This window comes from Apostichopus japonicus, chromosome 8 (genome assembly GCF_037975245.1).
Source record: "Apostichopus japonicus isolate 1M-3 chromosome 8, ASM3797524v1, whole genome shotgun sequence".
Lineage (NCBI taxonomy): Eukaryota > Metazoa > Echinodermata > Holothuroidea > Aspidochirotida > Stichopodidae > Apostichopus > Apostichopus japonicus.
In genome coordinates, this window is record NC_092568.1 from 20,000,266 (window position 1) to 20,125,544 (window position 125,279).

The 125,279-nt window shown below is 36.0% G+C and overlaps 3 protein-coding genes across 10 annotated transcripts; 2 read left to right on the forward strand and 1 right to left on the reverse strand.

Moving 5' to 3' along the window:
• Nucleotides 1-307: 307 nt before the first annotated feature.
• Nucleotides 308-60,751, forward strand: LOC139970954 (gamma-aminobutyric acid type B receptor subunit 1-like). Of its 6 annotated transcripts, none has more exons than XM_071977039.1 (21): nt 308-429; nt 2,375-2,442; nt 27,567-27,954; nt 28,629-28,766; nt 31,296-31,466; nt 32,885-32,986; nt 44,583-44,648; nt 45,922-46,119; nt 46,752-47,015; nt 47,526-47,586; nt 48,572-48,770; nt 49,244-49,443; nt 49,996-50,073; nt 51,209-51,374; nt 51,670-51,802; nt 52,823-52,930; nt 53,509-53,631; nt 54,377-54,520; nt 55,896-56,084; nt 56,888-57,019; nt 58,365-60,751. In XM_071977039.1, exons 1-21 carry the CDS (start codon nt 349-351, stop codon nt 58,521-58,523), a joined length of 3,168 nt encoding a protein of 1,055 aa, XP_071833140.1. In that variant the 5' UTR covers nt 308-348; the 3' UTR covers nt 58,524-60,751. The 6 variants fall into 6 exon arrangements, with proteins under 6 accessions (XP_071833140.1, XP_071833139.1, XP_071833142.1 ...); XM_071977038.1 differs by having other exon boundaries at nt 317-454; nt 27,559-27,954; XM_071977041.1 differs by having other exon boundaries at nt 323-429; nt 27,559-27,954.
• Nucleotides 60,752-62,597: 1,846 nt separating this feature from the next.
• On the forward strand, nt 62,598-111,325 carry LOC139970956 (gamma-aminobutyric acid type B receptor subunit 1-like). 3 transcript variants are annotated; one of them, XM_071977044.1, is made up of 22 exons: nt 62,598-63,233; nt 66,226-66,293; nt 69,378-69,617; nt 84,175-84,586; nt 89,193-89,330; nt 90,610-90,780; nt 93,502-93,603; nt 94,224-94,289; nt 94,921-95,121; nt 95,984-96,253; nt 97,612-97,672; nt 98,622-98,814; nt 99,254-99,456; nt 100,927-101,004; nt 102,414-102,579; nt 103,328-103,460; nt 104,188-104,295; nt 104,758-104,880; nt 107,188-107,331; nt 108,428-108,616; nt 108,874-109,008; nt 109,451-111,325. In XM_071977044.1, the coding sequence occupies exons 4-22, from the start codon at nt 84,200-84,202 to the stop codon at nt 109,613-109,615; spliced, it is 3,033 nt and encodes a 1,010-aa protein (XP_071833145.1). In that variant the 5' UTR covers nt 62,598-63,233; nt 66,226-66,293; nt 69,378-69,617; nt 84,175-84,199; the 3' UTR covers nt 109,616-111,325. The 3 variants fall into 3 exon arrangements, with proteins under 3 accessions (XP_071833145.1, XP_071833146.1, XP_071833147.1); XM_071977045.1 differs by having other exon boundaries at nt 84,188-84,586; XM_071977046.1 differs by lacking the exon at nt 69,378-69,617.
• Nucleotides 111,326-112,736: 1,411 nt separating this feature from the next.
• On the reverse strand, nt 112,737-120,199 carry LOC139971778 (uncharacterized). The gene is made up of 3 exons (XM_071978512.1): nt 118,929-120,199; nt 115,608-115,784; nt 112,737-114,590 (listed from the first exon to the last, which is right to left on the reverse strand). The coding sequence occupies exons 1-3, from the start codon at nt 119,766-119,768 to the stop codon at nt 113,667-113,669; spliced, it is 1,941 nt and encodes a 646-aa protein (XP_071834613.1). The 5' UTR covers nt 119,769-120,199; the 3' UTR covers nt 112,737-113,666.
• Nucleotides 120,200-125,279: the final 5,080 nt, after the last annotated feature.

A 125,279-nucleotide genomic window follows, 5' to 3' on the forward strand; every position in this document is an offset into this window, starting at 1 on the left:
TTAGCTGGTTATTTTCTTTATATGGCATTGCCTACTGTTACCTTTTTTTCACTTTTACAAATTACCGTAGTTTAATAAAAGACACTAAAAGACAAAACAGAAAGAAAAAAGCAAAATAAAGGAAAATTGCAAAGTGAAGATCAGCTGAAAGTCGAATTTCACGGTAAAAAGGAAATGCAGAATTAAGCAGCTCTTTACTGCCTTATTATTGACTATGACGAATTACTGTCTGAATTAGTACTGTATTAATGTGGGTTTTATATTTTTAACTGCTGCCCTCAGTTACTTGAAGTTACGGTCATGTGTCATCAACGATAGGCTTAGCAGAACAGATAGTGTTTGAAAGATATGCTTACGTTTGTTTCAGTATACTTTCTTTTGCGTTTCACTCGACAATTCTTCACAGTTCCAGTGAAAAACGAAGGCTCTGTGAGATTTTGCAACTTTTGTAGAGGTTTAGGCTCGGGTCTATTAATAATTAAATCTACAGTTCTAGCATTAGGTGTAACTCATGCAATAACAACAGTTATACAGCAATGCCAGTTCTAATTGGCATTCGCCTTGTAGCCGTTAATGTTATTGTAAGCACTCAAATACAAAACAATACGCCTAACGTTATATACCTAGACTAGGCCTAGCTAACATCGTTAGCAAGCGCGACGCCTAACGTTTTACCTAGACTTGGCTTAGCTAACATCGTTAGCAAGCGCTGTTGAGGGATTGAAGTACGTTACTAACTAGGTTTAACCATTGGGTAAGGATGTTTGGACAGTGGCATTGTACTTGGAGTAGGCTAATAAAGCCTAGCCCTAACCTACTCCTAGCCTAGGTCGTACTGTACATGTGATTGTGTGAGTAGTGTGACTTGCAGTTGCAGCCTAGAGCCTACACTTCAATACAGATTGCCTGACTACAAATGGATTGTCACATCCTTTAGACTTTACTTCCTCACAGTCACACATAACCATTTAACATTTAGTAGGCTATCCAAGTTCCTTATCTAGACCTCCACCATTAATTGAATGTAGCACCATATTAGGCCTAGTCCTACATTAATATTCATATATAGTTGGCACTTATTCCAGCTAGGCCTACCATAAACATAGGCTAGCACTGCAGAAAGTGTGGTATATGCACCAACCCGTAACGGTAACGCTTCTCTTAGATAGTGTGAAGGAATTTTTACTTTAAGCCTTTACAGGTCTAGAGCATACGAAACACTTAATATGGGCATGGTGATCACATTATTTAAATGAGAAGACATTGTATTAGCTTTTCCATTTCATTCTCTCTGAGGTGTCATAACAATCCTTTTGATATAGACACATGTTTAATAAAGTTGTTAAGCTATAAAATTATGGCCCCCACCTTTTGGCAGTGGCATTAGAAGCAATAAGACCTAGCATTTGAGAAATTGTTGGTTTGACCCCTATAGTAGGCCTAACTTAGGTACAGTAGGGTTTTCATCCAGGAGAAATCCACGATTTTCCTATTTGAAATAGTCCTCCAAATTATACAAATTAGCTATAAAAAAATTAACATTAGCTAAAAAAACTGTAAAACTGTAGCCACCTGATGTAAAGTGTAAGTAATTAGCCATTCTGCTTCTCTCAATTGCATATATGGCTGTTTAGTGTCATAAATAACTGCCTTCCTTATAGACACTATTATTATTATTATTATGATTATTATTATTATAATCAAGGAAATTAAACACCTCTTCGTCAAATTACAACTCGAGGAACAAACAAATTCTTCTGAGCAGAATAATTATCAGTGTCACAATGTAGCACTTTGGATTAATGGATTGTTACAGTACTCAGGTAGTCAGTAGCTCCCAAAACTGCTCATTGAATAGACATTGTAGGGTTTGGTATGTAGTGTAAGACTTAAACTGCATGCCATTTCATTGACCAGTGTTATTGTTATGTGCACTTACCCTTTATTGTTATGTTAATGTTTTAAGGTATGCCTTGCAGCTGGTGTACTGCACTGTTGTATGCAGTGTAGTGTTGGAGGAAATACAGTTCAGTATGCAATCACTACTAACCTGACAACATCACTTCTATTGTGCCTTATCCATCTATCTCTTTAAGTTGAAGTGTACTCTACAACGTGAGAAGTTATCTCCAAAAAAATTAATTGTTATTTATAGCTGGCACGTTTTAGGTTTTAGTCTTGCATTATTTGATTTGTACAGTGACATTGCAGAACATATTTCATGTTCCTAGTGGGTTGACTGCAGCTATATATTCAGTAGTAACACAGAGTGTACCAACTGTACGTGGCCATTATAAGACCTCTGCACACTTGAAAGTAAAGCTGATCTACTGTACCGGCAGTGACTGTTCGTTTCCGTTCTTTCGTCTCCTAGGACTTACTGCTGCTCAACCCTCCAGTAGGACAGGACTATATAGTGACCAGGCTATGGTGCATCATACAGTAAGTAACTATCACAAATAGTTTATAGAGCTTCAAGTTTATCAGAGAGAAGACATATAGGGAGGGTTTGTATGGAATGCTGCATCTATATTGACTTGCTTGAATTTCAACTTCATAGGTTTGTTCCATTTAAGTAGCAAACGGTTGTAATATGCGTTTACCATGTAGCCAAAAATAAAAGGTCACCAGCAGCACTTAATGGAAGGATTAACTCTATAGCTTGCCTGGAATGTTAGATAAGTGACTTGTTGCTGACTGTTTGGCTCGGAAAACCTTGTCCAAGCACAAAACTTCTGATGAAATGGTGTCGGGCAATTGCACTACCGATTTGGCTGTGTACGTGTTTCATCTATTTTTATTAAAAATATGCTTTCTTTCTTAATCAACCTTGTTTGAGAGGTAACTTCAAAGAATTAAAGCATGAGGGAGATCTGGCGTGACCTTCCTTATGGCTTGTACTGTCATCATGTGAACTTTCGTTAGCACTTTTAAGCCGCTGCGTCTTGCATAGTTTAATAGGCCGTTGCTATAATTATCCTTTATGATTCCTGAGAAATAATATTCATAAATGACTGGAATGACTATTAAGAGCTATTTGTCACTTTCAAATGCGTAATTGATCGCAGGTTTAATGGTCCTCGAAAAGTTCTTAACGCCAACCGTGAACTGGCGACAGTTTGAAGAGTTCAGTCAATACGTAAATGTGCGCCCCGCCCTAGAAACCGACCGGCCATAATCCATACATGTCCGTCTTAAACGCATAGATATCTGCACTATGCCTCTCTGCATACAGGTCAACTCAAGGTGAAGAAGTGTGTCATTCACGCAACTGAATGAACCCCGATTGGAGCGTTGTATTTTCATGACTTTTACTGACAAGAGTGTACAGATGTAAGGTAGTGAAAAGTAAAAAGTTTTTTGTTCTGCTTTGATTTGTTTCTTATTGAAGTTATTAAAGATGCTTTTGGTGCACAACTAAAGAAGTGTCATAAAAATGATAACTTAATGCAACTCCTTACATAGTTACATCATATGTCCTTTTGAAAAGAACTTAATAACCTTCAAATTCTATGTGAATGATGAATACTGAGATTGTGTAGATTAGGGAAAGGGATGGCAGTGGGGATGGGCTGGGGGGGTGGTGGGAGGGGATAAGGAAATACTGTTTGATAAAGTTTAAGTTTTTGGCCATATCTCAGTAGAATTTACTCTCATGTAAAAATACATTCTCGGTTTTAACCTGTACGAATTAGAAGGTGTCAACTTTGAAAGCGAAGTCCGCTTGTGCATTTATCCAGCAAATGGCCTCAATTTGGAGGCCTGCTACATTTCCAATATTTTTTTTTTTTATTCTGTTTGATATTAATGTCACAAACTGCACTTTCAAGCAGTATAAACTGTCACGATTTTATGAATCCTGGTATTGGAGTCAATTCCACAAATAGTTTTAGGAGATACACAGAATAGGATTTTGGTAGATATTTTTCCTCTGTGCTTCCACTAACAATTGAACTTCATCACAAGAAGCACGAAAATGGGGATATTCAGCCATGCCCTATATCAACAGAGGGTGCTGTAATATCACTCCTATCTAGATCAGCAAAACTTGACAAGCTGCAGTCTCTGAAATCACAGAGAAATCTTCTGAGGAACTAGCTCTGACAGATGTACACTTCCAGGCATAGTACCTGCACATTCCCTAATTCATACATAGTGTGACACACTCGAACTAACATGGTTTTACCGCTCATAACTAGCACATTTTAGCAACATAACATTGCCCACCATTTCTTTGGTAACTTTACCTAGATGTCAGATCTGGTCTGCAACCAATCAGAAAGCTTCTTTCAGGTATTTTCTTGAATTTTATTTCTTAGAAGCCTGGCAGAGTTTCCTGATTTAAATATAAATATCCAGCATTTAAAATGTTTTTTTTTTTTAAATTAAATTAAATTCAATATATTCTGAGGAAAAACCCTAATTATTTGATCCCCCCACATTAGCAATGAAACTATAATTTGATCCTACCACTCCTTTTCACCATACAGTATTTGTTCCCCTCCTAATCAGCTATTACACAAAGCCTGCAAGCCTAACCTGTATTACGTACAGTAGGTGAATGTTAGGCTAAAGTTTCAGCCTACACTCAAATCCTGCTGAACTGCTTTTTAAATTATGTCCTAATATTTCCTGGGAGCATAATATAAAATGATGAATAAAATAACATCTGGAAAATGCTTGCAAATTTTTAGGCAGATATACTCTTGTTGTTACTAAGGCAATACATGATGATTTATAAACAAATGCTGGATTTTATATTGTGATAAACTGATCAGAAGAAGTGAAGTATTATCAAGTTATCAAGGCCTGTGTGATATGAATGGTACTTCAGAGACCCAGTTGACAGTCAAGTTGAAAATTACTGGTAGTTACATTAGTTTGTTTTTTTGTGTTTTGCAAATGTTTAAGCAAGTACTCTTGTTGTTATTAAGGACATAAATATGAGGTCAGTGATGATGTAAAGCAAGTGCTGAATTCTATATATATATATATATTAATTCTCATAACTGATCAGATCAAGTGAATTTTCTATGTCAAAGAGGAGTTCTCAAGGACTGTGATCTGAATGGTACTTCAGAGAGCCAGCTAACAGACAAGTTGAAAATAACTGGTATTTTTTGTTCCATTTTTTGTTTCATTTAATTGTAAAAAAAGGGCAAAAGTTCATGTTTGTTGACCTTTAAAACCATTTATCAAGGAAATTATAAAAAGGCAATATTGTGCAAGCAAATCAGACATTGTGTCCATTTTGTGTGATACTTAACTGGCTAGACTTTGTCAAAGTTGCATAGCACATGAAAATATGCTAGTTCAGCTGTATGCACTCACAGATACATTACACCAAGTGCAATAGTAAAGTGTTATCTTTTAGCTCTTTTTTTTTCACAACATGACTGAAAATTAAGCTCTGACAACCTTCACAAAGTTGGTTTCATCCACTTGATTAGCGAGTCATTGAGGCAGGTTTTGCATTCTACAACAAATTCCAGGAAAATGTTAACAAATGTATTAGAGTACTGTATTACTAAAAAAGGATCAGATTGCATTTGTTGAAATGAAGACGTCATCTGTTAATGGCACCGGCGTTAACCACTGAGCTAACACTCCACTTAATAGCATATTCCACCTCAAATACTACCATCAGAATACATCCTTGAGAGTGGACCTCATGAATTGACCAGCCACCATATGATTGTAAACACAAGTGCTCTAATGGCCAGCACTACTTTCCTGTGTGTGAAAGACAAGTTTGACTTGACCAATGACATAATGCACTGTGTGTTTAATCATGAATTTGTGCGGAGCAGCATGTTCAGTGTGGCAAATATTACCATCTCTGCATGGTAGATATTCAATCTCCCCTGTTTTTGTCCAGAAACATGGGACTCTGGTTGGTATTTGCTATATGTGGGGAAGATCATATTGTCAGCCGTCGTGCTAGTAACCAACACAGCAGAAAAAGTAGTTTCAGAGGTAATATTTATATTAATAGTAGGGCACTGAGGGGGCTGCAGCATCCTGCAGCCAAGCTGTCGTGGTGCTGGACATAAAGGCTTGTGCTGTACAGTTTTTGGTATTAGGCTTTGCAGTGTCACATTGATAGACAGGTCTGCAGAGGTAATCTCTATTGTTTAATATCGGTATGTACAGCCTTGCTGCAGGGGATTTTGCAACTACTGCAGCTTTCTTTCTGAGACAGTACTTAAAGGCATTGGAGACTTGCCTCAAACTGGGTGATGCACTCTGAAAAAGTTAACTTTCCATTGCTTGCAAGTGAAGTTTTCTTGTCGCTACAAAATGTAGACAGTAATGAAACGTGATCTTTTATCTAGACCTGAGATGTCCACGCTGCTATGTAATACTGTTCTGTGGGTATTGACCGTAGCTGTATGTATTGACTCGGTACACTAGTGTCTACTTACCGAGGGTAGCAAGCTGTGTGTGTATTTTCTGGGATCGATGGTGGTGTCTAACTCTTCTGTTACACCTCATTCGAAACTAGGTCAGATTACCGGCATGAGACGTTTCTTTGTGCGCGAGTCTTCACACCCTTTAAGAGCTCTAGTGACCAATTGTTGGAATTGACTAGCTTTATAAATCACTGAATGGACACATTTCATATGATTTAGTTCAAAGTTCCTCAGTCACACTGGTTGATGGTGGTTTACATAGCTTTCATATTCATTTGGTCAGCATGAAGTCATCTTTCCTAAATGTATGTGACCATCACAGGCAGCACTTTTGTTTCTTTAGAAGTTAGTGAAGTTTATAGTTTGCTAGGTGATGCAACTTATGTGAGACATTTCTGTTTTCTTCCGGTCGAGATTGTTAGCCTACTATAGTAGCTTTATTGCTGTGCCACTTCCATGTCGAGCACTGTCACTGATATTTAAACTTCATCATCATCAATATTTATACCTTGACAAAGGAAAAGGGTTACCGGTAGTGTAAGGATTTTCCAAATAAATTATAGAATAATATATGGAAAACATCGATACCAATTTAGCCAACAGAAAATGGATGGCAGGTCATAATGTGGAGTGATTTTAGGGTCCCTATCAAAACTTGATTATTCCCAATGTGTGAGTAAGGCATAAAGTATTCACTTCTGTTTCCAGTTAATATTAATATTTATTATTTGGCTATGCTTTCATATGCCACTCCTCTATTAACTACTACAGCCTTCATTCTGTATGATTTGACAGTGGCGTAGGAAGGTACTTTTGAGTGGGGGGGGGGGGGGCTGAAGACTGATAGCCGGCCTTGGGGGGTCTAAGGGGAGGGGGTGTCCCCATCCCCTTTGGAATTTTTTTGCATTTCCAGGTGGCCTCAGATGCAATTTGGTGCAATATAGCACACTTTAACACCCACTCCATTTTGTAAATAATTTTGCATTTTCACCTGGCCTTAGATGCAATTTGGTGCTCCAAATGAGATTTTTGTTCTCATTTGGAAATGAAAAAGGGTTTTTCTGACTTGCGAAGCGGGGGGCGGAATGATACTTCCGCCCCCCCCCATATTTTTCACTGGGGGCTGGCGCCCCCAGCCCCCCGGGTTCCTACGCCCTTGTGATTTGACTATCTGTGCCATATCCATACATCAAAACAAGCACTGTATAGGTAAAATAGCTTACTTCTCTTCATAGAGTAGTTCTTAAACTGTCAGACCTTGTTTTTCCTTACTTTTTTTGATGTAATTTATTCTGGAATTTTTTTATGGAAAAGGTTCCTTCCTGTTTCAGTATTGTTATGAGTAATTATGGAAAATAAAATTCATAAATGCTTACTTTTATATTACATTAATAATACAGACAAACCTTCCAAGATCATTAGTATTCAGAAAGAGCAGCTGTTGTTTCTTAATCGCTTAATAACTGTACAGAAATTGTAAGAACTTGAGAAAAGTCACAATAGTGTCCCTGCTTACCTAATACAGTACAAACATTAAGATAGTACAGAAAAGAGACCGTAGTGTCCATGTGACTCCCTAGTTACTTAATATAGTACAGAAAAGGAATGTCACAATAGTGTCCCTGCTTACCTAATACAGTACAGAAATGAAGTTTCTTGATTATAGCACAGAAAGAGACAGCTGTGTCCCTGGAACTTCCTGATTACTTAATATATTACAAAAAGAGAATGTCACAATAGTGTCCCTGCTTACCAAATACTGTACAAAAAGTGAGAGAAGTTGCTTGGATTATCTAAACATAGCACAGAAGGAGACCTTAGTGTCCATGGGACTCCCTAGTTACTTAATATAATGCAGAAAGAGAAAGTCACAATAGTGTCCCTGCTTACCTCATGCATACAGTACAAAAAATGAAGAGAGAAGTCTCTTGATTATCTAAATGTAGCACAGAATGAGACAGTATAGTGTCCATGGGACTCCCTAGTTAATGTAGTACAGATAATGACGGAGTTCCTGCTTGTCTAATACAGATCAGAAAGAGAAAAGTTCTTCATGATCTAACATAGCACACAAACAGAATCTGCGGATTACCTGTACATATAGCTCAGAAAGAGAAAGCATTTGTCTGGATTTGGTATTTAAATTGCAGTACTTATTCAGTACTAATTGCAGTAAGAGAAAGCAAGTTTGATAATAAGTCTATATATACAGTGCACAAGAGTAGACTGGCATGAACGTTACTTTATAGAATGATGCACAATGTATTTCCACACAAGACCTATATTGTTGACCATGTGACATAACCCTCAATTTGGCAAATGAAACTTTCTCCTAGTAAAAGTGCTTCTCATTGCCCAATCAGCCAATCAGAGGCCTACTTAGGTTGTTAATGTAATCTCTCACTGATTCAAACCACTTATTGTTCAACCCACTCCTTTAGGAAGTGCTTTGTTCAAAGTTCCTGCTGGTATTAAGACCATCATTCAGTCGAAACTCCAACCCTCCGTCTTGTTCAGTGACGACAAGCCTCTTTTCTAATTCTTTTGACATGTTCACAATAATCTCGTTATGTCAACTTGAAGATGAAGATGTTCCTCCAAATTTGCTGGCAGGTTGTTTTTTTAATGATGCTTAATTAAGCTGCTGTTTATAGCTGACTTTTCTTAGGTGAAAGATATCGTGTAAACATTGCATTTCTTCGTCCTCTCTGCTTCTTTCTCTTTTCATCGTTCATCATTTGAGGAATAAAACGTCTTGTTATCTGGAAATACGGAATTTGAAGTTGGAATTTTTTGGAGGTTTAACTATTGGTAAGTACTGTATAAATGTACTAACTACTACTGGAGAAAAACAAAACACACATACACAAGATAAAAGATCTGTATTATTTTTAAGAGCAAGCTTAATTATCTTTATTATAATTTAAAGTAAAAACATTTTTCTGTCATTCTCTGTCTTAAAATGATTTGTTGATACAAAGGATTTTAAGCCTTGTAGATGTAAAATCGATGGAAGGATTTGATCCACAAATTTTAGGGAAATGGAGAGTAAAGTATTTGGGATGTTTGGCTATTATTCACTATTCAGAAGATGGGAAAAAAACTGCAGTATTTTTTAATGGGAGAAACAGTTTGACTTTATATAATAATCTATTACTTTTAACTATTGACTTTATCTTATTTTGATTCTAATTGCCAAAGATGAGAAGACTACACACTTGCTATGGCAAAATTGTAATAACAATTTATTTTAAATGCCTACAAAAATGGATTCCCAACAAAACTTTAACGGTAGATTATTTTCACATTGGATATAAATTTGTAGGCATACACAGTGACAAAGAGAAAGCTCAACAAATTAAAAGATCAAGAAAATATAGGTAATCTAGTGAAAAGGATATAAGAAATGGGGTTTGGTATAAAGAAAAAAAATTAATAATGTACATTTGGGAGTCCTTTACTTTGTTAAGCCTGTATTGGCTTTTTAAAGGAATTCCCGCCACATTTATATAATTATTATCTATGGAAACTCAAATAAACAAACAAACAAACATCAGTTCAGCACAGTTTATTCAAAAATGAGTGGCAAAACAGGGATGGAACCAGTGCTGACTTAAGAAACGAGAGGAAAGCTGGCTGAAGAAGCTTGATGCTTTTACAGGCAGCTCCTCTTTACAGAGATTGGAGATAAAAGATCTGAACAGAAATAAGAAAAAAAGAAGGAAAAACAAAACCGTAACGAAATGGAATAGTGAAAGTCAAATGTAACTGGGGACCTTGAGAGGCTGCATGGAGCAAGAAGAACATTAGTATGAGGAATACATACAGTGCTAATTGTAATAAATTATGGGTTGAGATAGAATAACTCTGAAAATTTTGGACTGCAATTTTCAGACACATGAAAGTTGTCAGCTGTAGAAGAGAGAGTATAATGCTTGGATTTTGAAAACATAAAAATATGTGAAGATTGACTTATAAATTGTTACTTTATATTTATTTCTGAAATATAAATATCTGAAATGGTTTGTAAAGCCTACACCCATTTACTGGAGCTGGAATCCTGTTGATTTCTGTCTGTTCTAAATTGCAAAAGAGTTCTTGAAATCTATTTAAGTTCTACGTGTGACATCAAACTTAACGTTTTCTTGAAATGTAGCAACTCTTGATGAAACATAACTTTAGTAATTTGTTTCCTAATTTCTCCCCCCCCCCACTCCCTCCCTATAAGTTGTATACATCACTATGAGTGAAACCATATCTCTTCACAATCTTAGCACTCTACCAATCCTAGATCAATCGAGTACCAGTGGGGCTCTCGAACGGGGCCCCAAAATCTACAGAGGGCACCGTTATATCGGTCCTATCTAGTTCCGAGAAACTTGACAAGCCGCGGTTCTCTGACTTTAGAAAAAAACGGTACAGTGAGTTGATCACTAGCAGTATCTATGTATATCTTTCGTAAATTATTGAAGAAGAGATCTTTCGAAAAGTACTTTGAAGTTTAAAGTCAAACTATCTATCTTAAGCGGCACCTACACTTTTAGTTTTCTATATCACTTTTTTCGTTCAGTCAAACTGCATAAGTGGAATCTTAAACTAGCTTAAACTAGCTAGTCCAGTTCACCAGGCTTGTTTGCATGCTAGTGAGCGCTTCCACTAGATCATGTTAATTTTCATTCGGGGATCTCTCTAAACAGTAAAGATTATGCTCATAAGTACCCTCTGAAGAGATGATTCGAATCTGACCCGTTGTTAGCTATATATGCCCTCTACAGAAGACTACAAGAGCTGTCAACATAAATTATGAATAAAACCAGAGTACATAACTCTTCAAAGAATAGCATTATATTTATATTCAATTCAATTCAAGTTTTTTTTTCACAACTGACAGGTAAAAATAAAATATACATAAACATATAAGAATATGACTAGAACACTCCCAAAAGTAACAAAAGAAACATTTACATAATCTACTAACTTACATTTATGTTCACAATTACACTACATTTATTAATTTTGAATGCAATGCCGGGTGTTGTTAAGTAAATCAGGTGCTAATTAGATACATATTATGAATACCATTTATGAGCTCAAACAGACTTATGAGAAATAATATATTAATAATGTTCTCTGCATTGTTTAGTTTTCATTCTATTAAAATGTATTTAAAGCAGCCAGTAATATTTTAATATTTTTCAGTATTTTATTCCAAGTTTTAATGGCACGATTTCCTAAGCTAACATTCCAAAGTTCGTACGAGCTGGACAACAGAGAATTTTCTCAGCATGTCTTGTATCGTAGTTTATGAATAATTTTATTAGGAGAAAAAAATCTTCAAATTAAATGCAGGGGGTAGGTTGTTATCTAAATAGTACAGTGTTTAATAGCTCCCTCTGAGACCTGGCTTATTTGATATAGAAAATGAATAAGAGTGGACCAAGAATAGACCCCCTGTGTTACTCCACATTTAATTACTCAAAGCTGAGAATTTTGTACAGATGTAAACTGGTGCCTATTTATAAGGTAGCTCTGAATCCAATTGAGTGGAACACCTCTTAATATACAGAGAGCTTAGATAATAAAAATATCAGGATCAATAGTATCGTAAGCCTATTATAACAATATCATTCATGTTGGTAGTTTCAGTATATATATATATAAATATATAAATGAAAACATAATGAGAAGGAAATTATATATATATATATATATATATATATATATATACACATATATATATACACATATATATATATATACACATATATGCGTGTGTATGTAGCGCTGTACTCAATTTCAAAAGTAACGTTAAAACACAAATTTGCATATATTATTGGAAAATCAGGAACTGAAAAAAATCACATATATATATATTTATATATATATATATATATATAAATATATATGCAAATTTGTGTTTCAACATAACTTTTGAAATTGAGTACAGCACTACATACCCAATACAGAATAGGCATCGATAACAAGCAGGTTAAGACTACTTTAGATGTTTTGTCACTCACAAATTATTAGGACACTCTACCTATCAATCAGCTAAGTTTACTTTTTAATGGCATTTTAAATACACCACTTTCAATTTATCTACTGGATCAACTCTCTCCGACTTTTGATAGGAATAATTATGTCCCTTTACAATGTAAAGAGGTTTTTAAGGCTTTATCATGGCGTCATTAACCTTCCCCTACAGAAATCAATCTTTATATTTATGACATAAATGCATCGCTGTCGGGTATTAAGAGGAGTAGCTCTCTCCAGCTTTGATATGAATAATGTCCTTTTACAATGTAAAGAGGTTTATACAGTTTCACTAGGGCATCATTAATCTTACCCTGAAGGGAAACCTTTCCGCTTTATTCAACCCAAGCATAGTTTTTGATGGACTCGATCATAACAAACAAAGAGTAATAATACACCTTGCGTTTTGTTGTTAATTCCAAAGGAATTGATCATGAAAGATATTGTATAATGTCAGCTTAAATTTTACCTGGTTAAGACTCTTAGATATGTTATGTTAACATACATATTCTCATGCAAAGTTCCCATTTTATGCAGCCTGTAGAAGGAGCCTTAATCTCGAGGTGATTTACGAGAAACATCGGCCTAATTATCGAAGCAAATAACCTGCAAATTACTTGTTATTTGGAAAAGATTCAAGCGTTAGATTTGTGTGTGATTTTTCACAGTTAGGGTTAACACTGCAGTGGGTATTCAGATCAAGGCATGTTTGGGGTGGTTTACACTAAACTTGGATCCGGTCTTCTGATCTTATCGGGAGATTGAATTACCAGTGAACCATAACTTGCCTTGATCCATAACATATTCCATAACCAGTGGCGGAGCTAGGGGTATTGGTCAGGAGGGGCGAGAATGGTCTGTAGGGGCACTTTCGACACTATCTAAGCGGAGCACCACCACTGCTTGGCGCGTAGCGTACAGAAAATTTTTGAGTAAAGATACTCCCTAGACTGTATGGACGCTCCGCCACTGGCCATAACATGCCATAACATGCCTTGATCCGGGCGTATTTACACAATTAGCATGTGCTCTGATCCTCCCTCAGGTTAGTGCTTTGGCTAGTTTCAACTAGAGTAAACTAAAGTGTCAATCTTTCCAACTTCCGGAATATCCAGTTAACGGAGTAATTACGAACATCTTAAAGTCTTCTAAAAATGCCTGTGAACGGCGACACTGTCGGACGGAGACTTTTATCCCAAACAGTTGTACTTGCAAGGATACAAAATTAAGAAGGGCAACTATAGCGGTCTTTTGGAGAAAGTAGTTTTGATCCAACTTTTCGATAAGATTGTGTTTTGCAAGCAATTACCTACTACTGTACTACTGGGGCATTAAACAGCACTGTAGATAGGTCACTGTAGTACTTCCATGTACACACTAGGTACCTGCAGCACTATGCACACCAAGGCACTGTGGAGTTCCTGCCAGGAAGTCGGCTATTGCATAATGTAAAGGTCACTGTTGATCTTGGTTCACCGTTGACCAATTACCGTTTACACTACAAGCTTGATCTCGTGCTCGGGGTCTGATCCCCCTCTCCCTTGCAAAGATAAGAGTCTGATCGAGGATCAGATCCGGCTCTGATCGGCATTTATACTACAACCTTGATCTCAAGCACAGGATTTGATCCCGAGCATGAGATTCGAATCTAGTTTAAAACACTCTTTGTTAAGTTAATTAGTAAAGTGGAAATTGGTGTAACATATTAATTTGATGTCCATGCAATTGACAACCAGAGCAGTGTTAGCAGGATGCAGTATCACTGAATAGAGATTTTAATGGCTTTTATGAAGTCCTGCAACAATTGATCCAATATTGCTATTTAAGGTTAATGAGAATTAGACTGTGATCAAGAAATTTCCAAAACAAAGAGACTGCCTCATTTATTACAATTTTTGTAACTCACATGACACCATGATTTTGAGCATCTGCAAGTCTACAAAGTTTTACAAGGAAATAGCATTAACTTTGTAAACAAAGACTGCTTGATCATCGAGTAATTCTAGAGTTTTTGATTTGAAAAGTGATAAATACTTCAATGCTAGTTCATAGCAATAACTAAGGAAAACATCAAGTTTCATTTCAAGTAGTGAAACATTTGAAAGTTAAATTTGCTTAAATTACATGCATGCGTTTCATACACTTCTATGAATCGTGTCTGTGAAAAATTTTGGTGCGAAAAAATCTAGCAGGATATTGTTTTAGTTTTGGTAATTGAAATCTTATTTTTAATTTAAAAATTGATGCTGGAAAAAAAAAAATCTGAAATTACTGACTAAATTGCTATAAACATTTTGTAGATGGACAGCTTGCATTGGCTAATCCCCTTCTTACCTGATCATCTGCTCCGTCCAGTCAGGGGATCAAGGGTATAAAGTATACGCTAACAGATGTTGTGCTTCCCTCACTTCATTCAAAAAACTTCTGAAAACTCATCTTATGCATCGAGCATTCTTCAAGGTTCACCAATAATTCTTTTATTTTTTTTTCATTTTTTTATTATTGTCATCTTTAATGAGGGTAGTGATCCTGCTCAGTGCAGAAGCACTGCTTTTTGTGGGTTCATTTTTGCTTTCTTTTTCTCTCTCTCTTTCTCTCCCACACCTTGAGCACCCTTCCGGGTGGATATGCACACCGTTATTAATCACCATTATTATCATTAAAACACTGTCATAATCACTGCATCTCATATTAATACTTAATTACCCTTTGAAAAATCAACAACAATGGTGTATGTATGTTAGACTATAGGAATCATTCCAATCTTGACAAAAAAGTTGTAAAAAAAAGAAAGGCAAAATTAGACATAGAATCCCAAATCAAAGAGCAGGATTAGTTTGTTTGCGCGGTGGATGCCAAACATCTGATCTTTAACATTATCTCGATGAAAAAGAAAACAAGATATTAAAAATTTATTTATGTTTTAACAGAAATCGGTCAGAATAGTTTGATATAAAATCCTGCAATTGCTAATTAACTGTCAGAATGTATCAGGTCACCAGATCCTTTGAAGTGTTAATTTTCTTTTATGCAAACCTTAGGTATTTTTACAGATGCAGAATGGTAATGTAAAGTATTAGAAACAATTAACGGATCTTAAAAATGTCAAATCAGATTTCAGTCATTGTCTTTATTGCTTTACTTTACATCATGGATTTATGACATAGATTCATAATTATAAACTATATATCCAAGATTGTATCAAATAACGAACAAAGAGGGGGATATATCTGAGAGGTATCTTCAAATTGGTGTCAATCAACAACCTAAGTTTAAGCTGACAACACTGGCAATATTTTGTATTCAATGTCTTGCAATCTGTTTGTGAGATAAATTTGACAGTGTTATACACTGTATATATTACTTGTTAAAATTTGTAACATTTTGTAACAAAAGTGAATCGTGATGTAGAGAGTTTATTTTTTATCTTTTTTTTTTTTTTCAGTCAACCTTTGTTATATCATGTGCAGTAAATCCTATAGGCCTACATATTCACAAGAGTTATGGCTTCATTCAGATGTACTGTATAATTAGCTGATATGTTTAATATCTTTCAACATAATCTCTAATTGCATTTTCTCTGAGTTGCTTTGACTTCCCGCCCTGCAGGCATATGTCTGAAATTTAATATCATGAAAAGTACTTTTCAAGATTAACCACTAATACCTTAACTGGCAAGATAATGCAAGCTGCTATTAACAGCTTTAATGTAGGTTAAATATCTATACTAGTTTTTTTGTCCTTTTGAAATCTATACAATCTTCCCCTGTATATACGCGTATATATTATTAGCCAATAATAAGGCTTAAATATATCCGCGTATTAATTCGAATATAAACACGTAGTAATTCAAAAATATACTGTATGAGGATTAATTCGAATACATATGAGGATTAATCCAAATGTATGTATTCGAATATATACAGGTATTAAGTTATGCTCATTCAGATGTATAATTCATTCAGATGTATAATTAGCTGATATGTTTAATATCTTTCAACATAATCTCTAATTGCATTTTCTCTGAGTTGCTTTGACTTCCCGCCCTGCAGGTATATATAAAATTTAATACCATTGAATGTACTTTTCAAGATTAACCACTAATACCTTAACTGGCAAGGTAATGCAAGTTGCTATTAACAGCTTTAATGTAGGTTAAATATCTATACTAGTTTTTTCGTCCTTTTGAAATCTATACAATCTTCCCCTGTATATAGGCGTATATATTAATAGCCAATCATAAGTCTTAAATATATCCGCGTATTAAATTGAAAATAAACACGTAGTAATTCGAAAATATGTGAGGATTAATTCGAATACATGAGGATTAAATCGAATGTATCCACATATTAATTCGAATATATACAGGTATTAAGTTATAAATGCTGTTGTCAAGTACGTTTGGCCTGGGTGTACGTCAATAGAGACTAAATTTGCAATTTCTCATTTATTGCACAGGCGAGGCTGCAATGCCAGTTATTGTCTGATTTAATACCCATATATATTCAAATTAAAATTCGTATAAATTTGTATTGATACGAGGATATATTATGCCGTGTTTTTGGCCCATATGGCTTGCCATAACTGTTCAGTAGTACTATGGCTATAGTACTATTAGCTACTGTTGCATAATATCATTGTGACCTTCTTAGTGCTTTGGGGATGCAGTTTTCATTCGATGATGTTCCACGACCAGTTCTCAAATGCGGACGCACTCGTGCGCAAGGAACAGCTCCTTTTACTGCCTTCCGAAGGAATCCTGATGCTCTTGATCCCTTGCATTCTTAAATTGCCATCATAACAAGGCCTTTAACTTTAACTCTTACATTTACCTTGATTTTTCTCAAGTTTTTCGCGACCAATGCATGACCCGGTTATATAATCTTCTCTGTTAATTATTATTCACTGACCTTCATATTCCATTAGACACTCTGCATTTAAACTGGTCTGTGTGTACATGTGATCCACCCACTCGTAATAATTGATACGGTGAATTCCACACCATTTACAGATCAATAGAACATCAGATTTTTAGTTACGCTACTATTAGTTACACTACTTTTAGTTTTATACTACTATTAGTTATACTTATTGTACTTGGAAGGATAATACAAATTTACATCTACTTTGACACTGCTGCTGTGCCTGCTTTCTCTACTTTTCTTTTTTCTCTCTCTCCACCTCTCTCTCTCTCTCCTCTCTCTTTTTTCTTCCTTTGAAGATAAGTTTCTCCCTTACAGAGAAATATTTAATGAAACATGAAAAGTCTATTTACGAAGGTGTATTCTCAACAACTGATCATACGAACTGCCCCGAAGGTCCTTTTTACGTAATTGAGTCGAATCTTCTTTCATCCAGATGATATGAGAAATTCTTTTTCTCTAAGTTTGCTTCTTTTTAAGAGAAGAGCTTATTACAAAATTAGGCAATGGGATGTTTTTTAACAAACAACATCTTGGTTTTATAGGCTTTTAGTCAAGTAAAAGCAAAGAGAAGAAGCAGAAATTCTGCAGTAGTTATTACACAGAAGTCAGTCAATGTGCGAATTTCAGAGAATTTTCCTTGACTCACAGGATTGGCAAGATGATGCAACTAAGATGATTTTAAGTTGAATATGAATATTAAAAACTAAATAGAGAGTGCTAGCTATGTTTATGCGTCACCAATTTAAAGTAGCTTTCTTTCATATATGTGACAAAATTTCCGGTATATCTCTTTGCCATTTATATTGCTGCTAATCATAATTACCGGCCGAACTCAACCCTTGTTGATTTGTAATCCCATTTTGAATTTTGAAAATCTAGACTAGATCTAGACGAGAATTATACTTAAATACTAGAAATTTATTATTTTTAGGCTTGTAAGCTTCACTAGACCTAGATCTCTCTTCTTGGTTTGGCTGAATATCGTGAGTTGGAGACATGCTTGAATAATAAATTTAAGCCATATTCCACTTATGGTAGTAGTGGGGGTCCATTTTGTTTGCAGTAGGGTGGAAAGATGGGGCAGGATATAATTTACAAAAATTACTTTCTTTCTTTTATAGTCAGGCCTAGTTAAATGTCAGAATCAGTAACCCTTGCATTCAGTACAGATCAGTCTCATGTTGTATGCCATGTCATGCCATAACTCTGCAATGATAACCACAGTGGGGATGCTACTTAAATTTCCGCCTTATTTTCATGAATTAATGAAATGTTCTTTCATGGAAGCTTAAAAGGGCCATGTTTGATACTGATATAATGATTCATGGGGATGGAGAAGTTGCCTAGTAAGTGGTCGGTGTGAATGCCAGTAACTAACCAGGTAGCTGTCAGCAATTGATCATGGAGTGGTTTTACTCAAATCTACATTTGAACTAATTTTCTAAAACATTCTTTGTTCTCAATATGTATGTACTTTGTCTTTACCCTTTTGTTTAAAATACTTAGAGGGCTATGATGTGAAAGGCCAAACTACTATAAGGATGGGGGGGGGGGAAAGGTTGAGGTTAAATATTAATAATAACCTATAAGGATGGAGATGAAATGAGAGGGATGGGGGGGGAGGGGGATTGCACTTGGGGCTAGAGCTAAATATTACTTGATTTTCAGCCTGTCAGATTTAATGTTATATATACAGTTTGACTTACTGTAGACCTATAAACCCCATGGAATCTATAGTTCATGCCCTTATGAGTAAATATCCTGTTTCGATCAACACGTAGCTTAAAGCCATTGCAGACTCGCCCCAAACAGCGTGCCGCCATCTTTAAAAGTTAACTTTCCGTTGCTTGCAAGTGAATTTCTCTCTTGTCGCTCCAAAATGCAGACAGTAATGAAACCTGATACCTTGTTATCTTTAGCTGGACCTGAGATGTCCATCAATTGCTGTATCGTTTGTACACTGTGCTGTGGGTATTGACCGCAGCTGTATGTACTGACTGTACACTAGTGTCTAATTACCGATGGAAGCAAGCTGTGTGTGTATTTTCTGGGATCGATGGTGGTGTCTAACACTTCTGTCTCACCTCATTCGAAACTAGGTCAGATTACCGGCATCAGACGTTTCATTTTGCGCGAGTCTTCACATGCACCCTTTAAATTGTGAAGGTTAGCTCCATTCTGTTTGCAGAAAATATTGTATTTTCTTCATAACCAAAACAAGCAATCTTGATTTTTTTGATGTACAGATTATTACAAATAAATACATGTATACGAGTATGATATAATTAACTTAGGGATTACTCAGTGGGCAAACGTGTAACCTAGAAGTCACTGGTTTGCATCCCTTCCTAGCCATAAACTTGCTCTTTTCCATCAAATAAATACATATTTCTAATAAATTTAATTGGAGAAATATTACAAAGAAACTATAGCTCACCTAGAGTCTTTTCTTTTCTTTCATTTCTGTTTTTCCATTTTTTTTTAAAACTTAATTTGTAGGAGAAACTGACTTGAAATATATTTGTCTTAACTTGATTGCTAGAACTGAAGTGACTTACAACTTTGAAAATGTTGACCCAGAAAATAAGCAATTTGATTATACTAAAATGGTCAGTTTAAATGGGTATAGGTGTACTTATTGTACTATGATCAAAAAGTTAAATATATATGTAAAACTAAAAGAACTTAGTAAAGTGCTCATTTTCTTGTTCCCCCCGGTTGATCTTCCGAATTATTTGCAAATAATAATAATAAAAAAATTATTTTATCTGTCATACAAAAGTCCTATCACAATTTAGAAATTATAAACCGGTCAGTGTAACTAATGATGTAGTTTATTCAAATGAATAAACAATTTTGTAAAAGGTTAACCCACAAGCTGCAATTTGATGAAATTAAAGATGGTATTTATTAAACTTAATGGAACGTTATGTTTTTGTTTGTAATTATTGTACTGCAATGAAAGCAAAGATATAGAAAACAACTGTTAACAGAACACTACAACCTGTAAAAGCAGTTTTTGTGTCGTTCGTCATGAATTATAAATTTTAAATCAGTATATTGATAAAAGGAATCCAGTTGCATTGGAATATATATAGATATAAATTCTAAATTCAATTTGGGACAATTGAGCAATTTTTCAAGCTTTCTCATTTTGCTTTTAATTTGCATGCTGGTGATGAAAATTGTAACAGCCGGAATCAAATGATTCTGTAATATCTTGTAATTTGTATACTTTTGGTGAAAATGACAAAGTAGCTGCATAGAGAACATATCCAGTGCATGAGTACACAGTCAGTGGGGACTTGTCAGTTTAATAGAGACACAGATATAACCATAATCCATGTTAAATGTTAGGTTAATATGGACTGGAGTAAATAAATACTTACTTTTCTTTCACGTTTTTCAGCCCTACATTAAACATTGTTATTTTTGAAAACCATTTTTATTAAGTTGTTTTGGGTTCAGCAATTAAATGTTTTCCAACCATTAGAGACTTATAATGCTATAGAAATGAAATTTTAGAACTAGTCTTCTTGATCATGTGGGTGTTTTTCAAAGCCCACTGTAACTTGATGCAGTATTAAGTGGGCAATACTACCCTCCCCCTCCCTGCCCCTCACCCCTATACATGCAGATGTGCATGATTAATCCTTCCTTAATCTTCCTGAATTAATGGTATTTTGGTGGAGTACATCTTTGAATTGAAAATGAGCATCAATAAATCATTTTAAATGAGAATAGAAGACTAGAAATACTGTAGTCGTCTTGATCAGGTGTTAATGAGCTGAAAATGTGGTGGTATTTACCCAACTGACAAGTGGAATGATGTGGCTGTTCACAACTAAAACTGGCCAGTCTCAACAAATATGTAACCAATCGCAGGAAATTTATTTTGCATATACGTCGCCTTAAAGATCACCGTTGGTTAACTAACAGAAATATGGTGGTCTTATCAGTCATATAGTGTATTCGAGTCAGTTGTAAGACTATCAGGGTCTGCACCACTATGGAGTTGAGTTTGGGCATGACCAGTCAGGCAGTGGGGGGGGGGGCAGGGGTGCTTTGAGCTATATTGCAATAATAATAATAATTATAAGAATAATAACATGTATTTATAAAGTCCTTTACATTAAGGAATATCTCAAAGTACTTTACACGGACTATATGTATTAAAATCTTATGAAGTACAAATATATTTCAGGTCATTGATAATTATCATATCAAGGATACTGTACTTCTGGCAGTTTAAAGTGTTACAGTTGCATGTGATTAATTGTCATCATCATGGCCAACAGCATATATATACCAGGGACAGCTTCATCAAGTTTGCATTTGATTACCAATTTATCAACTATTTTAAAAATCAGTGGAAAAAAAAGAATAAGCTACCTAAATTTTCCCCAATTAACAACTACTAATTAGACATATTCAAGAGATCTCAAATAATTTGTCATATCAGCATAATGAGTGAAAAAGTTTTATTTTGAGATGTCAGTTTGTTCATGTCCCACCTGACCAAGTTGTGAATATTCATATTCCGATCATAATTTGATGCATGCCTTAATTGTATACATATATATGAGAATGCACATGCAAGAATGATCTGATACTTCAAGGGCGATCAACTTAATTTCTAACTGTGTGAACCCCTCGGGGATCACCTGGTCAAAGCTCCCAAAGTTTCTAAACAAAGACTTGCACGGGTCTAGAGGTGGTTTCAGAAGTATTTACAATAAATAACTTAATTGATTTGTAAACAGTCGACTCTTAAAGTAACAGATTGTAACATCAAATTATGACAATTCCAACACAAAATGCAGATTTAATCCCAAGTATCTCAAAGTGTATATATATACCTGTCTCCATGTAGGTCTCTACTGTACATAGCTGATGTGATCCATATAGGTTTTTTTGATTAATTGCTGTAAATTATTAAATAAATACTCATTCCACTAAAACCCACAGGCTTGTGGTTGCCATGGTCAGTGACTTGTCCCCACAGACTTAAAAAGTTTTATATCCACAGGTAACTTAATTTTGAAGTTTCACTTGTACCTGGACCTATACTGTAGGGCTCACAAGGTCAAAAGGTCATGAATCTTGCTGTTCAATCTTTTTTTTTAGCTTCTGCGCACCTTAATAGTCTGCCTCATCAAGTTAAAAATGCTCACTTTGTATCTCATCTTAAAAGATATTGACGATGTTATAGTTTTGTTATTAACATCTCAATAACACTTTGTGTTTTTTCTTATGATTGATATATTTTACCCACAATTCATCTCACCACATCCATTAGGAATAGTGCACCTGCCATCTGATGCAGAACTTTTATCATAGCTTTGAAATTAAAGTAGTATTTGCTCTAAAGTACAATATTGGGATTGAATGTAGTCATGTACTTAAGATGTTTTAACTTTGAAACAGCACTTCACACAGCTGAACAACAAAGGTAGTACTGGTTCTATACATACATATTAATTTCTCTTATATATACTTCTTCCTCTCTTTGGCTTATTATTATATTTCAAGTTGGATTTTACATGAATGGAGCCATTCCCAAATGATATATTGATCACACTCAAAATACGAAAAATGGATTCATTAAAGTTGATGTTACTAAGCTTCTTTCATGTATATACAAAGATAAATACTTTAATACATTAAATTGAACTAGATGTTTCTGATAAAGTCCCCAGCCATGTCGAATAACGTTCTGCGATGATAATGCAGCCCAGTTTAATAACATCTAGTAGAAAAAGAACAATCAATTCATTATTAATGCAAAGTAGTATAAGAAAGCAATTAATGCAGTACTTTAGGATCACACAAAAGAGCAAATTGTGTCTGCATGATAACTTCATTGAAGCTTTCATGCATATGCTAGTTCTCAGGCTCTAATAATAATAATAATTATATTCCACTTTTATAGAGCGCTTTATACCAGCAATAGGTCTCAAAGGGCTTTCTATATTTGATGGAATAGGATGATGGGGAAACTTTGTCAGGTTGCAATATAAATAAAAATATACATATCTCTGAAAAAGGGTTGCATCAATCTCGTATAAAAAACAAACAAACCGCATTAACTAAAAAAAAAAACTACAAAAGTGAAAAATTGACAGGTTATCTACTTTGTCATATTATTGTTTGCTTTCAATTCTTTGTTCTTGACACGCAATTCCATATTTTTAATATCATTGGTTTTATTACATAATACTCGATTACACAAGGAATATATTAATGCTAGTACTAACTTAGTCAATCTATCCACCAACTGCATACACATGCTTGCAAGCAGCATCCATGCGTGAATATTGCCAGTTTGTTGGAGCAGATCGATAATCATGTACACGCAAAAATCTAGTGAAATACTAATAATATTACGTAATACTCGATTACACAAGGAATATATTTAAGCTAGTACTAACTTAGTCAGTCTATCCACCAGCTGCATACACATGCTTGCAAGCAGCATCCATGCGTGAATGTTGCCAGTTTGTTGGAGCAGATTGATAATCATACATACACGCAAAAATCTAGTGGAATACTAATACTAATAATATTACGTAATACTCGATTACACAAGGAATATATTAAAGCTAGTACTAACTTAGTCAATCTAACCACCAACTGCATACACATGTATGCTTGCAAGCAGCATCCATGCGTGAATGTTGCCAGTTTCTTGGAGCGGATCGATAATCATGTACGCAAAAATCTAGCGTTCTGGGTCAGCATGCTCAGGCACCACGAGGAAAACCGGCTCGCTATATAAGAAGGCAGCCCTTTTGCAATTGGTTTTTTTGGTTTTGTCAAAGGTTTTATCAAAAGGTTTTATCAACTGAGGCTTTTGTTTTTTTTGTTTTTTTGTTTTTGTTTTGTTTTTGTTTTGTTTTATCAAAAGTTTTTTTTTGCTATCAAAAGGTTTTTTGGTTTTATCAAAGTGTAAGACTGTAAGCTCTTAGTGTATTTTCTTTTAGGGGTTTTCATTCCCCGGGTTTAGTATTGTACTGTATATAAATCAGTTTACTGTGCAGAGCTCACTATACAGAGGGGCTATAGTGCTTTTGTAATTGTGTGTGTAATTGTAGGTTATCTAGTGGCTACCCTCCTCTGCTACCTCTCCTGGGTTGCCAGGCAACCATTGTGTTTCTTCCTGTAATCAAGTCCCCACAGGGAGTTGGGTCTGGGGGTATATATTTTTAGGAACAGAGGAGTTTGGTCAGGAGTAGGCAGTCTTTGATATGTACCAGAGCAAGGCAGTTGCAAAGAGATAGAAATTGAGGAAGAGAGAAAGGAGACTTATTACACATTTGAATAGTTTGTTTTATTGTCAATCTTCTTAGTAGAAATTCTGTAATCCTTCTTTATTTTATCTGGGACACTATTTAATTTGTTACCTTCCCTATTTTATCTGGCTGTCCAGAACACTGTTTTTGTTACATTCACTGTATTATCTGGCTCTCTGGGACACAATTTTTGTTATAAAGGACACTCTGGGACAAGCTATGCTTGGAACACTATTTCCTTTTATATTATATTTTGACGATTGGAGGACTCCATATAAACTGATGTCGTGGAAGATCAGATGTTAAACTCTTGATGACACCAGCAGGCCAGCCAACCAAAATCAGCATTTAAATTAAGCACATAGGCGTAGGAGCCTAATTTGATTTGGGGGGGCTGTAACGACTTGCCTGAAAAATATAACCAACATTTTTTGCGCGAAACATCTTTATGTGCATATCATATAGGCATTCATCGGTTATTACATCATATGCCCTTGACCGATGAATGCCTATATCATATGCACACTTACATGTTGAATGCGCGCGGAAACTTTGGTTGTATTTTCGGTGTTATTACCCTTCCATATTGGTTATAATTATTGGGGAAGTCGTTACAATAATAACGATAATAATAATAATATCAGTTAAACTATTGATAAAGACATCGCAAATTATTCTTCTTTCAGTAGGTGCCCGAAAAATTCTCAGCATATTGCCCCAATTGTCACCAAAAAAAATGAAAAACACACTGCAAATTCTTCTTTCAGTAGGTGCCTGAAAAATTCTCAGCATATAATTGCCCGAATTTTCACAAAATAATTTTGGTTGGGGGGCCGCAGCCCCCCCCCCGAGCCCCCCGCCTCCTATGCCTGTGATTAAGCATACTGTAATTACATTAACTATTGGGGTGTGCACCTGACAACTGTAGGTCACTTTATTTAATTCTTGGCCCAGATCAACTGTACATTGTTTGATATTTGTAATTATAATTTCCTTTGTTCCAATAAGTGAGTTCAGAGTTACGAGTGCGCATGCTCGATTCTCACTTGGGCTCAGGTCAACTGATAATGGAATCCTCGGAAAACGTAAACAATGACAGCTTTTTCATAACGATAATCGCACTAAGAATGGGTTACTGCGACATTCGGAATTTATTTCAAGTGCATATTTCGGAGAGTTTACGACTTACTAGTAAAAACGAGTATAAATTGACTGAAACTACTTCATAATAATATTGAATATAAGGGAACAGATCCGTATCGCACGTGAAATAGTTAGTCTGATATACGAACGGAAAAAAGAGTACTGTGTGACTGTATCCTTCGTATGGGTTACGCGACCTTTCGTGGTTGCGGGTGTCTTAATGCTTCGCAGTAGTTCTAACTGATAATTTTCGGAAATGAATATGAAATGAATTTAAAATATAGCATGGAACAAACTATTTTGCCCTTTTGTTTGTCATTATGAGCCTGAACTGTTTTTATAGAGAACATCGTAAGCAACTCGAGTCTAAAATACTGACAGTGACCCTGACAGAACTGTAGATCTAAATAGGCCTACATAACCTATCCTCATACTCGTTGCTTTTACGTCCATCAACGAACACTGCATAGTAGAGGCGTTGATATCTATAGTTGGTTTTTCATGTTAAGAAATATTAGTTCTCTTCATTTTTATGCGTGATTTAAAATAAGCTTAGTCTTATTCTTGGCATATTCCTACTACTTATAGGGTGGGTTCAATTTGTTCAAACAGAGAAAAAAGAAGATATTTATTTAATATTTGGTGTAGAACATTATAAAAAATGATAGTGGGTGGGGGGATTTCCAGGGGTTATTCCAAGGAATATTATTAATACGCTGCGATGGTATACACTCTGCCTTTAGAAAGCACAACCTTGACTCGGCAGAAATGGCATTGTAAAAAATTTCCCCGAGCCACCTAGACTCTAAATAGCTGAAGGCTTTACCATCTTTATAGTCCGTCATCAGTCTTTTCTTCAGTTCAATGTTATCAATACTGGTAAAATAATGCGCAATATCAATGTACATGCAAGGCAGCCATTTTTCCATTGCAAATTCGCCTTCCCATGCAAGTGGCAAATCCGAAAAAGGATCGGACAGGGTCTCTCCTTCAACCTGAAGTACCGATGCGTAGTCATCTGCCTTTTCATTTCGCGCATCTGCTATGTTAACTTTAGCAATGTTCATCTGAACGGCAGCATACGCTAAAGCAACCAACTCTTCTTTTCGGCCACTCATCTTCAACTTTCGTTTCTTTAAAAATTCCTTCAGTCTGTCAACTTTCCAAAGTTTAAACTCTTCCAAACTTGTAGGAATATCCATCCCGAAGGGAAAAAACAGAGTGAATTTAGACATAAATTATGCGATTTCTAATGTTTACTGTGAGTGCTCATTAAGTTAGCGTGGGTACGCGAACAGACAACTCTCGTCTCAACGAGAGTATTCTTATTTGACCTCTTGACCTCCATTGCGCAATGCAAATAAACTGTTCTCTGAACTCGCTTATTGCCTTGAATTTTCCATTTTGTTGTTGTATGTGTCTTGCTCTGTGTTAAGTTTTCGAACTAGACTCAGATTTCTCTGATCAAGATCAAACATTTATTTTCAGTGACTAACAGCCCTACATAAGGTTTTTTCAAAAGGTTTTATCAAAAGGTTTTATCAAAGGTTTTTTTCAATTGGTTTTTTCAAGGTTTTTTTTTATATTATTTCATCAGAGCTTATCGTCTGTAACACTGTTAAATATAGTTTGTTGTGTTGAAGTTAACATATATTGCGGATTGCAAATAACAAAAGCAAGAGGAGATCAATAATGAACACAGCTGTATCTGGAGATTGACAATTCTTTGGTTTTTCTTTTGGTCTGTTAAAGTTTGACAGGATTTCATCATCAAGGATGTGGGCACAAGGGTTTGTCCTTCTTCTTCTGTTTTGGAGATGTTCATACCACCCTGCAGACGCCATGAATGGCACAGCTGTGCCCGTCCTATCAACGATTGGGGATCCAACGACCATAGCAACCACAGAGACTGTACCCAGCAGCAGTAGCAGCAGCTTATCGTCCAGCAGTGGTCAGATATGGACGACAGAGCCAACATTGTTAGCCGATGACAGAATACCGCTCTATCTCGCAGGGCTGTTCTCTCTGGATGGAATATGGGATGGATCTGGGGTCTTCGTCGGAGCAGATTTAGCTTTGAAACACGTCAACGAAGATCCCAGTATTTTAGGAGGTTACAAGCTTATGATGAAGCTATCAAACTCACAGGTTAGTGTGTAGTATGTATACACTAATAGATCAGTGTAAAAAATATTAATAAAAAATTGAGAAATTAGCAAAGTATTGAATTCATTAACATCTTAATCACTGTAATTATAATTCAGAGTGATCGTCTCTACGTACAGCCTCCTAGCAGGCGGCATTGACTACTATGGTATATACCACAACACATGAGCAAGTATAAATAATCTTGTCAGTGTCTGCTGCATTGATTCAATAAATTAATTAATGTTAACAATTGATTTCATGAATAACAATGTTTATATTCACCTGCAAAACTGAAAAGAAATTCTAGAGGGAATTTAAAGTAAAAATTTTATCTGTAGTTAATTCACTGGCACATTACCCATCGATTGGGAGTTTCCCCGCTCCCCCAACTCAAAATGTACATCCCCCCAAAAAAAGCATGGTTGTAATAATCGCAAGCATCTCTATATCATTTAAGGACGTACTGTATTGGTGATGACTTGGTTAAAGCTTGTCCTTTATAAAGAGCGTATTATGATCATAGGGTTTTCACAATCACTGCAAGACTAGAATAAACGTAGAAGATAGTACAATATATATAGTCATACACTTACTGTATGTTTTTCATTAGGAAAAGAAAACCAATTTCTCAACATTTTTGTACGTTTTTCCCTTCCTATACGGAATATTCTCAGTGTAACGATGGTGTCGGGATTCAGAAGCTGTTCAAGCAGATCTTCCAGGAACCTCAGAAGCTAATGATCATCGGCCCGGCGTGCTCTACTGCCGCTCAAGCCATCGCGAGTACCGCTCGTTTTTGGAACCTCAATATAGTAAGTTTATAATGCATTTATAAATGTTTAGTTTTGGTCAGTGTGAAATCTTTAACATAGTATTATTTAAAGTGATCAATATGGTGTAGCTGATCCTTTTCTTTAAAGCCCAAAGTGGAGTGGAGTGTTAGCTCAGTGGTTAACGCGGGTGCTTTTCAGTCCCAAGTTTGAGTCACTCTAAGATTAATGTATGTCGTCCAGTTACAGATTTTGAAAATTCATAATCATGGACATTAAATATGAAGCTAAGAGACTGACTTTGTCAGCTTGTGGCTTTGATAAGCCAATGAGGCTTCTTTGCGAGTTCCTGCTTGCAGGAGGATCTAAAATATATACATACATACATACATACATACACACACGCATACATACATACAAAGTGTTTCAAAAATTTAAAACATCATTTATAACTGCTGCTAATGATTTGAAATATTAATTTGAATAATTTAATTCGCATTTCATTTAATTTCAAATCAAAGAAAGAAGAGGTTTGATACACTCTCAACATATAACAACATATCTAATGATGGATGCAGCAAATATACCACAATAAATTTAATACTAATTTAAGCTGATATCAGTGATCGTCATAATGGATAAGAACTTCCCCTTTATTTAGAGCTTTGATATTTGCAGCAGATTTTGTGATCATGGCTTCAACTTTTTTTTTAGATATCTCTTTTATGAAACCTGTGTAGTCCATTAATCATCATGTTTTCGTAAAAAGAAAAAACTCTGTTTCCTGACAGATATGTAATAGACATATGTATGACGAACTTTCAATAATGAGTAAATTCTCAGGGAGAGTAGTTAACAATGAACATATGATTACCAAAACAAACCCATTAACCTAGTATCTTTTATCACTAACAGCAAGCTATATATTTTACTTTGAACAATTTGTAACAAATGAAATTTTCTAACAATATTAAATTTTATTTTGTAGACACTCTCTCTTCTACAATGTGCTATCTTCATTTACAAAGTTGGGGATATATCACACACGTTAACGATTTTGAAAAAAGGGAATATAACTTGATCCATAAACGATTTTTGGATAAGTTATCATCTTTGTCACGAATCCTCCAGTCTATAATTTAATAAAAGTGCAAAATGCAGAGTTTTAGCACGTACAGAATTTCACTCTAGATAGGCATGTCTCATCAGGGATGATGATTATGATGATGGGCTTAATTTGCTTCTGAAAGCAGATTCTGAGTTATGCTTTCAAGTTTTAGAATAACAGCAAAAGATCTGTTTAGTATATAATATGTTTAGTGAGGTCTTTTAGCCTTTCTGCTTTTTTTAAAAAAATGTAATGGTTGGATAATTTTAAACAGACATTGGCATCTTTCAGTTCAAGATCTCTAGATTTGTGACAAACCAGATTATAATAACTGCAAAACAATATAAAACTGCACAGTACAATGTTTTTTGGTAGAAATGTTTGCCAGACTTGAAGTTTTTATTATAAATCAATGTGTTCTAAAAATATATTTTTTTTCCTGGATGTGGTCCGCTCAGTACTTGTTAAACCCAAATTTTAAGCTACATGAAAGATAGAGCAATGGCATAATATGTGTGCAACAGAATCGATTGAAACTAGAAGCAGCTGTTTACCTTGTTTGCATTAATTAGTTTTCCTTCTTTAGCAAATAAAACTTACATGGAAAATTGCCCGTACAGACAGTTTTTTTTAATATTCAATACATTCAACAGTAATACTCCAACAATTGTTTCGACAATAATATCTAATATTCAACAGAATCATATTCAGCTATTAATTTAATGCATACTGGTCCTTTGGTACAAAAGAAAAAATGAAAAGAATAGAAAACAAAATGGAAGGCAGTCCTTAATTTGTTCAATATGTTATTTAATGAAATAGCCTGAAATATCCATTTTCGTTCAAGCAATTAAAGTTAGTATAGCATTTCCTTTTGCTATGAAAGTTTTGTAGAGGGGCCTGACTTCTGTAGACTTAAGAAAATTTTGATATTTGCTTTAATGGGAAACCTTCTCAAGGTTTTGAACAAGTCTTGTGACATTTAATGCAAACCAGTTACTAAACAATATATATTTTGTATATATATATGGTATATATATTGCATATGTATTGTATATATATTTTATTATATATTGTGTCCAATTGAAAGCAGACATTGTACTGTAGAATGCAAACACACCCCCATCCATCCAACCATCTACTTTGAAGATATTTTAGGCTTCAGGTATTTATCCTGTGGAGAATCTATACAGGGAACTAATAATTGACTCATTTGTCTTTATATTCGGCATCGCACATTTTAGAGGTGAATTAATGCACACAGGTACTTCCTTTTTTGCAAATATAACAAAACTATTAATTATTAATTTAACCATTCTTGAATATACCCATTAAACCTCCTATACATCTTTGCAATAATTAGTGTAGCAATTTGACTGTCTTGCTTTTAATAATATTCTTGTAATGTCCAGTAATTTTAGCGGTAAGATTATTATTATTCACCGCTCGTGGTTTATCTGCAGATGTCTCCGACAGCATCTTCACCTGCACTGTCTAGTCGTACCAAGTATCCGACGTTCTTTCGCATCATCCCATCGGACACCTTGCTGAATCCATCTCGGGTCAGCCTCATGAAACTTTACAACTGGACCAGGGTGGCAACAATTCATCAGAACCACGAACTATTTTCGGAGGTATAATTATGTTCTTTCCCTCTAAAGTCTTTTCTCTGGGTTTTGATCTTCAATCAAATAAGTCTGTGAATTAGAAGTGTTACTGTGTTGTAACTAAAATAAGTTACCGTGAAAAACGGAAAGAAAAAAAGAACTACGTTGATGAAAACGGTTATCGAAAATAATTAAACCTATGCTTGGCCTTGTTGTGGCTTTACAAGATCGCACAAAATCATTCAAAATTTCCAATTTCTCAAAATTATCGCCTGGGCCAGTCTTCACCAGAGGTTTCTAATACTCTAATTTCTGTTTAAGAGGCTAATCAATTATGGCTTTCTTTAAATTGGATTGTCCCAGCCTGAAGTACAGAATTTTCAATTGTTTTTTTAATATTAATTGGGAATTGGATTTTATTTTCAGATTCAGTTGACTCAAGGGTGCTTATTCTGCATGTAACATGACTTTTTTCTTTCTGATTGGATGGTGCTTACTGTCATGGAAAGAATTTTTCCTTCTTTCTGGAGGTTAAGTGGAAAGTAGAAGGGACAAAATTGAATGGAATTAATTTCACATTTTCATCAGTTCTATATTATATATGGTTGGTGTGTGGTACACATTTTCAATGAAGTGACTAAAGCAAATGTGATCTTGTGGAAATGAACCAGCATTATGTCATGTTTAGTATTAAAAAGGAGGATAACAAAATGCTTTTTGAAAAAAAAATGCAGTCAGATGAAAAAATGAAATCTTGGAGGGATTAATGACCACATGTAGTATAGTGTGGCATATGTGGAATCCATGGGCCTAAGCTTTAGGTTTCTATTATATTTTATATAATTTCCATGAAGAAATATTTTCCAATATCCCTTTCTTTGTCTCTCTGCTACTTGAACCATCGCTATCATAAACAGGGCCTTCCACTATTATTACTATTATAAAGTATTACGTTGGGGGTTTGTTAAGCCAGTATATATGGCTTTTCAGAAGACTTCCCTTCACATTGTATTATTGATGTGGAAAAAAAAAAACAAATAAATGAAATGAAATGTTGCATGCAAAGGTGCTATATTAATATTTTCAGATATATCATAATAAATCCAGCAATCGATTTTCTCACACTGAGATACCTCACAGCAGGCTGTGTGTTTCTATAGTGCTTACTTTACCGGATCTATAACAGTCGTCGTCGAGTCATGAGTTTTTTTATAATATTTATATTCTTTAGACTTGAATTAATAACCAAATGCTGTTTAGCTGTTCCTTCAATAGTCATAACGCTTCCAGTACATACATATTGCAACATTTGAATAGTTACGATGATGTTAGTTTGGCTGCAGGAGAAGGGGCTTAAAAGATTACATTTGATCTTTGATTAATCTAATGACTTTTTTAAAAGTGAATTTAATTATTTATGACTTTCCCTTTTATCATCTCACCAGAGCACAGATGACCTTTTGACCCGGCTGAGAGATAACAACATCACAGTGATATCATCAGAGAGTTTTGATGAAGATCCCAAAAATCAAGTTGAAAATCTCAAGGTTAGTTTAAATTTGAAAATTAATTGACATTGCCCCTTGACTGAAGTGACGGCAAGATTTTTGGGAGTCTTGTCAATTTGCTCAATATCTGTGGGAGTACTAAATGTCTTACTTCACTAAAACCCCCCCCCCCCCAAAAAAAAAAAAAAAAAAAAAACCCCAAAACACATATTTATTCTTAAGGATAAGTGGACAGAAAACAAAAACAAGTTACTGGATATTTACCTCAGAGGGGAGAATGCAAATGAGGTAACATTCAATATTATAAATTTAATAATTTTAAGGAAACTGGAAATGTTTGCTCCAAACATCACTGTCATAATTTTTGTAGACAGATTTAAGAGAGTTAAATCTCAAATGAAAAAAAAAAGTTCTGTTGGAGGATGTCCCAGTGTGATCAAATTGCCATCTATTTTCATGAATAATACTTTGTAAATGTGGAAAATTTCTGTACAATTTTGTAATTCTGTGTTCTGTATTCTGTGCCTGCATTTGTCCCTTCTGTTATTGTTACTTGTCATTTAACCTCTGAAGATGATCCTGCTAGGATCGAAACCTCAGTCCAACTTACTTTTACACAATTTTGTAATGGAAAAAATGTTCATAGCAGCTAGTACTTCAGGACACCATGCAATTCATTTCAAGTTTATTTGTTTTGTTTTGTTCACAACTGACAGGTAGAAATATTATATACATAATATAAAGCAATGTGAAAAAATTAGGTGTGAAAGGAAGTCTTCTATGAAACCTAAAAATGTTTAACAAAGTAGAACACTCCTGACCACAGAAACAATAGAAAAATATACATTAACTTGTTTACATTTTTGTTCACAATTAAATTACATTAATTTAATATTTTAAATGCCTTCTCTATTGTTGTAAAATAATTCAGGTGCGTATTAGATACATAATAAGAATACCATTCATTAGCTCAAACAGACTTATGAGAAATAATATATTAATAATTTTCTCTGCATTGTTTAGTTGTCATGCTATTAAAATGTAAAGCAGCCTTTGATATGATAATATTTGTCAGTTATTGTATTCCAAGTCTTGGCACGAAGCTAAACATTCCAAAATTTGTACGAGCTTGACAACAGCGAATGTTATCAGCACAATGTCTTGTATCCTGGCTATAAAATGTTATTTATTGAGAAAAAAATCTTTAAAGTCAATGCAGGGGGGTAGGTTGTTATTTAATTATAGTTGTAAACGAAGCATGCAGTATTTATTTTAATAAGATGATCAAGTTTGAAAAGATTTCAATAGTGAAATAAAACTCAAATCTAGTGCCACATTGACAAGGTGACAGATAGCTCGTTTCTGTAATACAAACAACTGGTTCGGATTGGATTTTCAAGTACCGCCCCAGATTATAACACAGTATGAAAGGTGAGGGACCATCTTGAGGTGAAGATGAGGGACACTTGTAGGAGATTGTTAGCTCAGTGGTTAACGCGGGTGCCTTTCAATCATAAGGTCCCGAGTTTGAGCCACTCCAAGATTAATGCATGTCGTCCAGTTACAGAGTTGTTGACAATTGACAATTCATTATCAAGGGACGTTAAATATGAATCTAAGAGACTGACTTCGGTCAGCTTGTGTCCTTGATAAGCCAATGATGGCTTCTTCGCGAGTTCCTGCCTGCAGGAGGATCTAATATACATACAATATATACATACAATCAAAGTTTGACACAAAATTCTGTGAACAGCCTGTGGTAGAGAATCTTTTAGCTTAGAAATGACACCAACATTTCGGGGCTATCAGTTTAGAGAGTTTTGCGATATGATCACGCCAGTTTAGATTTTAATCAATATACACAGGTCTACAAATTTTTACATTATCAACCCGAGTAATGCACTTACCATCCACTGTAATCTGACAATCCCACTTATCCTTACGATGTTTTGTTAAAGAATATTTAATTTGACTTATCAATATTTAAGTTTGCCATTTGCAATAAAATTATTATTAAAAGTTTTTTGGAAATTATTGGACGGTGCTAAATTTTTTTTATTTGACCAATGTTTCAAATGAAACTCGACTAAAATGATCTATATTAAGTACCTTATTTTGGGAATTTGATATTGTACAGCAGTGCAAAATGGATTAAACTCGATCAACAAATCGAACAGTTTTGAAGATACAAAGTAGTACTATGAACTCTGTAGCGGTGTTGTTTTGTTAAATGGTGAAATTTAGACAGAATCATCGTCTTGATATGTCATGTCATAGTCCATGAATTAGGAAAACTTTGAGTGACAATCATGTTTATTCTGTAAAAGCTATTCTGGTTTTCCAAAAAAGATAGTCACTCTTAAAAATGTATGATTCATCTCTGGAATGTTCCTTTAAGACTTCATTCAATGATGACAACATCGTCTAGTGCAGTAGTACTTAATGTTCAATGTAAATCCTATTGTTGTATAAATTTTTTGCAATAAATCAACCAAAACATGTTTTTCTCGAAACTTCATGTTAACGACAAAAGCATCCTTGAATGACATTCAACATGGTTTGTTTATACATTATGGGCATTGATTCTAAAGGGTTGGGGGTCTGCAGGCAGGTCATGTAAACTCCAGCCTTGAAGTTTCTTATCTGTATAGCATAGCTGATATGCACTCTGTAGCAGCCATGCTCTGACGGTAGATATTCCCCTTTAACTTTTTGACAAAACAAGCTACATCAAAGGAAGGGGGGGGGCGGGGGATGATCCTTCAGTGTTGTTTATTACCATGGCGACACATACAAAATTTATTTTGAATTGTGTGGCGTCACAGCATTTACAGTAGGCCTATTCAACCAAAGCAGACAATTCATATATTGGCGTAAAATATTATTTTGATATCTTAAAGAAAGGAAAAAGAGAAAGATAAAAAGGTGCAAGTCTATCTGCTTTGCCATTCAAGAAAGTAAACTTGTTTTTGTTCCATTAGCGGAATATATTGTCTCCCCAGTATTCCCTTGCCAGACATTTCATCTAATAGCTTATCTCCATTAGTAAAAGCTTAAAGTCACTCCGAATACTATGTTGTATTTAATATAGTTTATTGATGTCATGTCATGTTATAATGCAGGTGGTTAAAGTTATTGTCGTCTTTCCTGGATGTAAATCCTAACTGTCAGTTTTATACGTTAATTTTCTAATATGATTGTTTATCCCGGATGGGATTTAGTGTCTACTTCACCAAGGTCCTTTAATGTGGTTGGTCCTTTCCATTATTGGCTTCCTTCTTTGCATAACGAATGTTTTGCACTTTACATGGACAAGCTGTTAAAAATCCTTTTACTGAGCATTCCCCAAATATAAGATAATAATAATAATATAAAAAAGTTTTAAAAAAACTAAGACAGCCTGCTCAGTTTGTTCACCATTAAATTGATCCTTATTTATTGATGGTTTGCATTAAATTCTGAAATTATTTTAATCCTTTCTGCATGATGATTCCTTGCTGAAGGCAAAATTAATTAATCTACCCGATGGTGTTGGCTTGTGCATGCATGGGTGTGGGTGTGTTGTGTGTGTGTGTATGGCCTTGATTGAAAAGGTTTTCAAAAAAAGTGTATGGTGGTTCAACTTAACACATGGTATGTGGATGCAACCTTTTTAAGTGAGTAAAATAACTCTTGTGTTATCTGTACCAGTCAAAGGTCATTTGAGATGAACAGAGGTCAAATTCATAAGAACCTTGAAAATGTAACATAATAAAAAAACCTTGGATCAGATCTTCATATTTGGTAATGTGGATCCACCTAATGTAGTGAGTGATTTTGTTTTCGTTTTTTTGGTGGAGTTGATACTATGGAGTGGAGTTGGTCATCTATGGTCACTCAAGGTCAAAGACTGCAAATCTTATAATTAACTGGGTCACTTCAAAGCTATTAGGTTTGAGGAAATTCATACCTTATATTTATATTAATTCAAATAAGTAGACGTGTACCAATAGCCTACTTTTGTTGTTGTCATGGAGGTGAAAGCTCACGTCACCAGAGGTCAGAGTCTGGAAATTTCATATAAATTATCACATTCAAACTTTTGAACTTTGTCTGAAGATGAAATATTGTGGCTCCTATGTACAAAAATCTGCTATATAATAAAATAAAATAATAAAATAATATGTACATAACTCACTGACAAAAGTAGTTATAACAAAGAATTACATATATATTACATATGATGGACACTAGAAAAAACAAAAAACAATACCGTTCAGTCTCGTGACTGTGAAGCAAACAAAAAACGAAGAGAAAGACAGTCTCAAGGAGAAAAGAAAGTAACTTGTGAGGGTAGTGAGCATTAGATTCAACATCTAGAACTTAGAAATGATAACTGATTATAAGAAAAGATTTGAGATTCTTTTGAAAAGAACGATGTGAACTGCTCGATCCCACATCAGTTGAAAGGTTGAGCCAAAATATGATCATAACAATAATTATATAGATCTATACAGATTTGCATTTGTTTAGCAGTTTGACCATTTTATGTAGCATTTTGTGATGAAATACTGGACTCTACCCTGTGCTGTATAGATCTACCTTTACTGAGTACAAGGAACTTACAGTTAGTGGAAGTCATACGTTATATGCATTCACCAGAGGTATACTTACTTACTAAAAAAAATTAATGACCTTGTAATGACCTTTAATGACCTTTAATGACTTTTAATGACCTAATGATTTCTTTAAATGACCTTGTAATGTAGTCCAACAGTAAAAGCTGGCTAAAAATGAAAAAAAAAATTATGACCTTTAATGACTATTTAATGACCTTTAATGACTTTTAATGACCTAATGATTTTTTTAATAACCTTGTAATGTATTCCAACAGTAAAAGCTGGCTAAAAATTAAAAAAAAAAATTAATGACCTTGCAATGACCTTTAATGACCATTTAATGACCTTTAATGACTTTTAATGACCTAATGATTTTTTTAAATGACCTTGTAATGTATTCCAACAGTAAAAGCTGGCTGTACTTCATACACCATTTGTGAATACCAGAACAATATCGTAATATCTGTGAAGCTATGTCAGAGGTGGGTTTTTGATTTGTGGTGTAAATTAATTACATTTAAATGTAGACATTAAAAACATTGCCAGAATCACTACAAGGCTGCCGGCTTTCTGGAATTTCTTAGTAATTTGAAATATATTGTCTCTAGTCAATTTCATGAGCAGCTGTGTTGCATTGGTGTAAAAATTTTACTACCATTTAGAATTTATTACAATTTATGAATATTAATGTATAAGAAAGAGCTGCAATAATTTGGTCGATGTTTGGATGAGGTTGGTTTGTTGCATCAGAGGCAAGCATATACTGTACATATTCCAGGCAAACTAAAGGAAACAGCTGTACATTTATACATGTATGTAAGGCCTGCTATGCTTTGCTGAAAAGAAAATACTGAAAAGAAAATACTGGGTGAAATTATTTCATGTATGCTGATCAATTAACTTTTTCTTTCATTTATACTTTCCTTTGGTATACATGCATGGAAATGTTAAATCATTTTATCGCTTATTGTCGTAATGACACATTGATCTTTTTGATGGTGGTTGAAGAAAACTCTAATTTAAACCTACCTACCTGATGCCTGATTAAAATGGATACATCTAAAACTTTAAACAGCCCATTAAACTCAATTCAGTACACAGGCTTATTTGATATTTTTTTTTAATGATGGATCAGAACATCTGTTCTGGACACTCCAACATGTTTTAGTACTCTATTATAAATGAATGTGTTCAAATCCATTTCTGTAATATTGCAGCTAGTTCATTTTGACTGGATTACATCAAGTACATGATGACATTGTCACCAGACCTGTACCTGTACTTGTATTCTTGCATTGTTTCCAGTGATCCCAATCGCCCACCCTCTTGGATTCCTAAGCAACTGGCATACTTGGGCAGTTTGAAGTGTACTGTAGCCTAGTAAAGTTACAAGAGCAACATATGAGTACTGGTTCTATTACGAAGAGCTCTCTAAGCAACTGGTATACTTGGGCAGCTTGAAGTGTACTGTAGCCTAGTAAAGTTACAAGAGCAACGTACTGTATGAGTACTGGTACTATTATACAGAGCTCTCTGCAACTGGCGTACTTGAGCAGCTTGAAGTGTACTGCGGTACAGATACATTAGCAATATATGAGTACTCGTACCATTACATAGAGCTCTCTATACTCGCATTTGTACTCATACCAAAGGGGAATTTTTCTAGTTATGCTCAGGCTGTTGTACTCACATGTGTACTACTAAATTTGGTTGCCACTGCATTTTAAGACTACCAATTTTATAAATCTTGCACTCTACTTGCAGGGAGCATTAATGTCCAACCTTTGATCATCTTACTGAAACAATTAATTAAACCTTTCACTGAAGTTTGATTCTATAATGAGATGATATATGCAACCGTACATATTTAAGCAAACATTTCCAATTTTATTATTTACTATATGACACTTCACGAGACCAACTTAGTAAAAACAAGTCAAAAGTTAAACAAAACATAAAACATTGGCATATAACATTGAAGGTTTTTTTTAATTTTTTATTCTCCAGGTACAGCCTTCCAAAATCAGTGTCTAAAGTCTAAGAGTCACTTTGTATGAATCTAACTTTGAGTCACTCACTACATTTATCCATTTTTGTAGAATATCTTTGTTTAATTGTTAATGGTGTTGGATAACCCTGAGGGAAGAATAGCAAATAAAAACACTTTTTACGATCAATTGAGTGGTCTCTTAATATTATGTAGCCATGCAGCTCTTTTCACTCAACTCTGAAAAAAAAAGAAAAAAAACGTGTGAGCTTTAAGTCAGCTTTGCTTTTATAATTAGATAGAAAACATTAATTTTAAGCTATATATATATGCTCTCCATTTGAATGTCTGAGATATGTTATAATATCTCTTTTTAATATGAAACTGTGCTCAATTTTGCTCAGAAAATAAATGATTGTATATTTCATTTTGTTAAACATTAGTCTAGCACAAAAAAGTCCTAAGCGTGAATTGTTTTGGGTATCATAATTTACACCATAGGAGACTACCCATTAGGGATGGTGGTTTTGGATCAGGTAATTACTTTAGGGGCACGATCAGTTTTAATTTACATTGATTCAAATGTGGTTGCTTTTGTGAAGACAACAATCTGTGACACATACTTCCTTTAAACACCTGTAAAAGTGCAGGTGTGCTCCTTCAGTACTTAACGATTTTGAGGGGCTCTATTATTGCCATGACTACAACCATAAGAAATTATAAATCAAAATTTCAATATTAGTCGGATTAATTCTGTACGTCAATCTGTATTGTCCAACTACTATTAAAGCGGAAATAGAATTTTTTCTGGATCAAATAGTTTGTTTTCTATTGTGGATCCAACTTGAATTAATATCTGAGCTGAAAATACCCCCCTTAACCCCCCCTCCCCCAAGTCATATCAACACTTCACCACTGCTACAAGCAACTACATGTTCATGTCCCACATGAGAGTAGGAGCGACTTCATAGTCATATATGGTACAGGTTAAAAAGAAGATAGGAAAGGTAACCACTGTCAAACCCCCTCCCCCCCCAATCATATCAACACTTCACCACTGCTACAAGCAACTACATGTTCATGTCCCACATGAAAGTAGGAGTGACTGCATAGTCCTATATGGTACAGGTTAAAAAGAAGATAGGAAAGGTAACCACTGTCAAACCCCCTCCCCCCCCAATCATATCAACACTTCACCACTGCTACAAGCAACTACATGTTCATGTCCCACATGAGAGTAGGAGTGACTGCATAGTCCTATATGGTACAGGTTAAAACTAAGATAGGAAAGGTAACCACTGTCAAAATCCCTCCCCCCCCTCCCAATCATATCAACACTTCACCACTGCTACAAGCAACTACATGTTCATGTCCCACATGAGAGTAGGAGTGACTGCATAGTCCTATATGGTACCTGTAGGTTAAAACAAAGATAGGAATGGTAACCACTGTCAAACACACTGCACATTAACAACTGCCAGAGTAAAGCATATATGGTACTGTAGCTTAGTATGACAATATATATATGTGTCTAACAGCAATTAACCCACTCTATTTGTGATAGTTTCATCTCAGGACTCCATTCTTTATATATATTCAAGTCTGGAATGGGAGTACCACCCAGCATGCAAACAAAGCTTTTGAGAAATTGCCTTGTAATTCGTTGATAATTGGGTCTAGTTTAAAAACATGCTTCTCTGTCAATATTCATTTACAATTTAACTTGTGATGCAATTTTGTCATTAACTTAAATACTGGAGATGGTTCAGACTCATTGAGCATTTTATCTTTTATTCGTGAAAACTGTGGATGACAATTATAATTATTTTGTTTTGTATAACACTTTGCTACAGTGTGATTGGAACTAGAACTGTGACGCCTGATCTAATCTTGGAAGCAATTTGTCACACTAATTTTTGTTGGTGGGGGGGGGAGGGGATGGGTGGAAACATTGGTTTTTGTCTGTGTCTGATACAAACAATGACATAATCTCCTTGTCACAGCAAATTTTCCAAACCGTTTTCGATTATCAGCTTATTATGGCAGCCATGTTGTTTAGGTCTGCAAGCAACAGGTGAAGCCTAGCTGAGCTGTCAAGTAAAACTTGATCTTTATATATGTCTATAAGGGACACATGCCAAACTACTATTAATTAAATTTTAAACGTTAATTGCCACATCATATGTATGCAGGTCCTGGTTGAACATGTTTCATACTTTTCCCCAGAGTTTATATTTTCGCAGTCATCCAATTACAATGTGGTATTTAATTTCCTGTACCATATATCTATTGCCGATGCATGTCGGTCATACCATTCCACACATAATCTTAATTGATATCAGAGAGAAAACAGAAGATACTGTTAGCAGGGCTGTATGGGTATCTATAATGCAAAAAGACTGTGTATAGGTAACTTGAGAGATCTATTTATGTTTCAGTTTGCTTTTGAAGGAGACCATGCTAGCATCCAAGCATGATCATGCAGGCCCTCTAATTTGCACATTTATTTATTGCACTTATGCATGAGTGTAATATAATAATAATATATTCATTTATAAGCTCACCAATATCCAAATGCATGTCTATGTGCTTTACTACAATATTACCCCGGTCAATGATAACCTGTCAAACACATGGCAGCAGCTAAACAGCGCCCAGCTGACAGTTTGATCTCACAGGTCCCCATTTATACACCTGGGTGAGGAGAGGCATTGGAGATAATGTGCCTTGCCCAAGGACACAACGCAATGATCTGGCCAGGACTCGAAACCTGCAATCCTTAGATCACAAGTCCACTGCCTTGACCACTTGACCACAACACGCTTACAAAATATCAAATACAGTCAGTACATGCCCGATAGTATAAAATATCAAATACAAATTACACTAATGAATGCCTGGATGACAGATATTTACAAATCTGCTAAAAGAGTCTGTCATTTCCTAAGCAAACATACATCAGCAATCAGCCACTGCTGGTGAGTACAACACTTAAAGCAGCATTTTGCGTTTGGTCGCCGTTTTCTACTTTTTTGACATGTCCATCAAGTTTTTTACATAACCAATCACAAAACAGCAAACTAAGATATTAGCCAAGTTTTTCCTTGCCAACGATATTCATTGGCGAGTAATTAAGGATTTTTGCAGATAATGTGAGAAAAGTTTCCATGACAATTTCTACATTTAAAATTAATCGCAAACAGTTCCCCCAAACCCACTAGTTTGAATTCAACCAATCAGAGATGCAGGTTTAGTTATGAGCCATTGCTAAAAATAGATTTAAGACTTTGCGTTGGTACAACCAGGGAGTCCCTGGTACAACTGCCATATAGACTGTACACAAATCAAGAATGGTGTTGTATTACGTATTGGTCAATGACGTTCGTAGTGTTTAAATATTCATATTATGGGCGAGGTTTATTGGGATCCCAACGGAAAATATCTTGGAGAAAAACAAAGTTGAAAGTTGCAAATTTTTCGACTTTTATGCCACCATTTGAAGTAAGATTTAAATAGATAAGCTAGTTATGTATGTCGTTATGGCATAGTGGATCGAGTCAGTGAGGTTGAGAAAAATCATAGAAAAGGACACAAAATGCTGCTTTAAATACCAGATGTCATAAGCCTATTTTGTGTAATATGATGAAACAAAGTTGTTATTTTTAATTAATGAATAATAATTAAGGCTAGCTTGATTGAGTGCAGCTAGTTGATCTGTTGGGACATGATGATGCATGCTATTTGCAGGCCTTTGTATCTCTCACGGCATCAGTTGTAACTTGACTGTAAAGAATAAGTTTGTTGTGATCATGACAGACTGATGGGTGAAGAAAATGTTCACTGCTACAGTAGATAGCAGGCTGCATGATTGTATACATTGGTGAGTGTCTACTCGCACAGGTAGATAGGTACTTGAAGTTATTGTTCAATAAAAAGCTTTATGACAGACTGATGGGTGAAGAAAATGTTCACTGCTACAGTAGATAGCAGGCTGCATGATTGTATACATTGGTGAGTGTCTACTCGCACAGGTAGATAGGGACTTGAAGTTATTGTTCAATAAAAGGCTTTATGACAGACTGATGGGTGAAGAAAATGTTCACTGCTACAGTAGATAGCAGGCTGCATGATTGTATACATTGGTGAGTGTCTACTCGCACAGGTAGATAGGTACTTGAAGTTATTGTTCAATAAAAGGCTTTATGACAGACTGATGGGTGAAGGAAATGTTCACTTCACAGTAGATAGCAGGCTGCATGATTGTATACATTGGTGAGTGTCTACTCGCACAGGTAGATAGGTACTTGAAGATATTGTTCAATAAAAGGCTTTATGACAGACTGATGGGTGAAGGAAATGTTCACTTCACAGTAGATAGTAGGCTGCATGATTGTATACATTGGTGAGTGAGTGTCTACTCGCACAGGTAGATAGGGACTTGAAGTTATTGTTCAATAAAAGGCTTTATGAAAGAGTCACATGCCCGATATATATATGAAGCTTACTGTCCAAATAGCAATCAAGGTTTTGGGGTACTTTTGCCCATGTTTTATTCCTTTCTGGAGAGATAAAGAGAATTTGTGCATTGGTGTGGTGTTTGGGGCAGTGCACGTTCAATTTAGTGAATGTGTGTGACGTGTGTTAAAATGTGACACCTTGGCTTATTAAAGAATTGATAACCCAGAAACTTCTTATATGATGGATAAACTTTTAAGTTGTTTTATTGATTCACCATACAGCTTACTGAATATCTGAAAACCTTGCAAACATTTTATAATCAAATAGTAAAACTTGCATGCATAAACTCTCATATACTTAGATTGATCCACTTTACAAAGTATATGCAAGTATCACATTGCGGCAGGCACAGCAATTCGCATTAATAGATCTCCAATGAATTATGACAAGGAATCGCTATGCATGTTAAAGTTGATTTGCTTTTCTAGTTATATTACTCAAAACAATTTCTTTTTGGTAGTTGATCTTGGATCCTGTAAGCTCCCTCAATATGCTTTCAAGTGAATGACTATTCTTTTCTCTTTAATGACAGAAACAAGATGCTAAGATCATCGTGGCTAATATGTACTCCTACGACATGAGGAAAGTGATTTGCGAGGTAAGAAAGAAATTTGCATCTGCTTTTGCTTCAAAGCTTCGAAGTCAAATCCAACACCTGCTGAAAGAAAGTTATTGTTACTGCTAGAACATGAAGACAAGAATAGACTCCATAGTCATTTAATGATTACGATGATTCAACAAAATGTGTAAGACAGATAAATTTGATTTAGTTTGGTATTTGAGCAAACATGCATATAAACAAATTCACCTTTTCTGCACTTTATTTGAAAGGAAACTTGGCCAGTCACACTTGTGAACTGACTTTTCTCTTGTTTTTCTCTTTGGTTATTAGATTTCAGTTTCAAAAGTAGAGCTGTTTAAGTTGACTTTAATAATTAACATCATTGCAACTGCACTTTGAATTGAATGTGCAAACTTTGAGTAGGATATCCCATACGGATTGGAACGATTAGAAGCTAGAAGGGCAGGAAATATGTTAACATAAGAAACTCTGTGGGTTGGTAAAAATCCACAATTTTTATGTAAAATACTGTCATACTAATGGTCCTTCTGACAAATAATATTGACTATAACTGTACATACCATACAGTCCTGTATGGACATATCATTATCAGTAGATTCACCATGGTTTAATTACTTCACCATGGCTTCCTGTACCATGGGTTGCTTCACCATGGCTTCCTGCACCATGGGTGCTTCACTATTGCTTCCTGCACCATGAATTACTTCACCATGGCTTCCTGCACCATGGGTTGCTTCACCATGGCTTTCTGCACCATGGGTTGCTTCAAAATGGTCTGATACAAAATAAGTGTCTTACTTAACTACCATCGACATATCCTGGTGTAGTCTCTGAGTTGAGTGTCTAATCCTTCAACATTTATTCACAATGCCATGGTTTGCTGCTTCACCATGCATTGTTGCCTATACCATGAGTCATTCTTACTTAATCACCATATCCTGATGTAACACTCTTAAAGTTGAGTGTCTAATCCTTCACCATTTATTCACAATGCCATGGTTTGCTGCTTCACCATGCATGGTTTCCAATACCATGAGTTCCTTCACCATGGTATGCATCACCATTCATCTATGGGCTTTTTTAATACTTATAATGATAACCATCATATGATGATCAGTATCCCTCTGAGTTGAGTGAATGTCTACTTTCATCACTTTTTCACCCTACTTACCTTCACCCCGTGGTATTCCTCACCATAATTGGCTTCTTACTTATAACCATCATCATATCCTGATGTATCACTCAGAGATGAATGTCTCATCCTTTATCACTGTCTCACCTTCAACAGGCTTACAAACAAAATATGTTTGGTGCTGGTTACTTCTGGTTGCTTGTTGGTTGGTACAACTCCAATTGGTACACGGAAGAAAATGGCGCCCTGGAGTGTACCACCGAACAGATGGCCGAGGCAGTGGAGTCATCTATGTACATCAGTACGCAAGCCAGGCTGTTGGGAGGAGAAAATGTCACCACCATCTCCGGAATAGTAAGATTTGACCTTTCTCCCTTTTTTTTTTGGTCTCAGGTTTTCTCAATTTCCCTGGAGATCATATTACAGGTGGTGACTGGGTTTGAATCTTATCACCTAAACTGTTTAATTTGATAGTTCCAAGGAAAGAAGGATAGCATGATAAGACAACATAGTGGTTCAAAAGCAAAGTCTAAGCAATTTCTCTATTTGGCAATTTCCAGAAGTCACAATGCAAATTTCTAGGAGTTTATAGATCTGCAAACATGCCAGGCTCCTGTACTTTTGATCTTGGCCATAAATATGTGTGCTATTTTCACTATTTTCAGTTTAGAAGTAAGTACATTAACCTTAAAGTCTAAAGCATAGTCACATTTCATCATTTCACAATATTTATGTCATAAAAATTACTATCTCAAAGTTTGGTTGTTCTGTGTCTTTTTTCATATATTTTCTATTATATATATTTTTTAAATTGAAATATAATTAAATGAAGTATGATTCAGGATAGGTGTTTGTTAACTAAACCTTATAAGTCCCAAATGGCATCTAAGCTGACTTGAATCAGTACAATGACCTCTTTGTATTAATACCTAAAGATGCTAATTTTTCTAAGTCTCTAAATTTATGCCATGTATTTTCATCGACAGACCGTTTCGGAATATCAAACACTTCTGGAGGAGCATATCCAGCAGGAGAGGCTTTCAAGGTATACTCTGATTGGTCAAGCAGCCTACGGCTACGATTCTATCTGGGCTATGGCTTTAGCACTGAACCGTTCGGCAGAGATTCTGAAGACGACCAGTTACGATGACGGCCTCCGGCGGGGCTTAGAGAACTTCACATACTCGGACAAGAATATGTCGACCATCTTCTTCAATACGTTGGAGGAAGTCTACTTTGAGGGAGTGTCGGTGAGTCCTTCCCATTTCAACGATAAAACAATCAAGAAAAATGTTTCTTCAAACCGATGATCAGGGTTGCCTTGCTGCTGAATGTCCCAATAACATGCTAGAGCCTAGTTATGGCAGTTTTTTCGGTAATATTCACAAAGCAGGCAACCACACACTGCTGATACGTATACGTAGTTTAAAAGTGAAAGGAAACATTGAATGCTCTGTTCTTTTCTATTTTCTATGTTACTTGTAAAACTTGTCAGATTTCCTTATTTTTATTTTTATAATTATATTTTCTATTTATTTTCAATTCCCACATTTAAGGTGAATTTCTCCCACTGGTTCAGCTGGTTAGCAATGTGTATATGTATTAAATTCAAACACACGCTAACCTCACTGCTTAAATGATCTTTTATAGTATGCATCATTCAACTTTAAATTGGTTCATTTTTGTTTTTATTTCCAGCAGGAATAATATCAGCAGAAAATATACAAATGATATCTTGATTATATTTGCTTATTCTGCAGGGCCCTGTTAGTTTCAGTGGCGCTGATAGAATCGGTATCATAAATATCGAACAACTTCAAGGTAAATATGTTTTTTCTGCATTCTACTCCCCTAGCTGTAACAAGATAGCCAAGATTGATTAAGGTTGTTGACTTCAGTTTAAAAGCCCAACTTCACTATATTTGCACTAACTTCAATTGGAATTTTCACTTTTTAGCATTCAAATTGTAGATTTTGTAGTCAATCTGTTTTATCGCTTTTCGCTTCACCAGTGCTTTTAATAGTTTTTCGATCTCATATTCCTGTATATTTCTGTAGAGGGTTACAATATGTATTTACTGTTTTTTCTTTTTATTGTTTCATGGCATTGTATTTTCTAGATTGTTTGTAAAGCGCACAGATGCATCGCGCGTAGTGCGCTATATAAGATTTTATTTACATTACATTACATTACATTACATATTTATGTTCTTCATTTATCAATTTAATTTGTCATGATTTCCATTGATACACAGCACTGCTTAAGATTTTGTTTGATGATTTCAGAAAATTGCCATAAATATCTTTAACACTGCTGATTGAGTTGGTATTACTAATATAGATACAGACCAAGATTTCTGACAGGATATTTACTTTAAAACTAGCAGATAATACATTTCATAGCCTTACTCTGCCAACCTTTTTGCAAATTCACACTCAAGTATATAATGTTATGATACTGCTATTTTTTGCTGTCTGAGTGCAATGAAATTTCTTCCATTCTGTACCATGAGAGAGCTATCACTCTCCGCTGTTGAAAAAAAAACACTTTCAGCCCTAAATCTCATATGCAAAGTAGTCTTGATTAAGTATGCGTCTGGTATGACTATTGCGGTAGACCCAGACCAGTGTGTTGATGTTCAATTTTGAACAGAAAACATTTACAGACTTTCTCAAGATAAGAAATATCTTCTTTGAACTTAATGCATCAAACTAGCAAATTGGTCATCTCCATTTAATGGGCAGCCAAGTTCACACTGAAAATATGACCATCTGCTCTACATAAATTCTCTGATATATGGTTCAGGTCACTGCCCAGACGGATGGCGGCTAGAGGCCAGATATTGCTACCTGTTTATACCATCGATGGTGACCAGGGAGGGAGCTGTGACATCTTGCACTGATGCAGGAGGCGAACTGCTCAGTATATCCTCAGAGGAAGAACACTCAGCTGTGATGGAGTTGGCCAGCTCAGAGCAAGATCTCTCAGGAGTTGAAGGACAGTGGTAAGTATCACTGTGTGGGACAGATTGAGAGAGGTTTGGGGGGGGGATGGGTGGAGGGAAATAAGAGGCAAAAGAGGGGAAAATGACGCAGCAAGGTTTGGATTTAAATATATATTTTAAGAGACAGTAATAAGACTGAATTACAGGATTTAGTCTGTTTATGCCACAAGCCCACCAACGGCAAGGAGAGGAGAGTGTGAGGGAGTGGGTGGGGGGACAGTGGATGGTTTGGGATGGGGTAGGGTGCAGGGTTTCCAAGTAGTCATCCTGATCCACAGCTGTAAAGATTGTAGTCCTTTAATATCCTCTTGGACTTCTTGTTTAATTATGATATCTTTAAGGGCCCTAAAAAAGAATGTTCAGTTTAGTACAGTTGATAATTAGATTTGACTGCAAGGTGGTGATAAAGAGATAACCTTTAAGTCAAGTTTGAGGTGCATTTGCTTTTCATCAAAGGATTTGAATTTTCACAGGTGGACATCTTTGGAGCGGTCCTCGGGGGAACTCTTGTGGTCAGTGGCTGAGTTCACCGTGGATGATCAGTGGACACCAGAAGAACTGATCTCGGAGACAGCTGGAGAAGATGCCTGCTTCATCTTGGACACTTCCCTCGATCAATTACTACCAGTCTCTTGTGAGGCAAGGCATTCATTCATTTGCAAGAAGGTTGCTGGTGAGGTTTTGTCTGTATCTAGTTGGAGTTAACATCATGAAATTAATTTTTGGCGAATATAGACTTCCCATAAAAGATAGAACTCCTGAATCTACAACAAAATGTTTAGGGATACTGATGCATCCAAATTTGGAATACTAATGCATCTAAAATTATCAAGCTTGTCATCTGTATATTATTGACAAATAGTTGATTCTTGTGGAAAGAATTTTTAACCAATTGGGTTTAAATGGTTGTAGATTCATAAGTTTTTTACCTAATTATCAGAGCAGCTAGCTATTTGCATCTCATTAGTTATAATAATGTAACCATGGTTTCCACTCTTGTAACCAGGCACAATATTCTATAAAAGTGATGCAGTAATGTATTATGTATTCTCTTCCCCACCCACTTCCCAGGATGTTGCAATCAGCACTTAACTAATATAATAACATTATATTTGTCTGTATTAATCTATTTTAATTCATATATTTGCTTCACATTTTATAACCTTCCAACCTTATATGCAGACACCTATATATACACATCTATCCTCTTCTCAATTTTCTGCAGTTTTTCAAGAAGTTGTCATTGCTGAGCATGACATTGCTAAGAACAAGATAGACTGGTTGCGTAGCATAATGTGGCCAGGTAAGAAAAGGATATATGTTGCCATTCTCAAATCTATTGCAACTGTGTGTTTTAACACAATGAATATAGATTATTTCAATTTCTAATTGATTATTCATTTATTGTTTAATTCTTCTGGAATAGATATCATCACCCTTTTGTATTTATTAACTAAATTTTGCGATTGGCATTCTACCTTTAAGGAGATTGTTGCATTCTTGTGTATGTTTCCTTCCAAAACCTACAAAGTATTACACCAAATAAGAATTTTTTTTGTCTTCCATGGGTAAAGTGAAATGTGTCAAGTCAACTCGATTAAAGCTGCTTTAAGTTTGGATCGACTTCAATCGTTATATTTTCATTTATTTTTTCATTTGGAGGAAAATTGGTCATGATAACAGGGAGGTTATTTAGCTTAATTGTTTCAATGATTGCCAGTAAAAAGAAACCAAAAAATACCATCATTACAGTGAATATCATGCATATGTTCTATTATGCTACCTGGCAATCCCTTCAATCGTCTTTGGACTAGTTTTACTCTGAACATGTGGAGTGAATGCTCCTAAAACGACTATGTCTCTGGCAGTCTCCAACTGTCAAAATTGTTGGGAAGCTGTACCTACCCGGACCCCCCTCAATGTTCGCTCCTCATCTACAATCATCGCAGATTATCAATTTACTGTACTTCCCCACACGTGTCTTCTTCTTCTCGATATCTTATGTGAGTATCTTGTTGGATTTACAAAGTTAGAAAATGTCCTTTCATTTCCCTGTGCAAACACTTTCTTGACCGTGAATTTAATTGGTCGTCTAGCTACTCCACTTTGATTGGAGTAAGACAGCTTGACAATTATAAAGAAACAGTCTTTCGACCATTCTAAATTTATATCGAGATGGGAAATTTTTAGCTTCAAATCTGGTACCAGATTCATGAAAGAAATATTCAAAATAATTTAAAGGTCATGGGGATTCAGCCCTCAAACTCAGACACCTTCTTCTGGTCATGACAACATGTCCTCCTGTCTACAGATGAAATATGGTCACCCGTCACTAATTGTCAGACCTAAACTTATTTTATTGCCTTATCTACTTTGTTGCCAATTTACACTTTCATTTCATGTTCGTCCTCTTCTGTCTGTCCTTCTGTCTGTCTAAGGAGGTGAAGTACCTTTGGACCACACCCCAGAAGTGATCTTTACAAGGGTGGAGATCTATGAAGGGATCCCAACGATCATCTACGTCATCAACTGTTCCTTGGCTGGATTAGGGATCCTCCTAGCCATTGGCTGTCTTATCTTCAACATCTACTACAAGAATCAAAAGTAAAGTTTTTTCTTTTGTGAAAAGGATTCTATTTATTAAATTAAAAGCAAAATCATCAAAGAGTATCCATAGAAAACTATTTTATAATTTTCTTAATTGACATAAAAGTTGTGGGATTGAAAAAGCAGTTCATAGTTATGTTTTGCAGCATACATATATTTGATAGAATAAAAGTGACATTTGGTCATTACTTGGAAAATAACAGAAGTATAAGAAAGTATAACACGTCATGGCCTAAATACTTTCGTCACCTCATAACTTGCTAATAATAATTTTTTTGATTTTTGTGTCTAGATTTATCAAGATGTCCAGTCCAAACTTAAACAGTTTGATTATCATCGGCTGTATTTTAATCTACTGCTCAACCTGTTTAGCTGGATGGGATATTGGACTCATCGATGAGTATATCTTTCTCAGATTTTGTCAGGTAAACATATCACAATGTATTAATGATTAAAATCAGATCTTTTCAAAATTTACCATAAATTTATGGAGACAACAAAATTAATTTCTTTCAGTTATTAACTCTGCTTGTCAATTGGTAGTTCGACTTTCCTTGAATCAAAATGGGACCAGCAGAAAAGAATACATTTTGTGTGTCTCAATGTGTTGATAGATTTTACGATCTTAGTATTCTTTCAGACTAATGGTAAAAACATTTTAAGTGGTACAGTAAAAATCTCAAACTTATCAATTTTCTGAATAAGTCTAATTTTATTGTTTGATGTTCTGTTTTATTTAGTTTTTGTTATAGTTTTCATATTTTTCCCCGATTCATCATTTTCATTCATGGTACAGTGAATATTTAGCTCATGTTTTAAGCCCTAAGAGAAATTTATTTATAAAGCATTCTTAGATCTCATCATTGGTGATTTAATGTTGGTTTGTTCATGGCAAGGAAACTTCCTTCCCAAATGCAGCATCACTGTTGCAATCACAAAATACATTAAATTTGTGATTAAAACAGTGAAAGGTCATGTTTTCTTGCATTACACATTGTGTATTTAAACAGACCTGCTTTTGGGATGTGCAATGGAAGATCATATCATGACTTGCAGGAGTAAGAGACCAACCCACACAGTTGACTCAAAAAGTGCTAGTTTATTGAATTCCATCAAGCTAGAAAAGCACCTATGCAGTGGAAGTTGATTAGCTTTGTTAGTCAAATTTAATTTCAATTGATGAAAAAAAGTCCCTTAATGTTTTGTAAAAAAGTTATGATTTGCTCTTTGAATGTTATTAATGCTAATGTCCAAATGATGCCGGTTGACAAAACTTTCAGAATTGACTGAGATCCTTTACACACACACACAGCAATTTAGTTTTTATTTTGTTACAAAAAATTAGAAGGACGTAAATCAGTTCAATGCATTTATTAAGTGACGTATCAACTCGAATCATTGGCTTTTAGGAAAAATTAAACCATGTGATTGTCATTTCTATGCAGATGCGTGTGTGGTTTCTCTCTATTGGTTTCGTCCTGAGTTTCGGTTCAATGTTCAGCAAGACATGGAGGGTCCACAAAGTTGCAGCTTTGAAAAATCCAAAACGAGTGGTAATTATTAGTCGGTCCACTTGGTCCTTCGTAATTAATTTCTTAAGCACCGTTTGAAATCACCCGAGTCTTAGCATGCTAAGTTTTTTTCTTCGAGAAGACAAAAGATGGGTACTCATCGAACGATAAGAATGATAAGATAGCTGAAGCATCCTGAAAATAAAATCTTTATACATTTACATATTTATTGGATTATTGTTCAGTCTAACTAAGATTTCTATGCGGTCACAATGCATCATTCAGCTTCCTGGATCCTGCTCAGTGAGTGATCTAACAATTTTATCCACCGCTGAAAATTTTAGTGGCCCGCAAAATTTGATACAATACTCTTATCCTTTTACAAACCTTTCATTTGTATCCATCCATTTCTTTTGATCGCGCCTGAAAGCAGTAAAGCAACAGCTCTTGTCTTCAGTTATCCAGCCTCTGTTATTGCATAGTGGAGTATCGGTTTAATGGAACACCATGTATTAGGTTGTCACAAACTCAACATAAAGTAACATAAAGAAAATGATCATCTTCAAACAATTTTGACAAAGATGTGATGATTGTTTAATTTTTTACATTTTTTTCACTAGATAATCACTGACCATCATCTGTTTGCGATGGTGGGGGTCTTGTTGCTGGTAGATATTGTGATATTGACCGCCTGGTTCATCGTAAACCCAATGATGGTGGAACGAGAGTACCTGTACGAAATGGTAGGTGTAACAATGGTCAATGATCGATGCACACAGACATCCGTTTGACTTCCCACTTCACCACCCTTTGTAATTCCCGCTTCACCGCTCACCAAGAAATGTAGCCCATCCTGTCCTCCATTGAATGAAGGGATATTACAGCTAACTTGCCATGCAGTTATAGTGTCATATGCTGTTCAGTGGACCACTGATACATGTAGGGTCCATGGCAACCACAGTCTTTCATGCAATGATTTCACGGGCATGGTACATTTTCATTACCACTGAACATTGGTCTGATTCCTCCCATTTCCCCAAGGACCCCCACTCCCCAGGCGCTTCCCAGTCATCTCAAGCCATTGTCAGGGACCTGGAGATTATTGTATAATCTTGAGAAAGCAGTTTGTTGTCACCCTCCTACTGTGATATGTTATTATCTCAATTACCCTCCCACTGTGAGATGTTATTAAATCAATTACCCTCCCACTGTGATATGTTATTATCTCAATTACCCTCCCATGTGATATGTTATTATCTCAATCACCCTCCTACTATGATATGTTATTATCTCAATTACCCTCCCACTGTGAGATGTTATTATCTCAATTACCCTCCCACTGTGAGATGTTATTATCTCTATTACCATCTCATGTGATATGTTATTATCTCAATTACCATCTCATGTGATATGTTATTATCTTAATAACTCAATGTAATTAATTAATTACTTAATGAATTAATTAATTACTCAAATTACTCCTTGTAGGAGGATCTCGAGAACCTCGTGATCTCACAGCCTTACATTCAATATTGCACAAGTTACAACAATTTATACTGGCAGAGCGCCCTCTATGGTTACAAGGCACTTCTTCTGATATTTGGCGTCTTTCTGGCATGGGAAACACGAAAGGTTAGTGAAGATGTCAGGATTGTCTATCATCTTACAATTTTCCCTATTATCTCTTATGATTTATTCATCATTCATGTTTATCTCCCTGTGGGCTGACGATGAAGAAATAGTGTAACTGTGACAGGAGAAAGGAGAAATGTGGCAATAATTAACTTTCTTTATAAATGCATGTGTTTTTAATTTAAAGATAAAATGTATGTTAGTATAACATGAGTCTAGTGTAAAAAGAGAGACCTACAAAATGAACTTGTTTTTTTTCCTTTTCCTCATCTTTTTTGAAAATTGCTGCCTTGTAATAAAAAGGAACTTAAATATTTAGTCAAGATTCAGGATAATTTAAGCTATGTTTTCCAAGAGAGTTTAAACCGGAATGGATTTTATCATGATGTTACACTATATGTGGCATGTTGCATTCTCAGCTAATACAAGAGAGTTATTTGTGAATGTCTGCATTGGTTGTTAGAATACTAATAATTATGCAAAAACAGCCAAACTGGTCAGCTTTCACCAGATGTCCTATTCTGAAAATGAAAATCCATGATAACTAGCATCCATATTATTACCAAACTAAAGTTCCTGTTGCATAAAAATAATCGTCTGTTAGCTTAACTCAACACTTATCGCCAAGTTACTTTTTTCGTTTAGAGTAAAACATATCAAAAGTGAAAGCCATGAGAAATCACTGTCTGTAATTGTGACAGATGTAACTCGCCTAAATCTAATTTGCATAGAACAATCAGGGCATCAATATGTCATATTCATCACTGTTGATGATAGTTACCATATGCTATAATGTCACAGTTTTGGTTGGGAAGAAATACTACATTCCAAATACAGAAATTAGCGCTCGAAATTTGAGAAAAACTGGAGGAAAGTAGTACATAATACAGAATCACATGGTTAAGTGTAGCAATTACATGACAGCAAGCCTGCCTATGGAAAAACAGTCCTCAAATTCACTTGAGCATTAATAATTGTTACTTGATAGCATAAACTGCCCCAAGTACTGCCTTTAGGATTCTTCCCTGAGCGCACCCAATTAATTGACCAGCCACCATATGATCGTAAACACAAATGCACTAATGGCCAGCACTACTTTCCCTTGTGAAGATAAAATTTGGCTTGACCACTGAAATAGTACACTGTGTCTTTAATCAAGAATTAGTTCAGAGGAGCATTCAGTATGGCTAGCATTACAAACTCAGATAGATATTCAATCTCCCCTGTTTTCAGCCAAATGCAGGGGACTTAGGCTGTATTTGCTATAGGCAGGGAAGATTGTAATGTAAGTAACAATAGCAAAAAGCTACCTGTTACTATACCTAGCTAATATCTTACCATCATTCACTTTTCTTTTTTTTCCATTACTTTACAGGTCACCATTCCAGCTCTGAACGACTCCAAGCTGATTGGTCTCTGTGTCTACAATGTAGTTTTACTGAGCGCTATAGGGGTAGGGGTTAATCTAGCCCTCACCACTGACCCCTCCATTTCCTACATTTTTTCTTCAGCGATCCAGATATTCTGCACATCTGTCACCCTGATTATTATATTCATCCCAAAGGTAAATTTTTGTTTCTTTCCTCTTTGTTCATTACAAAGCTACTTTGTAAAGATATTTTTTATTCCATTACAACAAATTAATATAACTGGCTACTAAGGGGCCATTGCAAAATAGCAAAACTCAGCATCTGTGAACGTAGAGGAATTGAATAAAAGTTTGACGTATGGATGGGCTGGATGACAATAGCACAGTTACCATGGCAATGGCTGCAATGCTGGCTATTGTGTGCAACACAATAGATATCTTGTCTGAATGTAATAACCTGAGAACAATATGAATGTTCTTTATAGTGTGTCCTGCAGTTTAGCAGTGGTGTTAAAATTAATTAAAAGCAAGATTTTCTACATGGTAGGAAAATGTTTCATTAAAGTTAATAAGCAGTGCAATGGTATAATACTGTCAATTTTATGTCTGGTTATGTCTTGAAAGTTCCTACAGTTTCCTACGTGGATTGAGTGCATGTGGGCCGTGCATAGCGTAGTATTGTCACCCTAAGGCTATACACCATGACAACAATCAGGAGATCTGATCCTGAACTAGTGTACAAAAGCACCCTTAGTTGTACAATGAAAGCTTCACACTTACTTTGAATACACTTCTTTGATTCTACACAATAGATCCAAGCAGAAGTAGCTGGAGATTTGATCATGTGGTCATCAGGGAGAGTGCCAGGGAGATATGAGGGGGGGTATAAATTTGCTAGGATTGTGATTAAAGTGGACTTGGCCAAGGTTGTCGTAATATTTCCACGATGAAATCCTCCTCCAAATCAAGCATCATATTATAGTTTTTCTCTTCCACAGATGATATCTGTCAAAAAATATCCAGAAGGAAAGGCAGTGTCCACCATGAGAGGCAACACTACAAACTTGTCATCAGAAAACAACATCGGTCTGAAAGATGAAATACTGGATCTAAAGAACAAAATCCAAGAGGTGATTGTCAGATTGATCAGCTTATTCCTGCTTTATACTACTTCCTTGTCTCCTCTCAAGAACTAAACTCTTGCAGTAGTATGCACAGAGCACTTAATAAACCATAGTATTTGCTCTCTCTAGGTAACTAGACTATATCAGTCTCACTTCCCAAACCAACCCCCCACCCCACCCTAGCTCCCTTCCCCCACACCAACAACCCTTTGTCATTCTACCACCCAAAGAAATAACCTACAGAGCTATCTTTTGTGGAGGACCTTTTAAAGATTCTTTACACTTTGGTATTGGAGTGATTTGTTCCTCTGCCAATCTCTCACAAGGGTGTAATATGTCTGCCTACCTGATACAAAGACTTGAAAACAAAATAAATTGTCAGTTTTTTTCTATATTGATGATGTTATAAAAAATCAATCAAACAATCTGCAATACATGCAAACTGTCAATATGGTTAATAATAGCTTTTCGAGTTAACTTTGTCAACTTTTTAGCTTACACAATCCTAACATTACATAGTAATATAGTTTTATACTAGTGTACTGGATTCAGGGGGTAGCGGGTCCCAAATGCACCACTTATAGTGCAACTATGAGATATAGTTAAAATAATGGCATACTATAACATTGACTACAAGTGTGCTATGCTGTAAAATAACGAACATGTAGTAGAAAAGAGAAATACTATGATCAGAAATTAATAAGAAATGCTTCAAAGATATGAATACTGAGTAGAGTTCTCCCTGGAATGTGGCCCTATATCTAAGTGTAATCATGGAATATCGGATGGAATGAAATGCTTGTGAATTAAATACTTGTCCTTATCAATATCTTCGATCTGAATGCTATCTCAATCAAAACAACCATGGAACATAGGACTAGACTCTCTAACAGTTCTCATATAGCGCCCTCTAAAAAGCCCTCTAAAAAGAAACTTTAAATCAGGAAACTATACTGCCCAAATCAACTGGCCTAAGTAAAACTTTAATAAAGAAGTGAGGAAAGAATACAGCAAAGTTTAGCCATCTCATTGGCTTTGTGCATGTCATAAATGTCAACATAATGAGAAGCGTGCGGATCATGTATGAAATGTAGAAACCAGTGGAATTGCTATTATATACTTGCTATTATACATATTCCTTTGAAGACTACAGTCATATTATAAGCATAATAACCAGCAGGTTACTTGTATCAGTGCTGGAAATTGGCATCCCTAACACTAAAAAAAAATGTTTTGAAATATGTTTTATTATCTATCATAGCTCATGTCATGTCATTGGCTATTATAAATATAGGTTATGGTAACTGCAAAATTCCAATATATTCTTATCTGTGTTTTTCTTTACTCACAGCTTGAAGAACGTAAATGCGACAGAAAGTATACTGGATGTGGCCTGTGGTGCCGCGGTGCGGTCTGCGAGTGCGGCGAAAGGAGCGATGCGTACACAGAAAACCCAATGGTAGTAAATAGCACAGAGACCTTAACAACTGTTAATACCATTAGCACTTGATGCCAATGTCCATACTACTGATGATAAATAGGAGATTCATCTCACAGTATTAAACAAAATCCCTACAGTTATAACCCTATAGCGAAGGTGTTCGCGATTAATTTCCTACCAGGGGCCAGAGCCAAAAACATGGATGGTTAGTTGCCAATTTTGACACTTAAAGCAGAGAAGGTTGTCTTTCAGTATAAGGTTAAATTTATTCAATGTTCATAGAAGGGATACAAAGTCAAATATAAAGAAAATAACTCATTTGCAATGTCACCTTATCAGCTGGAGAGCCCAATTCAATATATATATATATATACATTTACTTTATTACTTTAATAATAATAACTAAATATCCCTGCTGTCACAACCCATGCCCCCAGTTTGGACAATTTTTTTTGCTATACTTTAATTTCATGTAATGTTTCATAGAACTTCTACAGCCAATATGAGTAGTTTGAATATCATGATAAGAGTAAGGAACTTTCTATACTTTAAGTAGGAGTTCTTTGCAGTGCAATATATATGAGAGGAGAGCATAGAGTGGTATTATTGTTAGAAAATTTTTCCCAGCTGGTGGTTGGATGTTGGTTACTCACTATTAAAAAGGATCATACTATTATTATTGTTTAGACCAGCGCAGAAAATGTTGTATCTCACATTTTAGAATGCGACTCGCTTAAGGTTTGTACCGTAATATCAGCAATTTTTGGTGCATTTTCAGGCATTAAATGTACATATTATATTTCCAGAGTCATATATCTATCTTTTAACAATCAAGTCCACTGAAATTGCAAATGCAAAAGGTAGCTTGCAGAATCTGGAGAAAAGATGCTTTGTATTAATATTTACTTTGCACCTTGTAATAAAACAGAAGACATTTAGCTCATGAAATGATTCCAAGAGGAAAGGTAACCGTTATTGCCCCTGCTTTCTTTAGACAACGGAATCTTTTGTAACAACTTGCAAGTTATGTTTGTGCAAAACTTTTGTAACAATTTTTATTCTTAAAAAAAACACAAAAAAAGAACAAAAAAAATAAAACATTGTTAGCAAACTGCTTAATATCCACTAAAGATCCTGTGTAAGAGAATTTGTAAAAGTAAGTTTGCCCTGACGTTTCAATCCTAGCAGGATCTTCTTCAGAGGCTGATATTTATTCTTCTATCATATGGTAGTGCTCAATTGAAAGTAGTAAATCCTTTGAGATGAATGGAGCTCTTTTTTTTGTGCAATTTTTCTTTTTACATGTTTATATAGCCCCTGCTAGTAAATGAAATAAGTATTAACTTTAAATTCATCTGTTTGTGTTCTTGTATGGTATTTATTTTTCGGTACGATTGTTGTAAAATTGTTTCACAATCAATTTTAACAATTTTCAACAGTCACCTATCAATGCATCTATTCATTGCTGGGAGAAGTATTGTTTATTGTAATCAGTTTAATACAATCATATTTTGTTTTCTTTCCTTTATGTTAATATGTTTCTTCAGTCTATATTGTCTAAGGTCTAATGGCCATTTGTGTTTAATACTAGAAGCTAATTACTGAGCTAGGTTACTAAAAAGAAAAAAATATGCATATTTAGGTCCAAATTCAGATCTCCTAATAATTTGTGTTACAATATGTATATGTGTATGTATATGTATATATGTATATGTGTATATATATATATATATGTGTGTATATATATATATATATATGTATATATCTATATATATATATATATATATACGTATATGTATATATATATACGTATATATATATATATGTGTAGATGAATTATAAAACATTTCATGTGAGACCATTGATGCCAAATATTTCTGTAATGAGTTTTGTGTTGCTTTTGAGGATATGACCCATCAGTGTGGTAAACTAGTCCTTTCACTTTGATTGATGACCTATTGTTTAAAGTGTGAAAGCTTAAAGGTGAGGTATAGAAACATGGATTAAACGCAATTCTTTTAACTATGATGTACTGCAATTGTTACAGTTGAAAGCAAATGACTTAGCTAACACTTTCTGTTTGGCACTAGAACTTGGAAAATCTCATTGGGTTTGGAGTTATTTATAAATTAAATTAAAACATTGTACAAAGTCAGTGCCCTGGATAATAGAAATATGCAAACTGTTTGTAATCTCTAGCTTAACTTTATATATTTATACTTTCTACATAGAACTTGTGTCCTTCATTATGAATAATTTTATTTCCCTCTGTGAATAATTAAAAAAAGTGCACTTCATATATACTGCTTTGTTTTTCTTCCATTAACTTTTGTCAGAATTTATATTAAACAAACCCCAAAATGCCCCTGCCCCTTCACCCCTTCATCATGGTTTACCACAAGGCATATGCTAACTGTTACACCTTATACTGAAATATGCTTATGTTACAGTAAAACAATTTTTTATTATTAACCTGTGTTGGGGTGCTCAAAGGAATATGATACTTGCTTGAGAATTCATGCCACTTCTTTGATACCTCGGGTGAATGACAAAATGTGAAGAAAAAAAATTATGGGAAGTTTTTGAAAAGTGAAGGGTGGTGGGGGGAGGGCTGAAAACTGGTGGGGTCTAGGGTCTTCACCAAAAGAATTTTAGTTTTGTCGATGCAATGATGGCCCAGATATGACATCCAAACAGTTTACTATCCTCCACATTTTCAGTGCACAGAGAAAAATTGAAAATTAGGCTCAAATGAGGTATATGCAACAAACAATTGACAATTTCATTGCCAGGCACTCCTTTGCTAATATCAAAGATGCAGTGGAATAATTGAGTGTTGCCATGGAGGACATCCATAGTCTAAAATTGAGGGGCCAGAAACAAACACCTGCCCTTCCCAACCCACCCTACTTTTCAAATTGGTACCCACTGTTCTAACAACTGTGCTGCATGATCAAATATTAATGCAAAGGGCAAACGTTTGGTGTGGAGATGGTAGAGGATGAGTTTATGGATGAATCCTTGGGTTAGTTGTCAACACAGTATCACATATTAATAAGCAGTGTGATACATAGAAACACAGGAATAGTCTTGCACCTCATATTTACACAACATGACAAAACTTAAGCATTTCCATTTCCCCCTTCTCTCCTGTGTCAGCCTTTACTCGTAGCTAGGCATTGACCCAATGATGATCATGCCACTGGTCACAACATTCACTGTGGAAATGAGAGTTGCCTTCGTGGCCTTTGATCTATTGATCTAAAAGTTGTGGCTAAAGGTCAACAGACAGTAGCGAATGAATTGCTAGTCAGGGTTGATCTGTAGTTGGGGTAGGGGTTGCACATTTCCAGTACACCTCTACGCATCAAAATGTGGGAACAGACGACCGACAACAGGGTCAACCATAATTGGCACACTATTGTTACTTCGAAAGCCTAACGTTAGGTATTGAACCCTCTGATACATGTGTGATATTATTATTACATTTAACAGATATAGAACCATATTATAACACACGCCTGTGTTTCTTATCTGAGTCATCATCTTACTCTCATGAAAGTCGAGTAGGAAGGTGATGCTGCATGTGCAGACGGCACCTGTTGAGAAACGAAGCAATGGCAAGTAACCTAAGCATAAAGTTAGGGTATAGTCAGTATTGCGAAGTTCGCCATACTGCGAAAATCGGCCACCCTTAAGAAACACACGATTTCACCATGACAACCTATAGCAACAGCCAATTTCACGAAAAATTACGAAGCTACAGTTATTTTCTCTCCAAAATGACCCGTGTGCAAGAAATTACTTACATATTTGTCAATAAAATGACGAAAGATCTATGAAGTCTGTTATAATTACTGAAAAAGCAACAGCGCCACCAATTTTTACCAGCGCCACACTGTAGGTTGCGTGGCCGAAATTCGCAATACTCTAGCAAGAAATACCAGTTCCACAATCACGAAGAATTTTCTTGGAAAACAACGTGAAAACAGTTTGCAGGAAAGAAAGTTTGGCCGTGTATCGTACTAAAACACAATTCTCCCACCATATGAAGTTTATTTTCTGGTGATTTATACCAGAAGATTTAGTTTTGGGGTGTTTTAAGTCTTAAGTGGGCGAACTTCGAAGTCACCATCCTACTAATTGAGAATCCGTACCATTCGACTATTTCTGTTAATCCATATCCCGCTTACTATCTCTCTCGCCCACATTCATGCAAGCACTCCCTATTTCCACCTCCCGTTCTTCTTTCTCATAATCCTAACCGGATTATACAGTTGTTATTCTGCCGATTCGAAGTAAGCTTTCCCATTCATATGGTACGGATTCTAAAGTTAGGCCAAAGTTAGTCCTAGGCCTTGGCTAGGTTAACCTACAGTATCATGTATGTCGGCACCACTGACCCCTACCACCCGGCAGCTTTGAACATTCCGTACCCAACTGTGGGGCCGAATTATGCAACTGAGTTACGGTATAACCAAGTTAGGCTACGCCCTGGCCCAAGCTAGGCCGTTGACTTTCTTATCCTGCTGGATTTTTCCAGCATAATGTTTTGATTCTACTTACAACAATACAAATAAACAACATCATGGAATTTAGGACCGGACAGAAAGTGCAGGCTGTAGATGAGTTAGGGAGATGGGAAAACCGTGTGATCAAGAGCGATGACTCAAACAGTGGTTACTATGTAACTATCGATGGATGGTCTTCCGAATTCGATGGTTGCGTACCACCGAACTTGGTTCGAATTCCGATCGACCCGGCAAAAAGATGAATATGGTAAGCATGCACCTACAATTTTACAGTTCTCTTCAATTTTATTGGGGTGGAAGGAAAAATGTTTTAAAGTTGTGCAACGATAGGCTAAGCATTTAACTGTTAGGCTATTTAAGTAGTTATACAGTATATTAAGCCAAAGTACCTTAGAAAGTTAACCTAGCCTACATCATTATAGGGGCCTTGGTCGGTTACAGTAATTGTTTCTCTCAGTTGCCAGTACTTGAATAGCATCTTCAAATGTGACGGTTCGCTGGATAGACTGAATTGTAGTTAAGACAAGATTGGGGAATTGATACATAGTCTTTAATGTGTACAGGTTGATTGAATAGTTTGAATTGTAAGTTTGTAAGAGTTGATACACTGTTCAGATACATATAATAGTTAGAAGGGTGCGTGAAGCCATTCAGAGAGTCTGCTCCCTTTCCAGATCATCTACTTTGGCAGTGAAGAACAAAAAGGGACGAGATTGCGACAACAAGCTCCCCCTGGTTGTTACTTTCCACCCAAATCTTCCTCCTCTTCAGCAAATCACCTCTAACAACCACAACATTCTCCTCACTTCAGATAGAGTCCAACGAGCCGTCCCTGAAAAACCCAACATCGCCTACAGACGACCCTGCAACCTACGAGACCTTCTTGTGTGTGCTGCTGTTTCACCTCTAACTACTAACCCTCCCCCCCCCATCAGCATGGTACTTTCAAATGTGATCGTACTTCGAGATGCATCATCTGCAGCCATCACATTGTTGAATCCAGTTCCATCACCAGCCACAGCATGCAACTCACACACAAGACTAAGGGTCACATCACTTGTACTACCACTAATGTCATATATCTGATCTCCTGTAGAGTTTGCGGCATCCAGTATGATGGCGAAACCAAAACCACCCTCAAGAAGTGATTCTATGGTCACAGATCCACAGTCAACACCATGAAGACTGAGACCCCAGTTGGAGAACACTTTAACCTTCCCAACCATACTATTAAAGACATGTCCCTACAGGGTATTGAATCCTTAGGTAGCCGTCCTGACCTAGTACGTATCAGCAGAGAGAGGCTGTGGATGCAACGCCTTCGCACCATTCAACCTCATGGGCTCAACATTCAGGAAGGACATGATTAACTTTTCTTCTGTCTTCTGTCCCCCTCCTTCTCCCCTTGTCCCCCCCCCCCTTTACTCCTCATCTCATAGCTCTCTTTCACTCCTCTTCTCATAGCTCTCTTCCACCCTTTTTTCTCCACACCTTTCTGTCTTTGTCCTTCTCCAGTTTATTCCCTTCCCTTAATCCTCTCTTTGTCCCTCCACTGTTTATCTCCTACCTCTTCTCTTCCCCTGTTGGTTTCTTTCTTTCTTCTCTCCATCCCTTGTCTGCTAATCCCCTTTCATCCATCTCTTTGTGCTCACCATGCTCATTAACCTGTCTGTATTTTGTGTGTGGTTTTGTCCCTTCTGTTACTGTTACTTGTCATTTAGCCTTTGAAGAAGATCCTGCTAGGATCGAAACGTCAGGCCAACTTACTTTTACACATATAATAGTTTGGTTGAATAAATTGATTAAATTAGGCTGATTGTTATTTAAAAAGTCCGATTCTGATTGTCGATTTATATGACTGATTTTTTAAAGGGAAGCGAAGCAATGCACAATGCACCCACAATAATGCTCTTTCCGCCATACTGTGCTTTACCGTCATGGTGGGAACATGGCGGAATGGCACTTTTTTCTATGACGGAAAGAGCAAATTTTAACAAGTACAGTTCAATGACTTCAATTCAGTACATTTAGCACTAGAGATAGTAAATGGCATTAGATTCTTTGTCTTGTTGAAGTATGAATGGTGTATAAAGTATATATGCTGTTTATACTTACTCCTTGTATTTGAAAAAAGTGGGATGAAGATCAAAGAATACATATATCCCTGTGGGTTACATTAAATCATTCCCTTCATTTTGTAATTAAATAATAAGGTCTTCCTGATTGGCTGTCATCAACAGCTCATGAATTATGTAGCAAGAATGTCACACAAACAGTGCGGTTTTGAATATTTTCGAGTAGATACTATAACAGAAATGGTTAGCTCCAATTACTGTAAGTTATTGGCTTGATTTCATAAATAAGACAAGTTATGGGATGAATCTCAGGGAAGTGTTTTTAAAGATCAATCCATGGAGATGTATAGGTGGATCTCCAGTTGGGTGAGAGGAAAGCATTTTTTGACAAACCCAGAATATCGCTTTAACGTGCCGAAGGGTATGGTGTCACCCATTCTTGCTTCAAGTTACTGGCTGACTCCTTTATTATTGTTAAAAGAAAGGAATGAATGTTGTAAGGGTTGTTCCTACCTCCCCCACATTAATGTAATTATCTTGGTACCTAGGTGAGCTAGTCATAATGCACATACTTGAGTATGTACAGTATGTAAGTAGATTTATTGCCAGTTTAAATTTAAAAGAAAAGATGTATTGCCAGTGGTGCCCACTCTATTTTATTTTCCAGCCACATAGAGACAGTGTGCTTATAAGCCAGGAAAGGTTTTGATATAAATTTTGGACCACATTTCATGAGTGGTAATGTTTGTTTCCCTGGCAGAGCACTTTTTGTTATGTAGGGGCTTCTCTTTTCTGGGAGTGTGGTAAACCTGGCTGAGAGGGATTTATAGTGATTTGCATTATAGAAGGTAACATAGAACGATGCACTACATTGTAGAATCTGCACCTGTTTGTTATTGAGTGCATTTGCATATTGGTATATAAGTTATATGCATGCCGTCTGCTCATCCTTGTTTCACCCTGTCTCTCCATCTGTCAACACGTATTCTCGGACACGTCGTCCGATATCTGTCCTGTATAGCATGACTATGTTACGTATTAAAATATAACATGTTAATACTCAACGCCGACGACTGTGTTCCACTTGATTGCTTAAAGAACTCATATATTTAAACAAAGAAACATTAAGTTGAGAAGTTATTTGATACATTTTTTCAATTCTAGGAACAGAGAAAAGGGAAACACTAAGAGGAAGGTCACAACTCCTAAGGCTGTCAAGGTTATCACATCAGGTACAGTTCCAAGCAAACTGTCAGTTCCTTAATTATAATGAAAGAAATGGAAGTTTGTTTTTAATTAAGCTCATTTTCTCACTCAAAAGAAGGATATATATGTCAACCCTAGTTTGGATTGAAGGGGGTTTTTTTGTCCTTGAGCTCATTTTCACAAGTTTGTTAAGAGCTTCTAAAGAGTATTGCCAATTGTGAAAACAAAGCAATGCCTCCTGAAAAGAAAGACTTTCCTAGGGAATCCCAGGAGTGTCAATTAAAGAGATTCTTCAAAATATGTATATATGTGACATGTGTTACAATTGGAAAGGCGTATTAAACAGCGGCATCTGTAAAAGAGTGTATATATACTGTACACAGTATCTACACAACATTTATGGGAGCATATAAGATATGTTCACACCTTGCTGATATAAGATGCAAATATAATAGGTATATCGGATCGTTGAAATGGTTATAGTTGGCCACCATGAAGGGGAAGGAACGATTTGGGTGAGTATTTATGACTTAAGTTTTATTGAAAGAATTGAAATACAAGCATCACTTCATCTCAAATTTTGCCCTTCACTTGAAGGAACAAATTACTTGTACGATCATTGCCCTCTGTCACTCTCAATAGCTAGAATTTTTCGGATAAACGGATACTTCAGAGCACTTGGATTGTAATACTTAAAACTTTGAGTACTCAGTGAGAAATATATCTATATTCAGATCAACTTTTGTATTATGCAACATTATTTTTGGTTCAATTCAAGTTCAAAATTATTTCACATGTACTAAGTTCAAAATTATTTCATATGTACAGTAAGCGAGTGGTACTGAAAATGTTCATACAAGTGCATAAAAAGAATATAACATAGGCCTATAAAGGATACTATAGAGACACATATATTTAACATGGACAGTGAACTGATGAAAAGAAGAAGGTCTGTATTTGTAAATTAGGTGAAGACAGAGTTGTTTAGCTAAATGACAGTATCCTATATGCTAGGGGCAACACCACCATACAGTGCTGTACATATAGTGCTGTACATGCTTAGCAGTTTGCCTGTAGACAGAATTCAGGCTGAAATAATGGAGTGCTGGAAGTAGAACACCAAGTTCTTCAGTGATGCATGTCTTATAGCCTTCATGAAGAAAGCTTTATATTTAAAAAAAAAAGATCCCGGCATCATTAACAAATTTCTCTAAAAAAAGTCATCTCGTAGAAAGTGCATGGAGTCTCCTAATTTAATTTTCCTGATTTCAACAGTTCAAAATTGTTAATTACATCTTGCCTTACTTATACTTAGAGAAGAAATGAAACCATGAAGGTATTGAGACGATTAAAATATTTATCAGATAGATATATATTATAGCTGCATGGCTATACAGTCAATTCATTGGATTATGCACTTCAAACTTGGTTTGTATCTAACCTTAGTATGCAAATTATGTTTGATGGTTGAGGATTCTTAAAATATGGTTATATAGGCCTATCAAAATTCTGCTGGTAAAGCTTTACAGTTATATCTAATTGTAGCATTATATGCTGAGCTGTTGTAATATTGACCTATATATGCAGTCAAGTTGCTGTGTGTGTGTGTGTGTGTGTATGTGAAATCCTAGCTTGTAAACATGATATCTCAAGATAGTTAACCATTGCAGTTCTCATATTTAGCATGTGGCTGCCCCATAATGAGTAAAATAATCCTTTAGCTTTGGGTGGAGATCAAGGGTCATTTAGCATCAGCAGAGGGTAAAATGTAAAAATCTAAAAAATGCTGTATCTCTAGAACCTGAACATCAGAGTAGCTCATCTCAAGGTTTGACACATTTTGGTGTATATCAGGGGTCTTTTAAGGTAACCAGGGGTCAAAACTTGAAATCCTTGTAAAGCACGATATTTCCAGATAGGAAACTTTAATGACTCTCATATTTTGCATGTGGCTTCCCTATGATGGGTACAAGAACCTTATTTTGGGTGGAGGTCAAAGTTCATTTTGGGTCATCAAAGGTCACACTCTGTAAAGCCTTATAAACACAAACTTTGTAAACATGATAATATCCCAAGATGGGTTACATCACATAGCTTATATTTGGCATTTGTCTTTCTTACAGTGAGTACAAGAAACCTATTATTTTTGGTGGAGGTCATTGGGGTTAGCAGAGGTCCAAATGTCAAAATATCAAAAGTACTTAACTTGTGTGCTTTATCTTCAAATTATATATGCATGGTAGAATCCAATTGATAATAAAAATTCCTGCAAAATTTGGTATAAAAGAAAGCTCATTTGAGGTTGCAGTTCAGTCAAACCCTACACAATTTCTTAAGGTCAGGTCTCCATGAAAATGTAAAACTTATACCAATTTGACCTTCCCATATGTAGTAGAACATCCTTGCTGTCATAGGTGGAGGTCAAAGGTCAGCGTAGGTACATGCTGTATGAACTTCAGCCAGGGTTAGCTTGCAAATTACACTTGTGCTGCATATGTAATTTATTTAAAGGCAAGTAACCACAGGGTGGGGACTTCCCTCTAGTTTTGTTTCCTAATCTAGCTCATATACCCACTGGATCACATTCAGTTTTTATTGTGGTTACATGCAAATGAGTTAATAGTTATAGAAAGGAGAGTAAGAGTGGTTAATTGGTTCCGAAGTTTTGCCCATATGGGATTGGTTGCAATACTATAGTTTATATACCAAAATATTCTCAACATCTTCTAAGTTCTGTGAAAAAAAAAGAGAAAAAAAAGGTGACTTTGCAGCTACAGTATTCCCAGAATGATCACCAAGCACCTCTGTGTCAGCACACATTTATTCTCCCCAAGGTTGGGTTTTAGGTTGATTGTAAATACTTGTTCTTGTAAATTAGCAACTTAAGCCACTTATCATGCTTTTAGTAGTATATGGTCAAATGTTTAACACATCATCCATTGCATAACTTTTCATACAAACTCATTTTTTATATACTAAATACAAATTTAATCATTTGACTGTACAGTACCTCTACTCCAATGGCTTAATCTCTTAACAATAACTGATTTTGAAGCTCTCACTAGATTTCTGTATTTGATTATGACATAATACTGTACTTTTCACTTCAGCTCGTTTGCTTGAACTTGAAGTAATTCTCAACCAAGCTTAAGGATCATGTAAATAGCTCTGTGCTACCTGATGAGAGAACTTCTTAATCAGTCTGGAGTTGCTCAGCAAACAGGGCGTTTTTTATTTTTACTCGACGTATGAATTTCGGACGTTCAAGCTAATTGGAGCCTGTTCAATTGCAGCTTAAGTGAATTTCACCAATACAAATAAGGAATATTGCTTAATCTCCTTGAACTAAGGTATGTATATAGTATAGTAAGTGTTAAATTAAGTTGAAAATAACAAAGTTACTATTTCTGGTAGCCATTTAGTTAGTTTTGAAACCTTATTTTTTTTTAAAAAAAGTGTTTGACACAACAGACCATCATTTATTGCTATAAAAATTAAATCATAATGGGTTTCAGTTCATGATTGGCTTAGTAGTTATTTATCCAATAGAAAACAGTATTTCCAATTTAATGACGTAAAATCCAATTTATGTAATGTTGTGTGTGGAGTGCCACAAGGGTCAATTCTGGGTCCCAAATTATTTATACTGTACATCAATGATATTTGCGATGTTTCGAGGTTACCTGAATTTGTACTTTTTGCTGTTGATACTAATATTTTTTGTTCCCATGATGATATTGATATTCTTAGCAGTCTTAGTAAGCATGGAACTGCATAAACTTAAACATATGCTTTGCAGTTAATAAATTATCTCTCAATGTGAGTAAAACACATTATTTGATTTTCTCGAATCAAAGATTAGAGTCTGATCTGAACATATATATTGATAAAGTTGCAATCGAAAGAGTATATGTTACAAAATTTCTTGGTGTTTTTATAGTATCAGAAACTAAATTGGAAAGAGTATATTCTTTATTTATCAAAAAGATTTTCTAAAGCATTACAATTATACGGAAAGCTAGTCATTTATTAAACAGTGAAGAACTTAAAAACTTTATACTGTGCTATTTTTCTTCCTTATCTTAATTACTGTGCTGAATTTTGGGGAAATATTTATAAGTCCAGTATTACTATTTTATTCCTAAATCAAAAGAAAGTTATTAGAATGATTTGTAATGCCAAATATTAAGATCATACTTCTGAGCACTTTTTACAAGTTAAAAACTTTAAACTAATACCTGATATTGTAGACTTGTATACTGTACATGTGTGTTTATGTTTGAAGCATACAAAACATGCTTATCATCAAATTTACAAGTTTACTTCTCACTAATTCCAAATAACAGGTATAACACCAGACCAAAAAATAAGTTTAAACAAAGATATGTCAGAACAAGAAAGAAGCAACTTTGTGTTTCAATTTCAGGTGTTAAACTTTGGAACACGCTCGATGATAACATAAAAAATAGCAAGAATTTACGTTTATTCAGAAAAGGGTATATAAGCAAAAATTATTGTCAACCTTTGTTTACCCGAATTAAAGTGACTATATTGTGACTGATTGTCTCAATTTGTGTTAGTATGTATTTATTTTTCTTGTTTATTGTTGTGTTTCACCAAATATTTCCAGTACATTTTCTGTCAAATTAATATTTCTAGGGGAAACGATTGTATAAGTATAATCGTACTACTGTTTTTTCCATTTCCATGCATGAATTTGATATACATTAAAATATTTGTTCACTTGACTTATTGAAGTTACTTTCATATGTGTATGTCATATTGAGTATTTATACTTTTCATTGTCATTAATTGTCATTGTCATTGTATCGTAAGTTTTGTAGTTTGTATTGTAATAAACTAATAAAGTTGTCATTGAATAGACATGGATGTTTTCATTTAGAACAAATAGGGAAACAACAATTAAATTATGCTTAACGTAACCAGGGGCGGATTGGCTTTATACCGATTTGCCAGCTTGGAACCAGATGCTCTCCCTTGGGTCCAAAGGATAAATAAAAGGGCCTTTAGCTGTAGGTTGAAGTGCAGATCCCCTTTGGCCATGAATGCTAATCTTGTTCCAGGTGCCAAATATCTCCCACCTCCCTGTGCCTCCCCCTCTCCTCCCCTCCCCCTCCCCTCCCCTCCCCCTTCCCCCTCCCCTTCCCCCTCCCCCAGAGTTGAAGGTTGGAAAAATTAGCAACTAGATATATTTGACACTGTCTACCCCTGAACGTGACTATGGTAGTTAGCTTTGTAATTCATAGTTGCTTATGATATTAACATGTGTTCATGTTGTGCCTTTGAGAATTTTACTCATTCGGTGTTTAACGCAGATATTTGCATTTGAATGGTACAATCTCATGGCAAGCATAGTTACATTGTTACGAAGAAGGAAAGACCAGTGATCACAGCTAGGTGACTGTTCCGTAAAATATTTTCCGGCTTGCACTAGTATATATATGGGTGAATTTTATTAGATCTCTGGCAAATGCAGAAAGAATGACAAATTATTATGGCAAATGAGCTGTATATATTGTCTTTTCCTTTTAATTAAATATGGCATGTAACATTGTTGAAAACATTTTCCTATTAATGAAAGTCTTGAATTTTAGAGTAACTTAATAGCATTTAAGAGCCAAACATTCCCAATTTACAATATCACATTTCAAAGAATATATTACAACAGATTGTAGTTTGCAAACTATATCATCATGTTCGTTAGGCTTGCCTGTAGAAAGATTGTACCTGCACTATAGAGAATAGTCTAGCATATCTAGCTATATCGAATATATCTAGGATAAATTTAGGATACATATGCCTTCTGTAATACTGTACAGTTTACAAGATACAATGTGTTTTCAAGCAAATAGCTATCAGTGCTTAGTCCAGAATGGTGAAACCTTAAGCGAGCATACGATAAATGGTTCTTTAACTCAATTGTGCCCCAAAAGTGTACTGTGCACCTTCTTGTATTGTAATATTTAGTAATTTGTACAAATTCTATGTTTGACATGAAAACATCATCCCTGGTTATATTCGATCCTGTTAACAAACCTCTATTCAATTAATTCAGAGACATTAACAGTCACATTTCGGTTCAATTGAATTTCCATTTTTAATTGGTCTAGCCTGTAGCATGAATCATAATTTTAAATTTGTTTTCTAATGCAAGTTTATGGATCAATTGCAACTTACCAGTACAGCTGGTATTTCTTACATACAACTAATTTGAAATCAACAGATAAGAGATGAGACAGAAAATCTATTGGGAAAGAATATATACCTCATGTAAACATATATATTGGAATGTGAAATGAATGAAATTGCAAACTTAAGGGGGTGACCTATCTAACTATGGCTTTATCTGAAATGCGTATGTATCCTCTGCGTAAGTATAAAACCAAGACGTTGGCAGTAACCACTACTACATGAGTCTGTAATTTAGCTGTTAAAGGGTGTGAAGACTCACACACAAAGAAACGTCTCATGCCGGTAATCTGACCTAGTTTCGAATGAGGTGTAACAGAAGTGTTAGACACCACCATCGATCCCAAAAAATACACACACAGCTTGCTACCGTCGGTAATTAGACACTAGTGTACAGTCAATACAGCTACAGTCAATACCCACAACACAGTGTACATAGCAGTGTGGACATCTCAGGTCTAGATAAAAGAACCAAGGTATCACATCTCATTATTGTCTGCATTTTGTAGCGACAAGAAGAAAACATCATTTGCAAGCAACGGAAAGTTAACTTTTTCAGAGCGCGGCACCCGGTTTGGGGCGAGTCTTCAATGCCTTTAATTAGCTTCCATTTCCAAGACTCAATCGCTTTACAGAAAATTTTTTGATTTTACTTTGACTTGGTATTCCTGAGAGCTTCTTGTAAATGATGTTAATGTAAAGTTTGACAATTAACACAAATATTTACAACACCCCCTTGCTGAACTAATTAGGATGTGTGTGTGTCGGTTGTCAAAATGGTTGAAGACTTCAGTAGCCTACTATCAATTAAGAAAGTTAAAAACCCTTGGAATTGAGTTTAAGTATCATACTTTATTTTGATCGCTAACATCATATTCTACACATTTTGTACAAATGTAATATGAACAGTACTTCACAAAAGTGCCCACTTAATTCGAGATTTCAAATTTTTGAAGATGGTCTTTGCAATCTGTCTAAAACCATCCCAATCATCCTGGTCTGTTACTTTATTGCAAATGGAATCCTGACTTTTGACATTCATGAATACATTGATAAACTTTATAGTTATTAAAACCAAAACAAAGTGCAATAAGTGCGCAACTTTATCAAGACATACAGGAAGACAGACTAAAAGCCTAAAAAACAAACTTCCGCTAAGTACTGATTCACATTAATATCACCTGAAATATTTCATAGCCAAATTTTGACTCCAATCTTTTGATACCAAATATCAATAACTTACTGACAAAATTCCACAATAATAACCAATCAAGCTTCATTTTAAACAAAATGCAAGCAACATCAGTTTTCAAAATTGTTATTGAAAAAAAGGAAACATATATAATATGACTATTTCACTGTTATGTATATTAATGACTATATCATTGGTTATAATTTAGACATGATAACACATCCAACTGCAAATAAATAAATTGAAAGAAGAGTCTGAGGGAATTCCCCATGACCTAGGCCACTCTTGTGAAGATTTGACCCATTAATTAAAATGGCTGCATTTACAAATTGCTGTAATACTGTGCACTGTTTGTTTGCTTATTTATTTGTTTTATCACAAAAAAATTACAATGTGAAAGGAAGTCTTTTATAAAGCCTGAATTGGCTTAAGAGAGTAGAAGACTCCTTGGTAGAGAAGAAAATTATAATACAAGTTGAATGAGCAGAATGATACAGATACTTTAAGGAGTAATAACTAACATTGTCCTAGTATATATATGCATGTGTTACACCGATAACACTGTCGCTGTTAAGTGTTGCATATTCATTACTAAACTCACTTCTAGGCGTGGTCTAGCTCTTATAATGAGAGCCAGTTTTCCAAAATTGCTTCCAAAATTTTACCATTTGTTTACGCCGTTTCCATTAGTTTTAACAACTGTCACCGTCATTTTCGATCATCTAATGTCATATTTCATCCATGAAAGACACGGGTGGTACATTGAAAAATAAGGAAAAACAAAGGTTCAAACATTATCTATTTATTATGTTTTTCCTTTTACACAACCGAGTAATCACTTCAATGTCTTACAGTAGTTGTCAATGTTTCAGTTAGTGAGGTAACGGAGGTATCATGTTGTTTTTTGTCAATGTTTCATGTAGTGCGGTTACTGAGGTATCTTATTGTTTTCGTCAATGTTTCATGTAGTGAGGTTACTGAGGTATCATATTGGTTTTTGCTAATGTTTCATGTAGTGAGGTTATGTATCATATTATTTTTTGTCAATGTTCCATATAGTGAGGTAACTGAGGTATCATATTCTTATTTGTCAATGTTTCATTTAGTGAGGTTACTGAGGTATCATATTGTTTATTGTCAATGTTTCATATAGTGAGGTTATGTATCATTGTTGCTTTTTGTTGTCAATGTTTCAGTTAGTGAGGTAACTGAGGTATCATGTTGTTTTTTGTCAACGTTTTATTTAGTGAGGTTACTGAGGTATCATATTGTTTAATTGAACACAAATTTCTGAATGTATCCAAATCGTTTCGAATTTGTCAGAACCTCTTGAAAAGTACAGTAGTTTTTAAAATTATTTTGGGGTAAGTTTTGTGTTCCAAGGTTGAGACGTACATTGAGGTTGCAAACACAGACAGCTGCTGCTATCAACTTAAGTTTCATAACTGTTGATATTTATTTTCCTTTATTTATACTTAAAGCTAAACAATTTATTTATAAGTTTGAATTGGATCAATCACAACTGAATAGCTTTGCAAGTGAATTTTATCAGATCTGCCGTAATGTTAGTCGTCAGTTTGGAAAGATAAGAGGGTTTTGTACGCACGCAATTCCAAAGGTTAAACCACTGCGCAGGTGGTGTCCTGGTTATGATACTAAATTTTATGTCATTTTTTTGTGTATATTCCATATTGATCATAGTTAATAGAGTAAGCGTTTGCGTGTTAAATACTTTTGAAAAATTTTGAACTTCGATCCTGTTAAAAAGAGCAAGCTGGCTCACAGATTTTTATTACATTACAGTTACTAAAACATGGTCATTTTATCATGAAACGTAAGCAAAACTTCTCTGTATTACAGAATGAGTGAAATGAAAAGAAAAAAAAGACTTTTTGTTGTTGTTGAAAATGCCGTTACGGTAGCAGACGACTTCAGACACGGTGTTCATTTTGATTAAAACCATTGCTTTCAGTCCAGGTTGTGTACTGTACCTATCAAGAAGTTTAAATGTTGAAAAATGACCCTTTTAAACATCTGAGGGTTCATCAAATAAAGTGGCTGGGCTACTAAGTCTAACTATATATCATAGGAGTGCCATATATGTTCCAAGCTTTCTACTAGTTGAAAAAAAATATACATCTCAATGTATGGGGTAAAATGAGCAAGTATCACAGGAAATTTCTAACCTCCTAGACAGTTTTGTCAATTTTATTAAAACTTTGGGAATTTCTTTTAATCATCGTATGTAAACTGAAATAGCAACTTTCATTTACTTTGCAACTTACATTTAAGAAACAAAAAGCTAAAGTTTGTCTGGAACATTAGCCTGTGTGTTACGTATTTCAATTCGCCAAGCCTAGCAAAGGTAACCAGCGTGGAAAGTCACTTATATTGCACGGCTCAAATTTCCTGTGATCTACCATGAGAGAATATAAAAATGCCCGAGGCAGGTAAACTGTTGTGGCAGTGGTATTAAAGGGCACTTTTTCAAATGTGGATGCTTTCAAGTGTTGAAAACATCATAACTCTGATAATTAGAGACAAGTGCAGGGGCGGATCCAGGGGGGGGCCCGGGGGGCCCGGGCCCCCCCTTTTTGAAAATCCTGATTTTTTTTTTTTTTTTTTACCGCGTTCGAGGGAAAGTGCCCCATGCGTGATCAGTGGCGTAGCTACGGGGGGCCTGAAATTGCAGACATGAGATCCATATTTTCAGGTTAGGTACATGCTGCTTAGAATACTCGGGAAGTGCCGTTTCCGGCCATCTGGGGGGTTTGTAAAGCCAAAAATTTTCTTGTACGCTCCGCGCCAACCGATGATGGCGCTCCGCTTAGATAGTCTTGCGTTCAGGCGCGGCTGGACCAGTCAGACCCCCCCCCCCGTCACAAATCCTGCATCCGCCCCTGATATGTCATTGAATATTCCACAAAACAACTTTATATGTCCACGAAACTGTCGAAACATGATTTTCACTACTGGTAGAGATATAAAATATTGGGAATTCTGAATTTCCTGCAAACATGTGGCTGTGCCTGTTCAGTACTCACTACTGTATCGCCTTAAAAAATGATGAGTGGAAATAGTTTCTCCAAGACCGTATCGTATCGTGGGTATCGAGTGCGTCTGATATACGAACGTACGTAGTACGTACGTACGTCTATGATGATATGCACTGTACTGTACTGATAAAAACATAGGTGAATTTCACTCCATGGGAGTGATCACTGAGCACATTCCGGTATAAGAGTGAATTTCCACTCCATTGGAGTAAATCTTAACTCCTAATAGAGTTATATTCACTCATATTAGGAGTGAGGGTAAACTCCAATAGAGTTAAATTTTACTGTTAATTTGAAGTGCGCCGAATGATCACTCCAATGGAATGAAATCCACTCATTTGTTTTTAGAGTGTTGCTAGATATATGAAGAAGAAATTTACATACCAATACATGTTATCGGTCATCGATTGGCACAAAAAGCCAGATTCTGATGACAGCTGCCTCAAGAAACCCAATAAATGGCCTAATAAGCACCGAGCCATCAATGTGGACCATTACCGAAACATCGATGCGTGTTAGTCTTCCACCCCCTTCCTCTAATGCTATTTAAGTCCACATGTGGGCATATCCTGCAAATCTACCGGTAGCCCACAGGGGTTTGAGTTGGGAGAAAGGCCTTGACAGCTTGAAACGACAAAAGATGCCAACTTCCCTCAAGTTAAAAGTCTGGCTGAGTTGGCAAGGCCAGTCAGCATGAAAGAGAAAAAACTTTTTTTGCATTTCTGTCACCAAAGTTGCACATCTTTTTGGTTGCTATTTTGCCTCACAGGTGACATCTCCTGCGATCTGGGGGGTGCTGAAATCTCAAATTTTCTTTGTACGCTCCGCGCCAACCAAGGTGGCGCTCCGCTTAGATAGTAAACTCCGCCCCCCACCAGAAAGAACAGCGCCCATGGCCCCCCCCCACTCAAAAAATCCTAGCTACGCCACTGTGCGTGTAATTTTTTGTAAAATAAATTTGCAAAAAGAGTACACCATCATTCTGATAAAGTGAAGGTGAGAGGGGCACTCTGACTGCATCAATAGTCTCCATCTGGAGGGGGCATCCAAGATGAAATGGCCTGGAGTAGCCTGGTAAAAAGTAGTTTGCATCACCACCTACTCCCCAAAGACGTAAGTCCCAGCTCATTGCTCGAAATTGCAAATATATGCCCGGCAAACCATGAATACATGATTTATTGGAAATAAATTTTAGTCCAAACTTACACGAAAAGTAGCACCAGATTGCACCGAGGACCTCCATATTTTGTGAAATTTTCCCAAAGGGGGAGGGGGGCACCCACTCCCCTTAGACCCCTCCCCCAGGACGACGATTAGACATTTCCCATCTGGGCCCCCCCTTCGGCGAAATCCTGGATCCGCCACTGAAGTGCACACTGTTGCTGAAATTTTAGAGCAATTAGCAGAATGTCATCAAGACATAATGTTTTATTACTTTACTTTATCCTACCTTGTCCACATGGCAAAGAATCACTAAAACCTGTTGGCTTTCTGGTTTTGTAATTTTGCAGCTAACACAGTTTCTGTGTAAAGTTGTCAGATTCAAAGCACCAGGGGTGCACAGCTCTGTACAATCATATCACTTGGGTAATACGCCCTCAATGACAGTTATACAAAGCCATTTTATACGCATGCACACACCAGTAGAATCACTGTGGTCGAGTGGTACGTGACACAAGATACGGGGTTCGATTCCTACCTTCGCCTGATGAGTCACAAAAGGACGAAACCGGTCGTGAAGTGATATTTTTCTGGTGTGTTATTCTTTATTTATTTACTATATATTCTCATTTTTTAGAAATCTCAGAGCTATCACTTTCTACCAAAATCGTCCGTAATTTTAGTATCAAGCATGTTTAGAAATGTTAGTATCATGCTGACCCTTTCCATGGAATGGTCTATATATATCTGTAGGCCTAGTACTGTATAAAGATTTGTATTTATACAGATTAGTTGTCAATGACATAAAAGGTTTTTGATCGCATATCCAAGGACACTGATATGTTCTTCATATAAAAAGAACCAAGTTTGGTCAGAATCTATCAAACAATGGATTAACAGTTGACATTTAGGCCGTTGCTGCATGTACTTAGCCGTAATGTCGTCATCAATTTAGCCGTCAAGGAGAATTCCAGAGATTAAAGCTCATGCAATTTAGAGCTGAAAAATCTGAAAACAGGAATTATAGCTACTGATTTCTTCAACATTGACATATATGTTTCAAGGCTAAACGACTGCCTAAATTTCTCTCCCAAACCAATACAAAAAATCTTCAGGGATTAAGAGTAGGAATTTTTTGGTCATTTCGTTATATATTTTACCATTTGAACGTACTTTAAGAAGTACTGCTTTGTGAAACAATTGCAGAGATCAAAGAAGTTTATGAGACTTTCCTAGATGGTAAATTCACTAAGGGAACCGTTGAATTAATATAGCATTCAAATGGACGATTCCAATTCCATCATATGAATCTAGCTAGCATACACTGTTAAGCTAATTGAAATTCAGATGTAGAATATTAATTTTGTGAATGATACTTAAAGGTTACTAAAAGGAAAGAATACCTTAAATTCTAGATGGCAATTGGATTGAACTGTCATTGAGTAAAGAGTTCTTGATTAGCCAATGAGGCTGAATATGCTAGAAATTGCTAGATCTACTAGAATATGATATAATTTTGATTACATTAAGATCAATTTGTATAGGTTTCACTGTTGATATACAGTAATTTGTACAGTTGAATAATCCTTTAAAAATCAATATATATTTTTGGCGGTCTTTTTGGTCAGTCTTTGAGCAATTATTTTTGCTGGTGGGTTCGTTATACTACGTTTGACTCAAATAAACAATTATATAAGTCAAATAAATAACATTAAGTCTCAAATTATATACTTGTAAGTCTTATTTGTCCACTTTTTGTGTCATGTATTATTCACAATTTCTGTTTATACACTATCGCTAGCAGATTCAACCAGCCAACAGAATATTTTGCGCTTAATATGTTACATGGTTGAACAGTATATGAAAATATTGGATTCATTTCTTCCGTCTTACTGGCTAATGGCAAACGAAACACAGCTTAGTTATTTTTAAAATAAATAATTCGATTACATTTTATGAGTCATGGTACGGGAAAGGTATTGTTTGTATATATAAGACCTCTTTAATTGAGATTTCAGCTTTTTAAGAGTAAGTTTAATATGCGTTGCTCCTTTTTGCAACATTACAGTATTATTCATGCCATTCCTGGTGAATGGAAACAATATTAAGTAAATAACAATCTTAATGAGAATATGGAGGGATCATTGTTCGGTAGGATTTATTGTTATCCGTCCTTATCACGTTATATTTACAACATTTTTTTAGTTATTTTAAGCTACCGTACATTCTAGTTGGACTAATATCATCATGTTCATTTTTTTGTTATGTTGTACTTTATGCAACCTCCCCAAGGATTTGAAAAACCAAATTTGCTTTCAATAAAGTTTTCATCCTCGCTTGCCTCATAGTGTACTCACCTACGTAGGAAAGTAAATTATAAGATAAAACAAAATATTGACTGACATTAATACAAATGTTTCCCAGTAAAAGATATGTGGTGTTAATTATGATGAATTCTTGTCAAATTAATGTTATTCCAATTAAGACTTAAGCTCAAGAGAGATTGAATGTTCAATTCAAATTATATACTTAATTTTAACACATATTGAGGTGAAAAAAAGAGAGAGATTGAAGGAAGCCTGCTCCCACCCCACTAATAAAAAATGTTATGCAAACATAAAACATATATTTATATACTCTGTATGTAAAGTTAAAACATTTAAAGGAGAGTGTTACCAGTGATTGGTTGGGCCAGCCTTTATAAAAAACTGGTAGTCAAGAGAATCTGGTTCCTGGGGCTTTGGCGGACACACATATTTTTATTTTTGTTATCAATTTCAAAGTAATAATTGGTATTGCTTAATGAGAAACATTACTACTGAAATGTTAATTTTTTTTTCTTGCACTATGACACATCAAGACTAAAATTCTGTGTAATTAGCCATCTTCAGTGCAAATTCCTTGAAGTACTGTATGCATACAAACAAGTATTTCTCAATTAACTTTAAAAAAAAAAGGGGACCTTACTTTGTGATGATTGATATTGAAAATGTTACCAGTATACAACATTATTTGTAGGAGATTACAGTATTCTCTATACAGTACTGTAGCTCTGTGGTGTGAAAGAAAGATTTGTAACTTTGTTGTATTAGAATTTATATGAAAAGTTCCAATTGAAGCAGGATTTATGACAATAGAATATTAACATACTGTAATAAAGTAGATTGCCGTCAAAAGAGCTACTCAAACACAAGTTAACTTACTTTTCATGAAGGGACCTTAAGTGACTAGTAATATAATATACCGTGTATTAAAACCCTTGCTAGATTGCTTTAAAGGAACATAATACGTAATCCGATTTTTAAATGTTCGGCAAAGGAGTGGCTGAACCCTATAGTAGGTTCTTTATTGAAACTACCAAAACCATTACAATTTGGTAAGAATTTTCCTCATACCTAAAGTACCTCTTTTGTGATTCCTAAAGCCGGATCTCGAAAGAGATATATATATATATATATATATATATATATATATATATATATATATAATTTAAAACTTGTATCCCAAATCTATTTTGTAATATGATCATTTCTTAAGAGAGACAGCTAAGTGTGCATCCTGTTCAGAAAGTTATGCAACATTTATTACCATAAGTTGCCAATTTGTAGATCGTGGTACTTCAAATATAATGAAAGTAATTTTATGATATTGCTGTATAAGCTGTTCATACTCTAGCAATTTTCCTCCTAGATTAGGATACTATAATAACAAGTGATAAATGTAGTGCATTAAACAAAAGTACACTGACACGGTACAGCACTATGCTAATGTTCACACTTTTTCCACATTCATTTCATATTAAGCACAATTCATCATGAAGACAATGTTGATTTTATCACTTAATGTCAGTGATCATTTTAATTATTCTTAAAACAGTCAATAATAAGCAGACAGAATTTGACTGAAATCGATCCATTGTGCAGAAGGTTAAATTTGCAAATTATGCCAAAATTATTATTAGTACTACCTAAAGACTCTCTTCCATATATGTAGTAAAAATAAAGGTAAATAAATTAAAATTTGAAATCTTTTTATTTTCATCAGTTTAATATTAAATGATCACTTGCTTTATGCCACAGAAAACGTCAAATTTCTGTATAAATGTTTATGCTGGATTATATATATCGATGATCCATATATTGCTTTCAATTAAATTGGAACACGCTAAAATCTCCCTGGAGGTTCTGCAACACATTTCCTTTTTCCCTGAACCTGAGGAGTGTTAAAAGAAAAAATGTCACGTTTTTACCACAACCCAAATAAATAATCTGACATCACGTTCATCAATGCATGTCTGTGTGAAGGTCATGCAATGAGTGCATCTTTCCATATACTTGATCGCCACTCTTGCCTAAAGTAGTGACAATGCACAAAATTATTCATAAAAAACAAACAATTGATCAAAAAAAGATACGGTATTAAGGTCTGTCACCAACAATTCATTTATTATGATATATCAGTAAATTGTGGAAATTGTTTTTCTCTATTTCTTCTTCTATTTCTTTCGATGTCAAACTTGCAGGCTATAAATTGGTGACAAAAGTGGTTAAGGTCATTTTAGAGTACTACCAGCATTTCTTCTATCAGGACCTCGATCAACAATGTGGCAATCGATGCAATTAAGTAGCCAGGCTTGAAGTTGCATTTAAACTTGTTTTTTGGCAAAAGTATCTTGAACAATTTTAAGTGGTAATTTACACAGTTAAAAATTGTTTAAGTGGAAGGTTTACAATCTTGTTTGAGTCCAAGGCCCTGTCACATGACTTTAACAATTTAATCCCCTGGTCATTGGTAACTAGTCACACCCACACACCAAAGTGTGCACAATTCAAACAATACCTCCTGGGGCACTACAGTGCTCCATGTCTACGTGCCCCCTGGAGGACTACCGATGGGGGGGGGCAGCCACAAACCTGGTGCACCCATCTTTATTTACAAGTTACCTTGTAAGTAACCATGTATACACCTTACTTAAGAGAGGCAATGGAGATTAAGTTCCTTGCCCAAGAATACAAAGTAATGATCTGGTCAGGGATTGAACCTAGCTTCAAACCTTAGATCAAACCTCCCCTGCTTTGACCACTTGACCACACTGCTCTCGATCCACAAGTACTGTTTATCATTAACATGATTATGTGTTCACTGGAAGTACTTAATGTTGAAAGGCTCACATAACGTATGTATGATCTTATATATCTATTATTTACCCTTTCCAATCCTTGTCGACACAAATTTGCTTTAATCTTTTTCAATTGATCCTACACTGGAGGGAAAAAAAAGTGCAGTTAAAAAGTAGTTATGATAATGTGTAAAGATTGTTTCATGTAAACCCATAAATTGACCCCAAGTGTAGAGTACATGTTTACCTGTACGGTACTGTAGGTGAACAGTAATGTTTTGAAAAACAGAGTAGATTTTAATTTCTCAGCTGACAGAATTTAGAATGGACAGTACAAATACTAATATTAGTCAATATCTTGTGGAAATTTACTGCCATAAGTTAAAAGTACTCAGTGAAAATTTTGAGTGTACTTGGGTTGATTATATATATGATGTACTATTGTTGTAGTGTTGTCATGCAAATGTTTTTTGTTTTTTGGCTCTAATAAATATTATCTTTTGTTTTCTTTGTTAGTATTATTCTTTAGTATGACATATGTTCCGTGTATCCTTAACAAAGATTTAACAGTTGCAGGGAATAATCTATTTGGTATCGCATTGCAAAATGTCATACAACTAGTTCATTGGGCAACTTGCTATATACAGATGCAACCAAAGATCAAGTAGCAGTCTTTGTACACAGAAACCATCAATGTATTTTTTTTTACAAGAGAGCAAACTGCTACATAATAATTTATACACTCAAGGATTCCCTGAGTTGCATTGGATAACATTGTTTTATAATTGGTCATTAAATAGATTAGTCACTAAGATGAAGCTGCACACTCACAAGAGGAGTGTTAGCTCAATGTGTGGGAGTGTTAGCTCAGCGGTTAACGCTGGTGCCTTCCAATCATAAGGTCCCGAGTTCCAGTCACTTCAAGATTAATGTATTTCTTCCAGTTACAGAGTTGTTGACAATTGACAATTCATAATCATGGACGTTAAATGTGAATGTAAGAGACTGACTTCGGTCAGCTTGCGGCTTTGATAAGCCAATGAGGCTTCTTCGCGAGTTCCTGCTTGCAGGAGGATCTAAAATACATACAAGATTCTTTCAATGTTCCCCTGGAAATCTTTCGACATCGATCTTAATTATTGTTTTATTTTCTTCTTCTATCTCCTTAGTTCTTGTTGTTAGTTATAAGACAAGATGCGGTGTTTGATGCTGATGATTCAAGTTCAATTCTTGTTGCATACGAGTCGGAAAGTTACCAGCCTTGATGTTACGACAGATGTCACCCCCGATCTCGTATCTCGGACAGCTGTACCTGGAACAGCTTTTCCTGGAACCACGGAAGAATGGTCAACTACTCCTAACGACACCACAGAGGCATCATCGGCAGTTAGTCAGACGACAACCAATCAGGAGAGTCCATCCGATAGGATCCCTCTCTACATCGCTGGGTTGTTTTCCCTGGATGGAAATTTAGATGCTTCTGGCGTTTATGTCGGATCCAGTTTGGCGCTCAAGCATGTCAATCAAAATCCAGACGTTTTACCGGGTTATGAACTCATAATGACGTTGTCTAATTCTAAGGTTAGTCTTTACTGCACTACATACACTCTCTTCTTGGTGGGTTTTTTTTTGGGGGGGGAGGGAAGGGGAGGTTTAGTTTATTTAGTTTATTACATACAACCATATTGTTAGTAATAATTATCTTTACATAATAGATTGAAATTTGCATCAAAGATTCTTAAGATTGCCAATAAATAAACCATACAAACACTAATTTTTTTGAATGCACATGCAACCTGTGTGCCAATTGACAGGCCAATCACTATGTAATAATACAAAATAATCCCTGTTCAGATATATGAATTGAATTAGTTCTAAAGGTTTTCTTAGAGGGAATTGTCACAGCATGTTCTTGGGCCGCTAATGAACTAGTCATTGTCTTTAACAATTCATCAATTATTGCCCTCAGATATGCTAGAACATTGAATAATGTTCATTCAGGCCATAAGCTTCAACTGCCATGTACTTAATATAGTGGCCTACATTACAAGTTTAATAGCTGGCAGTCACCTCAATAATAATATCTGGAAAGTGATCCTTGATGATTAAAAGCATACATTTTGTTCTTTCTTTGATATATGGTCAAAAGAAAGAATCAATTTTATTCACCTAATTTTCTAAACAGCATCAATGTGAAATCTAAAGATAAAAGAACTGCCTTGTCCTAAATATTTTCATAGAATCCTGCCTCAATTAAATCTCCTTTCATCCATGTTTAGTCCCTACCTTAAAGTTTAAATTCTTTTCTTTTTTTTTTCTCTCTTAAACTTTGAGACTCAGTTCATAAATATTTGATCAGGTCAATGTTTGTTTCTTCAATGGGCAGATAAAATATGTATACAAACAATAGCAAGGCATATGTACAGACTGATATAAAAGAAAATTGAAGTAAAAGCTGCAGATATTAGCTCTTTTACGTCATTGCAACAGCAGCCTCCTCCCACCCCCTCAAAAAAAAAGAAGGAAGAAACAAAAGACGAGAAAGAAAGATTTAACTGGATCGTGAGGACACTCAGAGTGGTTATTAATAGTATTGGGATTATGTGAATCAGAGAAGATTATATGTTTATCCCCTAATTTAAAAAAAAAGTCATATCCAATCATATTAAGCTGACACTCAGGCAGTGTGACACTTGGTTGTCAAGGATGCAAATGAAGTTATAACCTCTGACCTCAGTTGAGGAAGGAGTATGTATGTATCCTGTTAGTTTATAACTAACAGGCCACATGTATGGCCTTGGTGTCACAGAAAAACAACCTCTTATGGGTTGGAAATAAATTGATCTACATTAGAGAGAAATCTTTGTAGAACCACTAGAAAAGCCATACAGACATATATGACCTATATGTTGACCTCTAGTGATCATTGATCTTCACCATTCTCAGTATAGGCTTTATTGTACTTACAAAGATGAATCCACATACTAATTAATGAAACTCAGTCAATTCATGTTGGAGTTATCATGTTAACAAGATTGTATAGTATGCATGTATATACAAGCCTGCTACTACAGTGATTGGCTGCATACTTAAATATACTTGTCCGCTTGAGGTAACTATAAACCAAAGATGTCAACCAAAGCAACATGAATTAAGTCTTGGACGGAGACGCAGACTTGTAAGGATTCCTAAACTGCAAAATTAAACTATTTATATACACTTAAACTATACTAATAATGTCGCTAAAAATCCTTACAATGAAAGGTTTTCACTCTTCAAATATTATCCAATTTGCAGAATGGTATATTAGTATGGTTACAGAGACTACTTTAGTTTAGCCGACGATGATTCGCTTTAGAAGCTACAAGGTCATCAACTAATTAGAAGAACAATATTGCAATGTTCACAGCATTGCAAAATCTGTGTGGATTAAAACAAAGAAAAGACAATCATGTTTAATCATATTTAATCATATTCATTGTTGTCAAAGTAACTGATGACGGATCATCCCTCTTCTAGCCATTTTTTTCCTCCAGAATATGGTAATTTTGCAGTATTAATTGCTAGTACTGGCAAACACACTGACAGCCCAACTCGAAAACTGTGGATGGGAATTTTAGGAATTGGTGAATTTCACTTACTCTTCAGAGATAACCATATAGGTTAGGTCGAAGGTTGTGAGTATCAAATCCTAACCCTAATAGATGCCATCAATTGCATGGACTTTAGTAATAGAAAATATATTTAGCCCGGGCTCCCTTTTCTACCCTATAAACCCAAAAGCATAAAAAAGCAAGAAAGTTACTATTATAGTACTTGCCAAGCAGGCTAAGCTCATGACGAATATCAGTGCCTTTGCTCAAATTTGACCTTTAAGAGCCTCAGGTCCATCTATAAACTGTGGATTTTCTATTTTTAAATTTTGTCCCTTATTTTCAAACTTTTGTGGTAACAAATGAAAGCAGACATGTTGATTAGCAATTTAACAGTATTTGACATAATTATGCTGATCTAAATCATGTTAATTGATATGTGCTGAGCACCTGAGGTAGATATTCTTTTCAAAAAGTCGAAACTACTTCATTGTTTTATGTCTTTGTTTATAGTTCTTTTTAAAGAGAAGATTGATTTACTATGACTTATGTATGGTTATGACTGCAAGGTGCATTGATCAGATACTGTGTGCATAGAAGGGGAGGATTATAACATCTAGAAATGGGCCACGTTTAGCAAATTTCTTTCCAAAATTGTGATGTATTTTACTATCATGCTGTGTGATTTCTATCGAACAAATGCATGGTTAACCCTAATCTTAAAGAAGAAGTGGATAAAATATTCATAGTGTATATGACAAACTTGAGACTGTAAAACTTTGCTATTGGCTGATCTTAATTGAAGGATCAGTTTTATAAAAAAAATCTGTTTCCTCAGACTTGTAGTAAACAGTAGCTATATTAAACTGTTAAATTATTTACAAATTAAAGTGGTTCTAAGATTTAAAGGACAAAAAATGTTGAAGTGGGATAACATTTTATTAACTTTTGTCATTTGGAAACTGGTTTGAATATATGTCAGGTCGTATCACAAATAACAGAGTTAGGTATATTGATGTCAAAAAGTTAAAAAAAAAGTTCAAAATGTTCCAAAAAGTATGCTTTGGATGGAAATTTATCCCTTTTTGCTTTCATACAATATATCGTCAATCTATTAAATAGATGTTTATTTTTCCCCTTTGAGTCTCGAAAACAGCTCTTCAGCTCCAAGGCTGTTGGGGTAGGTGAAGTATCGTGTTTGTCACGCATTCAGTGTGTATATATATGTACAGTTACTTTCATACCAGCATTCTCTCATAAAGATTGTATATAAATTCACATTGTAGGTATTCTCTAAAGTATCCTTGACAACTATCTTGAAAGCAGCAGTTTTAGATATATGTTGGCAGAGAAATCTCATTGCAGTCTTCATTAGCTGGATCAATCAAATGAGTTCAAAACTCGATCCTGAGTTTTTAATTGGATAAAATGCTCATTTTCTTTTCATTAAGTTAACAATTAGTGTAATTGCAATTGTACTATATGACTTAATTAGAATAGGGATAGGTAATTTTTCACCAATTAGCAACACACATACCTACTATACAGTACATGTTTGCTTCAAGTTCACTTATGATACGTACAAACTTTAAAATAAAAATTCAACTATCATAATCTTGCAAATATAATTGTATACAAATTTCACTAGGATATGCTTAGAATATATGTCCGTCAGTATCTTCTTTCCATCCTTCATTGCTTAAAATGATATATATGGGAGTAAAATGTGCTAAAGTTAGATCAATTGGCTGATTATTCTGAGCACTAACAGTAGACTCAGTTGCTGAGTTTAAATTTTTAACCAAATGCATGCAAGAGGCTGTTTTAAGTCAATCATCTGACTGCAAGTCTTCCTTAAGTTTAGTTTAGTATTTCCCAAGAGTCAGGAAACCAACAACAGCTCACAGTTTGAAACCCTCAGTGTCCATGTGATGATGTTGGATGACCACTCGCTTACACCAAGCCTTCTCTTTACCATGAGTGTTCAGATGGTTACTAGACAGGTATATGTAATTGTTGCATGCATTCCTGCTCCAGTGACCGCCATGTAACGTCCCCCATCCGACGGACGAGAGCATGCCTCAGCATGTGACCACGCTCTCTGATACCGAGGGAGGTAAGGACACCCCGTCGCTGTAGCTACAGTAGTGCAGCTATTGTGAAAGGAGTCATTTCACAACCTTTGAAAGAACAGAAACCGAACCTCAATTCGTAAACCAGACATATACCAAATCCACGGAAGACTGAGGCACTCAGCGACAATACAAAGCAGCAATTTTGTATAGGTCAAGACAATCTGGTTCCTTGTGAGGATTTGAACCTGGAATAACTTTGGGTATAGACACTATAAATATATATATATATATATATATATATATATATATATATATATATATATATATATACATCCCAAAATGTTGGGAAATCAATATGTTTGGGCTGTTTTTATAGCAAAACTAATGTTTTCAAATAGAATGGCAAGAAAGTATGAATACATTAGGAGCCTGTATGGATTGTCACGCTGATTGTGTTGGATTCTTTGTTTTCATTTGAGATTCTCGCCGGCTAAAACGTTTCACATTGATTTTACACAGTGCACTGACGGGGTGGCCATTCAAAAGTTCTTTGAACAGATATTCCAAGCACCGCAGAAGATACTAGTGGTAGGGCCAGCATGCTCACTATCGGCGCAGGCTATTGCCAGTACAGCACATTTCTGGAATCTCAATGTGGTAAAGTATACTGAACATATAAAGCAAGAAGGAATCTGTGTAAGGCTGTCATTAAAAAGCCTTGTTAATTGTAGAAAGTAAATCATGTATTTGTGGCAATATTATATTGTTCTGGAGCTGAATAAATGCCAAAGATTTCAAATCTAGGTATCAGTTTTGGTTTTATAACTAGCTTTAGTTTTTTACATATTCCGGCCTACGTTTAAATTAAAAGTATAGCATGCAAACTCCACGGTCAGTATTAACCTAGCTTTTCTGATGGAGATACCAGGTCTTTACATTTTCATAGCCACTGCAGCAAAAGACTAATTTTGCTTGATTTGATTTCAAAATGATATCATTGTGTCAAAAGGTTGGAAAAGTACTGTTTTTGTCATTATTCCTGACAATTTTTAGACATTTTTGAATAGCTATGAGGATATACTTGCTGTTGGTAAAGTATCAGTTTTAATGTATTGACTATGAGGCTCCGTTTACATAAGAAGGTGAGCCTGACTGTGTCAAAGCCAACGCTCTGTCATAAATATGTAATTTCATTTTCCATGCCGTTTCTTCTAGTAAGGGAATGCCAACTTCTTGTTCAGTGATTTGTGAGGGGGGGGGGGGTTCAAAATAATTTAATGCTGCACATAGTGTATAGGGTCTGATGACTGTAATGTAAGCACAGCCTAAATGCTAATATCCTTGTTTCAATAACAGCAGTGTTAATTATACTGCTGAAAATTAGATCACTGCTACAGTTGTTCTCATTATTCCAGACATTTTTATACTAAATGGTAATATGATTGTCAGTAATATATGAATATGACTATAATGATTTGTAATATGGGAAATAATCCCAATAATTTTTTTTTTCTCTTTGTTTTGAGGAAAACTTAATATGAAGACAAAGAATGTAACTGAAGTTTGTAAGCAATAGTTGAGTTTAACAATACATAACAATTGACAGTGATTTTGAATGCCAAAAAACCCCCACAAAATCTGCATGATTATTGGTTGCCATTTAGGCATAGTGTCCTGTTTGACAAATGTACACTCTACGGTGTATATTAGCTTAAACGCATATCTGGAGCCTTAAATACCCTCTGCCATGGATTCGACATAGAGAAAAGACAAATTTCACACTCTTTTTGTAAAATGAGTATTACTCCTTTAGTATAGCCTTAACATGCACTACTATGTACCACCATCACACTATGTCAGTGCCTATACTGTTAATATTCTCCATCCCCCCCCCCAAATATCACTTACAAGAAATGCTAATTTCTCGTCTTTTCAGATGTCTCCGACCGCCTCTTCTCCTGCACTCTCAAACCGGAAGCGGTATCCGACCTTTTTCCGGATCATACCTCCGGAGACTTTGCTGAACCCTCCATTTGTACGCTTAATGAGGCACTACAACTGGAGTAGAGTGGCTACTATACATCAAAAGGATGAGCTGTTTGCACTAGTCAGTAGTATAATGGATAGTTTAGTTTTAAGTACATAGATATAGTGTCATCTGTCAGAGCTGGCCGTTCATCTTTGAATGGTCAAGTAATAAAACTAAATTTTGACAATTTTCCATCCAGTTGTCACTTTGTTAACATACTTCAATCTATCACATAAGACACAGAGGCAGGTCCGGCTACTGTGTTGATTGCTCAAGAGAGTCTTTAATTGTCCGACATTACAGACCATAACTGCCATTTGATCGTTTTAGATGTGTACACACATATCTGAATACTTGTATATGTATCTATTATTTATACACCCAGTTTGGAATCTTTTAAAATCTTTATATATACTGTATCGTCATGCCATGAGTCAGAGCACTCGTACATACGTTATACGAGCGATATGAATTTTCCGTTTCTACTGCATAACGGATAGGAACCCTTCGTACTGTCAGACTTGTGTCAGTATGAGTGCTTTCAAGCATCCAATGAGAGGACAGTATAGAGTGGTAAGAGCATTAGAAAATTCTCCCAACTGGCTGAATTTTAAGCAATTGATGCAACCATTTGGATTGTGAGTGATTTTGTAGAAACTTGAAGAGCATGAATTTTGGAAAAATTAGTTAAGAAAAAAAATTCCAACCTTCATTAAGATTTCAGCCCATGATTTGTGTTCTTTGGGGCCACAATATTGGACCCTTGGTTGTAGAGATTAGTGCCCATACCCTTGTGGGTCATGCATTAGGTTAATAAGAAAAACAAAAGAAAGGGAAAGAATGTAATGTTTGCTTCCAGAAACAAGAAGGGGCGATAGAAGTGTTGTTTAATATGCAGAAACAACAAATATTCTCTAGCTTATCTTATCTCATCTCAGACTCACCAATGGCATGAGCTTATAATTTAAAATTGGACCGGTCAATTTGATATTGGGTATTTGTAACCTCCTTTGGATGTTAATTATCTAGAAATCTTCTATACATATATGGCAAAGAAATCCCTTTGTGAATACTAATTACAGGTTATTAGACATTAAATTGGGATACAACTCAATAAGCAGGTACAAAACACGTACCATGATTAAAACATGCATTATGGTGCCATACAGGTCAAGAAATACTACAATTGGTAAGAAATGCTTTTAATTCATTAATAACCTGATCTAATTATGTATTAAAAAAATTGCAATCTTCCTATGAAAAACTTAGGAATGAAGATCAAATTGAGATGGCTCAATAAGTTCAGGGTGAATTCTAGAACTTTAGTTCGATCATCGGTGAAGGTCAAATTTCTCGTCAGATGACCAAAACAAGCTCTCAAATTGTTGACCTCATCTGATGGAAGACTATTTTTTGACATCAAATTCAGATTGCCTAATTGTAACTTAATGACCCAAATACAGTAGGTAAAGTGATCAATTGGTGATGTCGCCCTCATTTACTTTGGGGATACTGAAATAAGACATAATATGTTGTAGCTTACCAGAATGGGAATTCTGTACTGGCCCAAAGCTGGTGTTCTAGGTCCATCCACCAATCCAACAGATCTCTCCTAAAAATTTAAACAATGATATTGGTCTTTCTTTGATATTTTGCTAATTTTTGAGGGACAACAAAATTAGCTGTTCAGACAACCAAAAGATAAGACCCTTAAACATTGCTGCCAATGGGCAAATAGACTATGCCAATAAACTATTTAGATTTACTAGGTCATTTTCCTGAATAAAGGAGAACAAGTTGTGGTCTGAGTTGCAGTGCATCTTTACACTCTGCTATATAGTGGTGGGGGGAGGGCGGGGGAATTTATTTTGATAGGTATCTAGATGAAAATGACTCTAGACTTAAAGTTAGAAATCTTGACTACAGAATGGCTGAATGACTGTTACTATTAGTTGTGACTTTCTGTTCTCAAATTGGAGTAGATAGCTGGCAAAATTACCATTAAAAAAACTTTGTCTGCTGTTTTTGTTTTATACAACTTGGTCAGAATTACTTTTAAAAATCCAGATATGTTTTGATACTTTTTTTAAATCCATCCAGAGGTTCACATAACATAATAAGGAAAAATATTCCACGACAATCTTGACATGATTGTAACCCTAAGTAATGATAATGTCTTTAGTAAGCTAAAATTAAATAGACCAACCCTTGGTGTCTGTTTGTTTGATTCTTTGTATGCTTGTTATTTGCTTTGCTAGGTAGATAAAATGGACTGTTGGTGCACAATTGATGCACCCATAGAAGAGAGATAAAAAAAATCTTAATAATATATTTTGTAACTAAAGTAAGTTATAAAGTTGATCAAACCTGTTTCATAACCAATATTTGTAATAGAAATTGATGGTTTTCTTCAACAATTCCCTCTTCAAGCATATATAGTCTACAGTATATATAGGAACATGTAAAGTGACTAAAAATGCAACTTAAGATCAACATGATCATAGTGTACATGGATATGTGTGTATGTATGTCTGAGCATGCTTGAGGGGTGGTGATAGTTGGGTGGTGGTGGTGGATTTGGAGGCATGGATGGAGGCAGGGCTTCTTCAGAATGATAATAGGGGTTGTGGGAGGAAGCCAAGACAGGAAATGAAAACAGATATGCAGAGTTTATAACAAAAAGCTTATTATATATATATATATATATATATATATATATATATATATATATATATTTGCACAGTCATTGACTTACAATGCTGCATGATACCATTACATATCTTATTTTGTCATATCCAGAGCATTGATGACCTTTTGACCCGGCTGAGAGATTGCAACATCACAGTGATATCATCAGAGAGTTTTGATGAAAATCCCAAAAATCAAGTTGAAAATCTAAAGGTAATTATATAAGTATCTGCTGTCCGCAAGTTACACATTGAAGTGTGGGTCTGTTAATTACAGAGTGGCAATAAACATGAGTACTCATGCGGTTGGGCCTATACAGCTGTCATGTGTGGAGTACGTACCAGCTAGAGAGTAGCCGTCATTTTCATGGATATTCGCCCATAGTGAGGTATACCTTCAAGGTGTTACAACTGCTGTCGCACAGTTCATCTTGAAGAAAATTCTGAATCAATTAAAAATCATCTGAACTTAGATTTGCAAGGTTTTCAAAGACTGGACCGTATGGGAAAGCAACTTAAAGGAGATTAGAGGGAACGGCCAGTGGGGGATCGAGGTATGCATATTATTTGTAACTGATCAATGTGCATTTGATGTGAGCATTTAGGAATGAAGAAATATCTGCATCAAGAGAGCCAATAGGCAAAGTCTAGGTATAAGCTGAGATGTGGAATCAACAGCTCAGGAATAACAAACCCCATTCAGTGAAGGGCTGTCTTGCATTTATCAACTGAAACAGTTTCGTAATGCTCAAGAATTTAGAACAGTCGACCGAAGCATACTCGAGATTGTCTTATAAAGACTTTGGTTATTGTTCTCTTTCTTATCTTTCATAGAAACAAGACGCAAAAATTATTGTTGTTAGTATGTATGAATGGAACATACGAAGAGTTATTTGCGAGGTAAGTTATTTGCGAGGTATGTCTTTTGTCAATCAGAAAATAAAAATAAATAAGATTAAACAAGGCCATGAGTTTAATATCATCAATTATAATTATAGAGGGTTATTCTACTTTAATATAAAAAAGACCTAAATCTAATGTATACTGACTTAATTGTTCTAGAATTCATGACAAAAACCTTTTTCTTTAAGAAAAAAATTGGGTCTATATTTTGCACAATTACTGTCAGAAATACCAATTTGATATAATTTGTTTTGATATTGAAAGCCAGTAAAAATTGTCAGGGGTCTCAGATAGACACAGTTCAGGAACACATAATGAGGTCTATAAACTTTGAACCCTATAACTTTGCTAGAATCTATTGTTTAAAACTAGGAAATATTTATACCCCATAATTTCATTATTTTTGCGTTGTGTTATATTGTAAAGGTTTTAAAGACCTGGTTTCACAGCATAATTATTATAAATAAAATAAAAAAATTATCAGCACTAACCGACATTTTTCTTTCACCTTAAAATTTATAGAATTAAACTCCACCCCCACGCCCAAATCTGCACTATAAAATCTTGCCACATTCGTCTATATTTATATTCAGCTGTGTTTAGTTTGTTGTATTTGCTACACGTACAGGCCTTCAAACTGGGTATGTATGGCGAGGGATATATGTGGTTAATCCCTGGATGGTATAACAAGGACTGGTACAAGGAAGAACCGGACAGTGGTATCGACTGCACCGTTGGAGAGATCTCCTTATTCATCGAGTCAACCATGTACATATCAACTCAAGAGAGATTACTTGGAAAAGAGGATACAGTGACTGTAGCTGGAATTGTGAGTTGTTTCAATTTCCCGATTTTTTTTCTCCTTCCTATCAAAAGAAAGGAAAATTAGTGTTGGTCGAATCTAAAGTGAAACATTGGTGGTTTGTAGTTTGATTCAATTATGGTGCTTCTTTGTGGTTTTTATTACTTGGCTCCTGCTGAGGTATTATTGATCATTCTTGGAAACGATTCAATGGATCTATTTAATGAAAGCACGTTGGAGACACACAGAGGGGATTCGATACCTTTCTTTTGATAAACTTTCTAAAAATGATCTTCCTCCGAAATTCTCCCTTTTTTTTTCTTCTACCCTAAACATCGGTTTTCTGCAGGGGTATCTTCTTGCTCGTTCACTGTATGCATTATACCATCTCACACTGGACAGCTCCCCCCCCCCCCAATTTACCAATGGTATAGCCTACTCTCATTTTCAAATGGCTCATTGGAAACTAAAGAGCAGCTGGAAAGGAGGGATGGGACGAGACAATTATGATAATTCTCTTCTAGCCTAAGTTTTTAATACCAGACAAACATGCAGTCAACTCATTAAGCATCATAGCTAGTTAACAATAGTAATGTTATAGGGTAGTGTTATAGGTCATATATGTTATGGTTATTTTTTTTTGTGGGGGTAGTACTTTTATAGGTGTTATGGTTATCTATTTTCTTTGATGGGAGTACTCTATTAGATTAAGCTCAAAAGGGTTTCTTAGTTTACTTCCTTTCACAGTTTTTACTTATTTGCAGTTATATTGTCTTGTTCATCTTGTTATACTATGTGATGAAACAAATAAAATAAATAATTAGTCACTTTTTAGATGATAACATTCTCTGTCTCATCTTTCCTTTCTTTTAATTTTGCTCTTTTTCAGACCCCAGCCGAGTACACATCTCAATTATGGGAACATTTTAGTCTTCGAGAAGATGAATTTCAAAACTATACGATGATCCCGCAAGCTTCGTACGGTTACGATGCCATTTGGGCAGTGGCCCTCGCTCTGAACCGATCAGTAGAAGTCCTGAAAGCAAAAGTGTTTTCAAACGGTCAGCAAAGGAGGTTGGAACAATTCAGTCATGGGGACAACGAAATGTTTGATGTGATCTTTGATGCCCTGGGATCTGTCGACTTTGAAGGTGTTTCGGTAAAGATCTCATGGCTATTTTATCCTTATACTGTTTTGAACAGTTTGAACAGTGAGAATACTAAGACAGAGATAACAAGTTGGTAATTATCTCAAATCAACGCAATTAACAGTAGGCTATGTTTATAGCTGCTGGAATGTCTTGCCCATTTTCTTTCATGAATGTGAAGATTGGTAGACTTTAGTAGTAGTAGTAGTAGTAGAAACATGGTGATGTATGTTTCTATGACCAACAATAATGTTCGAGACTTTCCAGATGGAAAACAAATAAAAATGGAAATTTCTGTTTGTGTAAATTTCCATAAAACCAGATGAAAACATTGCAAGCAGTTCTCAGGCAGTGTTTATTAGAGCCTTTCAGTTTGGTTTGCATGCTAACGATCTCTGAAAACAAGGTTTGGTTATTTTAATGAATGCTCCATAAAATAATGAGTACTTTCATTTTATTGTCACTTTTAAGTTCAGTATGTGGTATAAGTTAATACCTGGAGAGGAACCCTGATAATAGAGACAAAGCAAAGCTCTGTGAGATAAATGCTGAGAAAGCAATGTATTAAATTATTGGGGATATATACCTGCTAAATGCAATAAACTGTAATGTGACATTGCTCTAATAGGCTCACTAATTTCAACATGCTTGTGAACATTTTTTGCAGTAAAGCTGTTTGAGAATTTAATTATATACTCTGTGCAATATGCAGCCCCTTTTCAATTCTGTGTTAGACTTTTCCAATCTTTTCTTCCATAAAATGATCTCAAATATACATTCCCTTTAGTAATATGTCACAGTAAACAATATCCCATGATATTTTCCATCAATTTACAGTTTACAATATATATCCTTTATTAATATCCCTCTTCACCATATCAACTTTTATATGCTGTCACTGTTTATTTTTTTACTCACTTCATTTAATTCATGCCTTCACAAGTTCTGATGATCAATATCCATCCATCCTGTCACACATTGTGATATCCTCTTGATGTGTCACACCTTCCAATAATCTTCCCTAAAGCTTCAAACGTTGCTCTCACAGTTGCCAGTATCCCCCTGGTATAAATTGATCCTTTCTTTGAAAGTCAGCAATGTCTTTATTGTTTCATTTTCAAACCTGTTAAGAGAAGACAACTCATCCCATTCTATTGTTCATCCTGTCGCAGTTTACAACATCCCCAATAAACAGAACCTCCTTCACCAGATCTCCTAATGCTGTCACTGTTTATGTGACCCTTCAATTATCCATGCTGTGACACACCTTTCTTTTCAGCATCCTTTCTGTCAGAGGTAGTGATTTCTCATTTGTTATCCACCCTAGCTGTCACATTTTATCGTATAACCCCGTTTGTTGATTATGCAGGGACCTGTCAGTTTCAGTGGAAGTGATCGGATTGGCGTCATGAAGATAGAACAACTTCAAGGTAAATCCAAATTTCTGTTTGTTTACACAAATAAATTCCATAACTGTAGAGACTTATTTGTTTGTTTTAATATGTATTTTCTTAGAGTACCTTGGAACAAACAAGAAATTTGATATTTAATTTCATTGGCCAGCTGGTGATAGGAAAGATGGACATCCATTATTGCTTATAAAAAAAATTTAACAAAATGCACAAGAAATGTGTTAATAGAATGAAATATTGTTACATAAAAGCAGCCATCCAAATTATAGGAAACATTTAGGTTTTCAAAATGGAAAATCAAATTTTAGTATCAAAGTTAAACTAAAGTTTTTACATTAACAATAAATATGAAATGAACAATTAAACTCAGACACGTAGATTCCAAAATTATTACTGAAAGCAGAAAAAAGGACAGAAAGAAAAAACGAATCAATTTCTCTTGACCTGCAAAATAAATGCCATGGACTTAAGAGAGAGATAACCCACATAAATTACAATCTGGCAAATAATATGCAATCTTGAACTGCTAACAGTGAAACTGTTGCAACATGCTAGGGTGCTATGTATAAAAAGCAGAAAGTCAATTTGCCATGTCAAAACAAACACAGGAAATTGAAAAAATGTGATTTTGAAAGTTATTGTAAATTTAATGAAGGTACTTGTTCCTGATTTGTCACTTTTTCATTCTTTTTGGCCATATCTATTTCGTCAATTAAGTGACAGGCTTTGTTTTAGAGGATTGTATTGAAGGATGGTAATATTGTGACAAGTGAATCAATTAATTGCAGAGAACTTTTTGAAAGTATGTATCCTTCAGTTCAAAGTTCATTAGTATTGCAACCAAATATGTTAGAAAGTTAAAATAATGGTCACGACTCTTTTTCATATGACTTCGAACGACCCATTATTTCCACCATCGAAGCATTTCCCTCATTAATAAGATCGTTCCTTCAACCTCACTTCTCAGGTGGTTGCCCCGGAGACTGGACACACCGAGGTCGATACTGCTATCTGTTTCTGTCGTCTGAACTAACCTGGGATGAAGCGGTCTCCTCTTGCAGCGATCTTGGCGGTTTCCTTCTCAGCATCTCGTCTGAGGAGGAAAGTCTATCGTTAAAGGAATTAATCACAGAACAAGATCTAGAAGATGGAAACCGATGGTGAATGAACCTGATAATTTCATTTATGATTATTGCTGTAGGACTAGAGTCGATACTCACAACTCTTTCCAAGTTCCCTTTATTAAAGTATGTCGTACAGTTACATCAGTTCTTGAGCTTGACAGTTTTTTATCCCTGTGTAAGTTAATGTGGTGTTAAAACCTCAATCTGTGGATATCCAGCGATATTAAAATCAACCTAACAAATTTTTCTCAAAAATTCGGTATTTCAATTAGGTAGGAATGGATTAGACTGAGAAGGCCAATGATTATTTTGAATGTCATCTGTAGGTTCTTTTTGATCCTATGGTGAATACGGATGGGGATTGGATGGGGGAGGGGGGGATGCATAGAGGGTTGATGGACAGCTTTCTCCTAGTTTAGTTCCTTTCAAGTTCACTAATAATATTAATAATAATAATATTATGTGATACCTTGAGGTGGATATCTCTAAGAAGACTGCCCTCCGGGGATTTGCGCTGGTCCGATGGTCTGGAAGAATCGGTTATGTGGATACCTCCAAACGGAGACAGCCCGATAGATGCCGGTGATGGCCCGTGCTTCATCCTGGACTCGAGTGTGAACGTTCGGTATTCCGTCCCATGCCGCAGAAGGCATTCTGTTATTTGCAAACAGTTTGCAGGTGAGTTTAACCAAGTCATTTGTTATAGAAATATATCAACCATCACATCACAATAACGATCATAATATCAATCATTGTCATCATGCCAAACAATCGAGACTTTTCAGGGTCGGGTTGATTTAAATCACACTGAATTGAGTCATTTGATTTTGCTTAAAAAAAATTTCTGACTTTATGTATGTTTCAGTTTCCTTTATTCCAGTATATATAGCATATAATACAATTTATAAATAGGAGAGTATAAAAAGTTATGATACAAAAATTACAATAAAAACGAAAGCAATTACAGACATTTAAATGGTAAGTAACACAACGTAGTTGTTCTTGAAAAAAATTTAAACTAAATCGAAAGGAAACAAACTTTGCTATAAAACCAACTTCGTGAAATGGTTCAATAATAGTAGATTGACAGGACCCACCAGACGGAGGACTTGACTCAACCGAACAACAACAAAAAATGTCTAAAAAGACAGTATTCATACCAAACATGATAATGGGATTGAGCACCACATTTATGGTTACCGTATGAATTGATGTAATTTTGGTATTGAAATGCATTGCAAGTAGTACCTGCTTGGCTAAAAGTTACATGCTTTAGAATGTAATCATGAACAGGAAGCAAGTGGTACATTTATTCATGTATCCATGTCAAACATTGCATGGAATTAAAAAACAATAAAGAAAATGATATGCATATTAATAAAAAATTATTGAATTCAAATAAATCTGACTTATTTAAATTTGCATTTTTTTTTATTAAATTGCCAACCCTGTGATTTTCTGTACATCATATGGGTCAAAACAATAAATACAGAAACACAATTGAATCTAGATTTAGTATTACAGTGGCTTTGACTGACATAAATCAACCCCCCCTCCCGCCCTCACCCAAGTGCACAATATGATTGAATCTCCACCAACCAGTGGATGGATGTAGCCCAGTCTGTCTATTACACGACCTTTGATCCAGAAGCCACAGGGGATCCTATCCCAGCAAACATCATCACCACATGACCAACACTTTTGTAATTATCTGCGATTAAGAAACAATATCATCAAGTGAAATATGAACCAAATTTTATACCTCCCTCTGTTTATCTCCTACCTCTCCTCTTCCCCTGTTGCTTTCTTCTCTCCATCCCTTCTACTAATCCCCTTACATCTATCTCTTTGTGTTCACGGTGCTCATTAACCTGTCTGTATTCTGAGTGTGTTTTTGTTTCTTCTGTTAATGTTACTTGTTATTCAGCCTCTGAAGAAGATCCTGCTAGGATCGAAATGTCAGACCAACTTACTTTTACACATTCTATTACACAGGCTCTCTAGTGGATAAGCAGTTTGCTAACAGTTTTATTTTATTTTTATTTATAATAAGAACAGAGAACTAATTTACAGCATCCAGTGATCACCATTCAACTTCTTTTGTCTTCTTTTTCTTTTCTTTTATTTTTTGTGTTCCCATGTCCACAGAATTTTTGGAAGTTACAGTAGCCGAGCATGATCTAGCCAAGGATGAGATTGAATGGTTCAGTGATATTATATGGCCAGGTATTAAACATTCATTGAATTATGCCCGACTGCAGAAAGCAACGTTTCTTGAAATTTGAAGCAGCTTCGTTGGTACATTTTTGGCATAATTATGTCGGTGATACTAAACTGATATAACAATTTACAGTTCATTAGATGGATTTAGTGAACAGTGATTTCCTTAAAGGAAGAAAGCCTGATGGTTTAAGCAAGGTCTGTAGGCAGAATTTTAGTCTTGATATGTCAAAACACCATGCAGAAAACTTTTAAATGCTAGTATAAATGTTTTCAAAACCTATTCCGTTTTTCAAGACATGCAAAATCTCTGGAATGCTCTTTGAAAGGCTGAATTGATGATCAAGTCAGCTTGTCAATTCTTATAACTTAATAAAAACGTTTTCATTTAGCTTCATATGAACTTGAAGAACACAGTACCATTGGATGGCATTCAACACCATTTGTCCTTTGACAAATTGTATTAATTTATTGTAAACACATAATCTGAGGTCTTAGAAGTCTTGTGTATTTTACTATTGAGTTTCAAGTTGTGTTGCATCTGCGAAAATTGTCTTTAATATATTCTATGTGTTGGATATATAGCAGTCCAACAACTTTAAGTAAGCCTCAGGTGTTTAAAGGGTTATTTCTCCAAAATTAAAGGCCATAGGGAACCCAACATCATAGGCTGCTAGCAGCCAGTGTTGTTTAAGAGTTTAACTTTATGCTTTACTTATTTAAAAGAAATTCTTTTGTATTTGATTGATACTGATATTGGGCAACAAACTTCCTGAGTTAGTATTCAAAACAAGAAAAAATTAATGTCTTAGACTCATTAATTGCAGTCACATCTTGAACAATAATTGGTAGTTTTGGTAACCCAAAAAAAGATGGTAAATAAAATAAGTTCGCTTTGAAATAGCTTTAATTCTAAAATATATTTTAAGAATTCTATTATACCACATCAGTTGTAGATATAATATACAAATTGCTTACAGTGCCCCTAAAACATGCTAGAAAATCAATCAAATAACGCTCACGACAAATTTAAACTTTCAACAAGAATTTTTTTACTGTCACCATCAAAGGGTATTCCCTCTTTGAGACATCTTATCCTTAAAACATGAACATTTCTAATTTTTTTTTTATCAGTGATTTTTGTGAACAATTGGAACCTCCCAAAATTAATTAACTTTAAAGATCTTTAACAATTTGATCCATCACATTTGCTTTTTCTTTTTTAATCTTCATGTAATAAGCACCTGTTACCGCTCTTAAGTTTACTTAAGCCCCCCATCTTTTCATTTGTTCTTTTGTAAATTAATTTGCTTTCTTTGTAAAGCGCCTTGAGCAGTGACTTTTGACTACTGATTTGGCGCTATATAAGTCTCATTTATTATGATTATTATTATTATTATTGTAATTAATTTCAGGGGGTGCCGTTCCATTAGATCATACACCACAGGTCATCTTCACGACAGTGGAGATTTATGAGGGAGTCCCGTTCTTTGTCTACATTATTAGCTGCTGTCTCGCTGGGCTTGGTATGATACTGGCAGTCGTTTGTCTGGTATTTAATATTTATCACAGAAACCAAAGGTAATCCTCTCATTAATTATTCAATTTCTCTTGTTGTGAATATAATCTTAAACTGAAAGTTACATTGCAAAACAAGAAAGATCTGTCTTAATTTGCATCGAGGTTTATTTCAACCATTTCGTTTCTCATTTATCTACGTTAATTCCTTGTCTTTATGGTTTAATCTTTAATTAATGTATCTAGAGTGCAAAAACAATGATCTTCAACAAAATTGAAAAAAAAAAAAACAATGATTTTAATCATCGTCATTCATTTTCATCTAAATAGTATAGTGTATCTTTTGTGCTGGTGTGACAATATAATGTCATACTCTTCAGCTTAACATAAAAATCTCACAAAACTGTTACTGGGCTGGCATGTGACTTTGGTATTAAGAAAATTGCTTGTCCAGTACTTATATATTGCAGATATGTTGCCATGGTAAATCATATGATTTTTCACAAACATAATTGATCTGGTTACCTTTTAAAGGCAAGGGGATGGTGGGGAGGGAGGGGGGAGGGTCGTGAGGCATGCCTTGTCTTTCACTGCTCAAATTATAACTGATAAACTGCAACTGCAATATTTAAATTATGTCTAGCCTAAATTACTTATTAAGCTGTGAATTCATTTTTGTTCAATTATTACATAAGTACATTACTGATTGCAGCAGCTTTGGGCGAGAAGAAATACTTAAAAGAGTTGAACATTACAGTACATTGCAAAGATCCTAGAGCTGATCATTTTAGTTGTCTGCTTTATTCTCCAGATTCATCAAACTGTCCAGTCCGAACCTGAACAGCCTCATCATCTTTGGATGTATCATGATATATGCGTCAACTTGTCTCGTCGGTTGGGAAGACCCAAGTATAAACCAAGCCATCTTTCTTAAATTTTGCCAGGTGAAAATGTTTGATTTACCAAAATTTTTATATGACAAGTGCTACAATCTGATGCATCCATACTCGACCTTTAAAAGAAAGATGAGATATACCTGGAAAATGTAAAATTGTTACTTTGGTTCACCTTACTTGCACCAGGAATGTTGGAAAGTAGGTATTTAAGGGAAAGGTTTACAAACCAAAGAAACAAAATAGTAAATTAAATGTTCGAGACACAACATATATTTCTTCTTCTGAAATTGCACTAAATGGTGTATAATGCACTATTATGAAGCTTATAATTGTAAGTAAGTAAAACTTTATATCTCCAAAAAGGAAATTTGTGTACTCTCACTACAAAACAATAAGACGAATATCATATGTAAATATTTAATATGTAAAAATGTGGGTATATTCAGATAATATTATAGAAAGGATAAGAAAAATAAACGTAACAGAGTATCATTAAAAAGCTTCATTGCACGAGGAATAAAAGAATCCCGGGGTCTTGGTTTTTAGTCCCGGAAGTCTCAGCCTACCAATGCCTCTTGTCATTTGACTGTCATGCAATAGTTGATCATGGCCTGTTCTGCTTTCTTAATAATGCTATTGATAGGATTCTTTTCTGTATTATTAACGCTACCACCCCAACAGACCAAGCAGTATCGCCAAACCCCACAAATGGTAATTGGATGACATATTTCATATTTCTTAAATATCACATCATACGCATTTATATTGCTTACAGATTCGTGTCTGGTTCTTCTCTGTCGGGTTTGTGCTGAGCTTTGGTTCGATGTTTAGTAAAACTTGGAGAGTACATAAAGTCGCTGCCCTCAAAAATCCCAAGCGTGTCGTAAGTTAATGCATAGAAGGTCATGTGTGTAGTTGTGTTGACTCTCCAATATTATTTATATATATATATTTATATTTGTGTTTGTAGATATACCTTTTCATTTACCTTGATAAAGAATATTTTTGTTTATGAGGTGAAAATATACAATGATTATGAATACAAGGTAAGCAGCCACCAGAGGTTGTGAATGTGTACTGTTAACTGTAAAAAGAAATGTTATTCTTTAAAATTGAAAAATGATTTTGAAGTCTGTTTTCTGTTGTTGATTTTACTTCCCTGCTAAAGACACAGCAACAGAGTGACAGAAGGGGGAAAACATTAATAAAGAAGCCCAAAAAAAAATCTGCACTCAAGGTAGTCACTTAATGAGTTTAATTTGCATTGATAACCAAAAATGGATTTTGTGAATGAATAAAAATAATACATGATGTCGGTTCAAAGTTTCTTATTTTAACCTGTTAGATCATTACAGATCGCCATCTCTTTCTGATGGTGGGTGTTTTACTCCTGATAGACGTCAGTCTCCTATCAGGATGGTTCATCTTCAATCCCATGAGAGTGGTGAAAGAGTATCTCCACTCAGAGGTAAGGAAGACCAAAAACAAGAAGAGAAAAACATGTCATGAAGAGAATTTTCGCCTTTTCAAAACTTATCAGGCCCACAGTTCTGTCATGATGAATAACCAATACTTAATACAAAATATTTACTTCACTCCTCACCTACCTGTCTCTTGTAGATACACACTCGGATCTAACCCTAGCCTAAGGACTGGTAAAATTCTTGGACTGTGCCCCCCCCCCCCATGACCCTCTCTCTGAGGTCCCCTTACCGAAATCCCAGATCTGGGCCAGATATAAAAATCCAGATCTGGCCCAGATCTGGAATTTCAATCTGGGCCAGATCTGCTGCAGATCTGGAATTTATATCTGGCCAGATAAAAAATTGGGCAGATATAACTTGATATAAAATAAAGTTTTATATGGCCCATATAAAATTTGATCTGGTTAAATTTTATTGCATCCATATCTGGGCCAGATAAAACTTTATCTGGTTGATATAAAGAAAATCCAGATAAACTTTTATATGGCCCATATAAAATTTGATCTGGCTAAATGTTATTGCATCCATATCTGGGCCAGATAAAACTTTATCTGGTTGATATAAAGAAAATCCAGATAAACTTTTATATGACCGATATAAAAAAATATATCTGGCTAAAATGTCAATCAAATAGGAAATAAGTGGCCAAAACTGGACTAGCATTGATATTAACTTTCCAGCGCGATCAGTTATCTCTGTTCTGGTACGGAGACCCATACAGAGAGCAAGACACACACAAAATATAAACACAGCTGTGTTCTAGAACTCAACTGGATTGGAACAAAGTGGAAATATGTAATGTGCAAGCTCGTTGCTGTTACCTAATCCGACTGCTATGGTCATAAAATGACAGCTGTTCAAAAATAATACTTGAAGGTTGAGTTCTTTATTCTTCTGTGGTCCTGTAGATGTTGATACTAAATTGTGTTGTGCTATTCTTTTATTTAATATATTTGCTTTAATAAATAAGTTCCAGGAGGGCCATATATGTTCCATTCAGTATCGAAGTTCAGTCCCAAAATATATTCCTTGTTGCCATCCGTTCCAAAAACTTCTTCCTTACTTCTGACTGTTCAGTTCACTATAGAAACCTTTGCCAATGTCCTGACATCAATAGGATATTATTTATGAATCTCCATCACCTTTTCTTAATGTACCAATCCTTTCTGTTAAACTTCCTTCTGCTCTTTACTCCTACCATGTGGACACTAGTGTACACATAGTTCCCTTTCCTATCTCACTCCTAGAGTATCAAAACACATATGTCCATTGTTCAAAAGTGGCCTTCACACTTAATCAACCTCTGAGTCATCCTGTTTCAAGCTAAGACCCTGTGGTTGCCTAGCAACCCAGATAGAGATAGTTATTCCCCCTTTGACTTAGTGTATACACTGTAAGTGATTTACTATTGAAATATATATGAAAAGTGCAATGTAAATCTCTATGAAAATACACTATGTAAGAGCATACAGTCTTAAAGTTTTATCTGTCAATATAAAGTCAAGTATAACTGGATAAACATGATGTATATCCAGTTATACCTGACTTTATATTGACAGATAAAACTTTATCTGCATATCTGGATTGACTCTATATCCAGTTATATCTGGCTTTATATGGCCAGATAAAACTTGATCTGCATATCTGGATTGACTCTATATCCAGTCAAATCTGGCTTTATATGGCCAGATAAAACTTGATCTGCATATCTGGATTGGCTCTTTATCCAGTCATATCTGGCTTTATATGGCCAGATAAAACTTGATCTGCATATCTGGATTGACTCTATATCCAGTTATATCTGGCTTTATATGGCCAGATAAAACTTGATCTGCATATCTGGATTGACTCTATATCCAGTTATATCTGGCTTCATATGGCCAGATAAAACTTGATCTGCATATCTGGATTGGCTCTTTATCCAGTCATATCTGGCTTTATATGGCCAGATAAAACTTTATCTGCATATCTGGATTGACTCTATATCCAGTTATATCTGGCTTTATATGGCCAGATAAAACTTGATCTGGCCAGATTAAACCAGATGTAAAGCCAGATCTGGCATTTCGGTAAGGGTCACTATCCTACTCCTTTCAAAATCTACCATTTCAGCAGTCTTTACAGAAAATATCTGTTCACAGATATATTGAATTGTATCTGATATATTTCTTGCACTCTACACAATGTCTAAATGCTTAATGCAGTTGATATTTGCTATATTTCATGTTAACAATTTCGAAACTACCTCATAAAGTTTCAAACTTCCATTTGTGGTATTTCCTTCTTCTCAGGAAGATTCGGAGAATCTCTTGATTCTGACGCCTTACATTCAATATTGTACCACCGACAATAGCCTTATCTGGCAGTGCACCCTCTATGGCTATAAGGCGCTCCTCCTAATATTTGGTGTCTTTCTGGCGTGGGAAACACGAAAGGTGAGTTTGAGTGTATTTTAGGTGTGGTTAGGGTACTAATTAGTCGCTAGAAGTGTAAGTACTTGTAGACATAATAATAAGAATAATAATAATGACAACCACAACAATAATGCCACACTAGCATACTGCTAACCTTATACAAAGTCCCAGAAGGGCTAAAATCCAAAGCATTCACTTGCAAAAGGTCAAAGCATGAACTCTATATAACCATAAAAAGGCTGAACAAAGCTGATGCCAGTTGCCTGACAGCAACTGATGCCCATTTAGGTGAACAATGCTAAACATAAAGAAAAATGCTTGTTTTAGCCATATAGATCCATATAAATACAAGAAGATACTCAGAATTCAACATAGACCTCTGAATCAAATCTCTATAAATGCAGTTTTGATTCAAATCGGTTCCAGATATATTAAATGCTGATTACCTGATGTATCGATTGGTGTTGCATCAACATCAGATATCAATTCATCCCTATGATGAGTCGATATTTAATTTCATAATTCCTTGTAGACTAATTGTTTTCAGAATCCATTTCTTAAATTGAAGCTCTACACTTTTCTCTTACCTGAGTATAATTACAGACTACATGATGAGAATTAGTCCATTAGGTTGCATTTTTCAGCTCTCTTGACCTCAACTTACTGAAACTTTATCTCTCCTGCAAACAGACTGGTGAGTTTGGGAGAGTTGATTTGTTCACACCTTGCCATGTCTGCCTTGATCTGATAGTGATTTGGCTACTAGCTGTGTGATGAGTTGCATAATAGACGAATAGGCAGCTCAACTAAGGTGCGAAAAGATGGGATTAATCACTCAGCTAACCAACTGGAAAGAACCCGCAGTTCAGTACAAACGACAGGTTTTTGGATGCAACCTATAGCTAATGGAAACTTTCACGGCATGTACTAGATATAGATATGAATGAATTCAGACTGATTAGTCAGTCTGTGTGTTCCCCTACACCTCATCCTTAGTTGCTATAATGGGTGTTGTGCATGGCAGTTTAAAAACACCCTAGGGATTAGCTTCTCTCATATGTATTATCTAAGCGATAATCCTAACCCCTATTGTGATGTTTTAACTTGTTGTATTCAGGTCACCATTCCAGCTCTGAACGACTCCAAGCTGATCGGTCTCTGTGTCTACAACGTGGTTTTACTGAGCGCTATAGGGGTAGGGGTTAATCTAGCCCTCACCACTGACCCTTCGCCATCTTTCATCTTTACCTCGGCCATCCAGATATTTTGCACCTCTGTCACTTTAATCATTATTTTTATTCCAAAGGTGAGTCAGTTGTAAACAGACTGTAGTCAGAACAGATCGCATGTTCATGTCATATATGAATGGCAACATCTCAGTGCATTATGTTAGTTGATTTTATCAATTATGGTATCATTTTGGTATGTAGGATTTATCTCTGTGATACATGATACTCCAGGATCGTAATTATAGAGCAAGAAATCGGAACAAGCAGATATAATTTACTCAGAATCTTTAATGCTGCATTGCATAATGTAATAAACCACCTCCTCTTGTCATAGATGGTATCTGTTAACAAATACCCAGAAGGGAAACATGTGACCACGATGAAATCCGAATCGAATTTTGAAATGTCGTCTAATGGAAACGCCGAGATGAAAGATGAAATTACGAAGCTCAGGTCTGAATTAAAACAGGTCAGAACCTTAACTTACATATTATATATGGTGGCATTGAAAAGTTTATATATATAAATATATATATATATATATACAAATTATTGACACAACTCACTAAATAAAATCACGGCTCATAATGTAATTTGGATTATGAACCAACAAGCACATTACACTGCTGAGTAAATCTAAGAAGAATTGAGAGAATTCTTTTGTTCGTTGGCAGCCGGGACTATTATCAATCAGTTTGTGCGTTTTTGTTTTTGTTTTTTATTTAATTTGCACCAAAAAAGAACAAGAAAAAAATTCTCTCTGACAATGATAATGTTGGAGAGTAAAAACACCATGTAGATGTTTACTATGAATAATTCTTTTAATACTGTGGCTGCCAGAACAGCTATATAGCAAGCATACTTTGAGAAGAATTTCAAATCATTAATTCCTTCTTCTGTAATGTCTTTAGTTTCAGGAGCACCCATATCACTGCAAGCACACGGGTTGCGGTCTTTGGTTGGGTCGCATAATGTGTGCCTGTGGAGACACTGTTGCAGAATCGAGATATGACCTGGAATATAAGAGCACAGAAACTCTTTCAACCGTTACCAATTTAACACCTCCGCAAGCTTGAAAACTCCATAATATTATCTTAAGTATTTTTACATGTACCCTTATTGACCTCATTCTCCATATTCCTGTGCTATTCCATACCTCTTAGCTAGTAGTGAAGGACGAGATACTACCAAGACTGGGGGCAGGGTGGGGGAGTCAACTTTCCCCCTACGAGGTGGTTGGATAACACATTCCAGCCAGGAAAAACTGATCTGGGGGTTAAAGATGCAAATTTGTTTCTGTTATTTTGTTGATAAGTTTATTTATTTAAAAAAATGAAAAATAGTCTTCTTTTTTGCATGTGAGGGTTTTCTTTTTATTTTCACTTTGAACTGCAATTTATCACTCCTAATATTTTCTTATGTTATATGAACAAACTGATCGTAAGGTATATGATGGTATACAGACCCTTAGCGGTACCAAGGGCATTATTGTCAATGTTATGTAGTAGTGACATTCTCACTAGGCCGAATTTTCACTGCTGTTTTACTTGATTTCATCAATGAAATAGAAAAATTTGCACTTGTAAAGGTCGGGAGTCCAACTGTTCAAAGCAAGGACAAATTCCCCAAACTTTTGTCCATGTGTTCACAAGTTTACTGTATAATTCCGATAAAGTGGTAAAAATTTTTTTTTAAAAAGTCTCAAAATAGGGAGTTGATGTTTCCTTGTAGCAACTGTGGCTGTTTGCATTAAGGCTTTCTAGATTAACTTTGTGCTTGATAAAGTGGTTACAACTTGACTTTCAAACACAGCAACAGTGTCAGTCAGTGCATCTACATATGTATACCAAAGCCCGCAGAGTTAGGGGACATGTGAAGTTACCGTACACCACCATGCAAAGTTGAGGTTGAAAAAAACGTTTTTACATTACCTTTAAAACTGCAATTTGTTGCAATACAGTTCCAATCATGTTGTTGAATTTTAGAAAAAAATTATTATCCTCGTTTATTAAGAAATGGTGGCAAAAACTGTTGGGGAGGGGAGGGGAGAATAAATTCTATTTATTTCATACACAAGTGCAATTAACAGGAATATGCTTTTGCCATTTTTGAAAATTATTTATATATAACTTAGGTATATATAATCAAATTATAAAGATATATATTTAGAATTTGTTGGTCACTGCCTTAGGTTTAAAGGGTGTGAAGACTTGCGCAAAAAGAAACGTCTAATGCCGGTAATCTGACCTAGTTTCGAATGAGGTGTAACAGAAGCGTTAGACACCACCATCGATCCCAGAAAATACACACACACAGCTTGCTACCATCGGTAATTAGACAATAGTGTACAGTCAGTACATACAGCTACGGTCAATATCCACAGCACAGTGTACAAACAATACAGCGATGGACATCTCAGGTCCAGCTTAAGATAACAAGGTATCACGTTTCATTACTGTACTGTCTGCAAACGTCACAACGGAAAGTTAACTTTTTCTGATGGCCGCACGCGGTTTGGGGCGAGTCTTCAATGCCTTTAAGAAAGGATCATGGATGTCTCAGATTAAAGAAGGAAACAAAAACAGCCCTTGAAGGTTGGCATTAGATATAATAACATCTTTTCTTCTGTCTTTCTATATATCATAGTTTTGATTTCTTTAATGTGAGATTCTTATTCCCATCTACAAATTGACACTTAGATGTTGGTCGTATGTTTATTTTGTTTTTAAAACGCTATCAAATGCTATCAATTATGATATATAATATTAAAATCACATTGCACAGCTGATCCTGTTGTTTCTCTTTGTATTTCAGTCATATTCCTGTGTAAAATAGATGCTTCAAAAAAAAGCACCTTATTTATCTTGTGTGTGCATATTTTTAATCTTGCCTGGTTTACCATTATGAAAAGTTTCTTTGTTTAATGTTTGAGCAGGGAGGTCCCTGGAAAAAAAATGTACTCTAGTCTGTATCTAGGGTATCATTTCATTGATTGCTGCACGCGAGTTGGTTCTTGCTGCCAGGGTTCATGCAAACAATCTGGTAAACAAGGTCGCCTTTACTTCGTATATGGGGAGCAGGGGGGAGTTACTAAAGGTGCATAGACAGTGGGGCGGGTTCAGCTGATGTATGTAAAACGGTGGAGAGCGTGGACCGGTATGTAATTGTCAATGTTCAGTAAATCTTGTATAGGTTGCTGACACAGTTACGGGGTCGTTTATAACGCCTGTGCCAGTAGCGTTTTTGGTTTCGATGATAATCGTAACCTATGCAATCATGCGTGTGTTTATTGGTTTGTGCATGCGTGCGTTTGCTTTGTATTCTGACCGAGGACTTGAACGAAAGAATTTCAGGTCCTCGGTTGTGATTTCTAAAGAATCACCACGTCCCCGGAAGAATTCTATTGTATGGAGTATTGTTACGGTTAGTGTACATGGATTTGAACAATGGAAAATACAATGGGGTCCTCGGTCTGAATGTAATACAAACGTGTGTGTGTGACGCCTCTCTTGTAAACACGATATCTCGAGAAGGGAAGCTTGGACCAATCTAATAGTTGGTGTATATGAGTACCACATTGAGTAGAAGAACCCTATTGTTTTGTTGGGAGGTCAAAGGTCATTTGGGTTCACCAGGAGCTAAATTGTGAAAACCTTGTAAACACGATATCTCAAGGAAGTAAACTTGGACCAATCTCATATTTCGTGAGTAGGAGAACCACAACTAAGAGCAACAGCCTATAGTTTTATGTGAAAATCAAAGGTCATTTGGGGTCACCAGGGGTCAAATTGAGTAAAACCTGTAAGCACGATATATCAATAAGAAAAGCTTGGATCAATCTCGCATTTCGTGTGAAGGTGTACCACAGTAGGTTCAAGATTCCTATTGTTTTTGGTGGATGTGCAAGTCCATTTGAGGTCACTAGAGGTCAAATTGTGAAAACCTTGTAAACACGATAACTCAAGAAGGGAAGGTTGGACGAATATCATATTTAGTATGTAGTTGGTACACGTCCAGTACAAGATTTAATTGAGGTCAAAGGTCAGTTGGAATCACCAGACGCCAAATTGTGGCAACCTTGTTTAATAAGCTACCGTATCTCCTACAGACCAGCCTATCAGATAACATGTGCGTTACGCCTCATACGAATAGGAGGCTATTTGAAATGAGCCTATTAATACTGAGTCGAGTAACACTTTCCGCGCAGTATTTTGTACCTCGGCGCAGGATCAGTCACTGTATTAACACTATGTGGAGATGAAATTTGTCAGATTCATTCAGATTATTTCAATAGTGAGTCTGCAGTCTGTCATTACTCTTTACGAAACTTGTAACGAAACTCGTTAGGTAAATTTAGTTGGGCCTCGATGAATATCTCCTATATTTCCTTTCAAGTTTGGGCTATCCATACATACAAAGGACCCGAGTGAAATGCAGTTTTACATAAACAATTTACTGGAGTGCTTGTTTTGAGAATTGAGTTTTGCGTTACGTAAAACCCAAATCAGTCTCATATATCTTATCAGGCCCTATAAGGCGAAACTCGAGTATTGGCCATTGGCATCGATCAATAAATGTGATCCAAACAGCGTCACCAGGCCTTGAAACAAGCGGCGCATTTGGTGCCTCTGCCAAAGGTAGCATGTTTTCCTATTTCGCGACCAAACCTTAAAGATCTCATGTGCCAAGAGTAAATCAGCGCTTTCGACATGACAACTTGGCGGGGCTTTCTGTGAATTGAACCCAGCGGCGCACCGGTTGGAAATTTTATGGAGGTATTCATATGGTTAGTTATTCAGTTAAATGTTATAGTTAGTTTATTTTAACTAAATTCTGGATGAAACTTACAAAAAAAGAGAAGATCTATACGCTATAGTATTAACTTTTATTCTAACCGATAAAGTATTAGTGACCAAATACGTATAGCCCTTATTTGGATCAAACTGCATATGCCGTCATTAAATTGACAGCAAGAAAATAAATCGGCATCATCTCATTGTCCACTTGACATTAATGCGGACCTTTATAGACATCATTGTTTGGTCTTGCGTAAGAAGATAATTTCCAATCAAGAGAGAGAGAGAGAGGAATGAAAATATGGATAACATTGTCATCAACATACAGACTTCACCAACTTATATCGGAATCATTGTGTTGTGGCGATGGTACTTCCGTATGGGTCCACTTTACAAAAGAACATGGTGGGACGATGGACAAATTATCGTTCTCCGAAACCAATTTGTTCAAATCGACCCTTCTCCCGTCACATGTAACGTCAGCTTTGTAACACTGTCCCAAGTTTAAGGCGGGCAATCTCGGCAAATCAATGTTGACCAACCTTAACCGCTGACAGCCGTACAAATTCAAATAGAGAAGTCCTATCGATGGTGGGAGGTGAAATTGCGTCAGAGACAAACATCTCTCGATGCATAAATGACTAATAAAAGAACAACCCATCAACGCCATTTGCATAGTATAATTTTGTAAGGAGCATCTGTAAAGCACTAATGCCCTCACTGACGGTGCCGACACACTGAGTACACCGAGCGAGCAATCAAACAGCTTGATGTTGCCCAGCATTCTATGCGCGTGTATCGTACACGACCTCAGCGAGATCATGACGTCATTGGTGGTATTCACGATTAATGAGTCTAAGAGGTCACATTGTACATGCAAGTTTCTCAAAGATAAAACTCCACACAAAGAAATGTTTTTGAGATGGTTTGCCACAATAATGACTGACTCTAGTTGTTCTGTAATATCGCACCCCTCCGATACATGTAGATCTTCTAAGGTAGGGCAACGTACGGACAGGACGCGACTCTTAAAATCCGGTTGAATGGTAAGTTTTTGAAGACGAGGACACCAGCTTGGCTCGATGTAAGTCTCAACGGCAGAGATCGCTCCCAATACGAGGTTGGTTATTGTCGAGTTGTTCTTGAGAAAACTTTGGAATTCAGATAAACTGAGGTCTGGGCAATTTCGAAGTTCTACGGTGGATAGCCGACTGCTACGAACAGCGATTAATCGTAATGCGCCGCTACCATCAACCTGATCAGACGCCAAGTTAAGAAGGAAAAAAAAGTCAGATTGAAGTCACAAAATAAAGTAGTTGTAAAGTTGTTTTCATTGAACACAGTCTCAAATAATTAAAAATAAAACATCCGTATGGCTAGATGAAAGGATCATGTAGACGTATTGGTTTTCTAAAAAGGGTCGTTAAGAACACAGGGAGGGCCGCGAGGACAATTATATCACCGGGACCTCTTTTTGAGGTCTTCAGTTTTGCTTAGGTTTATGATGAAAATTGAAATAAGTTATCCAATATGCCCTGCCCCCCCCCCGATTGGCCATGGGGCTGTACTCACTCCCGACCCCCTCTCGTCTCCATGTCTAGATATGACTGTGCGGAATAAGAACAACTCGGTCACATACAATGATACAAATTTGGGAGTAAGACCCGGGGTCGGATCCATGATTTTATAAAGGTGCCGGGTGTGTATATAGGCATGAACGCCGACTCCCTTCTAGAGGGTTAGGTGATCCTCCTTCACAGAAGAAAAAATCATTGTTAGACGTGAAATGCGGCCTTCTTAGTAGGAATGTTTATGCTTTACATTAGCTGTATAATTAGATCTACACGCAAGGTTGTGCTTCTTTGTCTGTTGGGTTGGAAAGGGGGGGGGGGTGTAGCATATCTACACCCCACAACACCCCGGGCGCGAGCTTGAGCCAAGATATTCCACACTATACTAGTTGTTGAAAACAATCTCAACTTCAGCGTACTCTATGTGTAACTGTGTGAATTGATATTCCGGTAACATGCAATGTAAAACTTACTCGGGAGACCATAATAACCATATCACATTTTCGTTGTTGAAAACTGTAAGTATATCATTTGTCCCGCTCTTTTGCGTTATATAAATGCCAAAATGTGACCAGTTGCGCTTAGACCACTTGAATGACTGGTGATAATATGCGTATATAAATTACCTTTAAATTAATATCAGTTACAGCTTTGTCGTGGTTGAAATTGCATACATTTGTACATAAATGAAAGTTACTTACAGCCAATGTTTTCAGTTTATTTGCGTAGACTTCCAGATGCTCACAAGATTCCATGCCATAGTCTATCCGCAGCCGACGTAATGATGGCGCAGTCACGCTTACGAAGTGTGCAGACCACAAACTATGCAGATTTAACTTTTGAAGAGACATTGACGTCAGGCGAACTCCGTGAAGTTTCTGCAAAAAGAATAAGACACGCAATATACGTGAATGTCGTGTCATATATTGAATGTGAGTTGTCAACTGGTTGCCTGTACTGTAAGTCTGTAGACACATACAGCACACACAACAACGGTTCCGATTCTACGGAAGCGTAGAAGGGACATTGCATTGACGAGTTACCAACTTGACAAAACGACAATTATCTGCAAATTGACGAGTTGACGAGATGGTAACGTGACAAAATTCAGAAAATTGACGTTTTGACGAGATAACGGATCTCGTCAATGCAACAATTTTCTGCAAATTGACGAGTTGCACACTTACTACCATCTCGACAAGATGACAAAATTCAGAAAATTGACGAGATAACGGATCTCGGCAATGCAACAATTTTCTGCAAATTGACGAGTTGCACACTTACTACCATCTCGACAAGATGACAAAATTCAGAAAATTGACGAGATAACGGATCTCGTCAATGCAACAATTTTCTGCAAATTGACGAGTTGCACACTTACTACCATCTCGACAAGATGACAAAATTCAGAAAATTGACGTTTTGACGAGATAACGGATCTCGTCAATGCAACAATTTTCTGAATTTTGTCATCTTGTCGAGATGGTAGTAAGTGTGCAACTCGTCAATTTGCAGAAAATTGTTGCATTGACGAGATCCGTTATCTCGTCAACTCGTCAATTTTCTGAATTTTGTCATCTTGTCGAGATGGTAGTAAGTGTGCAACTCGTCAATTTGCAGATAATTGTCGTTTTGTCAAGTTGGTAACTCGTCAATGCAATGTCCCTTCTACGCTTCCGTACGATTCCGTCAGTGCGATGACTGGACTGTACATGTTATGTAGCGCATACACTTCATATTGCCGCTGTGGCAACAACGCATGTGTTGGTGCACACATTTGTTCGGCAGACTTCTTGGAAATTAGTGGTCAGATACCATTTATACTTCTCTCTTACCTAAAGTAGAATCCATCTCACCAGTCACCTGCAATCTTTGAGCATAGAGTAATAATTTATAATAAAATATTATATATATTTTAAATTTAAAAGCTTGACATTGAATACTGAAAACGAAATTATTATTTTGCCCCTGTTAAAACCTCTTACATCACAATGAACAATGCTGGTTGGCAACAAACTTAAAACAATGAGAAAATTGAAAAATAAATTGCTGTCGACATTTCATGACGACCACGCCCCTTTAAAATGTTAACCACGTGTAATGACTTTCTGCTTCTTGAAGTCACAAAGAATCTATTCAGTAGTGATGGCATGAGTGTGTTTGGGTGGGTGCGTGTATGTGTATGTGACGCATTGGTTTGTGCAAGACCTTATTAGCTGCAAGAACCCTATTGTTTTTGTGTGTGGAGGTCACATGCATGGCATTTGCGGTCAACACTGAGAAAGTCATTGTCCGAAAACCTTGCATCACAAAAAATACTCCCAAAAATTCATGAATGACTTTCATGCTTGGAGTATTTGGATCCACTTGATTAGTTTACGCAAATATATCCCCTTTAATTTGATTATCAACAGAAAGGGAGTTTATTATTAGTTTCGTATGGAAGAAGTCGAAGAAATGATTTTTATGTTAAATGGAATGGAATCTAGTTTTGACTGAAAAGTCCCTCATGCAGTGGTGACACTGATTATGGTACACTGTGTAATTGTATCGGCAAATGCGAAAAATGTTTTTTGTCAGTTTTCTTCCTCATGAAATGAAAAAGGGAAAAAGTACGCAGTGGTTGACGACAACTTTTTTTATCTATAGAGAACAATGTCTTATAGTTAATCTACGGTGGGTATCATATTGTATAACAGTGGGTCAATTGAGTGTTAATAATAACGGCACACAATAATAGCTATTCATATAACGTATCGAGGTGCAAACTATATGCGCCACAATAATGAGGAAGAACCCAAAACTCAAGGGAAGCGTGGGTTACGACTTTCGAAAACACATTTTCAAATCCTCTTTGGAAGTATAGACTAATGTACACGTTCACTGTCAATACCAACGATTTTGCAGCCAGTCCATATTGTTTAAAGAGCTCTACATGGTGTTGCAGTTGACATAAAATTTGGTGAACACAACTTTTATAAATACCTTTTCCCCATTTTTTACAATGTGCTTGTGCTATCACTGGGCAATCCACAATTCCATGTGAATCAAACCCGAGCAGAAATCCATTCAATAACAGACTTGTGCCTTGCTTTATAGTTTATGCTAATTATATCCATTGACATTGAAACCTGCTTTCCAAACAATAGCTTTGTGTTACCATAAATAGCCTATGACTGATGCTACGAGTGTTGAGCTATACAGTACTCTTCACAGAGTGGTGTAACACCTGTCAGTGTTTGCTATTGTTATTTATCATCGATAACGGTTTCAGCAAACAAAAACCAGCTCATATCGGAAATAGCAATGAACCTGTCTTACCAACACGTTTGAGACAAGTCAACATTTGTATTCTAACGAGCCGGTAGTTCTATAATTACAAAAATGTACTAACGCGTTTCAGGTTATGGACGTTTAGTGAAACTGCCATGTGAGAACTGCCTCAAGGAAGGTTGCTAACGCCAAATAGCTGTTTCATCATGCGGTGGTTTTCATGAGATGGAAGAGGGAGGACATATGGAGGTGGTGGGGGGGGGGGGTTGGAGAGAAAGGGTACAAATTGTCACGGTTAGCTTAAAACCGAGAGAAAATGCATCAAACGTAGGTGTATATTACTTGCTGCCTCTACACTATCCTTGCTCTCCCTTCCCATCCATTATAGTTGTCTTTGTAGCTGGGTATCCGTACCTCAGGGCTAACAGCGGTTTGTTTTTGGACTTATTAATAGACCTGCCTAATTATTGGGGTCAGTATATACACCTTGGTAGTCTTAACAGGTTACAAACATGTATGCATAGACCTATACACATAAATGCATACGAAGCGATATTATATGTTGGACAATACATCAATACATGGATGACAACCGATTTATCTGAGATGCCTAGGCTTAAGGCCTGCGGCGGGTATTCATTGGAAGGTGCTCCCGGTCATCGACCCTTGACCCGAAGACGAACAGCTAAGTAAAACAGACACAGAAAAAATGATAGGTATATGTACATTATACCATACAAGTTACCCACCTCGCAATTACAGACTGTTAATTTCTTCAGGTTTGGTAAACTTACAACAGCGCCCCATAATTCTTCAACTTCAACTGGGACAAGATTAAGCGTGAGTGACGTCATAACATCGACTTTTGTCAATTCATTCAAGCTGCGAATTAGAATACTACCCTCCGTCATAGCACGGTCGCTACGTGCATCTTCAACTGGCAAACTGTTATTAATTTTAAGACTACAGTCCTCTAGGCCTTCGAGACAAATCATGAATTGCTGGAGGCCCAACCAAGTGATTGCCCAACATGAAGACACGGTTACCCTCTTTAGCAAAGGGAACTGGACTGCGACTAGAAGTAAATCCTCGTCGGAAAGATCAAAGCCACCGTTGATGAAAACGTCTGTGAGTTGACTTAACGGAGAGAGAGTTTCTACCAGTGTTCGAGTCCACGTGATCGGAATGCTGAGTACAGTAAGTCCCGAAAGACTCGGTATCAGATAAAATACCGACTCGCTAATGCGCATAGCGGGTTCCCAGAGCAATTGTTGCACATGATGACCGTACGTTATGAATATAGCTCCTAAAACAGCGTACTGCGGTGAAGAGTCATGTTTCGTTTGGCGTACATGTACTTTGCGCCATAATGATGGCGTCTCTTGAAGGACCTTACGCCATTTTTTGCAGACGCAAGCCAAGAGAGGAAGCGAGTCACACACGGGATCAAAGTGTCGGAAAATGCGGACGATTATCTCCCTCGGTAGTCGATTCATCGGACGATCATATAACAGCTGATCTTTTACAGGAGCTGGCGAAGTCTCTGTTACGCCTTCCGACACAGCATCCCATCGTAAGCAAGTTGCCATGACTCCACGTTACATGCATTGCTTCCTTGTTAATGGCGTCGTAATGATCTCAGTGTGCATTAGTACCCGGCTAAACTTGTCTAATTCTAGAATATCGGCCTACTCGATGGCGTGTCAACTTCAATGACATATCACACACGAGCGATCAGGATAAAAGTTGAGCTGTTTGTTCCACGTGTGTCGCTCCCACGGTGTAGGCTATAGATCTCTTGCACGTAGACATTGTAATCAGCCTACAGCATGCATGCTGCCATGACGACACGACTTTAACTCGCCATTATTTACTTGCATTGTACAAATACAAAAAAATCTAACATATGTTCGTTCTGTATAGAAAGTTTAGTTGAACTAGCCTCTTCGACCTAACTCATTACCATCACCGCGGAATATCATGGTCTAACAGTACATCTGTAAACGCATGTCTGTATTGGCAAGCTAAACAACAAAATCTGATGATTCGCTGAGAAACAAATGTGGCGGGGTGGGTGAGATTTGGGTGGGGGATGATTTGAGGCTTGATAGGGGTGGTATAGGGCTTGGGCATGGTTAAGGCTCTGATGGAGTGGGTGTGGGGTAGGTGATCCAGGGCGAGTGGACGGCGAGGTTGATGGCACGGGTGGCGTCGTGACTGTTAGTGGGTGGTGGGGTGGTGGGATGCAAACTTTCCCCGACTGACTGAGTAGGTGCCCGAACCTTTATGCCTTATGGAAGGATCAGAGTCGAATCATGGATTTTATAATGGAGGGGTGCTGCCATGGAGTCATTGAAACAGGTTCCCATATAGGCTTGGGGGGGGGGGGAGCTGTTGGTCTTGTAATACTTAAGACGCCAAATGGTGCGCTTATGTTAACGTGGGCCCTTACGTTCATTTTCTCGTAGCAATGAAATCAGGCCTACTGATTGAAATTGAAATTATCCCTGAAGTATATGAAAGGTATTTAAAATGTTCTACAATACATGCTTCGACAAAAAGCGGTTTTTAACTTGTGTTCGGGGTGATGTCCATCACTCCGAAATTTGACAAATTAGCGTATCACATTATAAATTTGAATTGGTACGAAGTAGGCTTAGAATTGCCGGGTAGTACGGAAGCTTAGAAAAGGCGTTTCTTTGACGAGTGAAACGCATCGTAACGCGATAAAACTTGGAAATAACCGATTTGCTCTTGGGAATAATAAAGCTAATTGGAAGCCACCCGACGTGTAATCCCGAGTTGTAATCCATAAGCCCTTGCGGTTTCTCCCACATTTCTGGTCGCTTAAGCGTCGTAAAAATAAATGCTGACAAAAAAAAAGGAATGGAGATTGAAGCCCTGTTCTTTAAGAAAAGGGATTTTCAACCATCGATCGTGAAGCATGGCTTCCGTGGGTCTCCAGTTTGCTCATAATTATTTTATCGTTTATTTTTTGCTGAGGTATCCATCAAATACTAATATCAATAAAAACCGAGATGCTAATCATGTTGGACAACCGCGTCGGTTCACTTTCATTATGGCGTCATAATATCGCACTCGGAAAACCCGGAAAAGGAAGTGATGGCGCTATTTAAGTAAGTTGTCTTAACATTTTATGAAAAGTGTAATAGATCTTATAAGCTTCCGTAGACAAAATTTTAGGAGGAAAGCGACTCATCGGGCCACGTATTCAGTGAACATGGGCTGCACACATGCCGGTCACAGAGAGTGTCTTGCCCTCTGGCCAAAGGCAAGGATTTACGAACGCCACCTAGACGCTGCTTCTGGCCGACCTCTGGCCAACCGACCCTCCTTGGTTCCTCCCGGGTTCGTTACGACAACAAGGGAGACATGGCACGGGATCCTAGGCCGCAAAAGGTACCATACCTACAGCCGGGGGAATTATGCCTCCAGCCTGCCTCGAACCCTAGCCACGATTTACTCGATTAGCAGTGCAAGGTCTTTCACTCACACCGTCGCGGGAACCCGGCAACACGTCAGCTGAAGTTTCAGAACTAATAATCAAAGATTCGACACAGAAATAGGCTGTAAATGAAAGGCAAATTTGTTCCTTACAACTCTACTGGGAATCGAAATCGGAACATGCAACTCATATTCAGCCGATGAACCGCTGAACTATCTAACTCTTCCCACGATTGGTTTATAAAAGTTTGCCTTTTGTACTAACACGACCTAGGCAATGACCTTTTTATCTACTCTTAGATGAATGATTGTACTAAAGTGTCGTTTATCTGACATCCGGCCTTTGTTATGGGAAGAATTGCCTATAAGAAATGCGAATAACAGTCTCCCATTGGCTTCTTTCAAGAGTGGGAGGATTAAGCTGGCTTTGGTTCATCATCTTAACAAATACTCCTTGCACAAAGGTAACGACTGAATCGAATGCTTCAAGTTTTAAACAATCCCACACTGACTCAATTATCCTATTCAAAATCAAGCTTTCACTCCATTAACACAATACGAATCACAACAAAGACGATTAGTGTGGTTTCGAACAACTTTTATTTATGCATGGACTAGCTTATTCCAGTTGTAGCCCTAATACCACATAAAGTGATTATGTGACGGAATAAGCGACGGAATCACGTTCAAACGCGGGGCCGAGGAATGGGGAGGGAGTGGGATTGAGAAGGGGAATTGGTACAAACTTTGAAGGGCACTGAAACATGTGCCTTTGCCTCCCATTGGCTATTTGTCTATTTGATAAACTCACAAACTTGATTTCATCATGATCACCTTCGGTATCTTCATTGCTCCGAGAAAAAATATAATGTAAAGTTAGAACACGTGATATAGCATGAGCTTTGTAGGAGGAACCAAACCGTTTTTTGCTTTTAAGTTTTCCTCGCAATTGAAGAAAAAAAGGAATGACCCGAGCAACTTTGACAGACGATCTTTGTTCCGACACCTGCCATTGCCGACAAATGCACTCATTTTGGCGAACGCATACTCTTTCTGCCAAAATCACTCATTATAAGTCAATCCTGAAACTCCTGAAGCTGTAATCCAATGTAGTGTCTTTATCGTAAATATACAACTACGAAGTTTCGTTACTTCAATATTTCCCTCTACTAATGACGGAATAATAAATTAAGTCTAACACGTTACCTATAAACCACGAATAAAATAACACCTATCCTCAGATTTGTTCCTTTAAAAAAAAAAAAAAAATTCCCCTGACAAACGCGCTCGTCGCTAACAAATGAATTTGTTTCACACACAAAAAAAGAAGAAGATGAAAACATATAATTACCGAATCTCTTGAAGATCTTATTGTTCAACTCCATGCCTAGTTTCACTTTCATGGTGGAATCGCTTCATGTATTCCTGATTTCAAACAGACCTCCACGCCTGTTATCAAGCCCTTCTAAGCCTGATATTACTTCTTGATGTTACAGTTTTGGATGTGCTTTGAAGAGAGTGGGGGGGGGGGAGAGGGGGGGTATGTTCTAGAATAAATTTAAAACAAAACGGTGGTCCATATTATGGAGATATTCTTTGCAGTAAGGTAATCTCACTTCACGCATAGCCTATAGTTTCTTTCCAAGCGTAGTTGCTGTTAAAGTACGACCTCTTTTCCAAATCGAACGAGTTAAAAGGATCACAAGATACAGAGAAGTAGCTCACATGTTGTTTTAACATTCGTTCCTATATGTAGCTAACTCGGACCTCTGGGGGAGGGGGGGGGAGCATGTGTCGAAGATAGTCTAGGCCGACCTATTCATTACCAAACACTCAATAGGAGTACGTGTGCGCGTGTGTTTGTGTATGTTTGATTTGTGAAGATGACAATATGTTTGCTGGAAAAGCTGGCTTTCCCACTATACATCACGTAATTCCTTTTGAACACAAAATGCACTTTTCCAGTAACAACGGTTCTAACAAAATTCAGAAAGGCCACCCTGCTATGTCGCTGTCCACTGCCCGCTCGTGAACTATACAATGAATTGGAAACCGTAATTTTTTAGTTTTAGAAACTTCGCCCACTTTCCAGCGTTTTCGTGTGTTGGCTTGTACTCCTGAAATAATGTTCCGTATTACGAGCAATTTCTCCATTGACACTTAAATTCGTCGCTTTCCAAGGTCGTTAGAGTTTAAGCTGGAATTTCAACCCTGCAGTGCAACTGGTGGTTTAGAATATCATAACCTTACAAAAACTTATGTACTTACCATGGACGTCAAGATTTTGGGCAAGAAGAGGAGAATACTTAGCATGGTGATATCATGACTATCTTTTCTAATCAGTCGAGAAATTCTTCCTTCCCAGTTCAAGAGCGAAACATGCTGGACTGCCTTTGAAGAGGACACAAACCAAGCCATCATCTTTAGATTATATATGGCAGAGTTCTATGTGAAGAACAACTCCCCGGCGAAACATATATATATTCTAAACCACCAATTACACTGGCTGGAAAATTCCAGCTTAAACTCTAACGATATCGGAAAGCGACGAATTTTAATTTTTATCTGTTTTGACTGTTGAAACAGTTAATAGAAATCTTGCTCCGTATAGGAGATATTCTATAGTTTAAAAGTCGTGTCTTGTGGCTGTCACGTGAGTACCACTGGGATCTGTGATATCACCCAATGGGAATCATATCTTTCGTAGCTATATGGGGAAGTTGTTGATAATGGCTATCTCTATCACATGAAGATATGATAATGGTTGGGTTTGTGTCTCCCGGCTGTGGAGGCTGGGTGAGGCGGGAGGCGGGAGGCGGGAGGAGGGAGTTGTTCTTTACAGTTATCTCTATCACGTTCCGGCTTGCACCATCTAGTGGCCCTTTCCATCTAAACCTCCAATCCTAGTAAATTTATCCTACTTACATGTCGTTCTGTCTGTCAATGATCCTGTTTTTACCCTTTGTATTATGAGGGATTCTTACTCCTACACTATCGAGTGCATTTCTGCATGTAAGTGTAGATTTTGTAACATCTCACTAGGTGATTGTTGTCCATGCATATAGAGTACCCAAACTCCACCCTAAAATAATAACTTCCACCGACCGTCTGTTCCTGTTGCGGACATTAACAGATGGAGCAAACGATACCATGAACAACAGCGGCAAGTTCTTTACCTTGGAAAATGTCAAAAGCCAGCCAGCGACGTTAGCAGAATAGACCCCGATAGAGTCTTCGCACACACCTGGGGTGGATGGGGGGGGGGGGCGGTGCAAGTCTAACAGCTTCCTGGTGTATCGGTACTCGTACACTAATATAATTCTCCTCAAATAAGTCGGTCATATAACTCCGAATTATGTCGGGTGCACGGGCTTCATAACAAAGAACTCCCTGGACCAAGCAGGAACTTCGTCGACATATTTCATAGACTATACAAGTGAGATGAAGACGTCTTTTACAAAGATTGCGCGAAGTTGATCACACCATAACATAAAGTCAAAATTGAAATCGCGACCTAACATCACTAAACGTCTTTTCACGAAAGAGTTTAGTGTTTCTCTTTCTCAGTTTCTCTCCTTACCGCTTCATACTGAACAGACGAATAACTTGGTAAAAGAATGAATGACAGCTTGCAT

Coding starts and splice junctions, on each gene's coding strand:
- LOC139971778 (XM_071978512.1), bottom strand. CDS start 119,768: ATGGCAACTTGCTTACGATGGGATGCTGTGTCGGAAGGCGTAACAGAG. Junction 115,785..118,928: donor TAACAGTCTGTAATTGCGAG/GTGGGTAACTTG, acceptor TTCTTTTTGCAG/AAACTTCACGGAGTTCGCCT. Junction 114,591..115,607: donor ATAAACTGAAAACATTGGCT/GTAAGTAACTTT, acceptor GCGTCTGATCAG/GTTGATGGTAGCGGCGCATT.
- LOC139970954 (XM_071977038.1), top strand. CDS start 349: ATGCTTACGTTTGTTTCAGTATACTTTCTTTTGCGTTTCACTCGACAA. Junction 28,767..31,295: donor GTTTTTGGAACCTCAATATA/GTAAGTTTATAA, acceptor GTTTATCTGCAG/ATGTCTCCGACAGCATCTTC. Junction 51,375..51,669: donor ATCTACTACAAGAATCAAAA/GTAAAGTTTTTT, acceptor TTTTGTGTCTAG/ATTTATCAAGATGTCCAGTC.
- LOC139970956 (XM_071977044.1), top strand. CDS start 84,200: ATGCGGTGTTTGATGCTGATGATTCAAGTTCAATTCTTGTTGCATACG. Junction 96,254..97,611: donor TCGACTTTGAAGGTGTTTCG/GTAAAGATCTCA, acceptor TTGATTATGCAG/GGACCTGTCAGTTTCAGTGG. Junction 98,815..99,253: donor CTAGAAGATGGAAACCGATG/GTGAATGAACCT, acceptor TGATACCTTGAG/GTGGATATCTCTAAGAAGAC.